Source organism: Salmo salar, chromosome 01, assembly GCF_965601325.2.
Source record: "Salmo salar chromosome 01, fSalSal1, whole genome shotgun sequence".
In the NCBI taxonomy this organism is placed as follows: domain Eukaryota; kingdom Metazoa; phylum Chordata; class Actinopteri; order Salmoniformes; family Salmonidae; genus Salmo; species Salmo salar.
Genome location: NC_138291.1, coordinates 76,667,948 through 76,800,000, shown reverse-complemented (window position 1 = coordinate 76,800,000; position 132,053 = coordinate 76,667,948). Strand labels below are relative to the sequence as shown.

At 42.6% G+C, this 132,053-nt stretch overlaps 3 protein-coding genes across 17 annotated transcripts; 1 reads left to right on the top strand and 2 right to left on the bottom strand.

Annotated features, from left to right (window-relative positions):
- Window positions 1-25,967: 25,967 nt before the first annotated feature.
- zfand4 (zinc finger, AN1-type domain 4) lies at window positions 25,968-50,273 on the bottom strand. 3 transcript variants are annotated; one of them, XM_014215364.2, is made up of 11 exons: window positions 50,205-50,273; window positions 49,733-49,831; window positions 48,150-48,461; window positions 39,999-40,074; window positions 38,978-39,045; window positions 38,514-38,703; window positions 36,772-36,922; window positions 35,183-36,454; window positions 34,618-34,669; window positions 30,245-30,362; window positions 25,968-28,633 (listed from the first exon to the last, which is right to left on the bottom strand). In XM_014215364.2, the coding sequence occupies exons 3-11, from the start codon at window positions 48,331-48,333 to the stop codon at window positions 28,498-28,500; spliced, it is 2,247 nt and encodes a 748-aa protein (XP_014070839.2). In that variant the 5' UTR covers window positions 48,334-48,461; window positions 49,733-49,831; window positions 50,205-50,273; the 3' UTR covers window positions 25,968-28,497. The 3 variants fall into 3 exon arrangements, with proteins under 3 accessions (XP_014070839.2, XP_014070846.2, XP_014070851.2); XM_014215371.3 differs by having other exon boundaries at window positions 50,016-50,225; XM_014215376.3 differs by lacking the exon at window positions 49,733-49,831 and having other exon boundaries at window positions 50,205-50,252.
- Window positions 50,274-50,877: 604 nt separating this feature from the next.
- Window positions 50,878-89,831, bottom strand: washc2c (WASH complex subunit 2C). Of its 13 annotated transcripts, none has more exons than XM_082976768.1 (32): window positions 89,645-89,831; window positions 88,876-89,019; window positions 88,422-88,603; window positions 87,738-87,833; window positions 87,477-87,650; window positions 84,857-84,950; window positions 73,503-73,564; window positions 73,297-73,344; window positions 72,871-72,963; window positions 72,549-72,651; window positions 71,056-71,121; window positions 70,261-70,385; window positions 70,013-70,085; window positions 69,656-69,709; window positions 69,182-69,376; window positions 65,529-65,698; window positions 65,191-65,292; window positions 64,932-65,024; window positions 64,640-64,732; window positions 64,447-64,548; window positions 62,128-62,306; window positions 61,932-62,049; window positions 61,315-61,560; window positions 60,777-60,965; window positions 60,575-60,706; window positions 60,271-60,369; window positions 60,078-60,161; window positions 54,173-54,229; window positions 53,410-53,619; window positions 52,472-53,236; window positions 52,017-52,179; window positions 50,878-51,649 (listed from the first exon to the last, which is right to left on the bottom strand). In XM_082976768.1, exons 3-32 carry the CDS (start codon window positions 88,551-88,553, stop codon window positions 51,501-51,503), a joined length of 4,266 nt encoding a protein of 1,421 aa, XP_082832894.1. In that variant the 5' UTR covers window positions 88,554-88,603; window positions 88,876-89,019; window positions 89,645-89,831; the 3' UTR covers window positions 50,878-51,500. The 13 variants fall into 13 exon arrangements, with proteins under 13 accessions (XP_082832894.1, XP_082832850.1, XP_082832861.1 ...); XM_082976724.1 differs by having other exon boundaries at window positions 88,422-88,586; XM_082976735.1 differs by having other exon boundaries at window positions 60,078-60,158; window positions 88,422-88,586.
- An 8,777-nt stretch (window positions 89,832-98,608) lies between these two features.
- anxa11a (annexin A11a) lies at window positions 98,609-125,106 on the top strand. Its single transcript, XM_014215384.3, has 15 exons — window positions 98,609-98,795; window positions 113,249-113,511; window positions 114,071-114,159; window positions 114,727-114,942; window positions 115,223-115,310; window positions 117,163-117,257; window positions 117,771-117,884; window positions 118,094-118,184; window positions 118,314-118,393; window positions 120,803-120,859; window positions 121,055-121,148; window positions 122,164-122,259; window positions 123,743-123,801; window positions 124,055-124,177; window positions 124,315-125,106. The coding sequence occupies exons 2-15, from the start codon at window positions 113,259-113,261 to the stop codon at window positions 124,372-124,374; spliced, it is 1,515 nt and encodes a 504-aa protein (XP_014070859.2). The 5' UTR covers window positions 98,609-98,795; window positions 113,249-113,258; the 3' UTR covers window positions 124,375-125,106.
- Window positions 125,107-132,053: the final 6,947 nt, after the last annotated feature.

The window sequence follows — 132,053 nt, the reverse complement described above, 5'->3', positions numbered from 1 at the left end:
ACGGCCGGGGTGTTAAGCACGTCCCAGTTTAGGTCACCTAACAGTACGAGCTCTGACAGTAGATGGGGGGGGCAATCAATTCACATATGGTGTCCAGGGCACAACTGGGGGCAGAAGGTTGTCTATAGCAAGCGGTTTCTGGAAAGGTGGATTTTTAAAAGTAGAAGCTCAAATTGTTTGGGCACAGACCTGGATAGTATGACAAAACTCTGCAGGCTATCTCTGCAGTAGATTGCAACTCAGCCCCCGTTGGCAGTTCTGTCTTGTCGAGAAAATGTTATAGTTAGGCATGGAAATGTCAGGGTTTTTGGTGGTCTTCCTAAGCCAGGATTCAGACACGGCTAGGACATCCGGGTTGGCATAGTGTGCTAAAGCAGTGAATAAAACAAACTTAGGGAGGAGGCTTCTAATGTTAACATGCGTGAAACCAAGGCTTTTATGGTTACAGAGGTCAACAAATGAGAGCGCCTGGGGAATGGGAGTGGAACTAGACACTGCAGGGCCTGGATTAACCTCTACATCACCAGAGGAACAGAGGAGGAGTAGGATAAGGGTACGGCTAAAGGCTATAAGAACTGTCCGTCTAGCACGTTCGGAACAGAGAATAAAAGAAGCAGGTTTCTGGGCACGGAAGAATAGATTCAAGGCATAATGTACAGTCAAGGGTATGGTAGGATGTGAATACAGTGGAGGTAAACCTAGGCAGTGAGTGATGATGAGAGAGGTATTGTCTCTAGAGACACCATTTAAACCAGGTGAGGTCAACGCATGTGTGGGAGGGGGAACAATAGGGTTAGCTAAGGCATATTGAGCAGGACTGGAAGCTCTACAGTGAAATAAGACAATAATCACTAACCAAAACAGCAATGGACAAGGCGTATTGACATTAGGGAGAGGCATGCGTAGCCGTGTGATCATGGAGTCTAGTGAGTAGCTAGGCGGGCTGGAGACACAGCGATTCAGACAGCTAGCGGGCCGGGGCTTGCAGGCTAGCAGAAGGGCCTTAAGGGGACGTCGCGATGGAAGAGTCAGTTGTAGCCCCCTCGTGCGGTTACGTTGGCAGATCAGTCGTGATGGATCGCCAGGGCTCCGTGTAGTAAAAGGGTCCAGGCCAATTAGCAAAATAGGTATTGTAGCCCAAGAAAATTGGCTGATGGACCTCTTCAGCTAACAGTCTGATATGCTCTAGACAGCTAGCGGGCCGCAGCTGTCTAGAGCCCGTTGAAAACCCCCTCTGGTGGATTACGTCGGTAGCCCAGTCGTGAAGGATCGGCGGGATTCCGTATCGGCAGTAAAAGGGGTCCAGGCCAATTGGCAAAATAGGTATTGTAGCCCAAGGAGTGGCTGATGGACCTCTTCAGCTAGCCGGGAGATGGGCCTAGCATAGGCTAGCTCCAGGCTAATTGGTGCTTGCATCGGGACAGAGACGTTAGCCAGGAGTAGCCACTCGGATAGCAGCTAGCTAGCTGCAATGATCCAGGTGAAAAGGTTCAGAGCTTGTGGTAGGAATCTGGAGATGTGGGGAAAAAGAGTCCGGTATGCTCAGGGTTGAATCGCGCTGTGCAGACTGGCAGGAGTTGTCCGGGCTAAAGGTTAGCTGATGACCGCTAGCAGTGGCTAGCTGACTACTAGCTAGTAGCTAGTTAGCTGGCTAGCTTCTGTTGGGGGTTCCAGTTCTAAAGTAAAGAAAATAGCAGATCCATACCACATTGGGTGGGGCAGGTTGCAGGAGAGTATGTTGGAGTTGAGGTTAAAAAATATTTAAAAAATATATACAAAATATTTGCGAAGAAAAAGACTACAGATACCCAGAAAACCTGAGCCTAAGCCTTCACTTTGGTGAATCACTAAAACAATACAGAAATACACTACGAAAAAAGAAGGAACAGCACATCAGAAATCAGCTCAATGTAATTGAAGAATCCATAGACTCTAACCACTTCTGGGAAAATTGGAAAACTCTAAACAAACAACAACACAAAGAGTTATCTATCCAAAACAGAGATGCATGGATAAACCACTTCTCCAATCTTTTGGGCTCTATAACAAAGAACAAACAGCAAAAACATATACATGATCAAATACAAATCTAAGAATCAATGATTAAGGACTCCCAGAACACACTGGATTCTCCAATTACATTGAATGAAGTACAGCACAAAATACAAACCCTCCAACCCAAAAAGGCCTGTGGTGTTGATAGTATCATAAATGAAATGATAAAATATACAAACCACAAATTCCAATTGGCTATATTTAAACTCTTTAACGTTATCATCAGCTCTGGCATCTTCCACAATATTTGGAAGCAAGGGCTGATCACCCCAGTCCACAAAAGTGGAGAAAAATTTGACCCCAATAACTACCGGGGGATATGCGTCAACAGCAACCCTGGGAAAATCCTCTGCATTATCATTAACAGCAGACTCATACATTTCCTCAGCGAAAACAATGTACTGAGCAAATGTCAAATTGGCTTCTTACCAAATTATCACAAGACAGACCATGTACTCATCCTGCACACCGTAATTGACAAACAAACAAACAAACCAAAACAAAATTAAAGTCTTCTCATGCTTTGTTGATTTAAAAAAAGCTTTCAACTCAATTTGGCATTAGGGTCTGCTATACAAATTGATGGAAAGTGGTGTTGGGGGAAAAACATACGACATTATAAAATACATGTACACAAACAACAAGTATGCGGTTAAAATTGGCAAAAAACACATTTCGTTCCACAGGGCCAGGAGGTGAGACAGGAATGCAACCCAATCCCCACCCTCTTCAACATATATATCAATGAATTGGCGAGGGCACTAGAACAGTCTGCAGCACCTGGCCTCACCCTAGTAAAATCAGAAGTCAAATGTCTACTGTTTGCTGATGATCTGGTGCTTCTGTCCCCAACCAAGGAGGGCCTTCAGCAGCACCTAGATCTTCTGCACAGATTCTGTCAGACCTGGACCCTGACAGTAAATTTCAGTAAGACAAAAATAACAATATTCTAAAAAAGGTCCAGTTGCCAGGACCACGAATACAAAATTCCATCTGGTCACCGTTGCCCTAGAGCACACAAAAAACTATACATACCTCGGCCAGGTAACTTCCACAAAGCTGTGAACGATCTGAGAGACAAGACAAGAAGGGTGTCACGTCCTGACCATAGAAAGCTCTTATTTTCTATGATAGAGTAGGTCAGGGCGTGACTGGGGGTTGATCTAGTTTATTTATTTCTATGTGGGGTTCTAGGTTTTATTTTCTATGTTGGTGATTTGTATGATTCCCAAATAGAGGCAGCTGGTAATCGTTGTCTCTAATTGGTCCTGTAGCTTGTTTTTCACTTGTGGGTGATAGGATATTGTTTATGTGTAGTTGCATTGTTAGTCATGGTTTGTTTATTCTTTATTTGTTTTGTATTTTTCTAAAGTTTCACTTTGTAATAAATTATGTGGAACGCTACTCACGCTGCGCCTTGGTCCGATCATTATTATGACGAACGTGACAAAGGGCCTTCTATGCCATCAAAAGGAACATAAAATGTGACATGCCAATTAGGATCTGGCTAAAAATACTTGAATCTGTTATAGAACCCATTGCCCTTTATGGTTGTGAGGTCTGGCGTCTGCTCACCAACCAAGAATTCACAAAATAGGACGAACACCAAATTGAGACTCATTTTGAGACTCATTTTGCAAAATTCTGCAAAAATATCCTCGGTGTACAACGTAAAACACCAAATAATGCATGCAGAGCAGAATTAGGCCGATACCCGCTAATTATCAAAATCCAGAAAAGAGCTGTTAAATTCTACAACCACCTAAAAGGAAGCGATTCACAAACCTTCCATAACAAAGCCATCACCGACAGAGAAATTAACCTGGAGAAGAGGCCCCTAAGCAAGCTGGTCCTGGGGCTCTGTTCACAAACACAAACACACCCCACAGAGCCACAGGACAGCAACATAATTAGACCCAACCAAATCATGAGAAAACTAAAATATAATTACTTGACACATTGGAAAGAATTGACCCCCCAAAAATGGTTGGCCCTAAACAGAGAGCACACAGTGGAAGAATACCTGAGCACTGTGACCGACCCACAATTAAGGAAATATTTGACTATGTACAGACTCAGTGAGCATAGCCTTGCTATTGAGAAAGGCCGCTGAAGGCAGACCTGGCACTCAAGAGAAGTCAGGCTATGTGCACACTGCCCACAAAATGAGGTGGAAACTGGGCTGCACTTCCTAACCTCCTGGCAATGTATGACCATATTAGAGACACATATTTCCCTCAGATTACACAGATCCACAAATAATTTGAAAACAAATCCAAGTTTGATAAACTCCCATATCTATTGGGTGAAATACCATAGTGTGCAATCACAGCAGAAAGATTTGTGACCTGTTGCTACAAGAAAAGGGCAACCAGTGAAGAACAAACACCATTGTAAATACAACCTATATTTATGTTTATTTATTTTCCCTTTAACTATTTGCACATCATTACAACACTGTATATAGACATAATGACTTTTATAATGTCTTTATTATTTTGGATCTTTTGTGAGGGTAATGTTTACTGTTAATTTTGTATTGTTTATTTCACATTTGGTTATCACATATTTCTCTTGCTTTGGCAATGTAAACATATGTTTCCCATGCCAATAAAGCCCCTTAAATTGACATTGAGATGGAATTAAAGAGGGAAAAGAGAGTCATTATGACAAAAAAACTGTCAAGAAAAAAGAATGAAATCCTCCTACCAGGATAAACCTGTCAGACGGGTTGTGCTTGATCATCTTGTGCTTGACCATTAATTGTTGACTCAGCAGAGCACAGCACATTCATTCCACAGAGACACATTATACCAGTGTGGCACACACTCACACACACACACCTAAATGCGTCTCTGCTACATTATCCAAGTGTCATTATTAATCTCAGACCCACCATTAATGGAAATGAGTACAGCTTTTACTGCCTTGGTGTGTTCCATCATAGTCAGTGGAGTGGAACCGTCAGAAACAGAAGGCTGAACAATTCAGAAACAGAAAGTCAAATCAAACAATTTCCTGTAAGTGCGTCAGTAAATAAACACTGCGTTTCTCAGGCACGGGACACCAACAAGGGACTCTGGGGATGGTACATAAATCATAACACAAAGTGCAAAATAGACATATTACTGTATGTTTTTCTGACGTTAATGGAGACTCATTGACAGTATTTTGTCCTTCGGCACTTAGACCAGTTAAATCAATCATGGCCGTCTGTGGCCTACTCCAGTCAAGCACTCCTCTGTGCCTCGCCTTGGCAAACCTGGGAACACTTGTCGATTCTATTGACTTCATTTAGCCGGCTATTGACTTGATGTCAAACATTGCATGTATTGCTTTATTTCCTGGAATAGACTTGCTTGTCTTTTGAGATGTATGATCAAAACACTACAATGAAGAATAATTTTGGGCTGCTATTGTTACATTTTCTTCCCAAAGCACTTCCCAAAGTTGGAGGGAATTTGAAAGTGCAATGATATAACTACAGAATCCTACTCAACAATAACAAGAAGAGTAACACCAATTGATAACAATTTACTGAAAGCCTACAGGTATAAGGAATTATAATGCAGATAATACATTATAAGACTTCTGGTGAGCATGCATAACCCCTTTATAATGTCTTATAACCATCTGATATATGTTTTTTTGCCCAATCATAATCAATAAGGTAATGTCACCTCTACAAGAATGTTCTCTTATGGAGGGGAAAGGGGTGGAGAAATAGGGATACCCTTTTCAAGTCCCTGGCCAGAGTTAAGCTCTGCATACAGGAGAAGGATATTAGGCAGGGACAGGAGATGAGATGTGTGTGTGTGCGCTTGCATATGTGTGAGTGAAGGAAGGATTTGAGACTGTGGTCCACTGTAACTGCTAATGTCTTCTAAAGGCCACTGTGTCTGAGGTCTACCACAAGGAGCACCTTACTTTCCTCCTGCTCTAGAGGAGCTGGTTCTGTGAACTATGCTGGGATGGTGAGTAACCTTTGTCCCACACCTGACCATTGTGCTGCTTGTGTTAGCTCCCACTCAGAGATGACCCCTTGGCTTTAGCTCAGTGGGTTAGCATGATCTCGAGTTGCGCAGAAAACCTGGGCCAAAATTGAGGTACAACAGAATAGTCCAGATCTTTCACATCAGTGTGGATGAAGGAGAGTAGACAAGAGGAGACAAGAGAAGGGGACAAGCAGAGACAAGAAGACAAGATGAGGAGAGGAAACAATGAGAGAAAAGGACAAGAGGAGGCAAGGGGAGAACTCAAAGATTCAAGTCACTGCTTCTCGACAGCCAAGGCAGTTTGTTTCCAGTAAAGTGAATGCACTTGTGATCCACTTCTCCTTTCCAGGGGGCTCATTTATAAAGGTTGCGTAGGTACAAAAGAAGCCGTATGCCACTTTCTAAGCAAACTTTGGGATTTATGAAAAACAAACTTCACGGGAGAATTTGTGGACTTTGACCGATAGGTATGCACATAAACTGGAGAAATGAGAAACTGCGACTCAGATGGCAGAAGGATGAAACTCGAGAAACGCTTTGAAATTGATACCATTGTGTAAAATGTATCTAAATATTACCACTCACGTATTATATATGAAGAGTTCCCAGTTCACACAAAAAAAACACACAAAAAACATGATTTAGGATAAGAAATACATACGGAGAAATCTGTTTTTTTAAAAGAACCCCTCAAATATGTTGTACAGTTTAATCGGGATTCAAATTTTAATTGGATCTGTAATTATTAAACAATACTTGCATGTTATGAAATGTATTCTCATAAATAATAAAGTGAACAGTAAGACAAATGACGTTTAAACTGATGCCGTTTCGATGCCTCAGGCGGGAAGATACGAGTGCACAGTTTCATATATTGTTATCACATGTTCGTTGCGCAGAACTCTCAATGTGATAATGGCCCTATCATTGTCAGTTACAATCATGGTAATTACCACAGCTGAAGGTGTTACGCATTTAGGTAGCTTTAACAATCAAATGGGTGGGTATAATTACAATGCGTAACGATGCACAATGGCTGCTTTGGCACTGTTGGAAGATTTGGCGAATGGAAGAATTCGGAGAGTGTGAATTTTACTGGCCAAAGATGATGAGTGGCTTATGAACAGGTGTTGTGCCGAAAAGCTCCCCCCTGCCAGAACCCCCCCCCCCCCTTCACGTGAATGCGCACGCACTCAAATCTTCATTGCTGCGACTTGCTTGCTAGTATAGTTTTCTGATCAATTAGGCTGCATTTCATTAAAAAAATGTATGTCATTTTGATCGCGGGGGAGGCACTAGTAATGTCATGTCTGCAGTTTTCAGTTTGGCTATTTGTTTCAGGTGTATTAGTCTATAAATAAATCTCTTTGCCAAAATTCGTCATCTTGAACTAATTCGACTAGTAGTTGTTCTGAAATGTTTATTGCTTGCCTACATTTTACTCCCTCCTCTATGTTTAAGATAAAACACATACATTAATTATTAATTTCGGTTGCCTATTCTGACGTGAAGTTTGTTCTATAGAAAGTATTTGACTCTGATGTGTGCCACAGAAAGTATTTGATTCTGATGTGTGCCACAGAAAGTATTTGACTCTGATGTGTACCACAGAAAGTATTTGACTCTGATGTGTGCCACTCTTATGGCTTTTCCTACATTTTTTACACTTTTTCTGTTTTCGTTTTTAAGAATGTAGGTACCGTAGTAATAATAAAATAATAATAACAATTTGTACTCTGGGCGAAAAAGAAAGTTCAAATATATAAGTCAACATGAGTGCATATCAATAATCACAGTAAACTGTTATAATATGTCATCGTCGTGTGTGTAGGTGGCAGGGAAGTCAGGCGCAGGAGAAACCAACTTGGTATTACTGGAGTTGTTTTAATAAAATAATAAACAAACAACGAACTCCAAAACCAAAATGTACATAAAATAACATGGGCAACAATACCCGTAGCTCACTACTACAAAATACACAACACAAAATAACATACAAACAATCTCGGACAAGGACATGAGGGGAAACAGAGGGTTAAATACACAACAGGTAATGAATGGGATTGGAACCAGTTGTGTGTGAAAACAAGACAAAACCAATGGACAATGAAAAATGGATCAGTGATGGCTAGAAGACCAGTGACGTCGACCGCCGAGCACCACTCGAACAAGGAGGGGCATCGACTTCGGCAGAAGTCGTGACAGTACCCCCCCTGATGCGCGGCTCCAGCAGCGCGTCGACACCGGCCTCGGGGACGACCCGGAGGACGAGGTGCAGGGCGATCCGGACGGAGACGATGGAACTCTCGCAGCAGGGAAGGATCTAACATCCTCCACCGGATCCCAGCATCTCTCCTCCGGACCGTACCCCTCCCAGTCCACGAGGTACTGAAGACCCCTCGCCCGACGTCTCGATTCCAGGATGGATCGAATGGAGTACGCCGGGGCCCCCTCAATGTCCAGAGGGGGCGGAGGAACTTCCCGCACCTCAGCCTCCTGGAGCGGGCCAGCCACGACCGGCCTGAGGAGAGACACATGGAACGAGGGGTTAATGCGGTAATTGGGGGGAAGCTTTAACCTATAACATACCTCGTTCACTCTCCTCAGGACTTTAAACGGCCCCACAAACCGCGGACTCAGCTTCCGGCAGGGCAGGTGGAGGGCAGGTTTCTAGTTGAGAGCCAGACCCTGTCTTCCGGTGCGAACACCGGGGCCTCACAGCGGTGACGGTCTGCGCCAACTTTCTGGTGTCGTACGGCGCGCTGAAGGTGGAGGTGAGCGGCGTCTCCTCCGCGTGCCGGAACCAGTGGTCCACCGCAGGAGCCTCGGTCTGACTCTGATGCCAAGGGGCCAGAACCGGCTGATACCCTAACACACACTGAAAGGGAGAGAGGTTAGTGGAGGAGTGGCGGAGCGAGTTCTGAGCCATCTCTGCCCAAGGCACGAACGCAGCCCACTCCCCCGGCCGGTCCTAGCAATAAGACCTCAGAAACCTACCCACATCCTGGTTCACTCTCTCCACCTGCCCGTTACTCTCAGGGTGAAAACCCGAGGTAAGGCTGACCGAGACCTCCAGACGTTCCATGAACGCCTTCCAGACCCTTGACGTGAACTGGGGACCCCGATCAGACACTCTATCCTCAGGCACCCCGTAGTGCCGAAAGACGTGTGTAAACAGAGCCTCGGCAGTTTGTAGGGCTGTAGGGAGACCGGGCAAAGGGAGGAGACGACAGGATTTAGAAAAGCAATCCACAACGACCAGGATCGTGGTGTTACCTTGTGAAAGTGGAAGATCTGTTATAAAATCCACCGACAAGTGCGACCATGGCCGTTGTGGAACGGGTAAGGGTTGTAACTTACCTCTGGGTAGGTGTCTAGGAGCCTTGCACTGGGCGCACACTGAGCAGGAGGAAACATAAACCCTCACGTCCTTAGCTAAGGTGGGCCACCAGTACCTCCCACTAAGACAGCGCACCGTCCGACCAATCCCAGGATGACCAGAGGAGGGTAACGTGTGAGCCCAGTAGATCAATCGGTCGCGGACAGCAGACGGAACATACAGACGCCCAGCTGGACACTGAGGGGGAACGGGCTCTGCACGTGATGCCCGCTCAATGCCCGCGTCCAGCTCCCATACTACCGGTGCCACTAAAGAAAAGGCTGTGATGATGGGAGTGGGATCCATGGACCGCTCCTCTGTGTCATACTGCTGGGACAGTGCGTCTGCCTTAACGTTCTGGGAACCTGGTCTGTAAGAGAGGGCAAACACAAAACGGGTGAAAAACATGGCCCACCTTGCCTGGCGAGGATTCAGTCTCCTCGCCTCCCGGATGTACTCCAGATTGTGGTGGTCAGTCCAGATGAGAAAAGGGTGTTTAGCCCCCTCAAGCCAATGTCTCCACGCCTTCAAGGCCTTGACGATAGCCAACAGCTGCCGGTCCCCCACATCATAGTTTTGCTCCGCCGGACTGAGCCTCTTAGAGAAGAAGGCACAGGGGCGGAGCTTACGTGGCGTACCCGAACACTGAGAGAACACAGCTCCTATCCCAGCCTCAGATGCGTCCACCTCCACTATGAATTGCAAAGACGGATCCGGATGAGCCAACACAGGAACCGAGGTAAACAGAGCCTTCAGTTTCCTAAAAGCCCTGTCCGCCCCAGCCGACCACTGCAAGCGCACCGGACCCCCCTTCAGCAGTGAGGTAATGGGAGCAGCTACTTGACCAAAACCCCAGATAAACCTCCGGTAGTAATTGGCAAACCTTAAAAATCGCTGCACCTCCTTCACCGTGGTGGGAGTCGGCCAATTACGCACGGCTGCAATGCGGCCACTCCATCTCCACTCCTGCCGTGGATAGGCGATATCCTAAGAATTAGACGGACTGTTGAAAGAGCAGGCATTTCTCAGCCTTGACATACAGGTCATGCTCCAACAGGCGACCAAGCACTTTGCGCACCAGGGACACATGCTCGGCGCGTGTAGCAGAGTAAATCAGAATGTCATCGATGTACACCACTACACCCTGCCCGTGCAGGTCCCTGAAAATCTCATCTACAAAAGATTGGAAGACTGATGGAGCATTCTTCAACCCGTACGGCATGACGAGGTACTCATAATGCTCTGAGGTGGTACTAAATGCTGTCTTCCACTCGTCTCCATCTCGAATACGCACCAGGTTGTACGCACTCCTGAGATCCAGTTTAGTGAAGAAGCACGCCCTGTGCATTAACTCAATTGCCGGGGCGATCAGAGGTAGCGGGTAACTGTAACCCACCGTGATTTTATTGAGACCTCGATAATCAATGCATGGGCGCAGACCTCCATCCTTCCTTCTTCACAAAAAAGAAACTCGAGGAGACGGGTGAAATGGAGGGCCGAATGTACCCCTGACGCAGGGATTCGAAGTTATATGTCTCCGTAGCAACCGTCTCCGCTTGTGACAGGGGATACACGTGACTCCTGGGAAGTGCAGCGTCTACCATGAGATTTATCGCACAATCCCCCTGTCGATGGGGTGGTAATTGAGTTGCCTTCTTTTTACAGAAAGCGAGAGCCAAATCGGCATATTCAGGGGGAATGCGCACGGTGGAGACTTGGTCTGGACTTTCCACCATAGTAGCACCAACGGAAACCCCTACACACCTACCTGAGCACTCTCGCGACCACCCCGTGAGAGCCCTCTGTGGCCAAGAAAAAGTGGGGTGTCCATAAGGAAAATAGCAATTTTTTCCTTGTGACCCCCCTGCGTCACCATACTCAAAGGAGTTGTGGCTTCCCTGATTAACCCTGACCCTAATGGTCGACTATCTAAGGTGTGAACGGGGAAAGGCACATCCACGGGTACAATGGAGATCCCTAAACTATGAGCAAAAGCGTGATCAATGAAATTCCCAGCCGCGCCTGAATCTACTAGCGCCTGAATCTACTAATCTACTTATGCTGGGAATGCGGGGAAAAATCAATAAAAGTAAGACACAAACATAAGTGCAACAGAGGGCTCTGGATGAGAATGGTGCCTACTCACCTGGGGTGGCGCCAGAGCACCCTGCCTGTTACCTCGATTCCCAGAGGAACCTACCCGACACCGACCAGCAGTGTGACCTCTGCGGCCACAGATGGTGCGCGAGCGGGAACCTCCTCCGGTCTCCCTGTGCACCCCCTCTCCCAGTTCCCTGGGTATAGGAGAGGGAGTGTGTGAGGATGGAACCACCAGACCCCGATATGGACGTCCTCTATCAGCCAGCAGGTTGTCCAGCCGGATGGACAGATCCACCAGCTGGTCGAAAGTGAGGGTGGTGTCTCTGCAGGCCAACTCCCGACGGACGTCCTCACGCAGACTGCAGCGGTAATGGTCGATCAGGGCCCTGTGATTCCATCCCGCACCGGCTGCCAGGGTCCTGAACTCCAGGGCAAAATCCTGGACGCTCCTCGTCTCCTGCCTCAGATGGTAGAGGCACTCACCCACCGCTCTGCCCTCGGGTGGATAGTCGAAGACTGCCCAAAAACGGCGGGTGAACTCCTCATAATGGTCCAACGCCGCATCTCCTCCTTCACACACAGCGCTGGCCCACTCCAGGCTCTCCCGGTGAGGCACGAGACGAGGGCGAAACTCTTCTCACGGTCAGATGGAAGTGGGTGGACCATGGCCAGGAAAATGTCTAATCTGAGTAGGAAACCCTGGCAGGTGGCAGCACTTCCGTCGTACCCCTGAGGCATGGAGAGACGGATGCCACCGGGATCAGGTTGAGAAGGGGCGCTCAGGATAGACCCCGGTTGGGCTGGTGGAGGCGCTGGGAAAACTCCCTGTCTCTCCCAGCGGTCCATATTCTGGACAACGCGATCCATGGCGGTGCATAAATGGTGAAGCTTCTCCTCATTCTCCTGGACGCGCTCCTCCACCTTTATGTCCGGGGTACCCTCTCCTGCTGACTTCATATCTTGGGTCCAAGATTCTGTCATCGTTGTGTGTGTAGGTGGCAGGGAAGTCAGGCGCAGGAGAAACCTACTTGGTATTACTGGAGTTGTTTTAATAAAACAATAAACAAACCACAAACTACAAAACCAAAATGTACATAAAATAACATGGGCAACAATTCCCGGAGCTCACTACTACAAAATACACAACACAAAATAACATACAAACAATCTCGGACAAGGACATGAGGGGAAACAGATGGTTAAATACACAACAGGTAATTAATGGGATTGGAACCAGGTGTGTGTGAAAACAAGACAAAACCAATGGATAATGAAAAATGGATCAGTGATGGCTAGAAGACCAGTGACGTCGACCGCCGAGCACCACTTGAACAAGGAGGGGCATCGACTTCGGCAGAAGTCGTGACATAATAATAGAAAAAAATACGAAAAAATTCAATAAATGTATAATAATACAATAAACAAAACTATGACTGAATGTTCCTCCATGAAGAATCCCCTCCCCAATATGTCCCTTCGCCCTCAATAGGACACCCCCAGCAACTCCACCATCCCCGTAAACCTCCCACCACCCCTCAACCACAAAACAAAATAATGATAATAATAATAGAAATTATTGACTACTTCAACTCACACCCTGCTGGAATCCCTGCATTCTCAGATTCCCCTCTATGAATCTCTATATTGTATTAATCGCTACACTTTATCAATAAAGTGTTTCAAAATGCTGTACTTTTATTAACATATATGTTCAGATCATTCCTGAGGGAGAAGGTGTTTAATATCTCCAGATGGGTGTGTGGTACCCTTCCTCACCCATGCCAACAAGATGTTACTTCTTGTGGGGTCTTTGCCTTGAAAGTAAGTATGAGAGTATAAGTAATGTACAATTAACCTACTGAAAGTATACTGACTAAAAGGCAAAACAGAACTGTCAAATTATATTATAGCTGTGTCGTTGTATACTTGCGAATTAGAATCTTCAGTGTAACATAATTTTGTTGGGGAAAACTGAAATGCCCATAAAAAAATGTACCCAGTTTGCTAAATGTGTTCTGAAGGAGGAGTCGATTGTCTTTTCAAATACGGACAAAGATGGTAACATCATGAGAGAAGAAATAGCAGTAACTCTCCTCCAAAACACTGGTATGTTCAATTTCTAATTGAATATAATGTTTGATAAAGAAACATTTATATGGATCTTTCAAGGTTATCTTTGATCCAACTTCTGACTAGACGGCCACTAAAACACATGTTTATGTATATTTTTTTAATATCACTTTTTTTAATATCACAACCAGGTAAGCTAGTTGAGAACAAGTTCTCATTTACAACTTCGACATGGCCAAGATAAAGCAAAGCAGTGCGACACAAACAACAACACAGAGTTACACATGGAATAAACAAGCATACAGTCAATAACACAATAGAAAAAAAGAAAGTCTATATACAGTGTGTGCAAATGGCATGAGGAGGTAATGCAATAAATAGGCCATAGTAGCAAAGTAATTACAATTTAGCAGATTAACACTGGAGTGATAGATGAGCAGATGATTATGATCAGATGATGGTGTGTAAGTAGTGATACTGGTGTGCAAAAGAGCAGCAAAGTGAATAAAAACAATATGGGGATGAGGTAGGTAGATTGGGTGGACAATGTACAGCTGCAGCGATTGGTTAGCTGCTCAGATAACTGATGTTTAAAGTTAGTGAGGGAAATGTACGTCTCCAGCTTCAGCGATTTTTGCAATTCGTTCCAGTCATTAACAGCAGAGAACTGGAAGGAAAGGCGGCCAAAGGGGGTGTTGGCTTTGGGGATGACCAGTGAGATATACCTGCTGGAGCGCGTGCTACGGGTGGGTGTTGTTATCGTGACCAGTGAGCTGAGATAAGGCGGAGCTTTACCTAGCATAGACTTATAGATGACCTGGAACCAGTGGGTCTGGCGACAAATATGTAGCGAGGGCCAGCCGACTAGAGCATACAAGTCGCAGTGGTGGGTGGTATAAGGGGCTTTGGTAACAAAACGGATGGCACTGTGATAGACTGCATCCAGCTGGCTGAGTAAAGTATTGGAAGCTATTTTGTAGATGACATCGCCAAAGTCGAGGATCGGTAGGATAGTCAGTTTTACTAGGGTAAGTTTGGTGGCGTGAGTGAAGGATGCTTTGTTGCGAAATAGAAAGACGATTCTAGATTTAATTTTGGATTGGAGATGTTTAATATGAGTCTGGAAGGAGAGTTTACAGTCTTGCCAGACACCTAGGTATTTGTAGTTGTCCATGTATTCTAGGTCAGAACCGTCCAGAGTAGTGATGCTAGTCGGGCGGGCGGGTGTGGACAGCGAACGGTTGAAGAGCATGCATTTGGTTTTACTAGCGTTTAAGAGCAGTTGGAGGCCACGGAAGGAGTGTTGCATGGCATTGAAGCTTGTTTGGAGGTTAGTTAATACAGTGTTCAAAGAAGGGCCAGATGTATATAGAATGGTGTCGTCTGCGTAGAGGTGGATCAGGGAATCACCCGCAGCAAGAGCGTCATCGTTGATGAATACAGAGAAGAGAGTCGGCCCGAGAATTGAACCCTGTGGCACCCCCATAGAGACTGCCAGAAGTCCGGACAACAGGCCCTCCGATTTGACACACTGAACTCTGTCTGCGAAGTAGTTGGTGAACCAGGCGAGGCAGTCATTTGAGAAACCAAGGCTATTGAGTCGATAAGAATACGGTGATTGACAGAGTCGAAAGCCTTGGCCAGGTCGATGAAGACGACTGCACAGTACTGTCTTTTATCGATGGCGGTTATGATATCATTTAGTACCTTGAGCGTGGCTGAGGTGCACCCATGACCAGCTCGGAAACCAGATTGCACAGCGGAGAAGGTACGGTGGGATTCGAAATGGTCAGTGATCTGTTTATTAACTTGTCTTTCGAAGAAAGTAGGGCAGGATAGATATACAGTGCCTTGCGAAAGTATTCGCCCCCCTTGAACTTTTCTACCTTTTGCCACATTTCAGGCTTCAAACATAAAGATATAAAACTGTAATTTTTTTTGAAGAATCAACAACAAGTGGGACACAATCATGAAGTGGAACGAAATGTATTGGATATTTCAAACTTTTTTAACAAATAAAAAATGGAAAAATTGGGCGTGCAAAATTATTCAGCCCCTTTACTTTCAGTGCAGCAAACTATCTCCAGTAGTTCAGTGAGGATCTCTGAATGATCCAATGTTGACCTAAATGACTAATGATGATAAATAGAATCCACCTGTGTGTAATCAAGTCTCCGTATAAATGCACCTGCTCTGTGATAGTCTCAGAGGTCCGTTTAAAGCGCAGAGAGCATCATGAAGAACAAGGAACACACCAGGCAGGTCCGAGATACTGTTGTGGAGAAGTTTAAAGCCGGATTTGGATACAAAAAGATTTCCCAAGCTTTAAACATCCCAAGGAGCACTGTGCAAGCGATAATATTGAAATGGAAGGAGTATCAGACCACTGCAAATCTACGAAGACCCGGCCGTCCCTCTAAACTTTCAGCTCATACAAGGAGAAGACTGATCAGAGATGCAGCCAAGAGGCCCATGATCACTCTGGATGAACTGCAGAGATCTACAGCTGAGGTGGGAGACTCTGTCCATAGGACAACAATCAGTCGTATGCTGCACAAATCTGGCCTTTATGGAAGAGTGGCAAGAAGAAAGCCATTTCTTAAAGATATTCATAAAAAGTGTCATTTAAAGTTTGCCACAAACCACCTGGGAGACACACCAAACATGTGGAAGAAGGTGCTCTGGTCAGATGAAACCAAAATCGAACTTTTTGGCAACATTGCAAACCATTATGTTTGGCGTAAAAGCAACACAGCTCATCACCCCGAACACACCATCCCCACTGTCAAACATGGTGGTGGCAGCATCATGGTTTGGGCCTGCTTTTCTTCAGCAGGGGCAGGGAATATGGTTAAAATTGATGGGAAGATGGATGGAGCCAAATACAGGACCATTCTGGAAGAAAACCTGATGGAGTCTGCAAAAGACCTGAGACTGGGACAGAGATTTGTCTTCCAACAAGACAATGATCCAAAAAATAAAGCAAAATCTACAATGGAATGGTTCACAAATAAACATATCCAGGTGTTAGAATGGCCAAGTCAAAGTCCAGACCTGAATCCAATCGAGAATCTGTGGAAAGAACTGAAAACTGCTGTTCACAAACGCTCTCCATCCAACCTCACTGAGCTCGAGCTGTTTTGAAAGGAGGAATGGGCAAAAATTTCAGTCTCTCGATGTGCAAAACTGATAGAGACATACCCCAAGCGACTTACAGCTGTAATCGCAGCAAAAGGTGGCGCTACAAAGTATTAACTTAAGGGGGCTGAATAATTTTGCACGCCCAATTTTTCAGTTTTTTATTTGTTAAAAAAGTTTGAAATATCCAATAAATTTCATTCCACTTCATAATTGTGTCCCACTTGTTGTTGATTCTTCACAAAAAAATACAGTTTTTTATCTTTATGTTTGAAGCCTGAAATGTGGCAAAAGGTCGAAAAGTTCAAGGGGGCCGAATACTTTCGCAAGGCACTGTAGGTCCGTAACAGTTTGGGTCTAGAGTGTCACCCCCTTTGAAGAGGGGGATGACCGCTGCAGCTTTCTAATCTTTAGGGATCTCGGAAGATACAAAAGAGAGGTTGAACAGACTGGTAATAGGGGTTGCAACAATGGCGGCGGATAATTTTAGAAAGAGAGGGTCCAGATTGTCTAGCCCAGCTGATTTGTACGAGTCCAGGTTTTGCAGCTCTTTCAGAACATCTGCTATCTGGATTTGGGTGAAGGAGAAGCTGGGGAGGCTCGGGCAAGTAGCTGCGGTGGCTGCGGAGCTGTTGGCCGGAGTTGGGGTAACCAGGAGGAAAGCATGGCCAGCCGTAGAAAAATGCTTATTGAAATGTTCGATTATCATGGATTTATCGGTGGTGACAGTGTTACCTAGCCTCAGTGCAGTGGGCAGCTGGGAGGAGGTGCTCTTGTTCTCCATGGACTTTACAGTGTCCCAAAACGTTTTGAAGTTAGAGCTACAGGATGCACATTTTTGTTTGAAAAAGCTAGCCTTTGCTTTCCTGATTGACTGCGTGTATTGGTTCCTGACTTCCCTGAACAGTTGCATACCGTGGGGACTATTCGATGCTATTGCAGTCTGCCACAGGATGTTTTTGTGCTGGTCAATGTATTTAAATATTTCTGTTACTAGAAAGCTATACTATTCCCTTTTTCCCAGATCGCTCAGGAAAATACATGTAAAGATGAATAGACTACTTGACATTATGTTTTGCTAGATGACCTGAGCCAACTGTGCCACTTCTGTGGGGAGGTGGACAATAATGAGGAAGTCACTGTCCGTGGCACAAACACTTTGTGTGTGTAAGGCTATGAGCCTTTTGGCCTCTACTTTTATGTCGGACCACTTCTTTTTTTATTTCTGAGAGGGTCCGACCTTCTGAGCCAGCAGCATTCACAGCATCCGCCATATGCTGCCACTCTAACGCCTTTTTGGCATTTGTAATGCCCACATGTCCACCAAACAATATATTTTTTCTTGCTTCAACAGCAGCAAGAACTTCCATTTCACACTGGGTGAAATGTAGTTTTTTTTAGCCTTTCTGTCGGGATTTGCCGTCATTGTCGTCATGCAGTCAATATGGATGAATATTAATTAGGGGTGTTTCACTGACTATTTATAGGCAATTATGAGCGTTAAAAGGGTGGGACAAGACGCTCGCTCACGTGTGCCAAATTTCGAGTTGATTGTGATTTATAAAGGGAAACCGGCATGGGATGTGCGTGCGCACTGTGTTATAAATCAGATGATTTTTGTGCGTAAGCATTTTCTGTGTGTCTTCCATACGCCACCTAAAAAATAACAGTATGTTAACATACCATATTTTACAGTATCCAATATTGTTACTGTAATTGATTTACAGTAAAGATTGTTCTACTTTAGTCATTTTACGGTAAGATACTTTTACTGTAAAGCATTTAGCATATTTCCCCAGAGTGACTTGCCTTTCGAATGAATTGTAGAGTTACCACCCATGTTAGTGACTGAGACATGGTTCACCAACTACTTCTCAGATAGAGTTTAGTGTGTCAAATCGGAGGGCCTGTTGTCCGGACCTCTGGCAGTCTCTATGGGGGTGCCACAGGGTTCAATTTTTGGGCAGATTCTTTTCTCTGTATACATCAATGATGTCACTCTTGCGGATGGTGATTCTCTGATCCACCTCTACGCAGACGACACCATTCTGTATACTTCTTGCCCTTCTTTGGACACTGTGCTAACTTACCTCCAGATGAGCTTCAATGCCATACAACTCTCCTTCCGTGGCCTCCAGCTGCTCTTAAATGCAAGTAAAACGAAATGCATGCTCTTCAACCAATTGCTGCCCACACCTGCCCGCCCGCCTAGCATCACTACTCTGGACGGTTCTGACTTAGAATATGTGGACAACTACAAATACAGAGGGAAAAACGTATTTGATCCCCTGCTAATTTTGTACGTTTGCCCACTGACAAAGAAATGATCAGTCTATAATTTTAACGGTAGGTTTATTTGAACAGTGAGAGACAGAATAACAACAAAAAAATCCAGAAAAACACATGTCAAAAATGTTATGAAATTATTTGCATTTTAATGAGGGAAATAAGTATTTTACCCCTCTGCAAAACATGACTTAGTACTTGGTGGCAAAACCCTTGTTGGCAATCACAGAGGTCAGACGTTTCTTGTAGTTGGCCACCAGGTTTGCATACATCTCAGGAGGGATTTTGTCCCACTCCTCTTTGCAGATCTTCTCCAAGTCATTAAGGTTTCGAGGCTGACGTTTGGCAACTCGAACCTTCAGCTCCCTCCACAGATTTTCTATGGGATTAAGGTCTGGAGACTGGCTAGGCCACTCCAGGACCTTAATGTGCTTCTTCTTGAGCCACTCCTTTGTTGCCTTGGCCGTGTGTTTTGGGTCATTGTCATGCTGGAATACCCATCCACAACCCATTTTCAATGCCCTGGCTGAGGGAAGGAGGTTCTGACCCAAGATTTGACGGTACATGGCCCCTTCCATCGTCCCTTTGATGCAGTGAAGTTGTCCTGTCCCCTTAGCAGAAAAACACACCCAAAGCATAATGTTTCGACCTCCATGTTTGACGGTGGGGATGCTTTCTTGGGGTCATAGGCAGCATTCCTCCTCCAAACACGGTGAGTTGAGTTGATGCCAAAGAGCTCCATTTTGGTCTCATCTGACCACAACACTTTCACCCAGTTGTCCTATGAATCATTCAGATGTTCATTGGCAAACTTCAGACGGGCATGTATATGTGCTTTCTTGAGCAGGGGGACCTTGCGGGCGCTGCAGGATTTCAGTCCTTCACGGCGTAGTGTGTTACCAATTGTTTTCTTGGTGACTATGGTCCCAGCTGCCTTGAGATAATTGACAAGATCCTCCCGTGTAGTTCTGGGCTGATTCCTCACCGTTCTCATGATCATTGCAACTCCACGAGGTGAGATCTTGCATGGAGCCCCAGGCCGAGGGAGATTGACAGTTCTTTTGTGTTTCTTCCATTTGCGAATAATCGCACCGACTGTTGTCACCTTCTCACCAAGCTGCTTGGCGATGGTCTTGTAGCCCATTCCAGCCTTGTGTAGGTCTACAATCTTGTCCCTGACATCCTTGGAGAGCTCTTTGGTCTTGGCCATGGTGGAGAGTTTGGAATCTAATTGATTGATTGCTTCTGTGGACAGGTGTCTTTTATACAGGTAACAAGCTGAGATTAGGAGCACTCCCTTTAAGAGTGTGCTCCTAATCTCAGCTCGTTACCTGTATAAAAGACACCTGGGAGCCAGAAATCTTTCTGATTGAGAGGGGGTCAAATATTTATTTCCCTCATTAAAATGCAAATCAATTTCTAACATTTTTGACATGGGTTTTTCTGGATTTTTTTGTTGTTATTCTGTCTCTCACTGTTCAAATAAACCTACCATTAAAATGATAGACTGATCATTTCTTTGTCAGTGAGCAAACGTACAAAAGCAGGGGCTCAAATACTTTTTTCCCTCACTGTACCTAGGTGTCTGGTTAGACTGTAAACTCTCCTTCCAGACCCATATTAAATATCTCCAATCCAAAATTAAATCTAGAATCGGCTTCCTATTTCGCAAACAAAGCATCCTTCACTCATGCTGCCAAACATACCCTCGAAAAACTGACTATCCTACCGATCCTTGAATTCGGCGATGTCATTTACAAAATAGCCTCCAACACTCTACTCTGCAAATTGGATGCAGTCTATCACAGTGCCATCTGTTTTGTCACCAATGCCCCATATACTTCCCACCACTGCGACCTGTATGCTCTCGTTGGCTGGCCCTCGCTTCATATTCGTCGCCAAACCCACTGGCTCCAGGTCATCTATAAGTCTTTGCTAGGTAAAGCCCCGCCTTATCTCAGCTCACTGATCACCATAGCAGCACCCACCCGTAGCACATTCTCCAGCAGGTATATTTCACTGGTCACCTCCAAAGCCAATTCCTCCTTTGGCCGCCTTTCCTTCCAGTTCTCTGCTGCCAATGACTGGAACGAATTGCAAAAATCACTGAAGCTGGAGACTCATATCTCCCTCACTAATTTTAAGCATCAACTTTAAGCATCTGAAGCTTACAGATCATTGCACCCGTACATAGCCCATATGTAAATAGCCCATCCAACTACCTCATCCCCATATTGTTATTTATTTTATTTATATATTTTTTATTTGCTCCTTTGCACCCAAGTATCTCTACTTGCACATTCATCTTCTACACGTCTATCACTTTATTTGCGAAATTGTAATTATTTTGCCACTACGGCCTATTTATTGCCTTACCTCCCTAATCTTACTTCATTTGCACACACTGTATATGGACTTTTCTATTGTGTTATTGACTGTAAGTTTGTTTATTCCATGTGTAACTGTGTTGTTGTTTGTGTCACACTGCTTTGCTTTATCTTGGCCAGGTCGCAGTTGTAAATGAGAACTTGTTCTCAACTGGCCTACCTGGTTAAATAAAGGTGAAATATATATATATTTTTTAAAGACACGGTTGTTGCATTCATCCATGTTCAGTCCTGTGGCCTTCACCAAGTGAGATCCTAAGCGAATATGTTATCATTAAAATGACATTATTTAACTCAATACAATATGTATTCCATAAGGCCTTATTTTGAGGGCCGAATTTTACCCTAATACAGTGGCTTGAAACATGTTTACAGTCCACATCAGGCCTGCAAGTAGGGTTTGAAAATTCCAGTAACTTTCCCAAAATTACCAGATGTTTTCACAGAAAACCTGGGAATTTTGGAAAAGTTATCAGAATTTTGCAACCCTACCTGCAAGTCACATAATGCTGACTTGCAAAGTGATATGTAATTCCTATTCGAAATCCAGTCAGAGTTAGGATATCCAACCGTTGGAATTTATTCACCCGCAACCTGCATTTAGAATGACTGTTAGGGTTAGGAACATTGTAAGGTGACTACTTACACATCGAGTCACTGGAACAACCCTTTCAGTAACAGGTGCAAAAAAATCTAACTAACTGGATTAGTTTAGAAACATGCATGTTATTTATCTTTGTTATTTATCTTTAAATCAAAAACAGAGATATTAAAAACAATTCCCAAAAATCTATTGTTGTTTTACAGTAACTTGGCTGCCAGTAAGTTACGGGAAGAAAATATGTTTTATGGTGTTTGCTGTTACTGTAATCCAGTGATGGTACCATTACCGGTACTGTAATCTATTGTAATAAAATATTACATTTATAATATTTTTTCTCTTGCTTCAGAGGATGTGCTTTGATTTTGTTGCCCGTGTGCTTTTTGTATGGCTTTCTAGTTTGAATATTCACAAATACAATAAGTGAACTGATATTGTTTTATGTAGTATTTTTTACCCACAATGCTATGTAATTTACGGTAATCTACTGTATTCAGTTTATACAGTATATTACTGTTGATTATACAGTAATTTACTGTGAACATTATAGGATTTTTTTTTGTGTAGCTAACTGTCTGTTAGAATATAACAAATATGAGAGACAGTGCCCTGCTTTTTAAAATGAACATAAAATGAAGTAGAGCACACTCACATAACAAATGTTTTGCTGTATACCGTGGTATATCCTCAACAGATAACTCAACTTAAACTGGATTTCAATCGATTGAGAATGTTTCCTACTTTATCTGATTGGTTGGAATAGCAGCTTTGTGAGCCCGTTTCACAGCAACTCTCCTGGCTTACTGATATGAATTGCCTTTGCAAATGAACCCTGCAGCACACATACACAATACAGCATATAAACTCATGATAATAATCAATATGAAAATATTCATAACAAAGCTCACTTAATAAATTACATAGGTTACCAAAGTAAATTATCTATTGTTTTCCTATTGATGTAACCTATCGTTACCATGAGTATCACATTTCGGTCACAAACCATTGCACTGGAGGTTGGACATATTTTAGAGGAGTATCAACCAGAGACCAAGGATGCGTCCCAAATGGCACCGTATTCCCTTTATAGTGCACTACTTATGACTGGGGCCTATAGGCTCTCATTATAGGCTTTCATTTGAGACGCAACCCAAGAGCCAAGCCTTTAGTCCAGACTGGGAGGATCAGCCCTGAGCAGTACCGTCCAACCATCCGGGCTGTTCTGGCACTATTAGAAACATACTGCCTGGCCATGGTCTACATCTGGGGAGTGTGTGTGTGTGTGTGTGTGGGGATCAACCATGTGAATCCATTTATGGAGACATTAGATATTTTCCTAATTTTCCCACAAGTGAGATTTGGAGCAGTGTTCTACCTTTTCCATGGTAATGGAATACTGATTTTGTAACGATAGCACGTTATAAGATGTGAGTGGTTAACGGATGCTTTCCTTTTCCCTTGCCTAAGACCGGCTTGATTATATTTCTCTCACAGACACACACACACACACTGCTATGACAAGTTGTTGAGGTCAAGAGTGTATAACAGAGTTCTTATATCTGCAGATAAGATCTAGACCCTGTAATGAGAGAGTCTTGAGTGCAGAAATCTGTTTCCCAGCCACTGTATCTCTACTCAGAGACAACTTATTCAGGAAACTATCTACATCAATTTCCTGAATGAGTTGTGGCTAATTACACTTTGAATAAAAATGTCCCATAACCATAGATCTAGGATTAGCTATCCCTCCCAAACCCTAACCTCAATGATTAGGTTGTAAACGCATAACCGACCTTGGATTATGATGTCCTTCCAATGGTGGATGCAGAACCAGGCCAGCCTAGTACAGCTCAGTTTGGCGCTATAGTGTGAATCACGCACAACAGTATTGGGTCTGAGAAAAGCTTTAGCCTTTGACATTGTTTCATTGACAGGATGAACCCTTTAAGAAGCCTCATCTCCATATCAAGGGGTGCTGCAATATGCTCTCCCCCTGTCTGACCCTTTCTCCTGTTCAAATTGCCATCGATAAAATGCAATTGTGTTCATTGTCCATAGCTTATGCCTGCCCATACCCTAACCCCACCGCCACAATGGGGCACTCTGTTCACAACGTTGACATCAGCAAACCACTCGCCCACACAACGCCATACACAGTCTGCAGTTGTGAGGCCGGTTGGACGTACTGCGAAATTCTCTAAAATGACGTTGGAGGCATTAAATTAACATTACATTATCTGGCAACAGCTCTGGTGGACATTCTAGCAGTCAGCATGACAATTCCAAACTTCGCCAAAACTTGAAACATTGTGTTGTGTGACAAAACTGAATATTTTAGTGGCCTTTTGTCCCCAGCACAAGGTGCACCTGTGTAATTATCATGCTGTTTCATCAGCTTCTTGATATGCCACACCTGTCAGGTGGAAGGATTATCTTGGCAAAGGAGAAACGCTCACTAAGGGATGTAAACAAATTTCTGAACAACATTTTAGAGAAATTTGCTTTTTGTGCATATGGACAATTTCTGGGATTTTGTATTTCAGCTCATGAAACCAACACTTTACATGTTGTGTTTATATTTTTGTTCAGTGTAGGTTCTACTACAGTACTACCAGTACTAGTATAGGGCACTACATTTGACCAGAGCCCAACCCCCTGTTCCCTACCGTGCACATATTTTGACCAGAGCCCTAGTAGCCAGTAAGTAAGCCTTGACTAAGTAAGCCTTGTCCAAGCCAGAACATCTCATAGGCTCCTGCCCTATATCCTGTTTCTGTAGCATGAAGCAGATTGATGTATGTGTTCACCCCCTAGACAGGCTGCTAGTCTGTCACAGGGGCTTACCCCCAAGCCATCTCCCAATTGCTGAGTACCAAGCAAAGGCATCAGGTCCCATTTTTACAGTCTTTGGTATGACTCGACCGGGGATCGAACCCCAAACCTTCCAATCTCAAAGCAGACACTAACCACAAGGTTACCGAGTTGGTCACCGACTAGCTTGTGAACTAGAATAATCCCCAAGAGTCAATTTCAGACGCAGTCATCCTCTCACTTCTCCAGAAATTTCCAAGGAACATCGTTAAGAGTTGTGGCACGTGGAGGAGAGGTCCATTCAGTACTGTAGTGCTTGAGGAACTAAATTAGGCCATGGATTGTTGGAAGCTCTCACACGGTAGACAGGGACAAAAAAATGTATTACAAGACATGTTAATACAATTAGGCTGAGGGAATGAGGTATGCTAAGTAGTGAAATGGAGGTATAGTAAGTAATATGACATTTAGCAGACGCTTTGGGTGGCCTTGGGAATTGAACCCAAAATCCTGGCTTTGCAAGTGCCATGATATACCAACTGCGCAAATACAGCAGATATGTATAGATGTCAGAATTCACATGCTGTTATCAAGCAAAATTATAGCTTATTTTAAATGCCCAATGCAGTCAAAAACTAGATTTTCCTGTGTAATTAAAAAATATATATATTTCCACAATATGAGGTTGGAAAAATACTGTGAAAATTATGATAATGCCCTTTTAGTGTAAGATCTATTTGAAGAGACCGCATTAAATTTCAGCCTGTTTTGATGGGATGGCGTTTTGGCCTGACATCACCTGATGGTAAATTATATAATAGACCAATAAGAAGAGTTCCAAGCGTCTAAGCCAATAACAGCACATTTTCAGTTTTCCCCTCCCCACTCAGACAGTCTTAGCAAAATTCTTGCTTGAGAAATTGCACTTCGCTAAGAAGCTATTTTAGTTTCTTTTTGATAATTTTTATTTAAAACAATCACTCTAAAGATACTTAATTGTTAGCCAGAAATGATTTGATATTGAGATAAAACTGCTGCGTTGGACCTTTAAGCTACATCCAAGTAGAATGACAACTGCTGAACCTGTAATGGCTGCATCCGCATTAGACATTTCACAGATGCTCTTTACACAGACAAACGACCAGTTCTTGTAATATCTTTTTTTTTTTTACTATTCATTCAAACAAGTTAACACAGCCATATGTTAGATTATTCCAGCCCTCCAATATAGTAACTAAAAGTTTTTTTGCAACAGCTGTGCAATTTAAAAGAAATACAAAAAAAAAAAATGGCAACCATAAACCTAAATTCTATATGCCCTTCCCCTGCTACCATACAGCATGTTTGACATGCTATTTGCATACTTATGTCAAAGCTGATCTTGAATTAACATGAAAGTAATCCATTTTATAGTTTCTCATCAACGGGGAGTGTTCAGTATTAGATCATTTAGTAAAAGATGCATTGTAACATTGATGCCAGAATGCATGTGCCCATAGAAGAGGTGGCGATGAGAGAGTGCCTTCAGAAAGTATTCACGCCACTTGACTTTTTCCACATTTTGTTGTGTTAGTCTGAATTTAAAATGGATTAAATTGAGATTTGTTTGTCACTCGCCTACACACAGTACCCCATAATGTCAAATTGGAATTATGTTTTTAGAAATTTTTACAAATGAATATCAAATTATAAGCTGAAATATCTTGAGTCATTAAATATTCAACCCCTTTGTTATGGCAAGCCTAAATAAGTTCAGGAGTAAAACTGTGCTTAAGTCACAAACTGCATGAATTCACTGTGTGTGCAATAATATTGTTTAACATGATTTTTAAATGACTACCTCATCTCTGTACCACACACACATACAGATAATTGTAAGGTACCTCAGTCGAGCAGAGACCTTCAAACAAAGATTCAACCACAAAGGCTAGGGAGTTTTTCCAATGCCTGGCAAAGAGGCACCTATTGGTACATAATTGGGGTATATATATATCTCTTTTGGCGATGTGAAACCACTCTTAATTTGGCCCATGGAGCTGGTAGACAGCCATATTGGAAAACTGCTGCCCTAGAGTGGTTCAGCTACTGTAGATGCGTAAAAATAAAAAAAGCAGACATTGAATATCCCTTTGAGCATGGTGAAGTAAATTACACTTTGGATGGTGTATCAATACACCCAGTCACTACAAAAATACAGGCGCTCTTCCTAACCCAGTTGCCGGAGAGGAAGGAAACCGCAAAGGATTTCACCATGAGGCCAATGGTGACTTTAAAACAGTTACACAGTTTAATGGCTGTGATAGGGGGGAAAAAAACTGAGGATGTATCAACAACATTGTAGTTACTCCACAATACTAACCTATTTGCTGAGTGCAAAGAAGGAATCCTGTACAGAAGAAAAATATTTCCAAACATGCATCCTGTTTGCAACAAGGCACTAAAGTAATACTGCAAAACGTGTGGCAAAGCAATTAACATTGTCCTGAATACAAAGCGTTAGATTTGGGGCAAATCCAATGCAACACATTACTGTTTACCACTCTCCATATGTTCAAGCATAGTGGTAGTTGCATCATGTTATGGGTATGCTTGTATTCGTTAAGGCCTGGTGAATTTATCAGGATAAAAACATTTACTAAATGGAGCTAAGGGTAGGCAAAATCCTAGAGGAAAACCTGGTTCAGTCTGCTTTCCAACACATACTGGAAGATTAATTCACCCTTCAACAGGACAATAACCTAAAACAAGGCTTAAATCTACTTAATAATCTATGGCAAGACCTGAAAATGGTTGTCTAGCAATAATCAACAACCAAATTTGACAGAGCTTGAAGAATTCTTAAAAGAATAATGCGCAAATATTGTAATCGCTGCCAAAGGCGATTCTAACATCTATTGACTCAGGGGTGTGAATACTTAAGTAAATGAGATATTTCTGTATTTCATTTTCAATAAAAGGTGCAGAAATGTCTAAAAACATGTTTTCACTTTGTCAATATGGGGTATTGTGTGTAGATGGCTGTAACAAGAAAATGTGGAATAATTCAAGGGTTTTGAATACTTTCTGAAAGTACTGGATATAAAAACATGATGATTGACAGTAAGACAACATAAAAACACTTCATAAAAACAACAAACACAGAACTGCAAGAGCCTACAAAAAAAACTAAGTCAAACATTGGTATATAAATATGATAATTCTAAAGTACATCTCTCAAAGACTTGTCGCATGAAAACGTGATCTGCAGTCCTATTTTAAGAAACAAACAAATAAAGAAACAAAAAGAATACGTTTACGCTTGGACATGTGCACTTCTGTTCCGTTAAAACATGAAATAAACTGACATCTTCTGCTTTAAGAAAACATCTATGTATAGTACATGCAATACTTTTTTTGCTAAGGAAAAAGATCAAGGTTACAATATACGAAGAAAGTGGATCAACAGTTTGTTCACATTGTCCGGAGCAGAGGCGATAGCTAGCTAATAGAGCTTGTGTGCTAATATTCTCTGTTCTCTGTTTTATTCACACTTGGCATTTCGATGTCATTAAGTCAAACTTGGTGATTAAAAAGCACACAATGGTGATCAAGATCCTTCCTTCCTTTTTGTTTTTAATTATTCAGGTAAATCGAGGAAGGAGGAGTGCAGGGATACGGGGGGAACAGGGGAGGGGCTCAGATCTTGGGCAGCTTGGGAGCGTTGACGATGGGGTTAGTTTCCTGGAGGAAGCGGCGTCCGGCGCTCTTGTAGTTGTACGTGCAGTCGTGGGTCTCTGCGTAGCGGTGGGTGGCGCAGAAGTTGTTACCACACCTGAGAAAACAGAGGAACATAACAGCCCTATTCATATATGCCACTCGGACTGTTATCCAAAGTGACTTACAGTACAATGAGTGCATACATTTTTAATTATAGTACAATGAGAGCATACTTACATTTTTTGGGGGTGTTTAGGAGGTCACAACAGGAATTGAACCCACAAATTTAGCCTTGCTAGTGCCGTGCTCTTACCAACTGAGCGACACAAAATGATTAGAAACCCATCTTTTATGGCCATATGGAATCTGGCCGGTAAAGGGTCCTTCTAAACATCATCAACACCTTGATGTGTCGTCTGCATTTTCAATCAATTACAAAATGGATTACATCTCAGTTGACACATTGTCAATTACGAGCCCAGTACTGAAACACCTTATTATCTAGAGATTCTTGAGGACACTTATCTTTAACTTTTTTTAAATAGCTCTAACCCTTCTCTATCCCAGAGGAACTGAAATAGAGATAACAATCCACTTGTGTAGAAAAACTGGACTTCGGCCTCCCGAGTGGTACAGCGGTCTAAGGCACTGCATCTCAGTGCGTCACTGCAGTCCCTGGTTTGAATCTAGGCTGTATCACAACTGGCCGTGATTGGGAGTCCCATAGGGCGGCGCACAATTGGCCCAGCATCGTCCAGGTTTGGCCGGGGTAGGCCGTCATTGCAAATAAGAATTTGTTCTTAACTGGCTTGCCTAGTTAAATAAAAGTTAAATTAAAAAAATAAGGCCCACTCCACATTGCTTTAACTGTGACTCATCGGTTTTCAGATAAGGGAGAGACAATAGAGCAGGGATGAACCAGAGTCAGCCGCGGGAGGAGTTTTTCTTGAGCGGATGGTCAGGGGGCCAGAACATAATTACAAATCATTTGCAGACTGAAAACTGACCGCAAGAAGCCCAAACATATATAATATTTGACTAAAACATCATTTCAAACCTTGCATACATTTGTATACAATCACATATCTCTCTATTATTCGCGGGAATACTTTGGAATAGATTTTGCAAATTACTTGGAGTTGATTTGCTGGTGTTTTACAAGAAACCTACTAAAGATAGACTATTGAGACACACACACCAAGTGGAACACTTATCACAGTTAGATTACTCAGCACTAACCAATCACAATCTTTTGAACACAGCTTGACTCTAACATTAGACGGTTATAGTGTTATGATGAGAGATTACACAGTTCCAGTACACGTTGTTGCATCACCACCACACACTGTGTGCCCTAAGCAATGACAGGGGAGGTTGTTATACTTGATACTGGGGTTGTGGTGGTGACTGGTGAGGGAGAATGCGATATCGTGCTGTTGATGACATGAACACTACTGGACAGGAAAAACTCCTGGCATAGTCTAGGCATACCTAGCAGTAGTAAAGATACACACATAAAACAGACATATTGAATTAGAATGAGTAATGAGTGAGGGAGTGAGAGCTGGCACAGACAAGTGTTTTTTCCTACCTTGAATTCTTAGCTGGTAGCGAGGGCAGACTTTTAGACAAATAGGAAGAATGGAAGATGGAGTGTGAGAGAGTGATGGAGGGAGGGAGAGAAGGGAAGGGAGGGAGAGAACGATAGAGGGATTGAGAGATGTACCTGCACTCGTAGCTGGTGGCGAGACCAGTCTTCTTGCCACAGAGGAAGCAGTGTTTAGAGCTCTTCTTCTTCCTGCTCAGTGGGACCTTGACGGGAGGAAGGTGATATGTCGGGGTACCTGGAAGAGATAGTCACACAGGATAGTTGTGTTCTACTTTGAAGAAAGAAGTTCTGGTTTACTTTGAGTAATCTAAATAATATAGTAAGCCAAGAACACTGAATTAAACTAAAACATATCAGGAGCAGTCAGTCAGGCCTGGTGTACCAACATGAAATGATGTTTAGTTACCTAACTATTACTAAGGCAACATGTAAACGAAGAGACGATTAAAAGAAATGTATCGATTGGGTCTGGTGAGGGAATTGTGATCATATCTTAGACTCCTCACATCGCATGGAAATTGTTATTTTCCTACTATTAGTAGCTTAGACACTAAAACTTGTTTTAAAAAAATATATGGAAATAATAACCGAAGGATATCCCTAGTTCCAGTGTGGAAATATTTAATTATATACATTGTAAACAGTTTTTTCCCCCCCAAACACATATTTCACACTCGTTCACAAGCTGTGAAAACGCTGTTCTCTTTTCCAGCTCATAACTATTCCAACACAAGTCACTCTCTGCCCAAAACAATCACACCCGTGGATGCAACCTTGTTCAGTTTACGAGGTGTGGAGATAAGGTTCATGGGCAAGGGTAACAGGACAAAGAGAGAGAAGGGGGAGGGGGGAAGAGATAGCAAGAGTCAGCAAGAAAGACAAAACAGCAGACAGAGAGAGAGATGGACAGACCGAGAAACAGAAAAAGAGAAACAGAAAGAGAGAGTTCACAGAGCTGGAGAGAGACATGGTGGAGCTCAGAGAGCTAGTCCACACAATCCAGACAGAACAAAAAAAACAGACCAGCACAACAACACCCCCCCAACAAGACCTGGAGGGCAGAAGGTGGAGATGGACGTCAGAGATCCGGCTGCTCTACGGACTGAGGCGGGAGAACTTCATTATTAAAAGAGGCACACATGGCACTGCAGGATGAGGTCAGAAAGCTGAGCTGTGACAGAGAGCAGGACACTCCCCCAGACAACACAGGACCCACCAACCCACCTCAGACCAGAACCACAATGGGACAGACAACAGGACCCATCAACCCAGCCACACACCCAACCAGCTGAGACCACCCCAAACAAACTCTGAACACACCCTATATAGGCCCCCCCAGATAAGACCTATGCCCCTTCTGCCCACCCCACGCCCCCCACGGCAAGGAGCTCAACATGACAGCAGGATGTATGCTCAGGCCGTGAGTAGAGCAACAGGCCCAACCTCCACTATTACACCCGCCCAAGCCCCATCCTGCAACCGAAGAGGTATGTATCAGATGCTCTGCTCACGTTACTGTGATGGTCCGGGCCTAAACCACACAAAAACAACACTAGACACGATGGAACACAAAGCTTTCTCATCCTGGAATATACATCCTGGAATATACATCCTGGAATATACATCCTGGAATATACATCCTGGAATATACAAGGTCTGAGGTCATCTGCCTTTGGCCTAAAGAGCAGGAACCCAGACTTCAAAGACATTGGAAATACTGACATTGTCATCCTACAAGAAACATGGTATAGAGGAGACGGACCCACTCATTGCCCTCTAGGTTACAGAAAGCTGGTAGTCCCATCTACCAGGTGTGAAACAGGGAGACTCAGGGGGTATGCTTATTTGTTATAGAGCAGACCTAACCCACTCTATTAAATGAGTCAAAAAAGGAACATCTTACATCTGGCTAGAAATGAATATGTGCTACCAATATCCCCCCAGTAGCATTCCCATACTTTAATGAAGACAGCTTCTCCATCCTAGAGAGGGAGATCAACCATTTCCAGGCCCCATGTACTAGTCTGTGGTGCCCTACATGCCAGAATTGGATAAGAACCCGACATCCTCAGCACACCGGGGGACAGATGCATACCTGGAGGTGACAGCATTCCCTCCCCCATATACCCCCCTAGACACAACTATGACAACATTACCAACAAAAATGGGTCACAACTCCTGCAGCTCTGTCGGACGTTGTGCATGTACATAGTCAATGGTAGGCTCCGAGGGGATTCCTATGGTAGGTACACCTGAAGCTCACCTCTTGGCAGTAGTACTGTAGACTACTCCGTGTACAATGTAAAACACCAAATAATGCATGCAGAGCAGAAATAATCCGTTACCCGCTAATTATCAAAATCCAGAAAAGAGCCGTTAATTTCTACAACCACCTAAAAGGAAGCGATTCACAAACCTTCCATAACAAAGCCATCACCTACAGAGAGATGAACCTGGAGAAGAGTCCCCTAAACAAGCTGGTCCTGGGGCTCTGTTCACAAACACAAACACACCCCACAGAGCCCCAGGACAGCAACACAATTAGACCCAACCAAATCATGAGAAAACAAAAAGATAATTACTTGACACATTGGAAAGATTGACAAAAAAACAGGCGCAAACTACGGTATAATGCTATTTGGCCCTAAACAGAGAGTACACAGCAGCAGAATACCTGACCACTGTGACTGACCCAAAATTAAGGAAATCTTTGACTATGTACAGACTCAGTGAGCATAACCTTGCTATTGAGAAAGGCCGCTGAAGGCCGACCTGGCTCTCAAGAGAAGACAGGCTATGTGCACACTGCCCACAAAATGAGGTGAAAACTGAGCTGCACTTCCTAACCTCCTGGCAAATGTATGACCATATTAGAGACACATATTTCCCTCAGATTACACAGACACAAAGAATTTGAAAACAAATCCAAGTTTGGTAACTCCCATATCTATTGGGTGAAATACCACAGTGTGCCATCACAGCAGAAAGATTTGTGACCTGTTGACACAAGAAAAGGGCAACCAGTGAAGAACAAACACCATTGTAAATACAACCTATATTTATTTTCCCTTTTGTACTTCAACTATTTGCACATCATGACATTTGTAATGTCTTTATTCTTTTGGACATTTTGTGAGTGTAATGTTTACTGTTACCGACAGACAGGCCGGCCGACCGACCGAGAGACAGACAGAGACCGACAGACAGATAATAGGGATGAAGGCCTAACAGGACTGATATAAAAAGGGTGGTTAGTGTGACACAGCAGACAGGAGAACCTCCCAGCCAGGCAATGGGCCATGAGATTGGATGTGGTTGTCCTCCTCACTAATCTGCTCTGATTTACTGCTACAGAACATGCTCAAAAGGCCATCCACACGAAGACGAGCTGTTTGAAGGGAAACAGTTTGAGCAAGGCGAGACACATAATCGCTAATCTTGATTACATAATGAGTAGTTATTTGGGATGCAAGGTCATTTGTAGATTAGTGATTAGTGAAGTTCGACTGCAATGTAGCCAAAGACGTTCTGCTGTCCTTGGCTCATTGTGTGGTGTGTATGGGTTATTGTGTCTGTGCACAAACTTGTGTGTGTGTGTAAACATGAACGTAAATCTCCTCTCCTGTTGATGGTGCTCATTCTGCAGCTGAATCGTATTAATACTGAATGCCATTGCCGTGCAACACTGCAATGCTCATATAACATGCATTGGCTGCTTTCACATAATACTCCCCTGTGTGTGTGTGTGGGTGTGTGTGTGCCCTTACTGACACTAACCCTAGGTCAGTGAGCTGTTTTGTTACTGTGTACATGCGTTCATGTGTGAGTGTGGTGTGTTTGTCCATGCGTCAATGTGTATGTGGCCTCAGTCTGCCTCTACCCCCTAGGTCTGTCAGAGAACTGTTCCGTCTCTTTCTGACAGTGTGTGTGTGTGTGTGTGTGTGTGTGTGTGTGTGTGTGGGGGGGGGCTTCGCTCCGTGGCAGTGTGTTGGTGACCGCCCACCCTGCCTCACCAGGCCAGACACACAAAGGCAACAATCTGCAGGGCAGCCTAATGCTGCAGACAACAGGCCCGGTGCTAGGCTACTAGCATAATAATGTTGCTTTCACAAAGATTTGGGTGGAAAACACACCATCAACAAGCAGCTTTCTTCATCTCAATAAACAGAGTATAAATAGAACCACCAACCCTGGGCGATTTTGATTATATTTGGATAAAAAATGCATCACATTCCCTCTTGGATTCAATGAGATGAGGATCTGAGAATGACTCATTACTCTATTCTTATTTTCTTAATATGATTAAAGGACAAAAAAATATATATTAAAGACTTGTTCTGCTTTTGAAATGACACCCTATTCCCTAGTATATAGCGCACTACTTTTGATTGGGGCTTGCATTTGAAATGGCACGCTATTTCCTAGTCCACTACTCAAGACTACTTCTGACCAGACCCAGGCCCCTGGGTTTTTAGGGTTGTCCCACTCACCTAGTCTTCTTATTGAACTGGAGCCTCCAGCTGATCCCAGGCTGTTGGTTGACTGAAACGATGAGAAGAGGTTTCAGACAAGGTCAATAGAGTACCACGAAACACAGCCCTTATTTTAAATGTTTCTAAAATCCCCTATGGGAAAAATGAATGGTGGAAAATCAATTGGAACCATTTCCCTGTTTGACCGCTAGGTTTTATGGGTATTATGACACCTCCACTGTGGGGCTCTATCAACACCGCACAAAATAGTCTGGGTACCAGTCTGTTTAGTGATTGTTCCACTCCTTAAAACTCCTTGTCATGCTGAACATTATTTGGCAATGACAGAGTACAAGGAGTGGAATGTTAGAAAAACAGGTTATGGATTTCAGGCTACGCAAAAACTATACAGTGTACAACAGTACAGTACCTCACAATACAACACAAATGCACTATCACTGTGCTTCTTTGAGTTGCTTATTCCTATTTAGGCAGTTCATCATTGAGTCCTCATTTGTGGATAGTGCCCATTTTCCATCCTAGCTGGGTTGTAGTATATCAATAGTCTGTCCTTACTACTTACCATGTAGGAGGTGGCTGCTCTTCGTATCAGGTCCTCCTGGAGTAGCTGGATGTTGGCTGGGAGGGAGAGGGCCGTGGAGCCTAGCGTGCCAAGCCCGGAGGCCCCAACAGCAGGAAGCCCCAACCCGAGTCCCAGGCTCGGTTCTAGGACTCCCCTGCTGCTGCTGCCTAGGGACCTGGAGGAGGACAGGGAGGCCAGGAGCTCCGTGTTGCGGAGGGACCCGAGAGGCTCCTTACAGGCCTGGTTGGCCAGCTTGGTGATGCCACGCGCCTCGCTTTTACTGATCATCTCCGGCCACTTTCCTGGGGAGTCCACATTGATGCCTCGCAAACGAGAGCTGTGAGGAGGAGAGGAGGGGCTAGCAGGAGGAGGAGGGGCGAGAAGAGTGGTGGGGTGGGAGGAGGAGTGGAGATTGGGTCGTAGGGGTGACATTGCTGAGCCGGAAAACTCAAAGGGTTGTGGTAGTCTTGGTCTACTTGAGGGGGAGGATGATGAGGAAGGAGAGTCGGGAATATGATGAAGGGTGTTGCCAAGTAAAGGTGTCCTCTCCCCTTTCCAGGCTAGCCTATCAGTACCACCCATTGCCCAGTTGTTTAAAGAGTTCATCCCCACAGCTTGGGAGAGCAGAGAGGGGGTGGAAGGGAGCTGGAGCTCTGCTCCAACCCCCAGGGCTCCGAGCCCATCCAACCCACCCAGATCCATCTCTGGCTGGGAAGAGATATCCAGGCTGAGGGGATCTGAGAGCAGGTCTCCTCCGTACAAAGCTCTAGGCGGTGTGGGCTCCAGCAGGCCCACCGCCTCCTCCAGCAACCCCAGGCCCAGCGCCTCTCTTCTGGGGTCAGGCAGCTCCGTGGCCCCACCAACCTGACCCCTGCTGGAGAGCACGGGGAGCTGCGGGTACACACAGTCCCTCATGAGCCTGGCGCTGCCGATCTCCAACCGGGACACTTTGGGAGGGGGTCTGATAGACTTGGGGATGGACTCCCATGGCTCCTCCTCCTGGAGCATGTAACAGGACGAGGAAGAGAAATAGGGCAGAGCTCGGCCGCTGCTTGACAGGTGGGTGGAGGCAGAGGCAGCAGCGGGAGGGGAGGGAGTTGTGGATCCCTGGTCCCTGATTGGAGGTAAGTGTGAGGCGGAATGATGGGATTGGTTGACCTCAGGCAGGACGCGGAAGAGGCGGTGGTGTCGGGGTCCAGAGGGGTCCAGAGAGCTGCTGCAGGGCCGGGGACCGACGGGGGGAAGAGGTTCCAACTTGGCAGACTTCTTAGGCTGGGGGGTGGAGACAAAGTCATACAGTGTGTTTGAGGGCTTCAATTTGAGCAAGGCGAGGAAGAGAATCACTCATTCTGATTAGATAATGAGTAGTTACTTAAGATGCAAGTTCATTGGTAAATCATTGAGTCACACATTGAGGCTGTCACAAGTGGGCTTGCATTTTGAAGTTTTAGGTTTAGGATGCAGTTAGGCACTTTGCCAATAAAATGCTCTGGACAATAAATATCTATTTTCTCTTCCTTTCTAACCGTGTTAATGGCTAGAAATCAATTACATCCTATGGAAAGAATTAGGAAGTAAAATCTGTCTACCTTCTTGTTGATGTTCATGTCCTCCATCTTGGCTTTGAGCAGCTTCATCTTGTTCATGGTGATACAGTTCTCCAGGGTTGGCTGAACCAAAGCCAAGCCCTCACTGTCGTTGTCCTCCTCCTCAGAGAACATGTTGTACACCGAGCCACCACTGGAACACACGCACACAGACATGTTAACAAAGATCACACATGGACAGGCTTTTTACGAGGGAGAGATCAACAGCTTGACAGTCACAATCAGAATAACAGACATCCTGTTCTAAACTGTCCTGTCCTAAACTGCTTCAGTTCAGAATGATGACACGTTCAGCCATGCTGACCTTGACCAGTGATCTATTGAGGAAGAATATTAACCTGGTCTATTTTTTTAGACTCTCTCTGTGTATGGGAACTACACAACATGACCAAAAGTATGTGGACACCTTCTCATCGAATGTCTCATTCCAAAATCATGGGCACTGATAAGAAGTTGGACCCGCTTTGCTGCTAATAACAGCCTCCACTAATTTGCGAAGGCTTTCCCCTATATGTTGGAACATTGCTGCAGGGACTAGCTTCCATTCATCCACCAGAGCATTAGTGAGGTTGGGCGATAAGGCATTACAATTCATTCCAAAGGTGATCGATGGGGTTGAGGTCAGGGCTCTGTGCAGGCCAGTCAAGTTTGTCCACACCAATCTCCATGAAACATTTCTGTATGGATCTCACTTTGTACACAGTGGCATTGTCATGCTGAAACAGGAAAGGGCCTTCCCCAACCTGTTCACACAAAGTTGGAAGCACAGAATTGTCTAGAATGTCATTGTATGCCATAGCTTAAAGACTTGCCTTCACTGGAACTAAGGGGCCTAGCTCGATCCATGAAAAACAGCCCCAGACCATTATTCCTCTTCTACTGAACTTCACAGTTGGTACTATGCATTCAAGGCAGGTAGTGTTCTCCTGTCATCCTCCAAACCCATATTCGTCCGTCTGACTGCCAGATGGTGAAGCGTGATTCATCACTCCAGAGAAGGCGTTTCCACTGCTCCAGAGTCCAATGGCAGCGAGCTTTACACCACTCCAGCTGACGCTTGGCATTGCACATGGTGATCTTTGGCTAGTGTGCGGCTGCTCAGCCATGGAAACCCATTTCATGAAGCTCCCGACGAACTGTTCTTGTGCTGACGTTTCTTCCAGAGGCAATTTGGAGCTCGGTAGGGAGTGTTGCAACCGAGGACATCATTTTTTTGTTACGTGCGATGCACTTCAGCACTCGGCGGCCCCGTTCTGTGAGCTTGTGTGGCCTACCACTTCACGGTAGAGCCACCGTTGCTCCTAAACATTTCCACTTCACAATAACAGCATTTACAGATTAGTTGGGCAGCTCTAGCAGGGCAGAAATTTGACAAACTCCCTTGTTGGAAAGGTGGCATCCTATGGCAGTGCCACGTTGAAAGCCACTGATCTGTTCAGTATAGGCCATTCTACTGCCAATGTTAGGCTATGGAGATTGCATGGCGGTGTGCTCAATTTTATACACCCGTGTGGCTGAAATAGCATAATAGGGTAATTTGAATGGGGTGTCCACATACTTTTGTGTGTGTGTGTCATTTTGCCACCTACCCAGATAAAGCACACTGATCTAAAATGTGTACAGTGTCTGAGTGGAAAGTGCTTTAAAAATAATGTAGTTGAATTGGGACTGGAACATTTTTACTGCACTTCGAAGCGCACTTATCTGGAGTGGCCTGTATTCACCTGAATGATTCTGAGACAGGGGTCAGAGTTCCGTCCCCTCGGTCGACGACCCGGAAGAAGTTGAGCTGGTCTCCCTCTCGGTACACCAGGAAGGTGACCTGCTTGTTGCTAGGCATACTCTTCTCCCAGCCCTCCTCCCTGCCTCCCTCCATCAGCTCTGCCATATCCTTCACTGGGTCCTCCACAGACACTGAGGGAGAGAGAAACCGGTCAGTCAATAAGCCAGTCAGTCAATCAATCAACAACCATGTCTTTCATGGACACTGTACAAGAGAGAGAATCAACCAATCACTGAGTCCTTCATAGACATGAGGGTGAGAGACTGTTTGGACAGGGTTCATCTCAACATGTTGCTACAGAGGTTACAGGGCTAAAACGGCCACAAATAGATGAATTTAATCTGTATGAATACTCATGGGTGTACAGCAGTGAACGCTGAGAAATCCAAACCCATCTCAACCTACCTCTCCTGGTGTTGATGGGTCCTCCTCTCATGGCCAGGACCAGCTTCAGTGTACAGCCCTCAGCAATACTGCAGACACACAGAAAGACAAGATAAATGTCAGCAATGATGGTTGGTAGAAACTGTCCCAAGTCCTTTGGAAGGCTAGGTTAAGCTACCATCGTATTGCTTTGCCTTACAGCTAGCTGGATTGTTCATGCATGGGTCATGTTCATTACGTCACGCAGCGGAAAAACTTAAATCACTCCCCGTTTTCCGTTTTCTTGTCTTTAGTGCCTAATGAACACGACCCTGGAAACACAGACCAGGCAAACGATAATCATTCTGGAACAAACATCCTTCCTCCGTCAGTCTGCGCTCCAGATGAACTTATGTACATGTCTGGGAATTCCGCTGGAAGTCTAGCGGAACGTCAGTTCAATGCAAATCCAACCCCTCGCACCCTCCATTTCTAAGACTTCAAAGGATGTTTTGTTGATCCTCAGACCTAACTAATCTCACCAGGGAACGATCATGTGGAAAATTAAGTGACAAGCGTTCATGACGCAACCACCATCTGCAACCTGTAGACCGGGTCTGTATCTAATAAAACTGAGAACTCACTACTGGGATAGGCTAGCTCTCCAAACACATTCAATACGTGACTGTCTGTCTTATATCAATCAACCAAAGATGTAGAATTAGCTAAGGGTTGGGGGAAATGTATTTACTACAAGGGGAATTACTTTAAGCAAATAGCCCTTTAAAAGTTACCCACTAAACTCATTTCAGTTAAACATAAATTACAAGATCAAAGTCGATGGTACGTTTACAGGGCATTGCTGTATATGAAAAAGGGTTCCCATTCAACTGAAGAGTAAAAAATAAGTTTATATACATTAGTTTTTTTTTTTAAAGTAAAACAGTTTTACTGTTCATTAAGGCACGGAGCAAGAAATATTTTAACATGCTTTGCAACGGAAAACAAAAATGAACGATTCAGTCAGTTTGGTTCAAAATGAACACAACATTGGTAAACTCACCTGTAGTCATGCAGACAGTACTCATCCTCCAGCTCCAAGTTGTTCCAGATCAAGTGTTGCTGGGCAACGGGGATACCTGCAAAGAGATTTAAACACATTTACATACACAGCCCTGATTGGCGAACAGGATCGTCTAGACCAGGGCTATTCAACTGGCGGCCCGCAGACCCGGCCTGTTTATCAATTTAGAATGGCGCTTTGATTCATTCTGAAATTAAGAACATACATCAGCAAAAAAAATCCAATGTTTAGTACCAACAGGAGCCCACGTTCAATATTTTCCAATGGGAGAATCTGCTTTCCTGTAGTCCTACCCATTAAGTGCTGTCAATCAATATCACCTAACATACCAGTTACAGATAATCAATCATAGCTGCTAACAGTGGTACAGCGTCTGTCTGCCCACCTATCGGCACTTCCACCGCAGATGAGATCACTACACTGCCTGATACACAGAGCGTGCTTTGTGTTCAACTCAGAGGCAAGTTAAAAAACACCATGGACTCCGTTATGGCCATTATACACTATTATATACATTATACACTACTGAGCATCATGATCTACTTTTACATAATGATGTTCAGTGGCTAAGCAATGGTAATAATGCACTCAAGAGCAGCCTGTGTGAGCTTAGGGAAGAGATGGTTTTCTTGTGTTGGCAATCACAGAGAAGAGCAACTATCACATAACTAGTGAAATTGGTTGAGGAGTTCATATCAGAGGTTTGTTTTTTAGAGACATCTTCAATCAATTGAATGGACTTCATTTGGGACTACAGGGGAGCGATAAAAACAGTGACATGATTGAAAAACAGACATTTTTCAAAATAAATTATTTTCTCCGGGGATTTGAGCCCAGACAAAACCCTCCATTGGGCAACAATAGTCATCAGTACAGATCACTCACTCCCATGAAGTCAGAGTTTTTACATAAACTGAAAGCGAACTTTGCAACTATATTTGATGAGTTTAAGTCCCCACAGAGGTGCTGCAGTTTATTATAGGGATCCATTCTCAACTGAGATAAGCCATGCATAAAAAAGGTTTCTATGTGTAAAAAAACTAAACAAAGAAAGACACAGAATGTGATGCTGGTCAACAGATGCCATGCATAAAAGGTGTCCTATTTGTAAATAAAAACAAAAGATGAAGCTTTGCATGTAAAACGGACAGGAAAGTACAGTGAAACAAAAATATAAATGCAACATTTTCAAAGATTTTACTGCGTTTCAGTTCATATAAAGAAATCAGTCAATTTAAATAAATTAGGCCCGACTATGGATTTCACGACTAGGAATACAAATATGTATCTGTTGGTCAGATACATACCTTAAAGATGGAGGAGCGGTGGTTTCAACACAGCGCCCCCTATCAGTCATCTAGTGTGTATATATAAATCATTGGTTCCAATCCCCAAGCTGACAAGATGAATATCTGTCGATGTGCCCTTGAGCCAGGCACTTGACCCTAATTAATCCTGTAAAACGCTCTTGATAAGAGCATCTGCTAAATGACAAAAATTCAAAGTAGGAGTGCTAATCCAGGATCAGCCCCCCACAATCTATATAATATTATTCATTATAACCTAAAAGGCTAAACTGACCTCATACTCTGAGACGCTTTATGAATACAGGCTCAGATGTGTTGTTTGCAGGGGAAACACATTTTCTGCTTATTTGTTGAGAGGTTAGTTTCAGACAGACAGTCGATGTTCCGCTCCAGCAGACAGCCAGGCTCGATGAAACTCTGCCCAGCAGAAACACAATCACCACTATTACAGACCAGGGAGATGACTCATGCCCCCTAAAGGACATAGCATGCTACAACACACCGACGCAGGCCAAAATGCAAACTACACTCTAAAGACCATGATACAATGCATCCTAATTTAACTAGGCAAGTCAGTTAAGAACAAATTCTTATTTACAATGACGGCCAAACCCGGACGACGCTGTGTCAATTGTGCGCTGCCCTATGGGACTCCCAATCAGGGCCGGTTGTGATACAGACTGCATTCGAACCAGGGTGTCTGTAGTGACACCTCTAGCACTGAGATGCAGTGCCTTAGACATCTGTGCGACTCGGAAGCCCCTATACATAGTCATTCACATTAACAGAACATGCAAGTCCAGGACGCAACGATGTGCGGTCCTTAACGAATTCTGCTGTGCACTTTGGACATGTTAGAATAACTGTTCACGTATACTTTTCCTCAGCCAACAAGACAAGCACAGCAAAATCACTAGCCTGTCAATCTACAATAGGAGAAAAGTTTAGGCTACCTATTCTATTAGTCAACTTGTGGAGAAATAAATAGCCTACTCCAAACTGACTCTGGGACAGTTGTGGGAGTCAGACGATAGATCCCAAAAATAAATAAATAATAAATAAAAAAATAAGCATTAAGTCTGATGCAACAGAACGTTCATTATAAAATGTTGATAAACTATTATTTCTTCAAATTATAAATGCAGCAATGCACACAAGGCAGTGGGCTACACGTGAATGTTCGTTCCATAATGCAATTAGCAGGAAAACACCATTGGCAAAATGGCACTGAACATACAAGCGGTTTCATGTGACAAGAAAATATCCGTGAGAAATGTTGAAAAAGAGGAGCCTTAATATGCTACTTTGAAGCAAGGTAAAACATACCTCATTTTATGTATTAAAACGTTCAGGTTTCAAACAAAGTACGGTACCAGTCAAAAGTTTGGACACACCTACTCATTCAAGGGTTTTTCTTTATTTGTACTATTTTCTACATTGTAGAATAATAGAAGACATCAAAACTAAGAAATAACACATGGAATCATGTAGTAACTCCCCCCCCCCAAAAAAGATATATATTTGAAATTATTCAAATTAGCCACATTTTGCATTGATGACAGCTTTGCACACTCTTGGCATTCTCTCAACCAGCTTCATGAGGTAGTCACCTGGAATGCATTTCAATTAACAGGTGTGCCTTGTAAAAAGTTCATTTGTGGAATTTCTTTCCTTCTTAATGCGTTTGAGCCAATCAGTTGTGTTGTGACAAGGTAGGGTTGGTATACAGAAGATGGCCCTACTTGGTAAAAGACCAAGTCCATATTATGGCAAGAACAGGTCAAATAAGCAAAGAGAAACAACAGTCCATCATTACTAAGACATGAAGGTCAGTTAATCCAGAAAATGTCAAGAACTTTGAAAGTTTCTACAAGTGCAGTTGCAAAAACCATGAAGTGCTATGATGAAAATGGCTCTCATGAGGACTGCCACAGGAAAGGAAGACCCAGAGTTACCTCAGCTGCAGAGGATAAGTTCATTAGAGTTAGCAGCCCCAGAAATAAATAAATGCTTCACAGAGTTCAAGTAACAGACATCAACTGTTCAGAGGAGACTGCGTGAAATCAGGCCTTCATGGTCAAATTGCTGCAAAGAAACCACTACTAAAAGGACACCAATAAGAAGAGACTTGCTTGGGCCAAGAAACATGAGCAATGGACATTAGACCAGTGGAAATTTGTCCTTTGGCAAACTTGAGATTTTTGTTTCCAACCGCTGTGTCGTTGAGATGCAGAGTAGATGAAAGGATGATCTACGCATGTGTGGTTCCCACCATGAAGCATTGAGGAGGTGGTGTGATGGTGCTTTGCTGGTGACACGGTCTGTGATGCAGAAACCAAGCCATAAGGTTGAAGGAATTGTCCGTAGAGCTCCGAGACAGGATTGTGACGAGGCACAGATCAGGGGAAGGGTAGCAAAAAAAATTTGTTTGCCAAACGGCCCCTAAAAGGACTCTCAGACCATGAGAAACAAGATTCTCTGGTCTGATGAAACCAAGATTGAACTCATTAGCCTAAATGCCAAGTGTCACGTCTGGAGGAAACCTTGCACCATCCCTACGGTGAAGCATGGTGGCAGAATCATGCTGTGGAGTTGTTTTACAGCTGCAGGGACTGGGAGACTAGTCAGTATCGAGAAAAAGATGAATGGAGCAAAGTACAGAGAGATCCTTGATGAACCTGCTCCAGAGTGCTCAGGACCTCAGACTGGGGCGAAGGTTCACCTTCCAACAGGACAATGACCCTAAGCACATAACCAAGACAAGGCAGGAGTGGCTTTGGGAAGAGTTTCTGCATGTCCTTGAGTGGCCCAGCCGTAGCCCGAGCCCGAAACCAATCAAAGATCTCTGGAGAGATGTGAAAATAGCTGTGCTCCCCATCCAACCTGACAGAGCTTGAGAGGATCTGCAGAGAAAGAGAGAAACTCCCCAAATACAGGTGTGCCAAGCTTGTAGCGTCATACCCAAGAAGACTCAAGGCTGTAATTGCTGCCAAAGGTGTTTCAACACCTTTGGGTCTGAATACTAGTTATTTATTGTTTTGCAAAAAAATAAAATAAATTGCTTTGTCATTTTGGGGTACTGTTTGTAGATTGTGGGGGGAAACAATTCAATCAATTTTAAATAAGGCAGTAATGTAACAAAATGTGGAAATACACTGTAGGTATTACAGACTGGGTCAGGGAAGACACTTGCCAGCGTGTGATCCAAGTATTGCATCCTGGTAATCCGTCTGGCCCTGCGGTCTTGTGAATGTTGACCTGTTTAAAAGGTCTTACTCACATCGGCTACGGAGAACGTGATCAGTCTTCTGGAACAGCTGGTTATCTCATGCATGGTTCAGTGTTACTTGCCTCGAAGCAAGCATAGAAAGCATTTAGCTTGTCTGGTAGGCTTGCGTCACTGGGCAGCTCACGGCTGTCCTTCCCTGTGTCGTGTGCAATAGTTGCCCTGCCACATCCGACGAGCGTCGGAGCCAGTGTAGTACGATTCAATCTTAGTCCTGTGTTGACGCTTTGCCTGTTTGATGGTTCGTCAGAGGGCATAGCGGGATTTCTTATAAGCTTCCAGGTTAGAGTCCCGCTCCTTGAAAGCGGTAGCTCTAGCCTTTAGCTCAGGGCGGATGTTGCCTGTAGTCCATGACTTCTGGTTGGGGTATGTACATACAGTCACTGTGGGGACGACGTCATCAACACACTTATTGATGAAGCCAGTAACTGGTATACTCCTCAATACCATTGTGGTGTACTCCTCAATGCCATTAGAAGAATCCCGAACATATTCCAGTCTGTGCTAGAAAAACAGTCCTGTAGCTTAGCGTCATCTGACCACTTTCTTATTGACCGAGTCACTGGTGGTTCCTGTTTTAATTTTTGCTTCTAAGCAGGAATCAGGAGGATAGAATTATGGTCAGATTTGCAAAATGGAGGGCGAGGGAGAGCTTTGTACGGGTCTCTGTGTGTGGAGTAAAGCAGGTCTAGAGTTTTTTTCCCTCTGGTTGCACATGTAACATGCTGGTAGAAATGATGTGAAACGGGAAATTATGTGAAACGGATTTAAGTTTCCCTGCATTAAAGTTCACGGCTACTAGGAGCGACGCCATTGGATGAGCGTTTTCCTGTTTGCTTATGGCCTTTTACAGCTCATTGAGTGCGGACTTAGTGCTGGCATCGGTTTGTGGTGGTAAATAGTCAGCTACAAAAAAAAAAATAGATGAAAACTCCTGGTAAATAGTGTGGTCTATAGTTTATCATGAGATACTCTACCTCAGGCGAACAAAACCTTGAGACTTCAATATTAGATTTCGTGCACCAGCTGTTGTTTACAAACATACACAGACCGCCACCTGTTGTCTTACCGGAGGCAGCTGTCCTATCTTGCCGATGCAGCGTAAACCCTGCCAGCTGTATGTTATCCATGTTGTCGTTCAGCCACGACTTGGTGTAACATAAGATATTACAGCTTTTAATGTCCCGTTGGTAGGATATATGTGATCGTAGCTCATCTATTTTGTTATCCAATGGTAGGACTGGTAGGTAGGACTAGGACTAATAGTAGGACTAATAGGACTGATGGTAGAGGCAGATGACCCAGTCGCCGTCGGATCCTTACAAGGCACCCCGATCTACGTCCCCGATATCTCTGTCTCTTTCTCATGCGAATGACTGGGACGTTGGCCTTGTCGGGTGTTTGAAGTAAATCCTTTGCGTCCGACTCGTTAAAGAAAAAAATCTTTGTCCAGTACGAGGTGAATAATTGCTGTCCTGACATCCAGAAGCTCTTTTCAGTCATAATAGACGGGAGCAGAAACATAATGTACAAAATAAGTTGCAAAAAAAACACACACAATAGCACAATTGGTTAAGAGCCCGTAAAACGGCAGCCATCTCCTCCAGCGCCAATCAGTCATTCAGAAACATAGGATATTAAAGTTCTTCAGATCACATTGTTAGGATAGACTTGAACGGAGCTCGTCCAGTTTATCCTCCAGTGATTGCACGTTCGACAATAGAACGATCAAGTATTCTGCACGAGTGTCGAGATTTGGGCCTGGTCCAGGATTAGCAGTATGTCCTTCGCCGCCGACTCACAAAGTATAAATCTTCATCCAAATCAAGGTTAGTGATCGCTGTTCTGATGTCCAGAAGATCTTTTTGGTCATAGGAAACAATGGCGGAAACATTATTTACAAAAAAAGTTAAGATCTGCTGAAAAAAAAAAAAACAATGCCACAATTGGTCAGGAGACAGTAAAAAGGCTGCTCTTCCCTGCAGCGCCATTCTGAAACACAGCTCTGTATGGGTTTTGACTGACAGCCGTTCTGAACTTGAGCACCACATGCGACAAGAAGTTGCCCACATCCCTCCCAGTAATTAGGCAAGTTTTGCAAATGTTTTGTCTGAGCGAAGGAAATGCTGCAAATTATAAATACCACTGATGTCATGTCACACAAGCAAGCCATCAATACACAGAAGTATATATTTTTTAAACCTGCATATTTAGTTAAAAGAAATTCATGTTAGCAGGCAATATTAAACTAGGGAAATTGTGTCACTTCTCTTGCATTCATTGCACGCAGAGTCAGGGTATATGCAACAGTTTGGGCCGCCTGGCTCGTTGCGAACTAATTTGCCTGAATTTTACGTAATTATGACATAACATTGAAGGTTGTGTAATGTAACAGGAATATTTAGACTTACAGATGCTACCCGTTAGATAAAATACGGAACGTTCCGTATTTCACTGAAAGAATAAACGTGTTTTCAAAATGATAATTTCCGGATTTGACCATATTAATGACCTAAGGCTCGTATTTGTGTGTTATTACATTATAATTAAGTCTATGATTTGATAGAGCAGTCTGACTGAGCGATTGTAGGCAGCAGCAGGCTCGTAAGCATTCATTCAAACAGCACTTTACTGCGTTTGCCAGCAGCTCTTCGCAATGCTTCAAGCATTGCGCTGTTTATGACTTCAAGCCTATCAACTCCCGAGATTAGGCTGGCAATACTAAAGTACCTATTAGAACATCCAATAGTCAAAGGTATATGAAATACAAATGGTATAGAGAGAAATAGTCCTATAATAACTACAACCTAAAACTTCTTACCTGGGAATATTGAAGACTCATGTTAAAAGGAACCACTAGCTTTCATATGTTCTCATGTTCTGAGCAAGGAACTTAAACGTTAGCTTTCTTACATGGCACATATTGCACTTTTACTTTCTTCTCCAACACTTTGTTTTTGCATTATTTAAACCAAATTGAACATGTTTCATTATTTATTTGAGACTAAATTGATTTTATTGATGTATTATATTAAGTTAAAATAAAAGTGTTCATTCAGTATTGTTGTAATTATCATTATTACAAATGTATATAAAAAAAATAAAAAAAATAAAAAAATAAAAATAAAAAACGGCCGATTAATCGGTCTCGGCTTTTTTTGGTCCTCCAATAAATCGGTATCGATTTAGCCCTGTCAATATAGGCCAACTCCCACAAGGGTAAAGGGTTAATGTGTGTGTGGAAAATCAACTACACAGATCCTTAATCTTTGCTTAGCGGATGAGCAGGGAGATATAGTGAGTTTTTGATGCTGTGAGGATATTTCTTTTTCCAGCACTACTAAAACAGAAAAGCTATTCTTTGCAATGGAATACATTTGTATGAGTCTGAGCTTTTGATTACTCACAGATAGATCATCACTCAAAGATTATTTCAAATTTTGAAGTGGAGCCAGTCCTGCTTAAGTAATGTTAGGGGTAGCTGTATAGACACCTACATGCTGGGTCAGTAAGAGTGACTACTGTTATGTACCATACCTTCCAGCCTCTGGATCTTGGCCTTGACAGAAATGACTGTCTCAAAGGGCGAGACGCGCAGCTCGAAGCAGGTCCCAGTCAACGTTTCGATGAACAGCTCCATGGTCTCGTAGAACGGCAACTTGTACCGGAAGGCCCCCACGCTGTCATCATTATAGATTGGTGGCTCCTTCCTGTCCGCCATCTTTATGTGGTTAGGACTGCTTTAGGGTGAGGGGGGTGTGGGAGGGGCAGCAGCCCAGGGGAAGGGAGAGAGGGATGGGTGCTCTCTGTTGTCACCACAGTTACACATCATGCAGGAAGCCCAAAGCTCTGAGGGAGAGAGAGGGCGAGAGAGTGATGGCTCAGTACCTTGCCCTTTCTTCCGAGTCTAAGGTCATCTATGTTTGTTCCTCATACACTGACACCGTGAGGCATAACAGTTGACCAAAAAAACCCAGCTATGCTGAGGGGAGTTGGAAAGGGGGGAGTTGAGTTGACATGCACCTGGTAGGTAAGGAGACCTTTACTTCCCTGACAACACAAACAACTATCAATATGAAACAACTATGGCCTACAATGTGCAAGGAAGCCTAACCCCTCTGCTAACACTAGTGAGCAGAACGCAAAGCATTCCTTTAATTTGGAAGAAGTGCGTATTAAAATCTTCACACACAGACACACTGAAATGTCACCAACTCTGTCACTTTAGACCCGGCCTATACAATTAGAGAGCAATAGTTTCAGAAAAAAAAATACAGAATTGAAGAGACAAGTGTAAGGGTTCATAAGTGCCTTCATAAAACATTCAGCAGGCCACAAGGCCCAGGCCACAGCTCTTGGCTGCAGTATAGTCTAGCTAGCTGAAACTGACCAGCTGTTAGCCTATGTAATGCCATCAGGAGAAGTGTATGGTATCAAACACACAGACAACTCCATGCAGGCATAGGGGACTGGAGGCCTCTTGACAGTTAACCTGTATGTCATGTGACTACATTAATATTTCATTTTAAAAGCATGCAAATTTAAAGTTGTGGGCTGATTGATACTCGGAACGACATGAGATGTGGTGAGATTGGAAATCTGTTTAGTGAATTACTAGGGAGAGATGGGATTTCTGTATTTGTTGTGGTTTTAAGCAGATTAGATTCCTTTCACACAAACACTGTAAAGACCAAGTCTACTGTATCCCTAGCTGAATTTCTCAGCACCACAAATGAGAAAATCGGCTACTGTATTCCCAATGTTAAGGGCCTACACTATGACCATTAGGCTTTGATCTCTGCTAAGAAAGAAAACCTGGAAACCTCAACAGGACAGGTGGTGTGCAATGTGAAGTGAGCTGAATCTGGTTTCAGTAAAACAAGACTGACTAGCCAGCTATCAACCCAGCGTTACATTATAACATTTCAACCGATATTCCATTTGTGTCAATCGTGAAAAACAAAGAGTCTTGATCTTTCCTATCAGCGCTTACAAGACAGAAATGTGGCTACACTTAGCAAATACTAGACAAAGGATGCAGCTAGATAACTAATACATGACCAGACAGGAATCTTTCCTGGCTCTGTCTCACCAGAACCCCCTTTTATTTTTTTACTCACCGTAAGAGCATCCAAGAGAGGGTCCCTATAGCTGGCACGAGTATACCAATGAACAACTGGCTGGCGTCCCAAGACTAGAACCACTCCGTCTTTAACTAGCTGGACATAGAACAATAGTACAAATATAGATAGTAACGTTATTATCAAAGCAAATGCATATATTATCTAGCTAGCTATTTCGTATACCTAACTAAATAGGTTGTGACTCTAGCTAGCCAGAACCAGTTAGCTCACTAGCGTTAGCTAGCTAGCTAACCACTTTAGCAACCCAAACAATGGCTACCTTGCTTGGGTCGATGGCTGCTGTAAGCTGCTACGCGTACTCTCCTTTTCAGATTCGGCATTCTAGATTATAATGAAACGGTTCTACTTATCTCCATGTTTTAAAATAAAAAGGAAAGCTATTCTTATTGCCCATGAACAGTGGTAGATCGGTAACCCTTGGGATTTTCCTGAACTCAACTCATCTCACCTGTCAAAAAAAACAGCGGCTCCTGACCAGCCCATTGTGACTTCTCTTGATTGACAACAAAGGCACCATGACGTAACGTGTTCTCTCTCTGTAGGTGAACCAATGGGGAGTACACAGAGGCGGGACAAATATATTGTTCGGTCACAGTGATTGACCGTTTCTCCTAGAAAAGAATACTGGCTTCCGTGCGAGTTATTAAAAGATACTGGTCGCCTTACACACTAACCTTTCATTTGTGTAATAATGGTTGTCTTTGTATCAGACTTGAATAAGTTGATTTAAAAGTGTACAAATTATAATTAAGCAATCATAAAATCCCATCAGTGATGAATGAATTGATCAAAATATAGCTTTTACTTTTTTATAAAATGTAGGCTCCTATATCAATGATGCAGAATCCTCTTTAAAATGTATCAGTGCAGTTACTCAACATTTAAAGTCGACTAGCAGTCAAGACATGGCAGTGAAGTCCATCCTTAAAGCACAGAAGTAGAATTTTAATTAAAGGGAAGGAACCGTGTAAATCTAGAATCACACAGAGGTGCTAAGAACAGCCCTGTTCCTCTTTCAGGCCATCTTCCTTATTTCCGCTGCATTCATAATTCCACTACTCATGACCTTAAAAGGCTTTAAAGTAGTGCTGCAGATATTTGAAACAAACTTACAACACACATTTCAAATTTCATAAAATATCATTATTTTAGTTTAAAAAACTGAAATGTCATTCATCACAGGCAAAGTTGACAAATTTAACAATTTCATATTAATTGAAAAACAAAAACATTTGCTTGTTGTTGCTAGGATAGACAGTCAAGAATTACTTCATAACTATGATATGGCACAGCCCAAAACTTAAACAGAGCTCTCCAACTATATTTATAAATCATTTACTATTTATTTATTATCAGCTGGTCTAATGACAGCTAAGAATATGCTTATAAAGTGCTGCTATCATGGATATTAAATAAAGACAAATAGCATTTAATAACTGTTACTTTGTCTGTTATCAATCATAGATGAAGATGTGAAGTGTATATCAGAATCATCCCCTTCAACATTTCTTGCTGTGTTTTAATTTCCGTCTGAGGTTATGTCGATCAATCAATTGTTTTTATATAAATAGTCTCTATATGAACAGTTTTAATATCTCCAACCCTTTTTTCAGTCCTCCAAAACAACATGTTATTCGGCACACTTGTACAATTAGGACACCAAATGGCACCTTGAACTATCTAGGGAATAAGGTGCCATTTGGGATGCACACAAAGTTTTAGCTCCTCAGGAACGGTCCACGGTTCAGTTCCCGCCCAGAGCGTTGAGAGGGTCGTCAAAGATGTTTCCCGAGTCGTCCGCTGCACTGGTGTCCTGGGAGGGAGGGTTCTTCTTGGACTTGGATGGAGGCTGCTTGGTCACTGGCTTCACAGTGCTGGGAGAGAAGATGTCATCTGTGGAGAGAGAAGCATGGACAGTACTGTAAAATGTGTCAGTTCAACCTGGTGGCAATGGCATTGTCAGACTGTATGTGTGTTTGTTTTTGTGTGTGCACCATTGGAGGCTGCTGAGGGGAGGATGGCTCATAATAATGGCTGGAAAGGAGCGAATGGGATGGTGTTTGATACCATTCCACCGATTCTGCTCCAGTCATTACCACAAACCTGTCCTCCCCAATTAAGCTGCCACCAACCTCCTGTGGTATGCACACATACCTGTATTTGTCTGTGTGTGGTGAATTTCCACATACATGTTGAAACAGTTGAGGAACAACAATGCAAGTTCTAGATATTCTGAAATATGTGCTCTGCAAATACTCACCCATATCATCATCAAATATTGATTTAGTTTCCACCTTCTTGGACTTCTTCTCTTTTGGTTTTGAAGTGGACGTCATATCAGCAAAGATGTCAACGTTGTCATCAAACAGACTGGCATCCAAGGATTTCTCTTTGTGCTTTTTGGGTGGAGTCGCTGCTTCATCCTGTGAAAACGGTAACAGACATATTCAGACAAGAAGCAGACAGACACATGCACGTGCGAACACACACTTTCCAAGGAATATATTGATTTCCCTCTACCTCCTGTTGCAGAGATCGTGACTGTTGGATAAACAGACGTGCTGACCCAGCATGCTCTGTGACAGACCAACTGCATTAACACTATTATAATGAAAAGTTCGTAAATTTCGGGCTGAAAAATTCATTTAAAAAACTGAAGTCATAAACAGACTGACTGTTCAATTGACTGACACAATTGATCATCATGACCAATACCTGGAAGATGTCCTGCTTGGGAGTAGAGTTGCTCCCAGCCTTAGAGTCTTTACCACCAGCAGTAGTGGGAGTGGAGCTCTTTCCTAGCCCGAAGATATCCTCTTCATCCTCCTCCTCATCCTCCAGGAAGGAAGATGCCTTGGCCTTCTTAGCTGACCTCGGCTTCACCTTCTTGAACAGGTCACCCATGGGGTCGTCAAAGAGGGACTGAGGGGTCGTCTCTTTCTCCTTCTCACTCTCATTCTTTGATGTCACTTTACCCCCTGTAGTCTTTGTTGTGGGATTGGGGGATGGAGTGGTGATTATGGGTGAGGGGATGGTGGGGTTGAGACCTGGGGCAGGGGCAGACCCAAAGAGGCTGTCAGACCCAAACAGGTCATCCTCGTCAAGAGAAGGCAGCACCTTCACCTTGCTACCCTTAGAAGAGTCTTTATTTAGAGGGGTGTTTGACACGGGTAGTGTTAGCACTGACGGTCTGACAGAGAAATCGGTGAGCAGGGGTTTGGAGGGTAAGGAAGCAGGTAAGGAGGAGGGTAAGGCAGAGGTTGGGGCTTGGTTAGGTAGACTAGACCTAGGCAGAGTTAGGTTAGGTAGTCCCGGGCTAGGCTGGGTTGGGTTAGATAGTGCTGGGCTAGGCAAGGTTGGGCTGGGTCCAGCCTGGTCCTCTCCATGGTTCTCGTCTCTCTGCTCCACAGATCTCTGAGCTGACGTCTGCCGTGCTGCCCTGGTCTGGGGCCTGCGGCGGATGGAGCCTTTAGCTCGACCCTACAGGAAAAGAAGACACATGGAGTCATAACAGGGGCTTATTTTGGAAGTTACAAGGTTAGAGCTTTATACATTACATTTCTATAATTTAAGGATCAAATGTAGGTGTTCCATGTTTCCCTCACCCTGTTCCATTATGTCCACCCTACCCCAGTGCCAGAGCCCTGACCCACCTTGTTCGCACTCTGTAGCGTGGACACCTGTACCGGGTTCTCGAAGCTAACCCCTTTGTTGCTGTGGGGCTTGGTCCCTGCTGGACTGAGGCTAGCGCTGGGGCCTGAGGAGCTGGGGCTGGGGCTCAAGCCTGGGAGTACACTGACCCCCCCTGGGATCCGAGAGAAGGCGTCGGGCAGGAGGGCAGCAGGGTTGATCACCAGGTTGGCCTGAGAGTGAGGAACACATTTGTTCACAAGTGTTGACCCAATTTCATACCAACTAAAGGCCTTTATAAAGAGAGGGTTTTGTAATCAGAGCACAGTGAATAGACATGCAAATGGATATAATTTGGATTGGTCCTCAATTGGATTTACAAGTAATTTTGTTCATGCAGTCCCTCATGATCATCAGAACCAAGCAGTAGACAAAACAGAGGAAGTGAGACCAATAATAAAAGATAAAGAAAGTAATAAAATGTAGAAGAAGGAATAATATCTATTCATGAGGTTTCAGGAAGAATAAAGGCTGAGCATTTGCTTTCAGTTTGACAATAAAACAAAAAAAAACCCTGTGAGAATCAATTTGACAGTCACGCGGTCTCAGTTTAGCTTTAAAGCCAGCAGTGGAAAAGAAAAAGACGATATGTTTCATGTCAAAGGTGGAGGTTCAAAGATGACTGGCAGAAAACATGTTGGGAGAATGAAAGCTCATTCAGAAAGATTAAAGAAAGAGTAAAATATTGAATAATAAAAAGACTGATTTAACATTTTAGAAGATTACTTGGAGTTTCCCAATCCGTGAAGGCTCTTTAGATTTTACAGGACTTGGTGTCGGCTTCTGTGCAGTTGAATGAAGATCATGTTAAGTAATCTAGACAGGAGTATCTCCAAAAGCAATGTAACAGTATAATAACTATCAACTGAGGAGAGAACATTACTGTCCACAGATATCCTTCAAATTCAGAAAAAATGTAAGGCAACAATACCAGTCAAAAGTTTGGACACCTACTCATTCAAGGGTTTTTGTTTATTATTCTACAATGTAAAAATTGTTAGGACATTAAAGCAAAAAAAAAAAAGAACATATGGAATCATGTAGTAACCCCCAAAAAATAATGGTTAAATCAAATATATTTGAGATTCTTCAAAGTAGCCACCCTTTGCCTTTATGACAGCTTTGAGCACTCTTGGCATTCTCTCAACCAGCTTCACCTGGAATGCTTTTCCAACAGTCTTGAAGGAGTTCCCACATATGCTGAGAACTTGTTGGCTGCTTTTCCTTCACTCGGTGGTCCAACACATCTCAAACCATCTCAATTGGGTTGAGGTCGGGGGATTGTGGAGGCCAAGTCATCTGATGCAGCACTCCATTTATTTCACCTTTATTTAACCAGGTAGGCAAGTTGAGAACAAGTTCTCATTTACAACTGTGACGTGGCCAAGATAAAGCAAAGCAGTTCGACACATACAACAACACAGAGTTACACATGGAGTAAAACAAACATACAGTCAATAATACAGTAGAAAAATAAGTCTATATACAATGAGAGCAAATAAAGTGAGATAAGGGAGGTAAAGGCAAAAAAGGCCATGGTGGCAAAGTACCGTAATTTCCGGACTATTAAGCGCACCTGAATACTGAATATAAACCGCACCCACTGAAGTTAAAAAAATATATTATTTTGAACATAAATGAGCCGCATGTGCCTACCGGTACATTGAAACAAATGAACTTTACACAGGCTTTAACGAAACACGGCTTGTAACAAAAAAATAATTAGCAGTAAGATTTAGTCTTTTTGCACCGAGTCAATTCCTCACGCTGCTGTTTCCAACGTCTTATCATCGACTCATTAAGACCAAGCTCCCGTGCAGCAGCTCTATTTCCTTTTCCAACAGCCAGATCAATCGCCTTCAACTTGAAAGCTGCATCATATGCATTTCTCCGTGTCTTTGCCATGATGAGGATGACAAAATGACTACCGTAATCAGAATGATGGGAAGTTTGAGAGCGCTCGATTTAATCTAATCAGTAAACAAAAAAGTTGTTTGACCTTAACCTGTTCGGCAATTTCATTGGTCTAATGAAAGCTTCATGACGCCAAAAAACTGAGCACGTCACAGAATGTGTTTTTTTGGAGAAAAAAAAATTGAAAGCGGGAAAAATCCATATATTAGCCGCGTCATTGTTTAAGGCGCAAGGTTCAAAGCCTGGGAAAAAAGTTCCGGCTTACATTCCGGAATTTACGGTAAATACAATATAGCAAGTAAAAGACTGGAATGGTATATTTGCAGTGGAAGAAAGTGCAAAGTAGAAATAGAAATAATGGGGTGCAAAGGAGCAAAATAAAGAAAAAAATACAGTAGGGGAAGAGATAGTTGTATGGGCTATATAATAGATGGGCTATGTACAGGTGCAGTGATCTGTGAGCTGCTCTGACAGCTGGTGCTTAAAGCTAGTGAGGGAGATGAGTGTTTCCAGTTTCAGAGATTTTTGTAGTTCGTTCCAGTCATTGGCAGCAGAGAACTGGAAGGAGAGACGGCCAAAGGAGGAATTGGCTTTGGGGGTGACCAGTGAGATATACCTGCTGGAGCGCGTGCTACAGGTGGATGCTGCTATGGTGACCAGCGAGCGGAGATAAGGGGGGACTTTACCTAGCAGGGGTCTTGTAGATGACCTGGAGCAAGTGGGTTTGGCGACGAGTATGAAGCGAGGGCCAGCCAACGAGAGCGTACAGGTCGCAGTGGTGGGTAGTATATGGGGCTTTGGTGACAAAACGGATGGCACCGTGATAGACTGCATCCAGTTTATTGAGTAGGGTATTGGAGGCTATTTTGTAAATTACATCACCGAAGTCGAGGATCGGTAGTATGGTCAGTTTTACAAGGGTATGTTTGGCAGCATGAGTGAAGGATGCTTTGCTGCGAAATAGGAAGCCAATTCTAGATTTAACTTTGGATTGGAGATGTTTGATGTGAGTCTGGAAGGAGAGCTTACAGTCTAACCAGACACCTAGGTATTTGTAGTTGTCCACATATTCTAAGTCAGAACCGTCCACAGTAGTGATTCTGGACGTGCGGGCAGGTGCAGGCAGCGATCGGTTGAAGAGCATGCATTTAGTTTTACTTGCATTTAAGAGCAGTTGGAGGCCACGGAAGGAGAGTTGTATGGCATTGAAGCTCGTCTGGAGGGTAGTTAACACAGTGTCCAAAGAAGGGCCAGAGGTTTACAGAATGGTGTCGTCTGTGTAGAGGTGGATCAGAGAATCACCAGCAGCAAGAGCGACATCATTGATGTATACAGAGAAAAGAGTCGGCCCAAGAATTGAACCCTGTGGCACCCCCATAGAGACTGCCAGAGGCCCGGACAACAGGCCCTCCGATTTGACACATTGAACTCTATCAGAGAAGTATTTGGTGAACCAGGCGAGGCAATCATTTGAGAAACCAAGGCTATTGAGTCTGCCGATGAGGATGTGGTGATTGACAGAGTTGAAAGCCTTGGCCAGGTCAATGAATACGGCAGCACAGTATTGTCTCTTATCGATGGCGGTTACGATATCGTTTAGGACCTTGAGCGTGGCTAAGGTGCACCCATGACCAGCTCTGAAACCAGATTGCATAGCAGAGAAGGTGCGGTGGGATTCAAAAATGGTCGGTAATCTGTTTGTTGACTAGGCTTTCGAAGACCTTAGAAAGGCAGGGTAGGATAGATATAGGTCGGTAGCAGTTTGGGTCAAGAGTGTCCCCTCCTTTGAAGAGGGGGATGACAGCAGCTGCTTTCCAAACTTTTGAAATCTCAGACGACACGAAAGAGAGGTTCAACGGGCTAGTAATAGGGACCACCTCCTCCATGCTTCACGGTGGGAACCACAAATGCGAAGATTATCCGTTCATCTACTCTGCGTCTCACAAAGACACGGCGGTTAGAACCAAAAATCTCACATTTGGACTCATCAGACCAAAGGACAGATATCCACCGGTGTAATGTCCATTGCTCGTTTTTCTTTGCCCAAACAAGTCTCTTCTTCGTGTCCTTTAATTGTGGTTTCTTTGCAGCAATCCAACCATGATGGCCTGATCCATGCAGTCTCCTCTTAACAGTTGATGTTGAGATGTCTGTTACTAGAACTCTGAAGCTTTTATTTGGGCTGCAATTTCTGAGGCTAGTAACTCTAATGAACTTATCCTCTGAAACTGAACTCTGGCTCTTCCTTTCCTGTGGCGGTCCTCATGAGAGCCAGTTTCATCATAGCACTTGATGGTTTTTGCGACTGCACTTGAAGAAACTTTCAAAGTTCTTGACATTTTCCGGATTAACTGACCTTCATTTCTTAAAGTAATAATGGACTGTCGTTTCTCTTTTCTTATTTGAGCTGTTCTTGCCATAATATAGACTTGAGCTGTGTTCGAACACCCATAGTAACATACTGTATACTTAATGAGTATATACCATACTATTAGTTCATTTTAACCGAACCGTATCCTTTCAGTTGAGCGTACTAAATCTTGGCATGTCTACCAGAAGTTGATGCTGTTGCTTTGCAACCTCTTGCTAGCTAGTTAGCATAACAAATTACTAGTTAGACATTTTACGACTTCGGGTGTGTTCTTAAATTCAAATCTGGAGTGCGCTCATAATTCAGAGCGTAAACAGATTGTCCGTTTGTGAATTAAGACGGTTTCGCTCTCGGAGAGTACACTGGACGCTTAGGCTAGGAGTAGGATTGATTTGAGCGTTCCGGCCGTACAACGGCAGTCAAGCACCCAAGCTAACGTTGGCTTCCAGACACAAATGAGACCACTCTGACCATTTTACTCGCCTTAGCAGAGCTGGTTAGGCAGTTTTCATGATACCCAGAGCGTTGGTGACTAACTGTGCTGCTGGAAACAATTGAATTACGCTTTTTTGTCAACGTTTACTGACACCGGCCATATTCAACGGGTGTCGTAAATGTCTTATTCTGCGCTCTGGTACACTAAAACGAGAGTGCTCTGAAATCGGAATGGATAGCCAGAGCAAATTTACAAAAGCACCGAATGTCCATTGAGAACGCACAACGACGACACAATTTAGCTATGCTAAGAATGACAGGAAAAAATCAAGTCACTAAATGTTGGGTAGTTAGATAGCCTATAGTTAACTGAAGACATGTTTATCAAAATAACTCCCTGTAATTATTATCACGCGATTAATATACTGGCAAGTTTGATGTATAAGTAGCCAACTAACGTTAGTTAGGTAGCTAACAAACATACCGGTACATACTGCTGTAATGATATGCTACGTGGTTCACAAGGACAGCGTAGCTAACAAATTACCTGCCAACATAACGTGTAAGGTAACCTATTTGAAAAGTCATAACTTTATTACATTGCTCAACATTTGTCATAATCAGCAATTAATTTCTATCCGCTCTCATTGGACTTAGACTGCATATTTTCCGCCATTATCTTCAAATCACAAAACCATGTGAAGCCACGCCCATTTCCCGAAGAAATGCATTATGGGCCCTAAATTACGGAAATAGTGTCCTTTTTTTCTTCTCTTTTTTAATAATTTTATTTATAATTCAAAATACAGAGCAACAATTTACATTCTTACATCATACAAAACAGAACGCAGGCATTAACAAAAAAAATACTGGACCAAGCCAAAAAGAATATAAAAAATAAACACTTCTAATTGTAATCACTCTGAAAAAATGTTATTGTAATGATTTAGGAAAATGTTATTCTTGTTATTGTTCACTAGGGTTAATGTTTTAATAAAACAGTTAAATTCAATAAAAAAAAAAGGTAATTTTGGCATAGAATTTTGGAATTTTTGTTTGTGTATGAAGTATTTGGCAACAAGAATAAAAAAATTCACAATCATTTTAGTGGTCTTGTTATCATTGCAATAGGAACATATTATATCTTTCATGTCATAAACATAGGTAGTGTTCATAATGGTAATTAAGTATTTTGCAAAGTTTTCCCAAAATTCGGACAAATTTACATTCAATGAACAAGTGAGACGGATTCTCACCTTTTTCAAAGAAATAGTGTCCTCTGCGTGTATACTTCCTATTCGTGACGTAAAATATGATTGGGAGTATGAGTATTCGAACACAGCTCATGTCTTTTACCAAATAGGGCTAGCTTCCGTATACCACCCCTACCTTGTCACAACAAGGAAAGAAATTCTACAAATTAACAAGGCACACCGGTTAATTGAAATGTATTCCATGTGACTACCTCATAAAGCTGGTTGAGAGAATGCCAAGAGTGTGCAAAGCTGTCAAGGCAATAGTTGTCTACTTTGAAGAATAACAAATATATTTTGATTTATTTAACACTTTTTTGGTTACTACATGATGTCTTTATTATTATACAATGTATAAAATAGTCAAAATAAAAACTTGAATGAGTCGATGTGTCATTTATGACTGGTACTGTACTCACTCCAGAGGCGGCGGGTGGGAGGAGTTATTTTGGACGGGCTCATTGTAATGGTTGGAATGGAATCAATGGAACGAAGTCAAACGTGGTTTCCGTATGTTTGATGTGTTCCATTTAAGCCATTACAATGAACCTATCCTCCTATAACTCCTTCCACCAGCCTCCTCGGACACCCTTTAATCATAAGCACATTGGCAATCACATTCTGTATAGACTAAGACTCTTAGTTTCATCAGCCTTACCTCACTCTCTGTGACTGGTGCTGTCACAGCAGGTTTTGAGGATGGCTCGTCTTTAGTGGGTTTACTGGGCTTCTCCGATACCTTCTGAGGATGCAGGTCAAAGAAAGGACAAGGACTGAGGATGTACAGTCCCCGGTAAAGTCATCAAGTTGTATGCATATTGTATTGATTGAGGTGATTTAGAATAGGGTACCGGAGGAGCTGCTTTGGGCTTGACAGAGCTGAAGAGGTCATCTTCATCATCACCAAACAGTGTTGGAGCTGCCGACTTCACTGAGCTAGGCCTGGACCTCTGAGACAGGAACACAGCATTTTATCATCACTACTATCATTCGCACAATTGATTTATCACTCAAAGGGGTAGCAAGTAGTATGCGCGTCAATGTGCTGATGCAATACAAGACATCCACCCTGGTCCTGGTGAGTGCAGGTGTTTTGCTCTAGCTCAATACTAACACATATACCCTCTCACTAAGCCTACTGTCCCTAGAACTCACCAAAGACTTGTCAGGTGTGGCGAAGATGTCAACGTCAGGGTCGTTGTCCCTCTGCTGAGTCTGACTGAAGAGCAGTTCCTCATCCTGGAACACCCCGGTACTACTCTTGGTACGAGGACGCACCTCCGCAGGCTAACAGACAGACACAGGATTTACAGACACACACAGGAATTGTCAGTAATATGAATAAAATAATTCATACCTTTAGTGTGTTTCTGGCAACTGGTTTGGTCGGTATGGAGATAGGGGCAGTCCAGTCAGCACCCTCCTCTTCCACATCATCAAACAGACTGAGGGTGTTCTTCTTTGTTTTGGCCTCCTTCTCCATGGGGGGCGGGCCCTCAGACAGGAAGTCATCACCATCCGGGTCGTCCAATGGGCTCTTAGTCTGCTTGGTTAGGCACAGGAAGACAGAAAGGCGTCAAAGTGAGTACAGCACCTCACACTCACAGGCATAAGAGCAGGGCTCCATCTCAATTCACCTTCCTCTCTTTTTGCATCTTTCTCAACTATATTGGAGGAAAAGGTCCAAGGTCCATCACCTCAGATCTTTATTGTCCAATGGGTTTTGAGAAAGAGACGAGGAGAGATAATGTGAGGAATCACAGAAAGATTAATTGAGAAAGGTCCCAAATGGCCAAATGTTAGGTTATGGTTAGGATTTGGATTGGGTGAGTTTAGCTGATCCTAGATCTGAGCTTAGGGGGAATTTCTACCCTAAGTCTTATGTAGCATCTCACCTTGGCTGCTGCCAGTCTGTCTCCCAGCACGTTGATCCCTCCAAACAGACTGACGGCCCCAACTGGCTTTTTCTTACTCTCACTGCCCTCTAGTGGAGAGGACAGGGATGGCACCTCAGGACTCTTGTATTTCGCTACCCTCTCCTCCTCTGAAGGTTTCTCTACCACTAGGGGAGGAGGTGGTGCCGTCACCTCTGGTTTGTCTATCGGGAGCAGCGAGGGGGCTGGGGAGGCTACAACAGGTGCCTAGAGAACAGGATAAGGGCACAGGAGAAAAGGGTATGAGCTGGGGGGTAAAGGACTGAAATAGCATTGATTACAGACATAGCTATCAATGCAGGGATGTTACCACATATACAGTATATTTATATGAACAGTACGTCAAAACAGTACTTTCTTACGACAACGATATTCATTCAATATTTTTATTGTTGTAAAATAATAGACAAGAGCCTAGACATTACTGAAGTATTATCTTTTTTAACAATTCCATTGTTACCTTGAAGGCTTTTCACCTATAGGTTATTCATACATGCCCAAATGGCACCCTATTCACTATATAGTGCACTAAATAGGGAATAGGCTGTGGACAGACATAATCTGTAAACCAGGCTTACTTTAGGGTCAGCTGTAGTAGAGCTGTTGGTGACGTTTGTTTTGAAGCCGAAGAGGGATCCCTTATCTTCATCATCCTCATCTTCAAACAGGAGAGAGACTCTCTGGTGCTTCTTCTGACTGCTCCAACACATAGACATTTACACCACACCGTCATACTACAGATTGAGTATTTTTGTCTATTGCTATGACATTTACCTAGACTCCTTGGTAGCAGCAAAGAGATCATCATCCTCATCGAACAGGCTGTCTTTAGGAACTGCTTTGACACTGGGTAGACTAGATGGGGCACTAGTACTGGACTTCATCCCTCCAGTCTTACCCTCCGTCTTACCCTCCGTCTTACCAGCACTAGGCTTGGAGCTCATCCACTGGTCCTAATACAGAAAGAAAAGGGTTAAATAGATATCATCTGTTGAAGTAAGAGAAACAACCTTCACAAGTAAGCCTGGTTCAAAATCTACCTTTCTGGTGTTGGCAGATTTGTAAGAATAGGATGGGTGTAAGCTATATTAAATCACTTTATTTGTCACATGCGCCGAATACAACAAGTGTAGACTTCACCGTGAAATGCTTACTTACAAGCCCTTAACCAACAGTGCAGTTAAAGAAGAAAATATTTACCAAGTAGATTAAAATAAAAGTAATAATAAAAAGTAACACAATAGGAATAACATAAGCAGGCTATATACAGGGGGCACCCGTACAAAGTCAGTGTGCGTGGGTACAGGCTAGTTGAGGTAATCTGTACATTTAGGTGGGGGCAAAGTGACTATGCATAGGTAACAAACAAAACAGTGAATATGTAAATTGTCCGGTGGCGATTTTAGGAATTGCTCAGCAGTCTTATGGCTTGGGGGTAGAAGCTGTTGAGGAGCCTTTTGGTCCTTCCAGTACCGCTTGCCGTGAGGTAGCAGAGAAAACAGTCTATAACTTGGGTGACTGGAGTCTCTGACACTTTTATGGGCTTTCCTCTGACACCTCCTATTATATAGGTCCTGGATGGCAGGAGGCTTGGCCCCAGTGATGTACTGGGCTGTTCGCACTACCCTCTGTAGCACCTTACGGTCAGATGCCGAGCAGTTGCCATACTAGGCGGTGATGCAACCGGTCAGAATGCTCTCGATGTTGCAGCTGTAGAACCTTTTGAGGATCTGAGGACCCATGCCAAATCTTTTCAGTCTCCTGAGGGGACCAAGGCTTTGTCGTGCTGTCTTCACGACTGTCTTGGTATGTTTCGACCATGATAGTTCGTTGGTGATGTGGACCCCAAGGAACTTGAAACTCTCGACCCGCTCCACTACAGCCCTGTCGATGTTAATGGGGGCCTGTTCGGCCCTCCTTTTCCTGTAGTCCATGATCAGCTCCATTGTCTTGCTCACATTGAGGGACAAGTTGTTGTCCTGGCACCACACTGCCAGTTTTCAGAACTCCTCCCTATTGGCCGTCTCATTGTTGTCGGTGATCATGCCTACCACTGTTGTGTCGTCAGCAAACTTGATGATGTTGGAGTCGTGTTTGGCCACACAGTCGTGGGTGAACAGCGAATACAGGAGGGGACAAAAATACACACCCCTGAGGGGCCCCTATGTTAAGGATCAGCGTGGCAGATGTGTTGTTGCCCATCCTTACCACCTGGGGGGGTGGCCCGTCAGGAAGTCCAGGACCCAGTTGCAGAGGGAGGTGTTTAGTCACAGGATCCTTAGCTTATTGATGAGCTTCGTGGGCACTATGGTGTTGAACGCTGAGCTGTAGTCAATGAACAGCATTCTCACATAGGTGTTCCTTTTGTCCAGGTGAGAAAGGGCAGTGTGGAGTGCGATTGAGATTGCGTCATCTGTGGATCTGTTGGGGTGGTATTCGAATTGGAGTGGGTCTAGCGTGTCTGGGAGGATGCTGTTGATGTGAGCCATGACCAGCCTTTCAAAGCACTTCATGGCTACTGACGTGAGTGCCACGGGGCGGTAATCCTTGGGCACAGGGACTCTGGTGGTCTGCTTGAAACATGTTGGTATTACAGACTCGGTCAGGGAGAGGTTGAAAATGTCAGTGAAGACACCTGACAGTTGGTCCGCGCATGCTTTGAGTACACGTCCTGGTAATCCGTCTGGCCCAGCAGCTTTGTGAATGTTGACCTGTTTAAAGGTTTTGTTCACATCAGCAACCGAGAGCGTTATCACACAGTCATCCAGAACAGCTGGTGCTCTCGTGCATGCTTCAGTGTTGCTTGCCTCGAAGCGAGCATAAAAGGCATTTAGCTCGACTGGTAAGCTCGCGTCACTGGGCAGCTCGCGTCTGGGTTTCCCTTTGTAGACCGTAACAGTTTTCAAGCCCTATCTGAAGCGGTCCTAAGCCCATTTGATGGCAGAGCCATCACCATATTGCTTACAACTCCAGGTATTTCAGATCTGTGAATACCAAAGGGGTAGTGGCTAACGGAGGGGGCTAAGGGCTATTTTCTGACAGGCTGAAGTTGAACTGAAGATTATGTTGCAAGGTTCCCTTCCCTCCCATTACCTCGTCATCACTGAAGAGGGAGCTAGAGACAGGTTTCTTGACTTTTGGAGTGGCGGCTTTAGCTTGGCTTGGTTTAGACTTCTTCGCAGACGCAAACAGATCCTGCATGATGAAAGAAAGTGGTTAGATATGAAGACGCAGTTACAAATTATAATATTTTGGGGACCGAAATAGGTCAGGCTCATTTTCTCACTTCTTCCTCCTCGTCATCGAAGATGGACAGAGGAGCTTTGCTCTGAGTTGTGGGTTCAGGTTTAGACTGACTCTTAGGGATGGTTTGAAATATCTAGAAAGACAGGGACAGAGAAAGGTGAGGTTACATCTGTAAAACAATACCATGCTTCATGATCAACCTAACGTTCTAAGCATTAATTGTACGGCTCATGTAGATATTGATGTAATTGATAAGCATGAGAAGTACCTCCAACAACATTCAGGACATTTTTGCATACTTGAGAATGAGTGTTAAAAAAGAAGAAGCACACCTGTGAGTCCTCATCGTCAGAGAACAGACTCTTCGCCTGGGGTTTTTCTGTCTGCTTAGTAGGGGTTTTCACCACGTCTGGAGGAGGGCCGTTCTGTAATGAACAACATGGGGGGGAAGAAAAGGAGCGCAAGAGAAACAAAGAGAGAGTTAGGAAGAAAGAGTGATGGAGATATAGATGAGAGAGAGATTGTAGATAGATAAATATAGATAAAGAGATGGATGAGAGAGATGATGGGTAGATGAAAGAGGACTCCCACCTCCTCTGACTCTTCGCTGGTGGAGGGCTGTCGTTTCTTCAGTGCCTCAGTAAGTAGGCTCTTGGTACCAGGACCAAACATGGAGACGCCTCCTGCTGGCATCTGAACACAAATAACCATCATTACCACAACTCATCACTATAACCAACAACCTTCAGCATAATTCATTACTAAAACCAAAAATCATCAACAGCACAACTCATCAACACTACTGTAAGTAAGCAACTTATAATCATGATAACCAAGTACCCCAAATCCATTACTGTAATCACTCTAAAATCATGAGTCAATCAACACTTGTTAATATGGAAACACAATGTACACGTGTGAGTATTCACCTTCTTCTGAGGAGCCTGTTTCACCTCTTCTTCCTCCACTACCACCTCCTTCCTGCTCTGTAGAGTGGGCGGGGCGACAGAGCTCTCACTAAAGATGTCACCATCCTCATCTTCATCATCTCCTCCAAACAGATCCACTGTCTTCTTTTGCTTGGATTTCTTCTGTCCAGCTGAACACAGGTTACACATTAGTGCTTGCGCTGAATACAGTTTTAGTGCTTCATTCTATAGCTAGATGACTCCTGATATCTCCAGGTGTGATAAGTATCATTTGGTCTTAAACTGTTGTCTAGTACTGTCTTTTTGCTAGCTAGGGGCATCTGCTTTAAGTGCTGTCTGTCTTCTCAGTAGCCTACTTGGTTTGTGAACTGCTGACAACTTGCAGCTGATTGTTGACACACCAACCACTATTAAAGGGATATTTCAGTTTAGATTTCCACTTACTATTCATTTCATTTTCAGCTTCCAGGAATTGTGTATAGATCCTTGTGACATTGGGCCGTGCATTATCATACTGAAACATGAGGTGATAGCGGTGGATGAATGGCACGAGAATGGGTCTCAGGATCTCGTCACAGTATATCTGTGCATTCAACTTGCCAAAGAAAAAATGCAAGTGTGTTCGTTGTCAGTAGCGTATGCCTGCCCATACCATAACCCCACCATGGGGCACTCTGTTCACAAGGTTGATATCAGCAAACCGCTCGCACACACAACGTCATGCGCGCTGTCTACCATCTGCCCAGTATAGTTGGTACTGTGATTCATCCGTGAAGAGCACACTTCTCCAGTGTGCCAGTGGCCATCAAAGGTGAGCATTTTCCCATTGAAGTCGGTTACGACGTCAAACTGCCATCAGGTCAAGACCCTGGTGAGGATGACGAGCACGCAGTTAAGCTTCCCTGAGACGGTTTCTGAGAGTTTGTGCAAACCCACAGTTTCAGCTGCCCGTGTGGCTGGTCTCAGACAATCCCGCATGTGAAGAAGCCGGATGTGGAGGTCCTGGGCTGGAGTGGTTACACGTGGTCTGTGGTTGTGGGGCCGGTTGAACGTACTGCCAAATTGTCTTAAATGATGTTGGGAGGCGGCTTATGGTAGAGAAATGAAAATTTTATTCTGTGGCAACAGCTCAGGTGGACATTCTTGCAGTCAGCATGCCAATCGCATGCTCCCTCAAAACTTGATACATCTGCCTTCCCTGTGGCTCAGTTGGTAGAGCATGGTGTTTGCAACGCCAGCATGGTGTTTGCAACGCCAGGGTTGTGGGTTCGATTCCCATGGGGGGCCAGTACAAAAAAATAAATGCATGAAATGAAATGTATGGAATGTATGCATTCACTACTGTAAGTCGCTCTGGATAAGAGCGTCTGCTAAATGACTAAAATGTAATGTAAAAAAATCTGTTGCATTGTCTTGCGTGACAAAAGTGCACATTTGAGTGGCCTTTTGTCCCCAGCACAAGGTGCACCTGTGCAATGATCATGCTGTTTAAATCAGCTTCTTGATATGCCACACCTGTCTGGTGGATGGATTATCTTGGCAAAGGAGAAATGCTCACGAACAGGGATGTAAACCAATTTGTGCACATTTTACAGAAATACAGTAAGGTTCTTGTGCGTATGGAACATTTCTGGGATCTTTTATTTCTGATAAATCCTTCTCCCTCCGTTCAACTGATTCTGCCTCCCCTCCCCACCTTTTCCACATCATATGACACGCACTGTCCCCTTTCCTTCCGTCTCGGCCCTCCCCTCCTGTTCCATGGCTCATTGCAAGGTTACAGAAACTTCCGGGGGACCCATCATTTTTTCACTCCCTCCTCTCTACCTTCTCTTCCTCTGTATACGCTGCTAAAACCACTTTCTATCACTTAAAATGTCAAGCCTCTGCCTCTAACCCTATGAAATTATTTTCCACCTTCCCATCCCTCCTTAGTAATCCGTGTGGAGGATTTTGTCGACACTTTGAAAATAAGGTTGACGACATCCGCTCCTCATTCACTCAGCCTATTGAGCCCCTGGCCACACTCACAAAGAACTACCCCATGCCTTGACCGCTTTCTCCCGTTTCCAGATTAAATCCTGCGACTAGTGAAGTCTGGCTGCCCAAGAACCTGCCCGCTTGACCCCATCCCCTCCTCCAGACCATCTCTGGAGACCTTCTCCCATTCCTAACTTCCCTGACCACTGGCTGCGTCCCCTCTGACTTCAAAATGTCAAGAGTCGATCCACTGAAGAAACCAAGACTAATCAAAAACTACAGATCGATATCACTTCTTACTTTTCTTTCAAAAACACTTGAGCGTGCTGTCTCTGACCAACTCCCTCGCTATTGCTCTCAGAACGATCTTCTTGACCCTAACCAGTCAGGCTTCAAGAGGGGTCACTCAGAGACAGCTCTCCTCTGTGACACAGAGGCTCTCCGCACTGCAAAAGCTGACCCTCCTCTGTTCTCATCCTCCTAGATCTATCCACTGCCTTCGACACTGAACTATCTTATCCTCCTCTCCACCCTCTCAGGGCTGGGTGTCTCAGAATTTGCACACTCGTGGATTGCATCCCACCTGCCCGGCCGTTCCTATCAGGTGACGTGGAGAGGATCTGATTCTGCACCACGTACTCTCACTACTGGTGTCCCCCAGGGCTCAGATTTAGGCTCTCTCCTCTTCTCTCTATACATGAAGTCACTCGGCACCGTCATATCGTCTCTCCTATCATTGCTATGTGAGTGACAACTACTTTTCTCCTTCCCCCCCTTCTGACACCCAGGTGGCGACACACATCTGTGTGCCTGGCAAATATCTCATCTTGGATGTCTACCCACTACCTCAACAAGACAGAGCTGCTCTTCTATCCAGGGAAGGCCTGCCCGCTCCAAGTCCTCTCCATCACTGTTGACAACCCCACGGTTCTCTGCAAACATCAAAGCAGTGACTCACTCCTGCAGGTTCATGCTCTACAACATCTGTAACGTACGACCCTAACTCACACAGGAAGCGGCGCAGGTCCTAATCCAGGCACATGTCATTTCCTGTCTGGACTACTGCAACTCGCTGTTGGCTGGGATCCCTGCTTATGCCATCAAACCCCTACAAATTATCCAGAATTCTGCAGCCCGCCTGGTGTTCAACCTTCTCAAGTTCTCCCATGTCACTCCCCTCCTCCGCACACTCCACTGGCTTCCATTCAAAGCTCGCTTTGCTCAAAACCTACACCCCAACCAGAGTACTCCATTCTGCCACCTCTGGTCCCTCCCAAAGGCCTTTTGTGAACCAACACTCGCACTTTACTTTTTTCCTCCTTACTAGCTCTGACTTTGTTGATAGTAAGTACATTAATACTCAAAGTAGCTATGACTGAGATATGTGATTGTCCCACATACCCATCTTAAGACGAATGCACTAACTAAGTTGCTCTGGATAAGAGCGTCTGCTAAATGACTAAAATGTAAATGTAGTGAGGCAAAATGTTAGATGTGAAACTCATTGCATGAATGAAAATAGGGTGAAAATAGGCTGACTCCTAACTTGAGATTCACATGCCTAAGAGTAAATTACGTACTTGCGATTTTCACTGATATTTTACAATCGTTGATTTCAAGTTCGGATCTCACCCAACGTGCTAGAGAGATAAGTCAGTCAAACAGTAACCTACCTGAGCTGGACTTCTTAAGGCTTTTGCCAGTGAAGAAGTCATCCTCTTCATCGTCATCAAACAGCCCCCCTCCTCCTCCCCCTAAAGAGGTGTTTCTAGGGGCTGATGTCTGGGTCTTGTTGGGTTTGGCTAAACTGCCGTTCTCTCTGCCCTCCACTGAATCAGAGTTATTGGGAATGCCAAACAGGCTGTTCTCTATGGGAAAAGAGGTGGACAGGATAGACTCAGAGGATGATCTTCTCAATACCATTACAGAATTGTCAACATGTAGTCATGTTATGTTGCAGTATTTAGTTTGAATTGAACAAATTCCATTTCCACTGAATACATTCCAATTCCATTTCAAAAGGGTAAGAGTGAATCTGTAGAGGCATTATGTCCTCAAGCCCCAAAAGTGTCTGACAGTTATTACTATGTTATAATCAATGTCATCTTTGAAAGGCCTTTGCTGTCCTTGGGGCATGTTTCTGTTACCTGGGAATATTGACACAGCCACTGAAGGAATCTTCTTAGCAGAGTTGACAGGTTCTGGCAGAAAAATAAGAGAAATACAAGTTCTGTAAACAGGTCCAAGTCTGAATACTGTCCAGGAAAAAGCATCTAAAAATGAAGACGGTAACCCACGACAACTAAATTAGAAACCGTGACCACAGCCATAGTACAAAATTAACAACATTCTCAGTTAATAACATGCCCAAACTGAGAGAAAGGTGAAGCTACTATTTGAACTTGCCCAACAAGAAATGTTGGTTTACAAAACATTTTGCTACAAAGTGCCCTAAATAAAAACGGACTTGGTGTTTCAGCGGTTAGTTGTAGGGCCATTATTACCTGTGGCGTGAGCTGTGTTCCTGGTCTTCTCCTCTGCCACAGGCTGTTTAGGTGCATCAGAGAACAGATCCCCCTGGACAACAAACATATCATTAGGTCTGCTATGGTTTCAGACAAAACTAATTAAAATATACTCTTTGGGAGCCTTTAACAGGCCAGATCGATTTTGTCCTACCATATTAAATGAAATTACAATTGGTAAGTCACATTTAAAAATTAAGATATGGAAGCTACAAAAAGGAGCATACTTCATCGTCATCATCAAACAGTCCTCTTCCTCCGCTGAAGAGGCCTCCTTTCCCTCCGAACGGAGAGAAGTCCTCGTCCTCCATCTTCGGCGGCCCAAACAATTCCTCACTGTCATCTTCAATAGCTACAACAACACAAACAAATCAGGTCTTGTGTCTACAAGAAACATATAAAGATAAAATAAATAAAACAAATAAATGGAATGTCATTTTATTATAAAATTACTTAGTTATGACAAATGATATCTAGTTCAGTTACTTTGAAGCGAGACTACCTCCACTGATGTTCTTCTGACTGAAGAGTTAGTGTATATACTCCCTGCTAAGCTGAGTGTACAAACATTCAGAACACCTGCTCTTTCCATGACAGACTAAACAGGTGTATCCAGATGAAAGCTATGATCCCTTATTGATGTCACTAGTTAAATCCAATTAAAATCAGTATAGATGAAAGGGAGGAGACAGGTTAAAGAAGGACTTTTAAGCCATTCAGAGGGAGAATGGGCAAGACAAAGGATTTAAGTGCCTTTGAACAGGGTATGCCAGTTGGTGCCAGGCATTGGAGTCAACATGAGCCAGCATCCCTGTGGAACGCTTTCGTCACCTTGTAGAGTCCATGCCACGATGAATGAGGGCAAAGGGGGACGACGACGACACAATACTAGGAAAGTGTTCCTAATGTTTGGTATACTCAGTGTAATTGGATGCATAGAGTGTGAGATGAGGTGCTTGTTCACAACGCAAAGTAACGGAATTCCTCCTTTACATAAGTAAGTGAGTGAATGAATGTCCTACCATGTGGCCTCTCAGCCTTGGGCTCTTTCTTTGTTTTACTCTTCTTCTTAGAGGCAGACGATAACGCTTCATGGAGGTGACATGGGAAAGGAAACATGAGCATGCAGAACAATACGGTAATATGAAGTGAAACATCTATGTACTCATGTAATTCGCAAAGACAGACATGTTGTGCTGTATGACATCACATTTGATGTATGGCCTACATAAACTGAAAACACATCTTCAAGTCTATATGGAGCAAACAGTGATGATAGGATTCAAACAGGGAGGAAAGATGATTGACTTTAGGCAGATTTTTCTTCAAGTGCCGAATGGTTTCTGTATACAAATTAGGGCCTGGTGTTTTGCGCAATCACTTAACACAGCAAGATTTTATTCTGTATTTTAAGCATGAATTGAGAATTACACCAAAAATGTAAGCAATTGTCTGAGGATGGTGCTGGACCATCTGACATAAAAAGGAAACAAGTTATCTAAAGCAGAAACACACTGGTACCCAGGCTAGTAGAGAAGATCATACAGAAACAGGGAGTGTGTGCAAGGCCGGCCCGTCCATCAAGCAGGATTAGAGCGGCAGATTGACAAGGGCAGTATTTTCCAAGCTAAACTGCCCAAGACGCACCCACTTTGACGAAGACAGGGGTGCACAATATCTATCTTGTCCATGCCCAGCGCGCCTCTCCAATGCTGCTGTTGGAGAGACGCAGCGCAGCGGCACTCCACCAAAGCTCCGTCAATTTTCTAACAGGTAGAGTGTCTACAGCCTCTGGCGCCCTATCAAATAGCAATGTGCTTCGATGTGAATATGAACTAACATGTTTACACACCATATCCTAAAAACAGGACAGGTCAAAATACAATTTTTCAACAGGTAGAGTCTCTATAGCCCTGGCAGATGGCCTTGCCCCTAAAACCATTCAATTTCTACTTGGCGGGTATAGGAGGAGGGCGTTTTTTGTTGTTGTCTAGCCTAGTGCGTCATATACGCCATTGCTTCTATCTATAAGAAAGTAGAACTATAAGAAATCTAAGATGTGTCAACTAAATGATATCCAGCTCAGGGCTCCAGCTATGCATTTGTCTTGCTAGCTAAGTGGCTATGTCAAGATGAAGCTTATTGGTTACAGCAGAGACTTGCCTAAATTGTTTTGTGCATTAAAATTCAAAATAAAATATACTTTTTTAAGATATGTTACATTCGGTAATATTGTATGCCCCGGTATGGTACAGAAACGGTATGACAATCTGGATACCGCCCAACTTTAGTATCGAACAGTTTGTAATACAGGTCATCACAGCTGCGGGAAGTACCCCCTGATAAATCATTATTTTTTTTTATTTTTTAAATACAAATGTGCGCATTGGACCTTTATTACCCCTGTATGATCGGACAAAAATAGTTGTCAGCAGCACAGGAAAACAATCTCTCTCTGCAGCCTCACCCCTAAACATCTTCCTGCAGCCATGCAAGTTATATCAAGTCAACTTACATGTGCGATCTCCCTCCGGCTTGCTGATAGGTTCTCCTTTGATTCTGGCGGCCAGCTCATCAGCAAAGGATGATGGTCCTGTGTTCTGAATGTGACACAAAGACTTACGTAAAAGAGAGGTGGAATAGAACATTTAATATTCATGCAAGGGGACATGTAAACATGCAATTAACTAACATGTTATATTCACTTAAGTCATACATATAAAGTATTAGCAATGTTGACTTAACTGGATGAATAAAGGTTGTAATATTTAATAAATGACCTGTTTGTAATAATGTTAGTATCATTATCCAGCAGTAAACTTTAATCACAAGCATACCGTTATGCAATCATCATCGTCGTCGTCTTTGTCCGACTCTCCAAATATGTCTGATTCTTCCCCCTCGTCGTCATCACTCAACATGGACGACTTCTGCAGAGGAAATCATTCAATGTCATCCATGCTGTTGCAAATTGCATTTACATTCCTGACTAAGATAAGAGCGTCTTCTAAATGACATCATTACCATCGTCACCATAAACAATAGCATTCTTATGGCCAGTGTCCAGAGTAGGTAGGATTCAATCAATCGCACACTTCTCTGTTTCGTCTTTGATTAAAATTGGCAAATACCCTAATCATCCCTTGTCAGAATTGTTCACACAGAGATACAATCCTGTGTGTGTGTTATTGTTATCACAAAGATATCCACCAACTCTGGGTTTGAACATTGACCCTGACAGTCAAGAGTGAAATTGTCCTCACCTTCTTAATGCTGCTTGGCCCCTCCTCGTCAAAGTCTTCGTCTGACTGCTGTTCAAACACCACAGGGATAATACAATTATCTGAATCAAATAGAATTTTCTGTATTTTCACCTTGTTTGGATCAAGATTTAAAATTATGCCAACTTCACTCTCTAAAAAACATCAGTTTCTTTCTGGATGAGTAGAGAGAAAAAAAAAAGTCTTACATCAGTATCTTTGCCATCTTCGCTGTCGATAACACTGTCCCGATCGCTGTCGATTGATATTTCTGTATAGTAAAAAAACACAATAGTTTCACAAAAAATACATGACAGAGGTTCTTCGACAGAGGTTACTCTTCCCAGCAGGGGTTGGAACCAGTTCTGGGGAAGAGAAACAAATATCGGAAAATAACATTTTTCAGGGAACAGAATCAGAACCGGGAACGAAAGTGATCTATACTGTCGTGAAACAGAACAGTTAATTTAAAAGCATGGGAACTGGTTAATAAAGTTATTTTACATTGCGGGCATTTTTTTTGCAGTCCCACAAAAAAACAGAACAAAAGCACCTATCCATAGCCCTCCCTCTGTCAATCAGAAACTTCTTCCAGTGTCTGGCTGCCAGCTGAGAATCTTTGAAGTGTACGTGTAGGCTACTTGCTCCTCCAAAGCAGAGCTGTGGCCTACTGATGTTACAAGCATGATTCAAAAGATGAGGGCTTTTTAATTAATTAACTTTTCAATGCTAGTTAGGGATACTATATTTAACGCATTGGATTTATTAACTACAAAAACGTAGGTGTTATTAATTCTGGTGTCGCGCTTCACGCACAAGATTGTTAGCTAGCTAAGCCAACTTTAAAGTTCGAAGACATTCAAAGTTCTTCCATAGAAGCCCTCCTCCGTATGTATAATAACGGGCCTAATTCAGATAATGCATGTCATCACAAGACCCCAAGCGCTTCAATCTATGGCTCCGCTCCTCTTCCACCCATCCCCAAGAATGCACCCTATAATTGTCTTTACATCACACATTTAAACAACTCACTGAGCTATAGCTTGCCTGCTCCATAGCAAGCTGCTCTATCAGCACTGCATGATTGGGGAAGTAATTTAATGTTGAGCTAAATGTAAAAAAGTATGATTTCAGAAGTTTAAAAAGGAACGATATAAACCAGTACTTTGGGGTTTGAACCGGTTCAGAACTTTATTTTACTGGTCGGACCTGTGGAACGGAACAAAAAAAAAGGATACAATTTCATTTCCAATCCCTGCTTCCCAGTACGTGGAGGAAGCGTATTGTGATGCACTCGCCAAACTATGCCAAGAGTTGCTGGGCAAAAGTGTGAAAACGGCTTTGTTACATGTAGAACCACATTTACCCCTAAAGCATATATGATCAAACATTCTGTGATCCAGCACTGGCATCTACTTACATCTGATCCTACCCTGAGCCAACTATTAAAAAAATTCCCCTCTTTTTGTTTATAAACAATGTTCAAACTTCAGCAATAAAAACTTGCTAGAGCAAGCATTAACTCTGGCTCCAAACAAACCCTCCTTGCGCCTCTCAGAAATGGCAATCATCCCTGTGGCAATTGCGCAGTGTAAAAAGCTCTGACTTTAGACACCCTCGGTCTGGTAAAAGGTTTAACGTTAAAGGCTTTATTACATGTTACACTATGAATGTTAATTGCATCTTACGTTGCCCATGTGATATGGCCATAACATTTTTATTGACGAGTTCATCTGACTGAGAAAGTAGACAAAGGGCTTCATTGCCAAAATCCTGAAGTATCCCTTTAAGCAAAGAATTAGTGAGCATAAGAGCACCATAAGGCGTAACGATGACAATTACCCTGTTGCCTGCCACATGAACAAAATGTTCAGTGTCTTTACGTTTTCAGGGTATTAAAAAAGTTTAACTTTCACCCAGAGGAGATAGAGTTGTCATTATCAAGGAGCAGGAAACTAATCCGCATGCTTATAAGAAATCCCACTACGCCTTCGACGAACCATCAAAGAGGAAAAGCATCAATACACGACGAAGACCGTCTCTGACGCTAGTCGAATGTGGATTACAGGGAAACACACCCACGAGCTGCCCAGTTACGCAAACCTACGTGACGCGATAAACGTTTTCTATGCTCACTTCGAGGAAAGCAACACTGAACCATGCATGAGAGCACCAGCTGTTCCAGACGACTTTGTGATCAAGCCAATGTAGGTAAGACCATTAAACAGGTTAACATTCACAAGGCCGCAGGACCATACAGATTACCAGGACGTGTACTCAGAGCATTCGCTGACCAGCTGGCAAGTGGCTTCACTGACATTTTTTATTTCTCCCTGACCCAGTCTGTAACACCTACAGATGAAGTTGGAAGTTTACATACACTTAAGTTGGAGTCATTAAAATTCGTTTTTCAACCAATACACAAATTTCTTGTAAACAAACTATAGTTTTGGCAAGTTGGTTAGGACATCTACTTTGTGCATGACACAATTAATTTTTCCAACAATTGTTTACAGACAGATTTCACTTACAATTCACTGTATCACAATTCCAATGGGTCATAAGTTTACATACACTAAGTTGACTGTGCCTTTAACCTCCCTGGGCAAGGTGGGACGTTTGCGTCCCACCTAGTCAACAGCCAGTGGAATCACGTGGCGCGAAATACAAATACCTCAAAAATGCTATAACTTCAATTTCTCAAACATATGACTATTTTACACCATTTTAAAGACAATACTCTCGTTAACCTCTATGGGCTAGGTGGGACGCTAGCGTGCCACCCGTGGTGCACTCCATCAACAGCAGGTGCATTTCAAGAGCGGCAAATTTGAATCCAAATAAATGTCAAAATTCAAATTTTTCAAACATACAACTATTTTACACCCTTTGAAAGATAAACATCTTCTTAATCTAACCACGTTTTACGATTTCAAAAAGGTTTTACGGCGAAAGCATAAATTTAGAGTATGTTAGGACAGTACATTTACAAGAGTTGTGTGTAATGTTTTGTCAAGTCAAAGACAGGGTCACCAAAACCATAAAACCAGCTAAAATGATGCACTAACCTTTTACAATCTCCATCAGATGACACTCCTAGGACATTATGTTAGACAATGCATGCATTTTTAGTTCTATCAAGTTCATATTTATATCCAAAAACAGCGTTTTACTATGGCATTGATGTTGAGGAAATCGTTTCCCTCCAATAACCGGCAGTCAAGTCAGCGTCACAAATTAAATAATTAAAATTAGAAAACATTGGTAAAATATTATATTGTCATTTAAAGAATTATAGATTTACATCTCTTGAACGCAATCAACTTGCCAGATTTAAAAATAACCTTACTGGGAAATCACACTTTGCAATAATCTGAGCACTGCGCCCAGAAAAATACGCGTTGCGATACAGACTAGACGTCATGTTGGGGAGATCTAAAATCGAAAATACTATGTAAATAATCCATTACCTTTGATTCTCTTCATCAGATGTCACTTCCAGGTATCACAGGTCCATAACGAATGTAGTTTTGTTCAAAAAAGCTCATCATTTATGTCCAAAAATCTCCGTCTTGTTAGCACATGATCTAAGCCAGCCGGACTTCTCGTCATGAACGAGGGGAAAAAATATATTTACGTTCGTTCAAACATGTCAAACGTTGTATAGCATAAATCATTAGGGCCTTTTTTAACCAGAACATGAATAATATTCAAGGTGGACGAATGCATACTCTTTTATAACGTATTGGAACGAGGGTACCCAACATGAACTCGCGCGCCAGGTGTCTAATGGGACATCATCGTTCCATGGCTCTTGTTCGGTCAGATCTCCCTCCAGAAGACTCAAAACACTTTGTAAAGGCTGGTGACATCTAGTGGAAGCAATAGGAAGTGCCAAAATATTCCTCAGCCCCTGTGTTTTTCAATGGGATAGGTTTAAAGGTAATACAACACATCAGGTATCCACTTCCTGTCAGAAAATGTCTCAGGGTTTTGCCTGCCAAATGAGTTCTGTTATACTCACAGACACCATTCAAACAGTTTTAGAAACTTTAGAGTGTTTTCTATCCATATATAATAAGTATATGCATATTCTAGTTACTGGGTAGGATTAGTAACCAGATTAAATCGGGTACATTTTTTTTATCCAGACGTGCAAATGCTGCCCCCTAGCCCTAACAGGTTAATCTAACCACATTGTCCGATTTCAAAAAGGCTTTACAGCGAAAGCAAAACATTAGATTATGTCAGGAGAGTACCCTGCCAAAAATAATCACACAGCCATTTTCAAAGCAAGCATATATGTCACAAAAACCAAAACCACAGCTAAATGCAGCACTAACCTTTGATGATCTTCATCAGATGACACTCCTAGGACATTATGTTATACAATACATGCATGTTTTGTTCAATCAAGTTCATATTTATATCAAAACCAGCTTTTTACATTAGCATGTGACGTTCAGAACTAGCATACCCCCCGCAAACTTCCGGTGAATTTACTAAATTACTCACGATAAACGTTCACAAAAAAACAATTATTTTAAGAATTATAGATACAGAACTAGAGGTCGACCGATTAATCGGAATAGCCGATTAATTAGGGCTGATTTCAAGTTTTCATAACAATCGGTAATCGGTCTTTTTGGCCACCGATTTGCCGATTTTTTAAATAATTTTTTTTAAACCTTCATTTAACTAGGCAAGTCAGTTAAAGAACACATTCTTATTTTCAATGACGGCCTAGAAACGGTGGGTTAACTGCCTTGTTCAGGGGCAGAACGACAGATTTTGACCTTGTCAGCTTGGGGATGCAACCTTACGTTAACTAGCCCAACGCTCTAACCACCTGCTTTACGTTGCCAAGGTAAGTTGCTAGCTAGCATTAAACTTATCTTATAAAAAAAAACTATCAAATCAATCATAAACACTAGTTAACTACACATGGTTGATGATATTACTAGTTTATCTAGCCTGTCCTGCTTTGCATATAATCGATGTGGTGCGCATTCGCGAAAAAGGACTGTCTTTGCTCCGACGTGTACCTAACCATAAACATCAATGTCTTTCTTAAAATCAATACACAAGTATATATTTTTAAACCTGCATATTTAGTTAATATTGCCTGCTAACATGAATTTCTTTTAACTAGGGAAAATGTGTCACTTCTCTTGCAACAGAGTCAAGGTATATGCAGCAGTTTGGGCCGCCTGGCTCGTTGCGAACTGTGAAGACTATTTCTTCCTAACAAAGACAGCAGACTTCGCCAAACGGGGATGATTTATCAAAAGCGCATTTGCGAAAAAAAGCACAATCGTTGCACGACTGTACCTAACCATAAACATCAATGCCTTAAAATCAATACACAGAAGTATATATTTTTTAAACCTGCATATTTAGCTAAAAGAAATCCAGGTTAGCAGGCAATATTAACCAGGTGAAATTGTGTCAGTTCTCTTGCGTTCGTTGCACGCAGAATCAGGGTATACAGACTCTGGCTCGTTGCGAACTAATTTGCCAGAATTTTACAGAACTATGAAATAACATTATAGGTTGTGCGATGTAACAGGAATATTTAGACTTATGGATGCCACCCGTTAGATAAAATATGGAACGGTTCCGTATGTCACTGAAAGAATAATGTTTTCGAGATGATAGGTCATTAATATGGTCAAATCCGGAAACTAAGGTTTATTATATTATAGTTAAGTCTATGATTTGATATTTGATAGAGCAGTCTGACTGAGCGGTGGTAGGCAGCAGCAGGCTCGTAATAGTCAAAGGTGTATGGTTTAGAGAGAAATAGTCGACGCGTCATAATTCCTGTAATAACTTGCGGCTGAACTTGAAAGGGGTTCCTTCGTTATTTTACCGTTCATGTCTTCCATAGAGAATGTCTTGATCTACTTCAAATAAGGTCTGTGTTTTGTGCTTAAACCGCCACGGCGTTTTGATACCCATGTGAATCTCAATAGATAACGTTTGTCAACATATTTTCATAAATCCACTCTACAAAAATGTTTATCTTCGCTTATATTGATCAGTTATATCCTATGGATATCTACACAGTTATAAAATTGGCAAGGTGGTGTAAGCCTAAACCAAACACAGACCTTATTTTAAGTTAATCTAAAAATATCCTATGGAATAAATGAAGGAACAGCTTTTCAGATTTTGCTAGAAGGTGTCATGGGAATTAAGGACTCGCACTTTGGTAGTCAATTCTTACCATGCCCATTATTAAAATAGGATTCCCTGCATATAGAAATTACAGTTTTTGTTTTCAGCATTCATCACAGGTAACTTACTCTATTTTGTTGAGAGTATTTGTCTCCTAAGCAGACTCTTCAGTATTGTTGTCACTTCAGAGCTGTGTGTGTGTGTGTGTGTTATATATATATATATATATATATGCGCGAAATACAAATATATATGTATTTTTTCCCAAATCATAATAATCGGCATCGGCTTTTTTGGTCCTCCAATAATCGGTATCGACGTTGAAAAATCATAATTGGTCGACCTCTATACAGAACTCCTTTATGCAATCGCGGTGTCAGATTTTAAAATAGCTTTTCAGCAAAAGCACATTTTGCAATATTCTGAGTATATAGCTCGCCATCACAGGCTAGCTAATTTGACACCCACCAAGTGTGGTGCTCACTAAACTCAGAATTACTATAAGAAAAATTGGATTACCTTTGCTGTTCTTCGTCAGAATGCACTCCCAGGACTTCTACTTCAACAACAAATGTTGTTTTGGTTCCAAATAATCCATAGTTATATTCAAATACCTCCTTTTTGTTCGTGCGTTCAGGTCAGTATCCGAAGGGTGACGCGCGAGCACATTTCGTGACAAAAAAAATTCTAAATATTCCATTACTGTACTTCGAAGCATGTCAAACGCTGTTTAAAATCAATTTTTATGCTATTTTTCTCGTAAAATAGCGATAATATTCCAACCGGGAGACGTTGTATTCAGTCAAAGGCTGAAAGAAAAAAAAATAGAATTCTCATGAATGCGCATCTCCAGTGTCACTGTTCCCAGCCTGACCACTCACAAACAGAGCTGCTGTACTTCGCCCAGAGACTGCAGACACCCCATTACACTTTCTGGCGCCTTCTGAGAGCCGATGGAAGCCTTAGAAAATGTCACGTTACAGCAGAGATGCTGTATTTTCGATAGAGATGCCACAGAAGGAGAACAAATTGTCAGACAGGGCACTTCCTGTATGGAATCTTCTCAGGTTTTGGCCTGCCATATGAGTTCTGTTATACTCACAGACACCATTCAAACAGTTTTACAAACTTTAGGGTGTTTTCTATCCAAATCCACTAATTATATGCATATTCTCGTTTCTGGGCAAGAGTAGTAACCAGTTTAAATTGGGTATGTTTTTTTTATCTGGCCGTGCAAATACTGCCCCCTAGCCCTAACAGGTTTTAAACAGCTTGGAAAAATCCAGAAAATGTCCTGACCTCAATCCTATAGAAAATCTGTGGGCAGAACTGAAAAAGCGTGTGCGAGCAAGGAGGCCTTCAAACCTGACTCAGCTACACCAGCTCTGTCAGGAGGAATGGGCCAAAATTCACCTAACTTGTTGTGGGAAGCTTGTGGAAGGCTACCTGAAACGTTTGACCCAAGTTAAACAATTTAAAGGCAATGCTACCGAATACTAATTGAGTTTATGTAAACTTCTGACCCACTGGGAATGTGATGAAAGAAATAAAAGCTGAAATAAATAATTCTCTCTACAATTATTCTGACATTTCACATTCTTAAAATAAAGTGGTGATCCTAACTGACCTAAGACAGGGAATTGTTACTAGGATTAAATGTCAGGAATTGTGAAACCCCTTAGACAATTACACTTAAACTCAGTTTATGTCAACTTCTGACTTCAACTGTACATGTTTCAAGCAGACTACCATAGGTCCCTGTGCTCAAGAACACTAAGGTAACCTGCCAAAATGACTATTGTCCCATAGCACTCACATCTGTAGCCATGAAATGCTTTGAAAGGCTGGTCATGGCTCAAATCAATACCATCATCCTAGACACCCTGGACCCACTTCAATTCGCATACTGCCACAACAGATGCACAGATGACGCAATCTCTATTGCACTACACACTGTCCTCTCCCACTTGGAAAAGAGGAACACCTATGTAAAAAGCTTTTCAATGAATGCTGAGCTGTAGTCAACACCATTGTGCCCTCCAAGCTCAATTAACCTGTTGGGGATAGGGGGCAGTATTTACACGGCCGGATAAAAAACGTACCCGATTTAATCTGGTTACTACTCCTGCCCAGTAACTAGAATATGCATATAATTATTGGCTTTGGATAGAAAACACCCTAAAGTTTCTAAAACTGTTTGAATGGTGTCTGTGAGTATAACAGAACTCATATGGCAGGCAAAAACCTGAGAAGATTCTGAACAGGAAGTGGCATGTCTGACAAGTTGTTGTTCATCTTGGCTCTTTTTATTGAAGACTGAGGATCTTTGTTGTAACGTGACACTTCCTACGGCTCCCATAGGCTCTCAGATCCCGGGAAAAAGCTGAATGATATCGAGGCAGCCCCAGGCTGAAACACATTATCGCGTTTGGATAGTGGCCGGTCAGAGTACTCTGAGACTCAGGCTCGTGCACGAGGGCACGAGATGTTTTTATTTTCTCTCTCTTTGTACGTATACACGCTTTCCCGGTCGGAATATTATCACTTTTTTACGAGAAAAATGGCATAAAAATTGATTTTAAACAGCGGTTGACATGCTTCAAAGTACGGTAATGGAATATTTAGAATTTTTTTGTCACGAAATGCGCCGTGCTCGTCACCCTTATTTACCCTTTCGGATAGTGTCTTGAACGCACGAACAAAACGCCGCTATTTGGATATAACAATGGATTATTTGGGACCAAACCAACATTTGTTTTTGAAGTAGAAGTCCTGGGAGTGCATTCTGACGAAGAACAGCAAAGGTAATAACATTTTTCTTATAGTAAATCTGATTTTGGTGAGTGCTAAACTTGGTGGGTGTCTAAATAGCTAGCCCTGTGATGCCGGGCTATCTACTGAGAATATTGCAAAATGTGCTTTCACCGAAAAGCTATTTTAAAATCGGACATAGCGAGTGCATAGAGGAGTTCTGTATCTATAATTCTTAAAATAATTATGTTTTTTGTGAACATTTATCGTGAGTAATTTAGTAAATTCACCGGCAGTGCTCGGTGGTAATGCTAGTCACATGCTAATGTAAAAAGCTGTTTTTTGATATAAATATGAACTTGATTGAACAAAACATGCATGTATTGTATAACATAATGTCCTAGGAGTGTCATCTGATGAAGATCAAAGGTTAGTGCTGCATTTAGCTGTGGTTTGGGTTTATGTGACATTATATGCTAGCTTGAAAAATGGGTGTCTGATTATTTCTGGCTGGGTACTCTGCTGACATAATCTAATGTTTTGCTTTCGTTGTAAAGCCTTTTTGAAATCGGACAGTGTGGTTAGATTAACGAGAGTCTTGTCTTTAAAATGGTGTAAAATAGTCATATGGTTTGAAAAATTGAAGTTTTTGCATTTTTGAGGTATTTGAATATCGCGCCACGGGATTACACTGGCTGTTGAGTAGGTGGGATGCAAGCGTCCCACCTAGCCCAGAGAGGTTAACTAAGGACCCTAGGACTGGACACATCCCTCTGCAACTGGATCCTGTACTCCCTGTTCACCCACGACTGATTTGCCACGCACGACTCCAACACCATCCTTAAATTTGTAGACGACACGATGGTGGTAGGCCTGATCACCGACGACGATGAGACACCCTGTAGGGAGGAGGTCAGAGACCTGGCTGTGTGGTGCCAGAACAACAACCTCCCTCTCAATATCAGCAAGACAAAGGAGCTGATCGTGGACTACAGCAAACGGATTCACATCTACGAGGCTGTAGTGGAGCGGGTCGAGAGCTTCAAGTTCCTCAGTGTGCACATAACTAAGGGTCTATCATGGTCGACACACACCAACTAAGTCATGAAGAGGGCATGACAACACCTCTTCCCCTTCAGGAGGCTGAAAATACTTGGCAGGGGCCCTCAGATCCTCATAAAAGTCTACAGCTGCACAACCAGAAAAACCCCTTTAATGTTAACTAAGTAGCTAACATTAGCTTGCAAGATCAAGCTTCTTGGATTAAGATCCCTGCTGTCTAATATTTGTTTTGTGCATGCTGCAAACTGCGTTTCGAGATACTTGCATTAGCTGGATTGTCTGTCTTAGTAGTGAATGTTTGTATGCGGTCGTTAGCATTTACCTAGCATCCACTATGGTGGTTCCATTGTACTTGTTAACATTTTGTGAGCATTCTGGTAAGTATATTTCATTTTTTTACGTTTGCAAAATAAAAGTGCGCCCCTTGTGTGCACTACCGTTATTACTGTATATCCCAGGATGGCAGAGGCACGGTATGGAAATCTGAGTACTGTCCTCCAACAGAGGGTAGTGCATACAGCCTAGTATATTACTGGGGCCGAGCTCCCTGCCATCCAGGACCTCTATACCAGGCGGTGTCAGAGGAAGACCCTAAAAATTGTCAAAGACTCCAGCCACCCTTGTCATAGACTGTTCTCTCTGCTACCGCACAGCAAGCGGTACTAGTGCACCAAGTCTGGAACTAACAGGACCCTGAACAGCTTCTACCCCAAGCCATAAGACTGCTAAATAGTTAGTTAAATAGTTAACCAATAGCTACCCAGACTAGCTGCATTTACCTTTTTTTTTCTCATCACATACGCTGCTGCAACTGTTTAATATCTGTCACTATATAGTCAAGTTATCATTACTCATTGTGTATGTATTATATGGTTTTACGTTCTATTATTTCTCTCTGCATTGTTGGCAAGTAAGCACTTCACTGTTAGTCTACACCTGTTGTTAACAAAGCATGTAACAAATAAAATGTGATTTGAACACTGAGAAAATGCGGTGCAAAAGGGAACTCTTTTGGACTCAAACACTTGGTACTTTACATCCATCAGGGCTTACTGATGATTTTGACATGAGGGCCATGCTTTAATATGTTTCCCCCTAACCCCTGGCTTTATGTGGTTCCTGTCATTTATGACTTTTTTTTGCCTGGCTTTTCCTGGTTTTTAGCCAGGCTTTTCCTGGTCTTAAAACAAAAAAATATAAATTGTCTCGAATTCAGACGACTTCTGAGATAACTGATTACTGATGTGCCTCCTGGCGTTTGTGTTTTACACAGGTTTTGCTCATCATGTCTGATTGCATTGACGCTCGTTGCCTATATGTGGTCTCTGTCATGTGTTTTGTATGCTCTGATGAAGGTCTGACAACCAAAAGCGCAGCCTAAATAAATAGAAAATTGTGCATTGATTTCTTTTCATTACAAAAAAATACATGAGAAACATTAATGTTACACAAGAAACACTATGCTTGGAAGAGAGTATTGAACACTAACAATATAAACACATGCTAAGAATATACACAGACTTTCTTTCAGTAGAAATAGTATATTAAGAACAAAGTTGAAGTGACCTACCTTCACTGGAAAGGTCTCCCAGTCCTACGTCGTCTTGCTCCATAAAAAGTTGAGAGCCAATAAGATACGGTAAAGGCCTGTCCACGTACAGGTCCTACAGACACAGCAAGAGGGGGGTTGGAGAAAGAAAGAGGGGGGAGAAAGCAGACAGAGATAACATTGGTCAACACGGGCAGAACCATTCAAATGTTACTCAAAAACACACCTTTTACATCAACAATTGTCACAAAGTTATTACGACCTAGACCCAAAAGAGAAATCAGAAGCAGAGCGGCAAGGAAAGATCAGCCAGCGAAGAAAACTTGAGAGGAACCAGACTCAGAGGAGTGCCAATCCTCCCTTAGATATACTGGATAGGTATTAAATAGGGGTGTAACAGTTAACCAAACCCACAGTTTCGGTACGTATTGTAGTTTTGGGAACTCGGATTGGTTTAGTTTCGGAAATGCCAACAGTTACTGTAGTTAATATTTGTTGACTTACGAAAATACAAAGTGTTAGTATTCCTGATTACATATACACTACATGGCCAAGAACATCTCATTCCAAATTCATGGGCATTGATATGGCGTTAGTCCCCCCTTTGCTGCTTTAACAGCCTCCACTCTTCTGGGAAGGCTTTTCACTAGATGTTGGAACATTGCTGTAGCGTTAAGATTTCCCTTCACTGGAACTAAAGGGCCTAGCCCGAACCATGAAAAACAGCCCCAGACCATTATTCCTCCTCCACCGAACTTTACAGTTGGCACTATGCATTGCGGCAGGTAGCATTGTCCTGGCATCCGCCAAGCCAGATTCGTCAGTTGGAATGCCAGATTTATCACTCCAGAGAACGGGTTGACTGCTCCAAAGTCCAATGGCGGCGAGCTTTATACCACTCCAGCCGACGCTTGGCATTGCGCATGGTGCTCCTAGACGTTTCCACTTCACAATAACAGCACTTACAGTTAACCGGGGCAGCTCTAGCAGTGCAGAAATTTTACGAACTGACTAGTTGGAAAGGTGGCATCCTATGACGGTGCAACGTTGAAAGGCACTGAGCTCTTCAGTACGAGCCAATGTTTGTCTATGGCGATCGCATGGCTGTGTGCTCAATTTTATACACCTGTCAGCAAAGGGTGTAGCCGAATCCACTAATTTGAAGCAGTGTTAACATACTTTTGGCCATTTAGTGTAGGATTATGAGTCACATAATTAAGCAATAAGGCACAAGGGGGTGTGGTATATAGCCAAATGTACCACTGCTTACGGCTGTTCTTAAACTCGAGCGCAATGCAGAGTTCCTGGATACAGCCCTTAGCTGTGGTATATTGGTCATATAACACAAACCCCTGAGGTGCATTATTTCTATAATAAACTGGTTACCAACGTAATTAGAGCAGTAACAAGAAATGTTTTGTCATACATGTGGTACACACCCTGATATACCACTGTCAGCCAATCAGCACTCAGGGCTCGAACCACCCAGTTTATAATGCCTGATAAGAGCACAATCAGGAATACCCCACGTTGTATTTTCTTAACTGAAAACACACGATTTCTCATCAACAACACTAAAACAAAGTGCAATGTGTGTGTGAAATCAATATGTAAACATGGCTCAGATATTGTATAGGCCTATGCTATAATGTTCTCTAACAAAGAGAAAAATATGCGCACTAGTGTGACTCTCATAAAGGGGGTGTGTCTGTTGCACGGTCCTTCTCATTTCCCACTCTGGCGTAATATGACGGGCTGTCACTGTTAAGTAGCTCTCTGTAGCCCTGGAGGTCCATCCATCTGTAGTAAGCGGAACACTGGGTGCATTGGCCAATTCTTTGACAACTTCTGCTTTCTTATAGAGTGGGTACTACCTGTTTGATGAAATGGGTAGAAGAGCGAAAATTTCATAATGTGGCTCGAGCACTTTCACGAGGTGTTAAAACCCCCCATTCTTCTCAACCACCGAGAATGGGCGCATATTCACGGCTATAAACATACCTAACCGCCCTTGTAATTTCTTTGGCCAGGTCAGAATCAGCTGCGAAGAGCTACTTGAATGCAGAGGGAAGACAAAGTTGTGTTGTTTTTTTGCTCCGGTGGTAGGAATACTGGAGTGAAGTTCGCATAAATGTGTCAACATGTTTGAGGTGATGGCAGCTACATAGGCCATTCTCTTTGAGCAGTGGCGACATACTCTCTCTGTTCATCGCCGTTGTAATCTACTGGAAGACCAAAATGTTCCCAAACTGGAAACGATGGAGAATCCTCCTGGTTTGTCGACCCCACCATTAGCCATCATACAGAACAAGTTTCCGGGTGTGCCTCACAAAAGGACAGTTTGAAATGTGCCAATTAAGACATACATTTTGATTACAACGTGCCCATAGACTCTAGTTGTTTTAACAGAATAGCGTGAAATGTTTTTTCAGCTCAGATTTACTCAAGAGGCATAGGTTAGGTAGGGAAGGAATAGGTAAGCCTAGGTCTTCTATTAATGTATCAAGGTCCCTGTACCAAACGGTTCGGTACGAATACACATATTACACCCCTAGTATTAATCCTAACATGATATCCGCAGGCATAAGTAACTTGAATTTCGTCTGTAATCCTGTATGTTTCCAGATGATTCCACCCTCACCTTGGGCTCTAGTATTGGCTCCACTCTGTCTGTGGCCTCCTCGTCCTCCGAGTCAGAGTTTCCTGCTTTGATGTCCAATTGTTCAAAGGCAGAGTCTAGCACCCTCAGACCGAAGTTCACTGCTTCCTGGACCTTAGGGATAAGCTCAGCTTCCTTCTGCTCACGAGTCTTCTCCTGAGGGGGAATTGAATTTAACATTAACCCAAGGGAGGAAATTAAGATGTTATGTGTAGACCTGTGACATCACAAAAAACGACATACCCGGGAAAGAAACGGTAGATTATTTACCAGTTCGGGTTGTCTCTCCAAGGTCTCAGCCTTTGGCACTGGCTCCTCCACCTCCTCATCATACACTCTCTGAGATCAACAAACACAAAGATCAGTAACATCACACAATAATGAGTTAGAATCTATGAAACATAACACCCTCTGTGATATAGTCAGCAAACAGCGGAGCCACCATCAGTAACCACATGATTAAATACAAGAGGACTCAGTTCCTCAGTCACAGGGGGATGACTTTCACATTTTCCTTAACATGTAACACGATTCATATTTTCTTAATTAGGTTAAAAGCTTGTTAAATTTCAAAAGGTCTGGAAAATGTCAATCACAGCACAACCATCATCAAAAGAAGAGGGGCACCTAGCTCAACAGAGGAACAAGACATGGGTAGTGTTCATTTGGGCACACCATAGTAAAATGAAAGACATTTAAAAAAATCTGTAACAAAGCATCTTAGAGTAGGAGTGCTGATCTTGGATCTGTCAAATTACTCTTATTCATTATGAACTAAAAAGCTCAACTGATCCTAGATCAGTACTCCTACTCAGAAGCTTTGTGGACAAGGTCCTGTGACAAGACTCTCTGTTTCAGTCCATTTTCTTCCATTAAAATTATCTAACGAATACAACCATGGTATTTCCTGTTCACACCACAACGTACGTTTTCAATGAACTGTGTGTTGGAGAGCATGAGGAAGTCGTTGAAGACGGTATGCAGGCAGCAGTCTGTGGCCTTCGTGTCCCTGATCAGTCCATCCAGCTGCTTCTCTATCTCATGAGTCTTTGACAGCATTCTCTGGGAGAAGTCTTGCAGGAACAGGAAGAGCTGTGGAGGAGGTGATACTAACATCGGTTTCATCTTCATCTATTCAATAGTGTATCTGATTGTCCACAAGCAGCCATTGTGTTTGGCCCTAAGATAAATAGTTAGTAATGCATTCACATGGAAGAGATTATGTTTACAATGCTGTGTGATTCCTCTACCCATAATATGTAGATTAAGAGGATTACACATTGCTGAATGCAGACAAAACAGGCAGGTAATCAGAGACTGAATAATAACTTAGGAGATACTAGCCTAAATGAAGGCCATAAACAAATGCCAATTAGCCTACCCCTGAGTCTGCAGCCAGGGACCAGTTGGCGCTGGTCTGTCGCATTTCTTCCAGGGTCCAGGCTCTCTCCCACACCTGGCCATCCTCCCCGGCGTGGTTGCTCTGGCTGGGGACATTCGCCATGCCATCCGGCAACCCGCTCATCTGAAACAATATTTGGGGCTTGTTCAATGGTAATAACCAGGAGAAAACACTTCAAACGGGGGTTCAGCGTGACAATTGCAAAAACCGATTCTGTTGCAAAAAGTTTCGCCTATTGGAAACTGTTTACGCCAAACGGAAAACTAAAGTTTCTATTGGATAACTTCAGTTAGGTCCTTCCCCGTTTCGTTCGGTTCTTTAAACGATAAACGGTTTCCGTTGCAAGACGTAATGAATAAGTTACATCCCTGATCTGTAGAAAATAACCCCAAATTATAACTTAATAGCGACAGGCATGCATTGGCAAATGCGAGCTAAATGAGCTGCCACCGCCGGCCTCTTTCTTGCATGCAAGCCAGATTAGCTAGTTAGCAAACTACGAACACAGCAGTGCAAGATTTCATTGGGAAGTCATAAGCTTTCGCAAAATGTTCTTTGGAATGCTAATTAGATAGTTGAGTGAATGTTTATGCGCCGCCTGAGACTGGCTTGTTAAAGTCAAAGATATGTATAAACCCTTCTATATGCTTTATCACCCGAGCTAACAGTTAGCTAGCTAACGTTAGCTAGGCAGTGATTCAGTGAGAGCCTACCCTCGCACTTACATGGATCTTCTTATTAAACTCACCTTAATTACTGTTGGCAAATGTTGTCCACGATAGTAAAATATGAGCCCAAACCAAACGGCGTGAAAAGAGAATCGATTATGCTAAACTCGACCGTTTCCTCATTGGGCTTCTGACAGGTCGGCCATGTTCTGTCTGTCTGGAGACAATCAGCTGACCGCAGTCACCTGACTAATGTGGCGGGGCAACACCAACGCAATACCGCATAACATTCTCTAACGTGATCAATACATTATGGTGGATGTCAATAATACACAACAGCCACGTAGGCACGGGTGGGCCTGGGTCACCCACCGGGGAGCCAAGCCCACCCAATCAGATTGAACAAAAAAAGCTCTCTACTTGTCAGTGTTCCGAACGGGACATTATTTGTCTTATTACCTAAACATGCAAACACCATCAGATATAATTCATAGCTCGCAGTGTACTGTAAAAATATATATATATAATAATCCAAGAAGGCTCAAGGTCATTGGCCACAGATAAAATGATGTCAAATCACGTTATATCTACCTAGCTTTGATTGGACTGTCATGTCAACATACACACTTTCAAAATCTTAGCAAGCAAGTCAGCAGTCATCATCATGAATCAAGTCGATAATCTACTGGCAAATCCTTGTCATATGAAGATCAATTATAGAGCCATTGGACATTACACAATACACAATAAATTATGAATCGCAAATTCAACAATGAGTGGTTTGGAAGGAATCAGTGGCTAACTGCAAGCATTGCAAAACAATCACTAGCCTGCTATTCAGTGGAGTGCATGTGTGGTCCAAGTCTGGGTTTAAGGGTCTCTTTTTCAAGATTAAAAGGAGAAACATTCAACATTGGCCATGCTGTCAATCCAGCATGACTTCTTCTGCGTTCAAAACAACTGGAAACTCGGAATTGGGAAATCTCAGACTTGGGAAATCCCAGCTCCGACTGGGAAAATACGTTTTGAACGTCATCCAACTCGGAATTCCAAGTCAGGAACTAGGGCCTCTTTCTAGAGCTCCGACCTGAAGATCACTGACATTATGATTCAACCTTGTTTGTTTCCGAGTTCCCAGTTGTCTTGAAAGCACCATAAATCCAGAGAATGCCAGACTTTGATGACAGTTTGATGACAAAATTTGCCCACGAAGGACCGCCGTGCCACCTTCCTCTTCAAGTGAGCACAACACGGGGCCTCCCGAGTGGCGTAGTGGTCTAACTGTGCCACTAGAGATCCTGGTTCGCGTCCAGGCTCTGACGCGACTGGGAGATCCATGGGGCGGCGCACAATTGGTTGAGCGTCGTCTAGGTTAGGGCAGGGTTTGGCCGGCAGGGATGTTCTTGTCTCGTCGTGCTCCAGCGACTCCTGTGGCGTACCGGGCGCAATGCACGCTGACACGGTCGCCAGGTGTACGGTGTTTCCCCTGACACATTGGCTGGGTTGTGTTTCGGAGGACGCACGGCTCACGACCTTCGCCTCTCCTGAGTTTGTATGGGAGTTGCAGCGATGAGACAAGACTAACTATCAATTGGATACCACAAAATTGGGGAGAAAAGGCATAAAAGTAAGAACAACAAAAAAAGTGAACACAGCACAACAAGGTGAGTCCAAAAATATATTGTATGCTGCTGCATAAATTATGTAATATGCCGGGGAGATATGTATAGTGTAGCTAAGAAAATAAAACTAAGTGTATGTTGTGTAGTAAGCTGTTAGTAGCCCACATACAATATACAAATGCCATGATGATCTGGACACGACTGCCAAAGCGTGGCAAAGTTAAGAATCTTTGGATTAACTATCTAATATTAGCTAAATATAGTAATTAATAAATTGGCTCAGTTTCTTTAAATTGACAATTCTGTGAACTGTCTTGTTCACGTTTTAAATTGACACAATATTTGTTAGCAAATGTGTCAGCAAGGATTTGTAGTTTTGCATGATGTCTACTTTGACTCTAATTAGCATTTTTGAATCTGAGAGTAAATAGAGCTGAATATAATGATAAAAGTCACCTTGTCCAAGAGAGATTTACATGGTTATCAAAATGTCACACCAGGGTAAGCCTACACAAAACACAGCCCTTATTTGAAACACACCCCCAGGTGGTAAGGTTAGGCAACAACACATCTGCCATGCTGATCCTCAACACGGGGGCCCCTCAGGGGTGCGTGCTTAGTCCGATCCTGTACTCTCTGTTCACCCATGACTGCGTAGCCAAAGCACAACTCCAATACAATCTTTAAGTTTTCCGACGACACAACGGTGATCACTGACAACGATGATCAGAGGACACTTCTCCAGTGTGCCAATGGCCATCGAAGATGAGCATTTGCCCACAGATCAATAACCTGGTGAGGACGACGAGCACACAAGTGAGCTTCCCTGAGACCGTTTCTGACAGTTTGTGAAGAAATTCTTCGGTTGTGCAAACCCACAGTTTCATCAGCTGCCCAGATGGCTGGTCTCAGACAAGTCCACAGGAGAAGAAGACAGATGTGGAGGTCCTGGGCTGGCGTGGTTACACGTGGTCTACTGTTGTGAGGCCACTTGGACGTACTGCCAAATTCTATAAAGTGACGTTGGAGGCGGCTAATGATAGAGAAATTAACATTCAATTCTCTGGCAACAGCTCTGGTGGACAATCCTGCAGTCAGCATGCCAATTGCATGCTCCCTCAAAACTTGAGACATCTGTGGCATTGTGTTGTGTGACAAAACTGCACATTTTAGAGTGGTCTTTTATTGTCCCCAGCACATGGTGCACCTGTGTAATGAGCACAAGTGATATTTAGATTTCTATACAGGCTATTGTTAAAAAATAGGATAGTCTTAGTTTGGAACAGTGCTGAAGTTGTCTTTCAACTGTAAAAATTGAGCACAAAAGAACCAGTTACAACTGAAGTATCTGATCATCAATGAATTCGAGAAAATGCCATTCATTTTTTACAACAGCAGCTGCATATCATCAGGTAGGCCTATATGCACTTTTTTTCATTTGGGAAAATATCATTTTCAAATGTCTTCTATTTTATTCCATGATATTGTTCTTACAAAATAGATTTGTGTTGACTGTGGGCATGGGAATATAAGATCATCTGCTAGGCTAAATTAACAAACAAGGCTCACTGCATGATCCCCAAAACAGAGACTGGCCAAACTCGTTTTTCTAAAAGTGATTTCAAAGGCATTTTAAAATGACTGTATAGCCTAGTAAGGAATTTTTGCTTCAGTATTTAATAAAATGTCTGGGTTTTTTACATTTCATTTTATACAGCCTAAAGGCGAAATGTATAGGTATGTTGCCTAGTTAAATAAAGGTTAAATAAAAATATTAAAAATAAATGGATAAATGCTATTGATGTGTTGTTGAAATGCTGAGCGCTCCTGCCAGCCTGTGGCGTGTCACAAATGCTTCACAATTTATTTCTTAAATGGCAGGTCTTGAAATAATAATAATATAGTCTAAATGATTTTTAGACTATCTGGCTTGTTCCTGACTGATTTAGAGTTGGTATGTTGTTTAATAGCCTGTTGAAATGTCAAACGTCAATTGATAGTGACAGAATCACACACTACTTCCCAAGCAAAGTACATTTTTTGTCTCCTCAGCCACAGAAGGTTGTAGTGCGGCAGACAAACCAAAGATATCCCATATGCATTGCAGTCACGTCTTTCCCCGGCATTTTACAGCTTGTTTCTAGCATAAATCATTGCGGACTAAAGCGTTATTGTAGATTAACTTATATAATCAGATCCGTTGAATTTGCTTCTAACTCTTAAGCTCTCTCCCTCTCAAACTGAACAGGACATCCGATATCTAATTTTTGTACAAATAAAAAATATATTTTGGAAGAAGCCTTTGACTCGCTTCCTGAAGTGCCACCTTACACAGCATAGCCATTGGTTAGGTAGCACGAAAGGCTTTAGGCCTACATTAGTAACAGCAGGGCTGGCCAGGGCTCATGATTGAGATAGCTTATTCATTGAGGTATGTAATGCAGTGTATCCTAGTTTTACACTATCCCAGCAGTACAAAAACTCAGGAAAGTATATTTTCTTAGAAATATAACTTTGTTTTGTGCTTCTCCGAGCATGATCTTCATATAGCCTAGGCCTATAGTATAGGCTATTGATCATTTGATTGAGACCACACTAGGCGCACTTGATATTGCACACCTAGCAGAGAGTCAGGGATGAGGGGCAGCATTGGTCACACATCGAGATATAATAAGCAACTAATTCTCAAACACTGAGCAATATGACATTTCATCGATTACATTACCCTCCCCTGGACTAAATAAAAAAATGATATTCCCTCCCCCTGACTGAAATTGAAAAAGCATGACCCTCCCCCATTTTCCTCCAGGTAACAATTGTGTACATTTCGACCACTCCCTTAGCTATAAAACTGCACATTTCCCTCTCTGCCCCATAGCAAAATTTGGAGAATTACATGAATTTAGCTTTAAAACAGCAATTGAAATGATCAAAACCAACTAAGTATGCATCTGATGTGGTCCCCTATTGGTATATTTTCAGAATTTGATTTCATTTTATGTATAGCTCAGTGGATAACGTACAGTCACAACCAAAATTATTGCCACTCTTGATAAAGATGAACAAAAAAGACTGTATAAAATAAATAAAACAAATACTGACCTAATTGTATGATTCCCAAAAATGTAAAATTACATTATTTGAAAGAAAAATTGGTTATTTAACAACTAAGAAAAACAATTCTCAACAAGATAGGGGTCAAAATTATTGGCACCACAGTTTTCGATACTTGGGCACCCTCCCTTTGCGAGGATAACGGCACTGAGCCTTTTTCTAAAATGTTTTATGAGATTAGATAACACATTGGGAAGGATCTTTGACCATTCCTCCATACAGAATCTTTTCAGATCCTTGATATCTTTTGTCTGCGCTTGTGGACTGCCCTCTTCAATTCAACCCACAGGTTTTCAATGGGGTTCAAGTACAAAGACTGAGATGGCCATTGCAAAAAAAATTTTTTGGCGTCAATTAACCATTTCTTTGTGGGTATTGATGTGTGCTTGGGGTTATTGTATTGCAGGAAGATCCATCCCAAGATCCATCCCAAGATCCATCCCAAGTTTCAGCCTACTTGCAGAGGCAAATATGTCAAAAATGTCCTGCAGTGTTAATTTTGGCAGATTTTTTTAAGTTTGTCATAAAATACCTTTTTAGTAATTGAATCTTTTGTTAGTTTTAGTTATTACCAGTCGACTAAAACTCCGGACAATTTTAGTCTACTGTTATTCACAGACATTTTAGTCACATATTAGTCAGTTAATTTTTATCCTATTAGATAATGAATATTTAGGCTACCTTTAACTTCCATCATGTGCACATTCATCCAACTAGGCCTACTATCCCCTCCTATACCTAAGCTGGCAACATTGATATTGTGGCAGATTGTAACCAATGCTAGCCATAATGCTAGCCATAATTAAGCATATAGGCTTTAAAGCAAGGGGGGAAATTTTGTGGGTATCCAATTGGCAGTTACAGTCTTGTCCCATCGCTGCAACTCCCATTTTTAACTCCTGCCCTCTCGGTTTTAATGAACAATTGGTCCCCAAAAAAATGCGTCCCTCCGTTGAATTTCAAAATCCCGATGTGGCCCTCGAGCCAAAAAGTTTGCCCACCCTTGCTTTAAAGCCTTGGGTACAGGTTAAACAATTTACAGCTCTGATTTTCTCCCCATCATAAACATCAAGTGGGGTAAGGGGTTTTCTTGAAAAGGGGAGAATTTCAGCTTACTGTACTCCTATTATTCAACAAATGGCATTCATTTTTCCCATAGGAGAAAAGCAACCACAACTCTTGCGGTACAGTCCACAAATGCGGCAGCACAGATTAATAAATAACAATGCACATTGTCATGCCCTGACCTGAGAGCTGTTTTTTTCTTTGTTTAGTTAGGTCAGGGTGTGATAGGGGGGTGGGCATTCTATGTTTGTGTTTCTATGTTTTGGCAGGGTATGGTTTCCAATCAGAGGCAGCTGTCTATCGTTGTCTCTGATTGGAAGCCATACTTAGGCAGCCTTTTCCCACTTGGTTTTCGTGGGTAGTTGTTTTCTGTTTCGTTAATGTAACCTGACAGAACTGTTGGCTGTCGTTTTGTTTCTTTTGTCAAAATGTTCGTTTTCATTAAAATACAATTATGACCACTCAACATGCTGCGCCTTGGTCCCCTCTATACGATGCCCGTTACACACATGGAAAATAGACCTTCTGATGTGATCAAAGCAAATATAGCCTACATGAAAGTAAATGATAGAGTAAACATTATCGTTCTTTTTTTACATCCGTTATTAGACAGTGGTAACGAGGAACACTAATTTAACCCACACATTTTCTAGAGGGACGGCTTTGTGCGGAACACAGCAGTATCGTACCACATGCAAAATGATATGACAACAATAACGTCTAATGTAACTGGCCCCTCTAACAGTACAACTGGCCCCAGTTTGGCCCCCCCAGTTGAAATGGTCTAGAACCGCCACTGCCTCACAACCGTGAGCTGCATACTCCACTCCCATCCCCCACAACCAGAGCCTGAGTGTCTAGGGGTACCATAAATCTGCCTCTCAAACTCTCCCTGACCTGTGTCCTGATAGGTTGCTAGGGATGTTACTATGGGCCAGTCATCTGCTTATCTGAGTTTCCCGTGTCCCATGATGCCTTGCGTGAATTATGGGCATTATTTCAGGCTCGAAGTAAACGAATGGTTTCTTCATTCATTCGTGAAGAGCTTGCCAAACTAATAATGATGTGGGAACACAACCTGATGGAGATCAAGAAGGATAATATTAGCCTACCTTAAGACGCCTTATTGCTCTTTGCACTTGAATACGGACATTAGCAATGCGCCGTGTGCGAGTGACCTGCTCATTTGTCAACTGGCATTGCTTGCGTGCAAATGCTGGTAAGACCAAGCGTACATTACGTTCCTCTAGCAAGTCCCTAATTGTGAAGCCACGGTCCCCCATCACCTCATCTCCAGCACGCAAATGGTCGAGAAACCCTGAGTTCTGTGTTATGAACCTATCGCTACATTTCCCACCATAAGCCTGTAAAATGAACACAGCCATTCCTGATGGAGCAGTTGCAACAAGATATTTTACAGCATTACAGGCATAGTAGTTGTCATGTGTGCTCCCTCTCTGGCCTCTAGGTCACCAGGCCGCTCGTTATGGCGCACACCTGTCACCATCGTTAGGCACACCTGCGCGTCCTCAGAATCACCTGGACTCCATCACTTCCTTGATTACCTGCCCTATATATGTCACTCCCTTTGGTTTCTTCCCCAGGTGTCATTGTTTCTGTTTCTTGTCTTGTATTATGTTCTATTTATTTTATTGAAACACTCACTCCCTGAACTTGCTTTCTGACTCTCAGCGCACGTTATAGCAGTGACTAAGATTCAGTTCTTGAGTCCAGATTTTAAGCCTTCTGCAAAACACTTTCTGTGCAGTCAATAACACAAGTTGTGTTTGAAAAATTATCCTGAAAAACCTGTGGCATAGTAGCCTTTGTCTCACAAGGCAGCCATGGAATGAGATCCTTTGTGTGCTCAGCAATGACATCTATCCAGAATGTCAATGTTTTACAGAACTGACCGGGTGACCCTTTGAAGAGTCTGGCTAAATCAGCTACAACAAAGTTCTAAGTTTCATTAGTGTCAACAGAATTTGGTCAACAACCGGCATTGTTGATGATGTGGGGGCAAAACCTTGTAAGCAAGACACGAGTGTTGAATTTTAGTAGTGGAATCCCTGTGTTCAGCAGACAGTCTGCATCTTCTTTCAATGTAACATCTGTAGTGGAATCCCTGTGTTCAGCTGACAGTCTGCATCTTCTTTCAATGTAACATCTGTAGTGGAATCCCTGTGTTCAGCTGACAGTCTGCATCATCTTTCAATGTAACATCTGTAGTGGAATCCCTGTGTTCAGCTGATAGTCTGCATCATCTTTCAATGTAACATCTGTAGTGGAATCCCTGTGTTCAGCTGACAGTCTGCATCATCTTTCAATGTAACATCTGTAGTGGAATCCCTGTGTTCAGCTGACAGTCTGCATCATCTTTCAATGTAACATCTGCAACAGACAGTGACCTCTCGGGCTGGTGCAGTCGTCTTGCCACATGTAATGATAGGTCCTTTGGAGTAGGTGTGGTCCTCCATTGCTGGGTCTGACCGCTGTGTTTGGGCATCATGGAAGGTCTTTGAAATAGGACCTGGTTCCTCAGAAACCTCCACCACACCAGGCTCATCTGCAGGTGATTAGTTGAAAATGAATGTGAATATAGATGATTTGCTCATGAGATTATTTGGTAAGGATCTGGAAAAGCAAATACACAGTTGGGATACTTTTTAAAACATTTTAAACTCCCTGTGCCTTAAAGTGTTTATCAGACTATTCTCTACTGCAAATCAGCACAATAAACCCAGTGGGATACATAGACTTGGTTTAATATTTTCTAAATAAATATTCTATCTATTAGCTAGAACAGGGAATGAAATTAACACTTGCCAAATACAGGGTAAATGTTGGATGCGGCAGGCAAACCTTTCAGGTCACTTGCCACCATGGCAGATAGAAGAATAACCTATTAATATTATTATACTTTAAGAATAATCATGGATTAAGGTTACACAATATGTACCATATTTCTAATGTCAAGTTGCCTACCACTGACTCAGTGTTTACAATTATAAAGCGTTTAACAGATTTCATAAGTGTCAGATAAAAAAAAAAGTGTCTGGTAGAAATGAAAGAGATTAATTTCAGACCCTGACAAGAAGCTATCGTAGTCAAATTCTAGCAAAAACTGAAGACAAACACGCGATATCAAAACGACTCGACATGTCTGTTAACCCTCCTGCTGAGGCGGCGTCTCTTTTCTGGTGGCCTCTCAAATGTGTCATCATTTGTCACTTTTTCCCTACCTCGATGATTCACCTAACACGTCACTGTCATGCGTTTGTACATTCAATAGTGCACCACTGTGCAGTAATTCATGAGAGACTGAGTTGGAAAGTATGAGGAGTCCCACCCACCTTCGTTATATACATACAGGGGCTGAGCTTGAAAAATAGACCAACCCGGGCAGGAAGAGACGTCCAGCAAACCAAAAGTAAGTGACAAACTATATGCATGTTTTGCTTAAATCGAAGCTGAACTTGCTATAATATATTAATTGTTTCCAGTAGCGATAGTGCATAATACATTTTTCGGGTTTTAGACACATCGCTTGGATACATTCATTTCTCTACTAGCGAGCCTTCTTGCGTGAAGGCTATACATAATATAACAAAATGTCTCATTGCACTGAGAACATGATAAAGTAGGCTAGGCCTATGGTTAGTTATATAACTACTTGAAATTTATGTTTGAGTAATTTGCCTGACAACGACAGGCGGCTTCGGTAAATTTGCTTTTCTTCTTCTGATTAGTAGGCCTAGTGCGGAACCATGACAATGTAGCAAAATTACAACTTTAAGCGTGAAATTAAATTTTTCCTGGCTACGTTACTCCTAAAAAGTCGACCAAAAGTTTAGTGGTGCAATTTTATTTTTGCATGGTTTCGGTATTGACTTAATAAATATCAACGATATTTTGCTGCTGTCTATCTTGAGTTGATGTTATTCGGTCACAGTGCAGTGTAGGTGTAACAGTTTTGCTTCTGTCCCTCTCCTCGCCCCAACCTGGTCTTGAACCAGGGTCCCTCTGCACAAATAGACAACAGTCACCTTTGAAGCATCGTTACCCATTGCCCAGGTAGGGGCGAGGAGAGGGACGGGAGCGATGTTACATTGATGCTGTTAACCCAGATCACTGGTTGCTGCGGAAAAGGAGGTCAACAGGGGGGGGTGAATGTAACCGGTGTGAAATGGCTAGCTAGTTACATGCTGACCAGACTGGACACGTCGCGTGCGCGAGCGTCACAAAATAAATTTAGAAATCCATGATATTCAACTATTGTACCTACACTGCTCGCACGCGCCAACGAACGTCTGCGACGCTCTGACGCAGATTGCCTCTCCCATCTTCTCATTGGTTTATAGAAGCAGGTACCCACGTGCCATCTCCTTATTGGTTATACCCATGTGGGTGATTGAAAGACGAACTGTTTTGCCAGTTGTCATGGTAATACTATGAAAGTGTAGATGTTACATTACATTTACATTACATTTAAGTCATTTAGCAGACGCTCTTATCCAGAGCGACTTACAAATTGGTGCATTCACCTTATGATATCCAGTGGAACAACCACTTTACAATAGTGCATCTAAATCTTTTAAGGGGGGGGGGGGGGGGGGGGGTTAGAAGGATTACTTTATCCTATCCTAGGTATTCCTTAAAGAGGTGGGGTTTCAGGTGTCTCCGGAAGGTGGTGATTGACTCCGCTGTCCTGGCGTCGTGAGGGAGCTTGTTCCACCATTGGGGTGCCAGAGCAGCGAACAGTTTTGACTGGGCTGAGCGGGAACTGTGCTTCCTCAGAGGTAGGGGGCCCAGCAGGCCAGAGGTGGATGAACGCAGTGCCCTTGTTTGGGTGTAGGGCCTGATCAGAGCCTGAAGGTATGGAGGTGCCGTTCCCTTCACAGCTCCGTAGGCAATCACCATGGTCTTGTAGCGGATGCGAGCTTCAACTGGAAGCCAGTGGAGAGAGCGGAGGAGCGGGGTGACGTGAGAGAACCTGGGAAGGTTGAACACCAGACGGGCTGCGGCGTTCTGGATGAGTTGTAGGGGTTTAATGGCACAGGCAGGGAGCCCAGCCAACAGCGAGTTGCAGTAATCCAGACGGGAGATGACAAGTGCCTGGATTAGGACCTGCGCCGCTTCCTGTGTGAGGCAGGGTCGTACTCTGCGAATGTTGTAGAGCATGAACCTACAGGATCGGGTCACCGCCTTGATGTTAGTGGAGAACGACAGGGTGTTGTCCAGGATCACGCCAAGGTTCTTAGCACTCTGGGAGGAGGCCACAAGGGAGTTGTCAACCGTGATGGCGAAATCATGGAACGGGCAGTCCTTCCCCGGGAGGAAGAGCAGCTCTGTCTTGCCGAGGTTCAGCTTGAGGTGGTGATCCGTCATCCACACTGATATGTCTGACAGACATGCAGAGATGCGATTCGCCGCCTGGTTATCAGAAGGGGGAAAGGAGAAGATTAAATGTGTGTCGTCTGCATAGCAATGATAGGAGAGACCATGTGAGGATATGACAGAGCCAAGTGACTTGGTGTATAGCGAGAATAGGAGAGGGCCTAGAACAGAGCCCTGGGGGACACCAGTGGTGAGAGCGCATGGTGCGGAGACAGATTCTCGCCACACCACCTGGTAGGAGCGACCTGTCAGGTAGGACGCAATCCAAGCGTGGGCTGCGCCGGAGATGCCCAACTCGGAGAGGGTGGAGAGGAGTATCTGATGGTTCACAGTATCAAAGGCAGCAGATAGGTCTAGAAGGATGAGAGCAGAGGAGAGAGAGTTAGCTTTAGCAGTGCGGAGAGCCTCCGTGACACAGAGAAGAGCAGTCTCAGTTGAATGCCCAGTCTTGAAACCTGACTGATTAGGATCAAGAAGGTCATTCTGAGAGAGATAGCAGGAGAGCTGGCCAAGGACGGCACGTTCAAGAGTTTTGGAGAGAAAAGAAAGAAGGGATACTGGTCTGTAGTTGTTGACATCGGAGGGATCGAGTGTAGGTTTTTGTGATCACCATATAAGTTCAAAGATGAAAAAGCCTGGAAGGAGGAGAGATGACTAGAAACGATTCGGTTGGCCGCTTTATGTGTGGATTAATTGTCGGAGTAGAGGACCTTGTGCATTTCAGGTAAAATAACAACTCAATGTTTATATCCCAGGACAAATTAGCTAGCAACAGCAAGCTAGCTAAATAGGACTAATTAGCTAGCAGGTGCAAGCTAACTAGCTAAATTGCCATACATGTTTAATGCTTTTCGACCTGTCCCCAAATTAATGTCATTGTTGTTGGTTCAGAGTTTGTTTTGATATTTTAACCTGCGTGTCGTGATCGCGTTTGGTGTAGGGGGACAAAATAAATGTATGCACGATAGCGCACGATGGCGCACGTGCTCAGCCGGTTTGGGTTCCGTGTTAGCGGGGTGAGCGCTAATAACGTTTCAATTGGTGATGTCACTCGCTCTGAGACCTTGAAGTAGTTGTTTCCCTTGCTCGGCGGCTTTTGTGGGGCGATGGGTAACGGTGCTTCGAGGGTGACTGTCGTCGATGTGTGTAGAGGGTTCCTGGTTCAAGCTCAGGTAGGGGTGAGGAGAAGGACGGAAGCTATACTGTTACATAGGCTATTCCCAAAGCTTTATTATAAGCGCCGGCCTAGGTTATTCTCTTATTTGTTCCATTTTTATTTTTTATTTCACCTTTATTTAACCAGGTAGGCTAGTTGAGAAGAAGTTCTCATTTGCAACTGCGACCTGGCCAAGATAAAGCAAAGCAGTTCAACACATACAACAACACAAAGTTACACCTGGAATAATCAAACATCAATCAATAATACAGTAGAAAAAGTCTATATACAGCATGTGCAAATGAGGTAGGATAAGGTAGGTAAGGCAATAAATAGGCCATGGTGGTGAAGTAATTACAATATAGCAATTAAACACTGGAATGGTAGAATGTGCAGAAGATGAATGTGCAAGTAGAAATACTGGGGTGCAAAGGAGCAAGATAAATAAATACAGTATGGGGACGAGGTAGTTGGATGGACTATTTACAGATGGGCTGTGTACAGGTGCACTGATCTGTGAGCTGCTCTGACAGCTGGTGCTTAAAGCTAGTGAGGGAGATATGAGTCTCCAGCTTTAGTGATTTTTGCAGTTTGTTCCAGTCATTGGCAGCAGAGAACTGGAAGGAGAGGCGACCAAAGGAAGAATTGGCTTTGGGGGTGACCAGTGAGATATACCTGCTGGAGTGCGTGTTATGGGTGGGTGCTGCTATGGTGACCAGTGAGCTGAGATAAGGCGTGGCTTTACCATGCAGAGACTTGTAGATGACCTGGAGCCAGTGGGTTTGGCGACGAGTATGAAGCGAGGGCCAGCCAACGAGAGCGTACAGGTCGCAGTGGTGGGTAGTATATGGGGCTTTGGTGACAAAACGGATAGCACTGTGATAGACTGCATCCAATTTTTTTAGTAGAGTGTTGGAGGCTATTTTGTAAATGACATCGCGGAAGTCGAGGATCGGTAGGATGGTCAGTTTTACGAGGGTATATTTGGCAGCATGGATGAAGGATGCTTTGTTGCGAAAGAGGAAGCCGATTCTAGATTTCATTTTGGATTGGAAAAGTTTAATGTGAGTCTGGAAGGAGAGTTTACAGTCTAACCAGACACCTAGATATTTGTAGTTGTCCACATATTCTAAGTTAGAACCGTCCAGAGTAGTGATGCTGGACGGGCGGGCAGGTGCGGGCAGCGATCGGTTGTAGAGCATGCATTTAGTTTTACTTGCATTTAAGAGCAGTTGGAGGCCACGGAAGGAGAGTTGTATGGCATTGAAGCTCATCTGGAGGTTAGTTAACACAGTGTCCAAAGAAGGGCCAGAGGTATACAGAATGGTGTCGTCTGCGTAGAGGTGGATCAAAGAATCACCAGCAGCAAGAGTGACATCATTGATGTATACAGAGAAGAGAGTCGGCCCGAGAATTGAACCCTGTGGCACCCCCATAGAGACTGCCAGAGGTCCGGACAACAGGCCCTTGAAACTTGAAATCGGCCCTAATTAATTGGCCAATCGGCCATGCCGATTAATCGGTCAACCTCTATATTGAACATGGGGAATATGCCCACACACTTCAGCACAAGACCTACTCCCATTCGCCCAGAAAACATTTGTGTGCTTTACAGGGCCTTACACATATGGATCCCATATGGCTACTTATATTTATACACAGATCTGTATACATGTGTAACGTTCCTTACATTTGATCAATAAAAAGGTGCCACATTTCATTCTAATTTATCAGAGCGATTGTGTTCCAGTTGGTAGCCTGTTTCTTAATTTAGGCTGTATTTGCCACTGATTTGTGGTTTGATTATTATACAGGATGTTAATAGCCTATGGGCTTTGGTGAGTATGCTGAGCTTGTGTCCTGGTCAAATGCTTTGGTTTCTTATGTTGAAGTCTTTGTGTCACAATTTCACTCCTGTATTACACTGTTGCGTGTTTACTTGAAATCTATAGACCTCAGGCCACTGATAGGAGAAAGAGAAATGCATTTGTGTTGAAATTAGTATTAGTTGTAGATAGGTTAGATAAATGAGAAGCATGGTTGATTGCTTTAGCCTCTGGTGTTTGGACTTTGGCTTTCTCTTTTAGTTTAATTTTAGGTTGTGGTCTAAGACTTGTGTGCGGTACACTCCTAGAAAAAATGGTTCTGTGACTGTCCCCATAAGAGAACCCTTTTTGGTTCCTGGTAGAACCCTTTTTGGGTCCAAGTTGAACTCTTTTGGGTTTCATGTAGAACCCTCTGTGGAAAGGGTTCTACATGGAACCCAAAAGGGGTTAATTAAAAGGTTCTCCTATGGGAACAGCCAAAGTACCCTTTTTGTTATAGATGGCACTTTCTTTCTAAGAATCTAGATTAAATGGGTGACGGTGTAATAACAGTTATGTAGTCCTTAAATCCATAAATATTATACTATAAAATTTGTTTGACACCCCTGCTGAACTTTGTACTGAATGTGCTTTTTATGTTGGCACACCTTGGGTGTAGTCAGTGACATGAAATCCAATGAATAGAGCTGACATGATTCCCTATTCTCTATCTGACAGACGTAAATGTATGGTGTAGAACAGTTATGACTATCTGAACATTCTATAACTTTAAATCAAATCAAATTTATTTATAAAGCCCTTCTTACATCAGCTGATATCTCAAAGTGCTGTACAGAAACCCAGCCTAAAACAGCAAGCAATGCAGGTGTAGAAGCACGGTGGCTAGGAAAAACTCCCTAGAAAGACCAGAACCTAGGAAGAAACCTAGAGAAGAACCAGGCTATGAGGGGTGGCCAGTCCTTTTCTGGCTGTGCTGGGTGGAGATTATAACAGAACATGGCCAAGATGTTCAAATGTTCATAGATGACCAGAAGGGTCAAATAATAATAATAATAATAATAATCACAGTAGTTGTCGAGGGTGCAACAGGTCAGCACCTCAGGAGTAAATGTCAGTGGGCTGACTTTACATCCTCCGGAACAGGCCCTTGACCTAGAACTGTGTTCCTATTCAAATACAAAAAACAGTCTGTCATTCTTTCCACTGTCACTAAAATGCAAATGATGAGAAGGAATACCTCCATGGAACCATACAGTGGCAAGAAAAAGTATGTGAACCCTTTGGAATTACCTGGACTTACCTGGTCATACAATTTGATCTGATCTTCATCTAACAATAGACAAACACAGTCTGCTTAAACTAATAACACACAAACAATCATATGTTTTCATGTCTTTATTGAACACACAGTGTAAACAATCACAGTGCAGGGTGGAACAAGTATGTGAACCCTTGGTTTTAATAACTGGTTGACCTTACTTTGGCAGCAATAACCTCAACCAAAAGTTTTCTGTAGTTGCGGACAACAGTCAGGAGGAATTTTGGACCATCCACAAAACTGTTTCAGTTCAGCAATATTCTTGGGATGTCTGGTGTGAACCGCTATCTTGAGGTCATGCCACAGCATCTCAATCGGGTTGAGGTCAGGACTCTGATTGGGCCACTCCAGAAGGCGTATTTTCTTCTGTTGAAGCCATTCTGTTGTTCATTTACTTCTGTGTTTTGGGTCATTGTCCTGTTGCATCACCCAACTTCTGTTGAGCTTCAATTGGTGGACAGACACAATAATATTCTCCTGCAAAATGTCTTGATAAACTTCGGAATTCATTTTTCTGTCGATGATAGCAAGCTGTCCAGGCCCTGAGGCAGCAAAGCAGCCCCAAACCATGATGCCCCTTTCACCATACTTTACAGTTGGGATGAGACTTTGATGTTGGTGTGCTGTGCCTTTTTTTTTCTCCACACATTGTGTTGTGTGTTCCTACCAAACAACTCAACTTTAGTTTCATCTGTCCACAGAATATTTTGCCAGTAGTGCTGTGGAACATCTTGATGTTATTTTGCGAACCTCAGACGTGCAGCAATGTTTTTTTTGGACAGCAGTGGCTTCTTTCGTGGTGTCCTCCCATGCACATCATTCTTGTTTAGTGTTTTACATATCATAGACTCGTCAACAGAGATGTTAGCATGTTCCAGAGATTTCTGTAAGTCTTTAGCTGAAACTCTAGGATTCTTCTTAACCTCATTGAGCATTCTGTGCTGTGCTCTAGCAGTCTTCTTTGCAGGACAGCCACTCCTTTGCAGGACAGTTCTCCATTTATAGACAATTTGTCTTTCCTGTGGACTGATGATCATCAACGCTTTTAGAGATACTTTTGTAACCCTTTCCAGCTTTATGCAAGTCAACAATTCTTAATCTTCAGTCTTCTGAGATATATTTTGTTCGAGGCATGGTTTACATCAGGTAATGCTTCTTGTGAATAGCAAGCTCACATTTTGTGAGTGTTTTTTTTTATAGGGCAGAGCAGCTCTAACCAACATCTCCAATCTCGTCTCAATGATTGTACTCCAGGTTAGCTGACTCCTGACTCCAATTATCTTTTGGAGAAGTCATTAGCCTTGGGGTTCACATATTTTTTCCAACCTACCCTCTGAATGTTGAAATTATGTATTCAATATATTTTGTGTGTTATTAGTTTAAGCAGACTGTGTTTGTCAGTTGTTGTGACTTAGATGAACAGATCTAATTTTATGACCAATTTATGCAGAAATCCAGATAATTCCAAAGGTTTCACATACTTTTTCTTGCCACTGTACGTGTCTGAGCAATGCAACAAACACCCCACTTTCAAAATAGGGGTGCAAACTTATGTTCTGGCATTCCACATTTTTTTACCAGAAAATTATCATGATCCATTGGGTAATTTGTCATTTTCAATTATTAGCAATGTTTTGAGCTAGTCTGTATTAAAATAGATATGTGAATTTTATATATGATATAAAAATTAACAGATTGTATTTTGCACCCACTCCCCAGTCACCTCAAGATGAATGGTTTTGCCCACTCAAAGTTTTGCTTTGCTCCAGTGCACCACTGATTTGGTTCAGTGCAGTTAGAAATCACTAGATGCACCACTGATTTGGTTCAGTGCAGTTAGAAATCACTAGATGCACCACTGATTTGGTTCAGTGCAGTTAGAAATCACAAGATGCACCACTGATTTGGTTCAGTGCAGTTAGAAATCACTAGATGCATCACTGGTGTTTAAATTGAAAAGGCAACTGCAAAATACAATTATATATTTTGTTGTGCTGTTGTTAAATTTGTATAATTGTTTTATGTCCTATGGTGTTACATATAATTTGAACTGTGTGCACCACGAGCAAATTCAAGGCGTGTTCACACTTTACCAGCCCAGGGCTAAGTGAGTGTTCACACTTGCACATTCTAAAGTGGGCTAGCACCAACCCAGGGTTAGCTGGCCCAGCTCCGGAGCAGGGTTAGCACCCACTTATAGTCTCAGAAACACTGTGCCAAAATAGGCAATTTGAATCAGGGTCAAGAACAATGCCTAGAATGCAAATGTCACTTAATTTACATAGCTATGCTTGTAATGCCTGTAGTGCGTCCTGCTTTCTGTCAATCGCCAGTATGCTTACTGTCCAATCACAAAAGCTTCACTGTCACGGAATTTACATAGCTATGCTTGTGATGCCTGTAATGCGTTATGCAAATTGTTAGACAATGTGTTCTGCAAATCTATACTATTTCACCCTTCCATCTGTGGACAAAAAACAAAATATTTTAATCTGTGCAAAACATTGGTTGCTATGCAGCAGGCTGGCTAACGTCTTCCCACTTAGCCAACTAAAGTTACAAACTACAGCTGGAAGGGCAGTAAACGCTCAATTTTTGACAATAGGTTTTTATTTCCATTTAATTGCATATATGATAATAGTGTTGCATGATTTCGCCTGAATCAGAAAAGTTTATCTCGTTCTGGCACAGCATTCTCTGTAACGTTACTGGGGCGAGATCAAATTTCAAAAGTGAAACATTGTTTCCGAGGTCAGAGCAAGATTTATACAAACCATCACTGTTGGAAATCAAATGCTAGGCTAGAAGCAATATGAAATGTAAGGGATAAACGCCGACGTTCTGTACATTACCTTGGAAATAATGGGGGACGCCCGTTCCTGAAAACAGCTGGTCAAACTAGAAACATGTGGAAGGATTTGACAGCATAGGGACTTGAGGGACCAGAGACATTCATGTTCATCACTCACCACGTTAGGTCATCAATCGATGGTCTCTGCAAAAACAAATCAATACGTTTTTGTTCCTCGTTGGACCAGCGTTTACAATGTATATAATTTCAATTTGTGTAGTTGTTGGTTTAGCTTTCTATGACGTTGTAGCAAGTAAGGTCTGCATGTATGTGTAGGCGCATATTGCGTCATGATTGCAAGGTGTCCCGATAACTTTTCCAACTGTCCCGTTATCTGGTTTCAATGTCCATTATTGAATGCCCTTCTAGCCAATCAGAAACGAGTATTCAACAACGTTGTGGTATAATGAAAAAGTATAAAAGTGTAATTTTCCTCCACAAGCGGTTTACAGGCATTTAACACCATACTGCATTTTTTTATTTTTCTATTTTCCAACTTCAATTGGTTAAATCACATTGGTAAAATGTTTTTTATGCGGTTACAAAGGTAATGGTCCTGGCTGAGCCCCATATGCGAGCTCAGCAGTGCACCATTGCCGAACCGCGGTTACAAATCAAATTGTGTTCCTGCTTATGCTTTGTAAACAACAGGTGTGGACTAACAGTGAAATGCTTACTTTCGGCCGTTCCCAACAATGCAGGGAGAAAGAAATAGAGAAATGATAGAAAAGTAAAACACGTAATAATACAAGTAATAATAGTTACACAATGAGTAGGCTAATGATAACTTGGCAATATACACTGAACAAAAATCTAAAGGCAACATGTAAAGTGTTGGTCCCATGTTTCATGAGCTGAAATAAAATATCTCAGAAATGTCTCTCAAATTTTGTGCATAAGTTTGTTTACATCTCTGTTATTGAGCATTTCTTCTTTGCCAGGTGTGGCATATCAGGAAGCTGATTAAACAGTATCATTACACAGGTGCACCTTGTGCTGGGGACAATAAAAGGCCACTCTAAAATGTGCAGTTTTGTCACAATGCCACAGATGTCTCAAGTTTTGAGGGAGCATGCAATCTGGGGCGGCAGATATCCTAGTGGTTAGAGTGTTGGGCCAGTAACCGTAAGGTTGCTGGATTGAATCCCCGAGCTGACAAGGTAGAAATCTGTCATTCTGCCCCTGAACAAGGCAATTAACCCACTGTTCCCCTGTAGGCCGTCATTGTAAATAAGAATTTGTTCTTAACTGACTTGCCTAGTTAAATAAAGGTTAATTATAAAATGGGCATGCTGACTGCAGATTGTCCGCCAGAGCTGTTGCCAGAGAATTTTATGTTCATTTATCCACCATAAGCCGCCTTCAACGTCATTTTAGAGAATTTGGCATTACGTTCAACCGGCCTCAAAACCGCAGACCATGTGCAATAATAATAATAATAATAATAATAAAGTTATATTATTTTTATGTGAACATAATCAAAGACCAAATTTAAATGCTCCAGTTTGCATTTTCAAGTTGACAGTTCTTACCATATTGAAAAATAAAATTGTTAAAAGATAAGTCAAAGTTCACATTTGTAATTGTACTACATTATTGTGATAGCATTATTTGTGATAGAAAGAATATGAAAACGTAATGTGCAATTTAACAATGCTTTTTAACCTTTCAAGTACACAATTCAAATCCTTATTGGGAAAAACAATATTATTCCTCACATTACCGATTTCATTTCCTCATTGTCGTGCGTTATCCTGGCCACATTCTTAACATTCTTAACAGCCTGTCAACTGATCACTGTTGGTGGGACTGTCAGGGCAGGGGCAGGATATTTGTGAGAGTCACAGAGTCAGTAGGGTTTCAGACTGGTCAATCGATCACGATGGGTGGGATTTTCAGGGAACGGGGTGGTATGTTTGTGAGTCACAGGGTAGGTAGGGTTTCAAACCTGTCAATTAATTATTGGGGGTGGGATTTTCAGGGAAGGGAATAGATTAGTCATCTAATTATTAAAACACGTTTTCAAAATGACCAAAAGTATGTGGACACCTCCTTGTTGAACATCTCATTCCAAAAACATGGGCATTCATGTGGAGTTGGTCCCCCCCTTGCTGCTAAACAGCTTCCACTCTTCTGGAAAGGCTTTCCACTAGATGTTGTAACATTGCTCACGGGACTTTGTTATATTCAGCCAGGGTTGAGGTCCGGGCTCTGTACTGGACAGTCAAGTTCTTCCACAGTAATCTCAACAAATCATTTTTTTAAATTTATTTTTTGATATCCAATTGGTAGTTACAGTCTCGTCCCATCACAGCAACTCCCGTACGGACTCAGGAAAGGCGAAGGTCGAGAGCCGTGCATCCTCCGAAACACGACCCTGCCAAACCGCACTGCTTCTTGACACACTGCACGCTTAACCCGGAAGTCAGCCACACCAATGTGTCAGAGGAAATACCGTACAGCTGGCGACCGAAGTCAGCTTACATGCGCTCGGCATGCCACAAGGAGTTGCTGGAGCGCGATGGGATAAGGACATCCCGGCGTGTCAAACCCTCCTCTAACCCAGAAGAAGCTGAGCCAATTGTTGACAAATCATTTCTGTATGGACCTTGCATTGTGAAACGATAAAGGGCCTAACCCGAACTGTTGCTACAAAGTTGGAAGCACAGAATCGTCCAGAATGTTATTGTATGCTGTAGTGTTAAGATTTCCCTTCACTGGAACTTAGGGGCCTAGCCCGAACCATGAAAAACAGCCCCAGACCATTATTCCTCCTCCACCAGACTTTACAGTTGGTACTATGCATTGGGGCAGGTAGCATTCTACTGGCATCCGCCAAACCCAGATTCATCCGTCGGACTGCCAGATGGTGAAGCGTGATTCATCACTCCAGAGAAGGCGTTTCCACTGCTCCAGATTCCAATGGCAGCGAGCTTTACACCCCTCCAGCCGACTTTTGACATTGTACATGGTGATATTAGGCTTGTGTGCGGCTGCTCGGCCATGGCAACCCATTTTATGAAGCTCCCGATGAACAGTTCTTGTGCTGATGTTGCAACTGAGGACAGACGCTTCAGCACTCGACTGTCCTGTTCTGTGAGCTTGTGTGGCCTGGAGACGAAAGAAATGCACACTGGTTTAGGCAAGGTGCTGGCTAGCGGAGTAGAACACTTGAAAAAGAAAAGGAGAGCCACACACTCTAGGTGCTCAGATGCAATACATTTATAACCAACGCTTCACCAGCCATGTTTGTGTGGCCTTCCACTTTGCAGCTGAGCTGTTGTTGCTCCTTAGACGTTTCCACTTCATGATAACAGAACTTACAGTCGACTGGGGTAGCTCTAGCAGGGCACGCATTTTACAAACTGACTTGTTGGAAAGGTGGAAAGTCACTGAGCTCTTCAGTAAGGCCATTTTACTGCCAATGTTTGTCTATGGAGATTGCCTGGCTGTGTGCTCGATTTTAAACACCTGTCAGCAACAGGTGTGACTGAAATAGCCAAATCCACAAATTTGAAGGGGTGTCCACATACTTTTGTATATATAGTGTAATTTATTGTAGCAAAACCCCAAAAATTGTTGTGTTCTCTTAATAAATATGGATTCCCACTGTGGTTCTCTTCATAAATATGGATTCCCACTGTGGTTCTCTTCATAAATATGGATTCCCACTGTGGTTCTCTTCATAAATATGGATTCCCACTGTGGTTCTCTTCATAAATATGGATTCCCACTAGAATTGTAGAAAAAAGCTGTCTAAAATATTCTGGGGGAAATCCCCCAGAACCCCCCCCTTATAATTATCTGTAAGGTCCCTCAGTCGAGCAGTGAATTTCAAACACAGATTTAAATACAAAGATGAGGGAGGGTTTCCAATGCTTCTCAAAGAAGGGCACCTATTGGTAGATGGGTAAAAACAAAAAAAGCAGACATTGAAAATCCCTTTGAGCATGAAGTTAATAATTACACTTTGGATGGTGTATCAATACACCCAGTCACTACAAAGATACAGGCGTCCATCCTAACTCAGTTGCTGGAGACGAAGGAAACTGCTCAGGGATTTCACCATGAGGCCAATGGTGACTTTAAAACAGTTGCAGAGTTCAATGGCTGTGATTGGAGAAAACTGAGGACAAATTAACAACATTGTAATTACTCAACAATACTAATCTAAATGACAGAGTGAAAAGAATGAAGCCTGTACAGAATAAAAAATATTCCAAAACATGTATCCTGTTTGCAATAAGGAACTAAAGTAAAACTGTGAAGCATACAATGCATTATGTTTGTGGCAAATCCAACACAATGCATCACTGAGCACCACTTCATATTTTCAAGCATGGTGGTGGCTGAATCATGTTATGGTTATTCTTGTCATCGGCAAGGACTAGGGAGTTTTTTTTAGGATAAAAAGAAACGGAATAGAACGAAGCACAGGCAAAATCCTTCAGAAAAACATTTCAGTGTGCTTTCCAACAGATACTGGGAGAGGAATTCACCTTTCAGCAGGACAATAACTGAAAACACAAGGCCAAATATACACTGGAGCTGCATACTAAGACGTCATTGAATGTTCCTGAGTGACCTAGTTACAGTTTTGACTTAAATCGGCTTGAAAATCTATGGCAAGACTTGAAAATGTCCATCTAGCGATGATCAACAACCAACTTGACAGAGTTTGAAGAATAAAAAAAATAATAATAATGTGCAAATATTGTACAATCCAGGTGTGAAAATCTCTGAGACTCACAGCTGTAATCGCTGCCAAAGGTGATTCTAACATGTATTGACTCAGGGGTGTGAATACTTATGTAAATGATAGATTTCTGTATTTCATTTTCAATAAATGTGCAGAATGTCTAAAGTGTTTTCACTTTGTCATTATGGGGTATTGTCTGTAGATGGGTGAGAAAAAAATTATATTTTGAATTCCGGCTGTTACACAACAAAATGTGGAATAAGTTAAGGGGTATTAATACTTTCTGAAGGCACTGTATGTGTCCCAAAAATATTATTTCTGAGTTTACTTGTTGTAAACTTCAGGAAAATACTCAATTTCATGTATGTAGTTGTTCCATTTATACACACTTACCCATAAATTGACCTTGTTAAAAATTAAACCATCAGCCAAGGAAATCACGATTCATTCATGCTTAATGGGTCATCCTGAGGAATTTAGCCATGTTTCTTCTCCCCAGGTAAACCCTATGGAGAGGGGTGTGGCCCACTGCATTTTCCTGTCATCATAACTTAACCCGGAACAGAAAAACTCTGAACAGAATGCATTTACACATAAAAAATAGGCCTTACATTTCGATATTTTACCATATTTCAGACCATAAACCATGAGTTATCCAGGATACCCACCCCAAGCCGGAGGCTATCCCCCTCAGCCGGGCGCCTACCCACCCCAAGCCGGAGGTTACCCACCTCAGGCAGGAGGTTACCCACCTCAGGCAGGAGGTTACCCACCCCAGGCAGGAGGTTACCCACCTCAGGCAGGAGGTTACCCACCCCAGGCAGGTGGCTACCCCCCACAGGCTGGTGGCTATCCACCACAGCCTGGAGCTGGAGGGTACCCAGCCATACCCCCAGCAGGTAAGGCGTCAGGACAACAGATCATTATATGCCTAATATATGCACATACAGCATGTTTTTTTATATGTTTTATTATTCTCTAAACAACCTTCGCTGTGCTGAGAGACAACACTCACAGACCAACTTGTGACTCACATAGTACTCGCATTCTGTGAGCCGTGAGTATCACTCTGCTGACTAGAATTGGCAAGTGTGTTTATTGCTAGTCCTGGTGTTTCATTCCAAAGCCAATTTAATACTGACCCATTTCTTTACCTCTCTGCCCTAGCAGCAATACCAGATATTTGTTAAAACTTCTCTAGTATGAAGTTTAAGCACTTTCTATGTTCTATTTAAAACATAACAATTATCTTCTGGTTTCTGGTAACAGCTGATTGAAGGATTTATTGATTGATTGATTAATCAATTACTTGATTGGTTGACTACAATCATATACAACCACAACATCAAAGCAAAACAGTCCAAACTGTTGTAAAACAGTAGTAATAGTACATAGCAATTTGTCAGTGATTTGCCATAAACAGTTTAGTGGCATGCCCATCTATGTAATCTGATACAGATAGTTGGGGAGGTGGTGCTGGTTTCCCCACCTTTGGTCTTGATAATCTGTCCAACCCTGGATTCAACGCAGGCAATCTCCCAGCCATGGTAAGTCTGGCATGAAAATACAGTACAACCCCCCCCCCCCCCCCCCCATGAATTGCATGGCCAATAATGGAAATCACAACCCAATTATTGACCGATAAGACTTTTTACCCCGGTCATCTTTTTCTCATATCTATCTATGTTGCAGCTTTCTTGTTAACCTTCCTTAATAGTCTCTCTCTCATGACTAAAATAATGTAGCTCATGTTTATTAGCTAAGATAGTGCTTCAAAAACATAATCATTTGTTGCAACCTTCTCTTTCACTGTTGTAATCCCTCAACTCCATGTTTTGTATCATTTCTTTTTTGCATTGTCTTTTATTTTCCCTTTATTAAAAAAACTAAAGCAGATGTTTAATCAACATCTATAATACATCATTGATTATCTACAAAACAGCTTTGCTTGCAGATTGGTTTAAACCAATCTGCTTCCTGCACATTTTATTGGATGCCCACTTCTGCTCCAATCACATGCCAACCCGATCTCCGCAGCCATGTTCTGCCCTGGTGGATACCCCCACCCTGCCCCCCAGCCCCATAACCAACAGCCCTATGGTATGTACCCACAGCCAGGAGGGCAGATGCCCCAGCCTCAAGGCCCAGGCATGGGCTATCCAGGCCAGCCCATGCCTGGCTACCCACGGGCACCCTCACCCAACCCCTCCATGCCTGGTTACGGAGGAGGACCAGCGCCTAATCAGCCCATGCCAGTGTATCCTCAAGCCCCGTCGCCCAACCCGTCCATGCCTGGAGGTGGAGCCATTCCCGTCTCTCCTGCCATCAATGTAAGATACACTGGAAAGATTTAACCCTATTGGTGACAATAGTCCTTCAAAAGACCATTTTAGGACAGGTATACATCTGGTTAAGGGTCCATACTTTATCCAAGGTTTTAAACTTGAATACCTAAATGTTCTGCACTAATATTGATTGGGCTTCTATCATTTTCTTACTCTTCTTGAGATGTCAATTATAAGAGATTTTGCCAGGAGTTTTACTGGCAAATAACACTGACAGTGTAAAGCAATCAGGTTACATTCTGGATTAATATCCCTTTTCTTTCAGAGAGGATTCCGGGGAACCATCAAGGATTTTCCAGGAGCAGACCCACTGAGAGATGTGGAGGTTCTGAGGAAAGCCATGAAGGGCTTTGGTGAGTTGGTTAAATAGGCCCAGTCCAGAAACAGCCTCTAACCCCTTATACTGGAGTCTCGTGAGTGAGTTAGACCCTGTCCAGAAACAACCCCTAACCTTTTATACATTGGTCCAGTGATTGAGTTAATGTAGTGGCCAGCAATATTTGACATTTGTATATACAGTGTGTATGATATTATAAATACCTCACATGTGACTCGTAATAAGACTAAGCAATTGGCCAATAAAATGTTTATCTGACTCAAAGATAATTAGCAATATGCAAAAGACTACAATTGAACCATGTGCAATCGAGTATAATGCGTTTAGCTGACTAAGGAATGGTCATGGGAAGCGAATATCAAAGCAAGTATTATTTCATAACTGTAAAATGAATGGGTTGACATACAAGACATAAAGCTTAAGGTACAAGGTTATACTGACATTAACAAAGCATTATTGTAGGCATATACACTACCGGTCAAAAGTTTTAGAATACTCATTCAAGGGTTTTTCTTTATTTTGACTATTTACAACATTCTAGAATAATAGTGAAGACATCAAAACTATGAAATAACACATATGGAATCATATAGTAACTAAAACAGTGTTAAGTAAATCAAAATGTATTTTATATTTAAAACATTTAAAATGAAGCTGATTGAGAGAATGCCAAGAGCGTGCAAAGCTGTCATCAAGGCAAAGGGTGGCTATTTGAAGAATCTCAAATATAAAATATATTTAGATTTGTTTAACACTTTCGGTTACTACATGATTCTATATGTGTTATTTCATAGTTTTGATGTCTTCACTATTAGTCTACAATGTAGAAAATATCAAAAATAAATTAAAACTCTTGAATGAGTAGGTGTTGTAAAACTTTTGACCGGTAGTATAGATTCTCAGGTTAACTTACAAGGCAAAGCATGGACAAAGAGATGCTTACTAGCCCGAGGCCTAGAAGCCGAGGAAATGAGAATTGATCATACAAATTTCCTCCATGGACTGGGTACAGGATAAGACACAGAACAAAGGCATTTCATTCCATTTATAACATCTGAAGGTGTATCCTTTCAACCCAGATCCAATCACCTTTGATCAATCAAGCGATACAAAGTTTACAGTGTAACCTGACCACCAAGGCCCAATCTCCGCAGGGTGTCACAGCATTTAAATGCTTCTGTGGTGGGATGAGACCAGTGTAAATATGACAGAATTCCTGAGAGGACCTTTAAAACCTTTTTGCATATATTAATTCAGATTTCACCCTGTACAGATACAAGTAACCACAGAGATCATACATGCACATAGTTAGCATCAGAGTTATCCTCAGTGAACACGTTTCAGATGTATACCAAACATGGATACTATAGTATTATTCAGTCACATTCAATAGTCAGTCTTCTGAATACTGTAACAGAGAGAAACATTTTGGCCCCTTGGAGGGGGGAAGGGCTGACTAGTCCTTTGGCATTGTCTCCTGTCTTCTGACTCCAGGTGTCAGAGAGCACATAAATAAGGGCCGAGCATACATTAAGCCCTATCTAATCTTGGAACCAGAAACAAATATTACATGGGTAATGGCCAGATGTCACGGGAGAATAGGCCCTGTCCAGAAACAACCCCTTGTCAGTAACCTTATACAATACGCACTTGTGTAGATCTGAAAGGAATGGATAGGTAAATTCAACACTAGCAATTACATTGCCTTCTATCATTGAGCCCCAGTCTTTGAATGACTTAATTATGTATGAAGACATGGTAATGATATTTGCTTAGCTATACTAGTAAAAAAATGATGTTATAAACTAATGAAGAGAAATGGATGGGCAGTTTTGAATATGTGTTCTGACAGGGAACTTGTCCTACAGGTACTGATGAACAGGCCATCATAGACCTGCTAGGGAGTCGCTCAAACATACAGCGTGTTCCCATGCTCGCGGCCTTCAAAACTTCCTACGGAAAGGTAATACAGTTACATTTAAAAACGTGATACTTTATTTATCTAAGTTGTTATTATGGAACAAATGAATATAATGAGTGTTACAGCATCATACAATGATCTGAATATGTGAGGGTCACGGAGGGTCAGAGGGTATATCTGAACAGCAGCTGATGGTTCTGCCAGTAAACGACATAGCTGGAGGACTTGATTCCCTCAGACCCCATTATAGCAGTACCCGGAACACAGCAGTTGAACACAGATAGCATTAATGCTTGAAGTGGACTGAAGTAGGTCCCGCCACTCATTTTGGGTACCGGTACTCTTTCTATATATTTGCTGTTACTTATCATATTTTACAACCAATATTCTAAAAGAGGTGCCAGTACTCAAGCAGTACAGAAAATGACGGTGCCGATATTTAAGTTATAGAACAGGGAAAGTGCTTGTTCTCTGTACCGCTGAGCACCAGCCCAACTCAATAATTACTTGGTTAGCATTGAATTATACCAAGCTTGTATCCCCTTACCTTCCTAGGATCTGGTTAAGGATCTGAAGTCAGAGCTGTCAGGGAACTTTGAGAAGCTGGTGCTGGCCATGTTGAAGACCCCAGCCCAGCTTGATGCATACGAACTCAAAGAGGCCATTAAGGTTTGTGAAAGGGTTTTCATAATCACTGACATGGATATTCTCTCTTAGCCTGTGTGTGTGTGTGTGTGTGTTTGCGTTCGTACATGCAAACAAGTGGAATGTTTTTGTTTTGTGTTTGACACAACTAGCTAAACTAGTTTAACGAACAGAGAAATAGTGATATTCATGTCGTAAACCTACCAACTGTTCTCTACTGTATGTTCTGACAGGGTGCAGGGACAGACGAGGCTTGTCTGATAGAGATCCTGTCCTCTCGCTCCAACGCAGAGATCAGAGAGATCAACATGGTCTACAAGACCGGTAAGTTCCTCAGGTAGACACACACTACAGGGACTACAAATAGCGTTGAGGAAAAAACCTTTGAAATAAATATGAGTAGTGTACTGCTCTGTACTGTGCTGTGTAAGAAAGCTGTGTGTGTTATTTCAGAGAATAAGAAGTCACTGGAAGATGCCATCAGTGGGGACACCTCAGGACACTTCCGTAGACTCCTCATCTCTCTGGCCCAGGTACAGCCTATGGCCCATAGATGTAGAATAATGTATACATTAGAAATACATAGGAATACATACAGTTGAAGTCGGAGGTTTACATACACCTTAGCCAAATACATTTAAACTCAGTTTTTCACAATTCCTGACATTGAATCCTATAAAAAAATTCCCTGTTTTAGGTCAGTTAGGATCAGCACTTTATTTTAAGAATGTGAAATGTCAGAATAATAGTAGAGAGAGTGATTTTTATTTCAGCTTTTATTTCTTTCATCACATTCCCAGTGGGTCAGAAGTTTAAAAACACTCAATTAGTATTTGGTGCATTGCCTTTAAATGTTGCACCTGGGTCAAACGTTACAGGTAGCCTTCCACAAGCTTCCTGGAATAAGTTGGGTGAATTTTGGCCCATTCCTCCTGACAGAGCTGGTGTAACTGAGTCAGGTTTGTAGGCCTCCTTGCTCGCACACGCTTTTTCAGTTCTGCCCACAGATTTTCTATAGGATTGAGGTCAGGGCTTTGTGATGGCCACTCCAATACCTTGACTTTGTTGTCCTTAAGCCATTTTGCCACAACTTTGGAAGTATGCTTGGGGTCATTGTCCATTTGGAAGACCCTTTTGCGACCAAGCTTTAACTTCCTGATTGATGTCTTGCGATGTTGCTTCAATACATCCACATATTGTTCCTCCTTCATGATGCCATCTATTTTGTGAAGTGCACCAGTCCCTCCTGCAGCAAAGCACCCCCACAACAATATGCTGCCACCCGGTGCTTCACGGTTGGGATGGTGTTCTTCGGCTTGCAAGCCTCCCCCTTTTTCCTTTTTCCACAACACATAACAATGGTCATTATGGCCAAACAGTTCTATTTTTGTTTCATCAGACCAGAGGACATTTCTCCTAAAAGTACAATTTTTGCCCCAGTGTGCAGTTGCAAACCGTAGTCTGGCTTTTTTATGGTGGTTTTGGAGCAGTGGCTGCTTCCTTGCTGAGCGGCCTTTCAGGTTATGTCAATGTAGGACTCGTTTTACTGTGGATATAGATATTTTTTTGTACCTGTTTCCTCCAGCATCTTCACAAGGTCCTTTGCTGTTGTTCTGGGATTGATTTGCACTTTTCGCACCAAGGTAGGTTCATCTCTAGGAGACAGAACGCGTCTCCTTCCTGAGTGGTATGACAGCTGCGTGGTCCCATGGTGTTTATACTTGCGTACTATTGTTTGTACAGATGAACGTAGTACCTTCAGGCATTTGGAAATTGCTCCCAATGATGAACCAGACTTGTGGAGGTCTACAATTTATTTTCTGAGGTTTTTGCTGATTTATTTAGATTTTTCCATGATGTCAAGCAAACAGGCACTGAGTTTGAAGGTAGACCTTGAAATACATTCACAGGTACACCTCCAATTGACTGAAATTATGTCAAGTAGCATATCAGAAGCTTCTAAAGCCATGACATCGTTTTCTGGAATTTTCCAAGCTGTTTAAAGGCACAGTCAACTTAGTTTATGTAAACTTCTGACCCACTGGAATTGTGATACAGTGAAATAATCTGTCTGTAAACAATTGTTGGGAAAATGACTTGTGTGCATGCACAAACTAGATGTCCTAACTGACTTGCCAAAACTATAGTTTGTTAACAAGAAATTTTGTGGAGTGGTTGAAAAACGAGTTTTAATGACTCCAACCTAAGTGTATGTAAACGTACGACTTCATCTGTAGATGTTTGATTCATTATGTGCAGGGCCGGTTCTAGTCTTTTGGGAGCCTTAAACAAGATTTGGTTGTGGGGCCCCCCACCAAGCAGGCAAAATAATTGAGTGCCCCCCTCTTGACGGCAGAGAGAAAAATACTGTTTTAAAGTACATTTCCTGCAACTCTAAACATTTTGCCATGGGTTGTAGAGAAAATGTTGCAGTTTTAATGCAAGCTTTCTCAGGTTATACACATTTTGCCATGGGGCGGAGAGGTATTTTTGCAATTTAATAACACATTTCATGCAATTCTACTCATGCAATTCAGAGAAACATTTGTGCAGTTTTGTAACAGATTTCCTGCGATTCTACACATTTTGCCATGACTTATGCCATGTTAGTGATATCTGAGTGAGAGTCACTAACAAAATCAATGGGGCCCCCTGGAGGTCAGGGCCCTGCGTGTTCGGTCAGTATTCAGCCATTAACACTACATGGTTTAGATAACTGGCTGGACTAATTTACTAACCTAATTGTTAGCTGACATGGTTAATTGAGTGACTGTCAGTGACTTAAAAAACAAGAGAAAAACTGCTGATGCACAACCAAATGTCTAACTTGCACGTTGAGTATTCTACTATTCCAACTCTCAACAGTTCCAGTCGGGGTCCCTAAGCGATTGCTTATGTTGCCTGCAGCCGGCCCTGATTATGTGTTGTGTTTGTGCTCTCAGGGTAATCGAGATGAAAGAGAGACAGTGGACATCTCTGTAGCCAAACAAGATGCCCAGGTAAATTGCCATTTCTTATCTATAATGAACCTTGTGATGTCTAATCTACATACTGTATTGTGTCATCAACATACTTAGGGACAGGTGTTTTTCATTCAATTTGAGCAGGAAAAACTCAGGACCCTACACGGCATACTTTAAATCGCTACCTGCTCATTGAAAGATGCCTGTGTGTATTGTGTGCCCTCTGTCCAGGCCCTATATGCTGCTGGAGAGAACAAGGTGGGAACAGATGAGTCCAAGTTCAATGCCATCCTGTGTGCCAGGAGCAAACCCCACCTCAGAGCAGGTAACTACAGGGGAGAGGAATGGTACTGTGACAACAGAAGTCAAATATCAATTAAATGTACACTCACCTGCCAGTTTATTAGGTACACCACCCGTTCACGAATATGGTTCACTCCTTCAGACGGTGAGTAAGGTGGTCGTGGCTTGCTATATAAAGCAAGCAGACAGGCATTGAAGCATTCAGTTACTGTTCGAATCTACGGTAGAATGGGCATAACTAGTGACCTAAATGACTCTGAGCATAGTATGGTCTTCAGTGTCAGGCGCACCGGTTCCAGTATCTCAGAAACGGCTGCCCTCCTGGGCTTTTCACGCACGACAGTGTCTAGGGTTGACAGAGAACTGTGGGACAAACAAAAAACATCCAGTCAGTGGCAGTCCTGTGGGCGAAAACAGCTTGTTGATGAGAGGTCGAAGGAGAATGGCAAGAATCGTGCAAGCTAGCATGCTGGCCACAAACAGGCAGATAACAGCGCAGTACAACAGTGGTGTGCATAACGCACAACTCGTCAATCCCTGTCACGGATGGGCTATTGCAGCAGACGACCACACTGGGTTCCTATCAGCTACAAAAAAAGCAGCTCCAGTGGGCACGCGATCACCAACTCTGAACAATTAAGGAGTGAAAAAATATTGCCTGGTCTGACAAATCCCAGTTCCTGTTGCATCATGCTGATGGCCGAGTCAGGATTTGGCGTAAGCAGCATGAGTCCATGGACACATCCTGCCTGGTATCAACGGTACAGGCTGGTGGTGTAATGGCATAGGGAATGTTTTCCTGGTACACGTTAGGTCCCTTGATACCAATTGAGCAACGTTTGAACGCCACACCTTGTAGAATCCATGCCCCGAGGAATTCAGGCTGTTCTGGAGGCAAAAGGGGTCTGACCCGGTACCTGATGCCCACTGAGTGTATATGAAATATCAGTCCTCTGGTGCTGTCCGCTCATCTTGATTCATAGCTTTTGCCACTACCTTGTGTGTGTGTGTGTGTGTGTGTGTGTGCATATGTGCAGTGTTCCATGAGTATCAGCAGATGTGTGGCAGAGACCTAGAGAAGAGCATCGACAGAGAAATGTCTGGAGACCTGGAGAGTGGAATGGTGGCCGTGGGTAAGAGGACACCTTTTGGTTAACACACACCCATGCAGGTCACACCTACACGTCTCTACGCAAACACATACTAACACTCTGTGTCACACCCATAACAACACACACACAGAGTGAAATGCCCAGATGTATGTATAGGGGATTACCAAAAAAAACTTTACCAATGGTTCCACCCAATTACTGTATGGGGTTTGACGTAACAGTAGCGTGGAATTTCTTTTTAGGTGTTAACACCCATAGCTTACTCATTCTTATTGTGAAAAGATGTTATAGAAGATGCTAAAGTAATATGTGAGTTGTCACACTGTTGCTGTCTGAATGAGTAATTGTTGTTGTTTTCCTTCACTTGGCTATCGTTGCTCCGGTTAATGGTACAGTAACCTGCTTTTAGATTCTTTTGACTGGATGACATCGTTGTTGTTATCTGACTTTGTATCAAGAGATGCTCACTCTTCATACACACTTCATAGTAATGATGTGTTGTTTGCTTGTTCCATTGTGCATGATGTTTGTACAGAAGTCATGTTGATGTGATGTTTCAAAATGTATTTCACGCTTCTGACTGTGTTTATCAAACTACATTCATATATTTTCATATACACTGAGTATACAAAACATTATGAACTCGTTCCATGATATAGACTGACCAGGTGAATTCAGGTGAAAGCCGTGATCCCTTATTGATGTCACTTGTTAAATCCACTTCAATCAGTTTTGATGAAGGGGAGGAGGCAGGTTAAAGAAGGATTTTTAGGCCTTGAGACAATTGAGACATGGATTGTGTATGTGTGCCATTCAGAGGGTGAATACCCAAAATAAAATATTTAAGGGCTTTTGAAAGGGGTATGGTAGTAGGTGCCAGGCACATCAGTTTGTGTGAAGAACTGCAACACTGCTGGGTTTTTCACGCTTAACATTTTCCAGTGTGTATAAAGAATGGTCCACCACCAAAAGGACATCCAACCAACTAGTCACAACTGTTGGAAACATTGGAGCCAACATGGGCCAGCAGCCCTGTGGAACACTTTCGACACCTTGTAGAGTCCATGCCCCGACGAATTGAGGCTGTTCTGCGGGCAAAAGGGGGTGGTGCAACTCAATATTTGTTATGTTTTGTACACTCAGAGTATTTTCAAGTTCCGGTTTCAGATATGACTTGACAATCTTTTCAGTTTTATCCTTTCATATCATTTTTAACCGTTAGTTTTGTTTGTTTTTGAGAGTTTCCTTCAACACACGGTATCAGTCACCTTGTCTCAAGTCTGTTTGTGCTCTTGACAATGACTGACAAGGAGTTGGCATTGTAGCACAAACAGACTGGGCCATGTTATCAGTCTCTCCGTGTTCCAGTCATGTGTATTAAGAACACACCCGCCTACTCAGGTTCATTCTAACCCTCTGCTCTCTCCGTGTTCCAGTCATGTGTATTAAGAACACACCCGCCTACTCAGGTTCATTCTAACCCTCTGCTCTCTCCGTGTTCCAGTCAAGTGTATTAAGAACACACCCGCCTACTTTGCTGAGAGACTTTACAAGGCCATGAAGGTAAGACACACCCCGTTTCTGTCTGTGTCTGTCTGTCTGGACTGATTACAACATACTGTACATACAGCACAGAATAACAAAACTGTCCACGACTGATAAGTGAACACTGTTTACACTCACTACATTTTCACTTTCCCAGTCCCAATGAAATTACATTGTTATTACAGTAATTGCTTCTGATAAGTATACTCTTTAAATAAGTGCTAAGGTCCTGTGTGTGTGTGTGTGTGTGTGTGTGTGTGTGTTTTCTCAGGGGGCCGGGACCAAGGACAAAACCCTGATTCGGATAATGGTGACCCGTTCTGAGGTGGACATGTTGGATATCCGTCAGGAATACATCAAGACATATGGCAAGTCGCTTTACACAGACATCTCTGTAAGTATCTCTCCTCATCACTACACAAATTCATACACACACCAGTACCTCCAATAATGCTACTGCTATAGAGCAGGTTAGGCATTCTAGTATGATGTTCTGGACTAGTTTGTTGATGTGTTTGTTGTCTATGACAGGGAGACACTTCAGGGGACTATAAGAAACTGCTGTTAAAGCTGTGTGGAGGGAGCGACTAGAGGAACCATGTCAGCTTTCTTTACAGGATGTCCCCCCACACTATATCTCCAATGTTTACATATATACCCATTTACTGACTAGCCTATAATAGTAATAGGAATAAATATATATATATATATATATATATATATATATATATGCACCACAGTCAGCAATACTGCATGCCATGCCATCCATTTTCTTCAATGCAACTTTTAGCACATGTTATGATATGAGAACCTCTAATCGTAAAAGCTGTTCCTTTTCTATATTTTGTATGAGCAAGAAGGTATATGTTTTTCCATAAGTGTAATATCAGTGCTGGATATTATAACTTGGTCAGGCTAAAAATGCCCTAAAGGTGCAACGTGCAACTTTGATTAGATTAGAATTTGAATTTAAATCAAGATATATTTTATGAAAAGGTATATTTTATTTTAACAAGCTTGTGCCAATATTATGCATATCTAATTGTAAAAGTTAACTAAGTAGTAATTGGTTTAGTAGAGAAATATTAAATACATGACTGAAGTCAGAATACTTAGCAGCTAAAGTACCAAAGTGTTCAGTTAATATTTGTGTTTATATGGTGTGTGTGTACACTATCATTGTGTTTTTTTTGTCTGCTGTTTGCTACAATCTCTTTGAGCATATCTGTCAATCTAACTTCTAACTAAAATGTAATTGCATCACATTTAAGTAACGGTGCTCTGATTTAATATTACATCTGAAAATAAATGTTGAGAAACACCGCTGTTGTTTCCCCTACTGATGATTTCATCCATGCTAATGTTGTGTTGCATCATACTGTGTTTTAGTCTTGAGGCAAGGAAGAGCACTATTTCCTTTTTCTGACCCCAGGCCCCTGACATTTTCAACAAATGGCTGATGTCCTTGGCCTGTTATTTGTGGAGTCAGTGAGCAAAGGAGAAAACCGTGCAAGTTGCAATAACCTTTATTTGAAAGCAGTCACAGCAATATGATTTTGTAGACAAGTTGTATTTATTTTTATTTCACCTTTATTTAACCAGGTAAGCTAGTTGAGAACAAGTTCTCATTTACAACTGCGACCTGGCCAAGAATTAAGCAAAGCAGTTCGACACATACAACAACACAGTTACACATGGAATAAACAAACATACAGTCAATAATACAATAGAAAAAGTCTATATACAGTGTGTGCAAATGAGGTAAGAAAAGGGAGTTAAGGCAATAAATAGGCCATGGTGGCGAAGTAATTACAATATACCAATTAGACACTAGAGTGATTACATTTACATTTACATTTAAGTCATTTAGCAGACGCTCTTATCCAGAGCGACTTACAATTGATTGATGTGCAGAAGATGAATTTGCAAGTAGAGATACTGGGGTGCAAAGGAGCAAGATAAATAAATACAGTATGGGGATGAGATAGTTGGATAGGCTATTTACAGATGGGCTATGTACAGGTGCAGTGATCTGTGAGCTGCTCTGACAGCTGGTCCTTAAAGCTAGTGAGGGAGATATGAGTCTCCAGCTTCAGTGATTTTTGCAATTCATTCCAGTCATTGGCAGCAGAGAACTGGAAGGAGAGGCGGCCAAAGGAGGAATTGGCTTTGGGGGTGACTAGAGAGATATACCTGCTGGAGCGCATGCTACGGGTGGGTGCTGCTATGGTGACCAGTGAGCTGAGATGAGGCGGGGCTTTACCTATCAAAGATTTGTAGATGACCTGAAGTCAGTGGGTTTGGCGACAAGTATGAAGCGAGGGCCAGCCAACGAGAGCGTACAGGTCGCAGTGGTGGGTAGTATATGGGGCTTTGGTGACAAAACGGATGGCACTGTGATAGACTGCATCCAATTTGTTGAGTAGAGTGTTGGGGGCTATTTTGTAAATGACATCGCCAAAGTCAAGAATCGGTAGGATGGTCAGTTTTACGAGGGTATGTTTGGCAGCATGAGTGAAGGATGCTTTGTTGCGAAATAGGAAGCCAATTCTAGATTTAATTTTGGATTGAAGATGCTTAATGTGAGCCTGGAAGGAGAGTTTACAGTCTAACCAGACACCTAGGTATTTGTAGTTGTCCACATATTCTAAGTCTGAACCGTCCAGAGTAGTGATGCTGGGCGGGCGGTCAGGTGTGGGCAGCGATCGGTTGAAGCGCATGCATTTAGTTTTACTTGCATTTAAGAGCAGTTGGACGCCACGGAAGGAGAGTTGTATGGCATTGAAGCTCGTCTGGAGGTTAGTTAACACAGTGTCCAAAGAAGGGCCAGAGGTTTACAGAATGGTGTCGTCTGTGTAGAGGTGGATCAAAGAATCACCAGCAGCAAGAGCGACATCATTGATGTATACAGAGAAGAGAGTCGGCCCGAGAATTGAACCCTGTGGCACCCCCATAGAGACTGCCAGAGGTCCGGACAACAGGCCCTCCGATTTGACACAATGAACTCTGTCAGAGAAGTAGTTGGTGAACCAGGCGAGGCAGTCATTTGAGAAACCAAGGCTGTTTAGTCTGCCAATAAGAATGTGGTGATTGACAGAGTCGAAAGCCTTGGCCAGGTCGATGAATACGGCTGCACAGTAATGTCTCTTATCGATGGCAGTTATGATATCATTTAGGACCTTGAGCGTGGCTGAGGTGCACCTATGACCAGCTCTGAAACCAGATTGCATAGCGGAGAAGGTACGGTGGGATTCGAAATGGTCGGTAATCTGTTTGTTAACTTGGCTTTCGAAGACCTTAGAAAGGCAGGGTAGGATAGATATAGGTCTGTACCTGTTTGGGTCTAGAGTGTCTCTCCCTTTGAAGAGGGGGATGACCGCGGGCAGCTTTCCAATCTTTGGGAATCTCAGACGATACGAAAGAGAGGTTGAACAGGCTAGTAATAGGGGTTGCAACAATTTCGGCAGATCATTTTAGAAAGAGAGATTCCAGATTGTCTAGCCCGGCTGATTTGTAGGGGTCCAGATTTTGCAGCTCTTTCAGAACATCAGCTATCTGGATTTGGGTGAAGGAGAAATGGTGGGGGCTTGGGCGGATTGCTGTGGAGGGTGCCGGGCAGTTGACCGGGGTAGGGGTAGCCAGGTGGAAAGCATTGCCAGCCATAGAGAAATGCTTATTGAAATTCTCAATTATCGTGGATTTATCGGTGGTGACAGTGTTTCCTAGCCTCAGTGCAGTGGGCAACTGTGAGGAGGTGCTCTTATTCTTCATGGACTTTACAGTGTCCCAGAACTTTTTTGAGTTTGTACTACAGGATGCAAATTTCTGTTTGAAAAACCTAGCCTTAGCTTTCCTAACTGCCTGTGTATATTGGTTCCTAACTTCCCTGAAAAGTTGCATATGACGGGGGCTATTTGATGCTAATGCAGAACGCCACAGGATGTTTTTGTGCTGGTCAAGGGCAGACAGGTCTGGAGTGAACCAAAGGCTATATCTATTCCTGGTTCTACATTTTAATGGACAAGGCATATTGATATTAGGGAGAGGCATGCGTAGCCAAGTGAACATATGGGTCCAGTGAATGGTTGGGTTGGCTGGGGACACGGCGATTCAGACAGTTAGCAGGCCGGGGCTAGCAAGCTAGCAGAAGGGCCTTAGAGGGACGTCGCGATGGAGGAAAGACTGTTTTTGCCTCCTTGTGTGGTGACGTCGATAGACCAGTCGTGGATTAGTCGTGTTCCAAGTAGCGGGGGGGGGGGGGGGGGTCACATAAGTCATCACATAATTCATCCATAGGCTGTACCTGAGTATGTTTTTATTAATGAGGGTTCTATCCACTGGCCTGGGGTCTGGTCCTGCAGACGTTACCACTGACTATCTTCCACATGATAAATCATTCTCCTGTTCAGGGATGACTCACCTCACACATTTGAAGGGACATTACACCATTTTAAAAATCTATATTCATCATCTTCAGGAGCATCCCAACATCAATATATTTGAAAAAGGCATGTTCCTCTCTTTTGTAGTCAAAAAGATTCATGAGGAGAAGTGTTTACGATGCCATCATCTGGTGTGCATCACGTGATTTTATTAATCAATTATGAGTAGACAAAAGTAGCCAAAGGTCATAGTTGATTAAAATCATATGATACACACCGGATGTCATTGGAAACACTGCCCTTTTCACATGTGTTGAGGTGGTGCTTGATATGATAAATATGAATGAAAACAAATTGACATTTCCCTTGACCCTTTTCTTCACACTGGTCAATAAACTCTGCTCCAATACAGAAGACACTGGGACTGGAGTTCAGGCATAATCAAGAGGCCAATAGTTAATACATGTGATCAATGTTAATTTGGTGCATTTATGATTAGATTTATGTTTATGAGATGCAATATCTCTACCTGCCATACATGTTATTTTCATTCTGGCCCCTAGATGGCAGTAATGCCTTGTAGCTCAGTGCAGTTCACAGACGGTGCTCGCTGAGAGACCATGGTCATATTAGCGGTTGATAAAAAGCCAAAATGTGTAACTACATTGTACGTGCACTTTATCTTCCTATATACACTAACTACCATGTAAATACATAGGTATTAGGCACACAGCCGGTCACATGAGCATTATCCCTGTGAAGTTGATTGTTTTGGGGTGATTTTTAGTCCCTGTAGCTGGAAAAGAACATCAGGCATCTGTTCATAACTAATCCTGTCTATTTTTACAGACTAATATTTTCTTCTGCAATCAGAATTTGTGTGTGAGTAGTGCAGCATTATTCCTAAAACCACTTACTGAGAAACAGATTTTCAGCATTTTTTTGAAACTTATACAGGGAAATCGGGTGATATATTTAGATTGAGTAGCCAGGGTCTTAGCTGAATATTTTCAAACCTGCGGAATATCTGTAAAAGTGTGCTGTCAATGACGGCTAACATGACCTTCCATACACAGACACCATCAGCCCAGCAACAATCCATACATGGCAAGGAGAAGACCAGGGCATCCATTCTAGAATTTCTTACAAATCCACAGAGTTCTTAGAATCTTCTATTTACTTGACTTCCAGGGCATTCTAGGGATTCTCTGAATTGTTAAAACCTAAGATGTATCTGATGGCCATGATACAGAACTTATTCATAGCATTAGGGAATGGAAGACACTCATATGGAATTTTCCAAGCTGTTTAAAGGCACAGTCAACTTAGTGTATATAAACTTATGACCCACTGGAATTGTAATAATGTGAATTATAAGTGAAATAATCTGTCTGTAAACAATTGTTGGAAAAATGACAAAAATGATTTGTGGAGTGGTTGAAAAGTGAATTTTAATGACTCCAACCTAAGTGTATGTAAACTTACGACTTCAACTGTATATAGCAAAGCAAAAGGCACCCACCCACCTTTGAACATGCAGGTAAGTGTTGGAACTCAACCTCTAATTTACAGTCATCGTCACAGGGGTTTATAGTTGATTCAGTGACGGACAAACCTGTGGATGGATAACAATGAAAGAGAAAACCAAAATGGAGAGAAGATTGAATACTAATATGTATGAAGATTTGATCTTCCCTTTTGGACATCTGTCTGCTGAGAAGATCATGTTTCAACATAGGGAAGAATAAGGTGCAATAGCTTGTTGGCTCCACCACTTGGTAATCAACAGTTCCAGCATTCCAATCTTGCTGGACAGGGACATCTGAATCTAATCCTTATCTTGGCATGAGTTTGTGAGCCTAAAGTGTGACCAGAGAAGTATTGAACACTATTCCTGCAGCCTGCAGGGTTTGAGTTTGACCTGGATAATATACATTGTGTTTCTTCGCTGCTACTTGCTATTACAGGCGTTTGTCCCCCAAGAAATCTGGATTCAGAGCTAGCCAAACTCCTTACAAATCCAGCTGAATTCCATTTTAGCATATGAGAATTACATGTCACATTGTCTAAATGGAGAATGTTTAACCATGCTGTGGATCAGGTGGAAATTAGGTTACATTTTCATAAAATCCCCAGACCCCCTATGAAAAAGTTGGACATTTTTGTCACCCTCATTTCTTTAGACTTGGCTCTTTTTTTCAACTACCCTAAAAGTAGTCTATGGGCCAGGGGATGGTCATTCACAGTTCAGATTTGTTTAAAAAACTAACTGATAAACAAAAAAGTGATGTGAGCAATCTCACCATGTTACATTTTTTGGGCCAAATCACATCTAACTTCAAAAACCAAGTCATACAATTGTGAACATTGTGAGTTTGCCCTGATCACTCCAATTGATGTTGATTTGCAATGGTTTCTGAAACAAATCTGAAGGTGAATGACAGTTGCTCCATAAACTACTTTCTGTTCATAACCAAGTGGGAACGTGGTATTTACCACTTAAGATTGAGAAACATCTACTTGAACGCCCCTCCAACTGGTAGTTACTAGTGGGAAACTCGTCTATCATCCCGAGCTGATAGACTTCTCCCACATGCTGACCTCTGAGGTCACCTACTAAGGAAATTACCTTGATAACAGCATTTTCTGCAGTTAATGCAACAACAAAACATTATTTATAAAAAGCAATCTATTAATATGGTTTTTGAACACGATAATTTGTTTACAAGCATGATAGCTGTACTTTTAGTTTATGGTTGACGCAGCTTGTTGGCCATTAGCCAATTGCCATTTCTCACGAGTTCAAAGCACGTGAATGTATCCAACTGGTATTCACGACTTCACAACGGGTGATAACCACCATCCCACTTAGTTATGACTACTCAGCAGACCTGGGGTGCATTCAGTTAGATTAAAATATACTACATTGCGTAATGATTCCCCAAAATGTTCTTCAACGTTCTTGAACAGACTTTGAGGTACGTTTTCTACATTTGGTGGGTGTGGTGGGATGTGGCTTGAAGCAATGAGTGATGTATTTAAAGGCTGACATGCTGACAGATTTTCCCAACCCACAGCCCAAACCCTCCCAGTTTTACAACTGGTTGTTCAGAACAGCAGCATTTCTGTTTAATTGAACATTGCATTACGTTTTTTCGTACTGAACACAGCCATTGGTTCGACTACATGTGTATTTGAGTATTTGTTAAAGAAAAAAAAAAGTGTTTTTGAGTATTTTCAAATACACAGCCTAAAACTAGTACATTTATTTGAGTACTTGAATGCTTATTTGTAAAAACCAAATAGTCGACCAAATTCTATTTTAAAATACTTACCGGTACTTCAAATACTATTTTAAAATACCTTGGTTAAATGCATGGGAGTGTATTTGACTATTTTCAAATACTTTCCAAATGTATTTACAAATATATTCCAATGTTCAACCTCTTGATTTTTTTTCAAATAATGGTTATCTGAATACATGTCGTGAAATGTAATTTCAATACCTGAAATTGTATTTAAACCCAGGTCTGCTACTCAGTGACTATTTGATCTGATTCACAACCAACATGGTATTCATCTTCTTGGTTGCTGCCTCTCTTCAATTCATTTTGGCTGCACAGCAATGTGGTAGAAATGTATTAATCTTGTTGGTACAGTTGGCACACTGGTAAGAATGGTTCCTATCATATGTATATTTTGCAATGTAAAAAAACAGAGAACATTTTAAATTAAAACAATATGTTATAATCAGAAATGTTCATTTATATCTAAATATATTAATTTATATTTATATCAATCTCATCAAAAATCTCTTCATCTCACCAAAATGGTTATGTTGGACACCAAAGAAAATGTTTAAGTGGCTAGAACAATGGTTTGCTAAGT

Bases quoted from the DNA above. Each gene is read 5' to 3' on its own strand.
- zfand4 (XM_014215364.2), bottom strand. From the start codon at position 48,333: ATGGCGGACAGGAAGGAGCCACCAATCTATAATGATGACAGCGTGGGG. The intron at 39,046-39,998 runs GTGAGTTTACCA...GTGTGTCTGCAG, and splicing joins TACTGTCTGCATGACTACAG to TATTGCTGAGGGCTGTACAC. The intron at 38,704-38,977 runs GTAGGTTGAGAT...TCTCTCCCTCAG, and splicing joins ACCCATCAACACCAGGAGAG to TGTCTGTGGAGGACCCAGTG.
- washc2c (XM_082976724.1), bottom strand. From the start codon at position 89,019: ATGAGCGGGTTGCCGGATGGCATGGCGAATGTCCCCAGCCAGAGCAAC. The intron at 73,565-84,856 runs GTAGGTCACTTC...TTTACTATACAG, and splicing joins GGGAGACCTTTCCAGTGAAG to AAATATCAATCGACAGCGAT. The intron at 65,699-69,181 runs GTAGGTTACTGT...ACCTGTGTTCAG, and splicing joins CCTTAAGAAGTCCAGCTCAG to CTGGACAGAAGAAATCCAAG.
- anxa11a (XM_014215384.3), top strand. From the start codon at position 113,259: ATGAGTTATCCAGGATACCCACCCCAAGCCGGAGGCTATCCCCCTCAG. The intron at 121,149-122,163 runs GTAACTACAGGG...GCATATGTGCAG, and splicing joins CAAACCCCACCTCAGAGCAG to TGTTCCATGAGTATCAGCAG. The intron at 123,802-124,054 runs GTAAGACACACC...GTGTTTTCTCAG, and splicing joins GACTTTACAAGGCCATGAAG to GGGGCCGGGACCAAGGACAA.